Consider the following 126,526-nt stretch of genomic DNA (forward strand, 5'->3'; position numbering starts at 1 on the left):
TGGCCTACCCCGACCTCCATGTCCAGAATGCCACTCGGGGCCGGCATGTGCCATCGCTCCCCAGGTTACCCTGTCTCCCTTTGCCTGGCTTTCTGCAGTGTCCATATCAGCCATGCAAAAGAGCCCAACTAGTTCTGTCACCCCAACACCCAGCTCAGGGCTGTGTGCAGAAATGAGCCCTCATCATCAGCTCCAGGCTCTTCATAATTAATACTGCAGCTGGAGCCATATAGGCCAGTGTGGTGACACTGCAGTGAGATGATTGAAGTGTTTTACTGCTTCTTGCAACTTTCCTCTCTTCTGGAAATTTTCTATAATAAGTATGTATTAATGTCTTAATTAAACAACAACAACAACATATTTTTGCATTGGCTCCCTGGAATGTAAGCCTAAAGTAGAGCTGGATCGATGGGTGGATAGACAGATGGACAAATGGATGGATGAGTGGGTGGGTGGGTGGATGGGTGGATGGGTATATGTATTGGTGTACTCAAGTATGGATGGATGGATGGGTGGGTAGATGGGAGGGTAGATGGATAGATGGATGGATGGGTGGGTGGGTGGGTGGATGGAAAGGGTGGGTGAGTAGATTTATGAGTGGGTGGATGGGTGGATGGGAAGGGTAGATAGATGTACAGGTGGAAATGTAGATGGATGTATTGATGGATGGGTGGTGGGTGGATGGATGGATGGATGGATAATGGATGGGTGGGTGGGTGGATGGGTAGGATAATGGATGGATGGTTGTTGAGCCAGGTAACTAATGCATTCTGGAGGAAGCGTGCTGCCCCATCTCGGCGGCCTTCCTTCCACATTGAATTGACCCCGGGATGTCCTTTACATGTGAGTCTGTCAGACTGAGACCGGGCTAGTCAGGAGCGGGGTGGCCCGTATCAGAGACTCTCAAGCCTGCAAATGCAAGCCCTGGTAAGTAGACGCGTGGTTAATGTGTGCCCCGAGGGTTATCAGGACCCACGTGGCACGAGGCTGTGGAAAGCCGTTGTCTTGTCTCTTCTCTTCAGACTCCTGACTGAGTGCTCGTAAGTGTCCCCGACATCTCAGTGGTGCAGGTGCTGCTGCCAGCGTCTGATAGACACTGACATCGCCATTCTCCTCACTAGATTCCGTGAGTGGGGAGAGCGGGAGGCACAATGGCAAAGTTGACAAAGATGTCACGGCACCAGGCAGCCGGGAGAGCCGAGGCCCTGGGGGGTGTGGAAGTGGGGTATGCCCAGAAACTGCTGCCCAGAAACGGACAGCGGTAGCACAGCGATCCCTGGACAAGCACAGTCTTCTCACTCTGGGAGCCACTTAGCCCCGTCTACGAACTGGGGACAATCACTGTGTCTGTCCCTAGGCGGTGACCTGTTATCTCTCGTGATCATGACAACACAGCAGCCCGCAGCTATTTGGTGGTGAAACACGTCCGGCCAACCAGCTGTGAGTATCCATTGGAAAGAGGGGAAACTGAGGCCCAGCACTGCCTGTCCCCGGAACCGCCCCCCACACCCATCCAATAAGAGGTAGAGTCAAGAATCGAAGCAGGGCGCTGTTGGTTCATGCCTGAAATCCTAGCTACCGAGGAGGCTGAGATCTGAGGGTCATAGTTCAAAGCCAGTGTGAGCAGGAAAGTCTGTTAGACTCTTATCTCCAATGAACCAGCAAAAATCTAGAAGTGGAGTTGCTCTCCCCAAGTGGTAGAACACTAGCTTTGAGCATTCAGGCTCTGAGTTCAAGCCCTAGGACTGGCACACATACAAACAAACACACCACACACACACACACACACACACACACACACACACACACACACACACAAGTAGATTCACTTGGACACGGGTGGCTCAAGCCTGTAATCCTAGCTACTCAGGAGGCTGAAATCTGAGAATCATGATTCGAAGCCAGCCCAGGCAGGAAAATTCCCAGAGGACTCTGATCTCCAATAAACTACTCAAAAAAAGCTGGAAGTGGCTCTATCAAGTGATAGAGTGCTAGCTAGCCCTGAGCATGAAGAGGCTCAGGCCAGGCCAAGAAAAAAAAAAAGGAAAAAAAAATTCAGATCTGGAGATGCAACTAGATTTCTTTTTTTTGGGGGGGGGATCCGGTTGTGGGGCCTGAACTCTGGGCCTGGGCGCTGTCCCTCAGCTCTTCAGCTCAAGGCTAGCACTCTACCACTTGAGCCACAGTGCCACTTCCGGCTTTTTTCTTTTTGCTTATGTGGTGCTTGAGGAATCGAACCCAGGGCCTCAGGCATGCAAGGCAAGCACTCTACCGCTGACCCACCTTCCCAGCCCCTGCAACTAGATTTCTATAGCTTGCTCGCCCTCAGCTAAGAGTGGCCTCATCCGCTTGATTTCTAATATCCTCATAAAATAATATCCCCCTAAAGTTCTAATGCCCTCATAAAAGTCATACACAGTCACTAAGTTTTTAGACCTTTTCTTTTGCATCCTATGGTTCCCACCCCACAGAAGACCCATTACAGGGGCCACTTGTAGCCTGCCTTGTACTGCCAGGGAAAAGCAGGGTGCCAGCCCCCCAGTCCCCCATAAGCACTCAGTGTGCACCTGTGAGGAAATGAATGAATGAATGAATGAAGACAGTTTTGCCTACCAGCCTCCAACCTGCAGGGCCCCAGGTGCTCACCACTTCCGGCGGGCTTGCGCTCCAAGTCGCTCAGCTGCACCTTGTGCTCTGCTTCTTCCAGACGCTTCTCCACGTCTCCCAAACTCTTCTGCACTTGCTCACACTTGCTCTGCAGGAAAAGGTGCCTGGGTCTGCACATGCTTGGAGTGTGTGTGTGTGTGTGTGTGTGTGTGTTGGGAAACTGGTCTTCAGTGTGGTAGTGACCTCTCGGGTCATGGGAAGCCCGTCCTCAGAAGGAACTACGGGTCGTTCTTGTAGTGAGTTCTTGCATGAGCCGGTGAAGGAAGGCGGCGGGGCTGAGCCCCCTGCTCCGCTCTGGCCCGGCCTGGGCAGCGTGCGTCTCTCTTCCTGCCTCTACCTCCATCTTGTTACCAGCCAAGTCAGGCCCTCCCCGGAAGCAAAATCAACATCACTGTGTGGTCATCCTCCAAACGGAGTTCAACAAACCTCCTTTCTCTATAAAGGTGTGGCTGTGCCCTGGGTGCTAGAAACAATAAATAAGCCAGGCACCAGAGGCTCACATCTGTAATCCTCAGCGCCTCAGGAGGCTGAGATCTGAGGATCTCCATTTGAAGCCAGCCTGGGTAGGAAAGGCCGTGAGACACTTAGCTCCAGTTTACCATCAACAAATCAGAAGTAGAGCTGTGACTCAAAGTGGTAGGGCGCCAGCCTGGAGCATAAAGTCTCAGGGACAGCGCCCAGGCCCTGAGTTCAAGTCCCACAACTGAAAAAAGAAAACAGAATGGAACATGCAAAACGCAGTTGGTTGGAAGTCATGGCTGGTCAACCTAGCTCTGAGATTGGTCACCAGCACCTTCCTGACTCAGTCTCCAAGATGAGGGGTGCTTCCCACACGCTGCACAATCCTCACCCACAGTCCCTCCCCACCTCGCACCAGCCCTTCCCACCACGCCTCCACGCTGTCTCCTGGCACCTTGAGGCCGACTACCTGTGCGCAGGGCACTCGGGCCCTGGGCCGGCCACGCCCCCACACGCCCTGTCGTCTGGACACCGTGGGCCTCACCTTGAGCTCCTGGACCTGGCGGAAGGCCTGCAGCCGCTCTGCCCGCTCACTCTCCAGAGCCTGGCACGCGACGTCACCTCTGAAGCGCTCGTCGGCCAGCTCTGCCGTCAAGTCTGCAATCTGGGGCGGGAGAGGGGGTGATCAGCGTCGCCACGGGGGACCCCCAACAGTTCTTCCCTCACCTACACGTCCCCTGGATGACCCCAGGCTCAGCCACCAACGTGACCCCTGTGTTCAGAGGAGTCAGGATGCCCCTGGCTTCTGCATGGATGTTTACGCCCCTGTGTGGGTGTAAACATGATGCTTATCTGATGACAGAAGGGAGGGAAAGGGAGAAAAAGGAAAGAGAAAGAGTTTCAGAAGAAAAGGAGCACTGGCTCACACCTGTCATCCCAGCTACTCAGGAGACTGAGATCTGAGGATTGCGGTTCAAAGCCAACCTGGGCAGAAGAGTTCCTGTGAGACTCCAATGAACCACTCAAAAATGCTAGCCTGGAGTAAAAAGAGGCTCAGGGACAGCCCCCAGGCCCTGAGTTTAAGCCCCAGGATCAACATAGAGAGAAAGAAAGAGAGCGCACACGCTCACGAGAGAGGAATCAGATAGAAGATGTTGGGTTTAATTTGCTTCCATGTTGCAATCATTTTGCTGTGCATGCACTATAAAAGTATGGCTATCAGCTGGGCACTAGTGGCTCACACCTTGCATCCTAGCTACTCAGGAGGCTGAGATTGAAGGACTGTGGTTTGAAGCCAGCCTCTTCGCTCCAATTAACCACCAAAAAGCCGGAAGTGGAGGTGTGGCTCAAGTGGCCCAGCACCAGCCTGGAGGGAAAAAGCTAAGGAGAGAGCGTGAAGCTCTAAACTCAGGACCCAGCACCGGCACATACACGTATGCACGTAGATGACCTGGGGATCCTGTGAGCCGATCTGGGGGCCGAGGCCGGAAGCCTGCCCTCAGCAGCCCCACCGGCACTGAGCAGCAAGGTTCAAGGATCGCTGAGGCTGGCTGGCCACCAGCTCCCTCCATCCCCGAAGTCAGCCGCCTCTCCAGCACAGGAACCTCGTTCTCTACGCCCTCGGCCAATTAGTGCGAAATGTAATTTGTGCTAATGAGCTGGGGCAAGGGGAGCACAGAATTAATTTAATGTGTTCATTCCGAGTTGCACGGAACCCACAGTCTGGGCCCCACGGGACCATGAGTCCTTGCGACTGGTGGAAATGGCAGGCTTTCAACAGAGACGGGCGTGGGGGGACCTCCTGACCTGCCCGCACCCCACAAGCCCTTGTCCCTCCCCATGCTGGGGGCCCAGACGCCCCATCTATGGGGGGGAGAAAAAGGCACCACGCCTAGAACTCTCAGGGGAAAACAATAACAAACACCGTGTAATGGGAGTGGGGGCGGGGAACCCGCTTTGCAGAGCTGGGAGAATCCAGGAAGCCTGCCCCGGCCCCTCTGGGTGAAATCAACAGAAATAGCTAGGATTCCCCTTAGGGATGAAGACTCTCAAGGCCTAGGGGAGAGAAAGCAAGAATGAATTCCCTGTCCATGTCTCCAGAAGGATGGAAGCCGGGAACCTGAGCGAGGAGGCTCGCCACGGCCCACCGTGCTGAGCGCACACAGGGCCCCCTCTGGCTCTGGCATCACACGAGCACCTACTGTGCGCGGAGCCCTTCAATGTGGACCCAGCCAGCGTCACACAAGCACCTACTGTGCGCAGAGCCCTTCAATGTGGGCCCAGGCAGCATCACACGAGCACCTACTGTGCGCCAAGCCCTTCAATGTGGACCCAGCCAGCATCACACGAGCACCTACTGTGCGCCAAGCCCTTCAATGTGGGCCCAGGCAGCATCACACGAGTACCTACTATACGCCAAGCCCTTCAATGTGGGCCCAGCCAGCATCACACATGAGCACCTACTGTGCGCAGAGCCCCTCAATGTGGACCCAGCCAGCATTACACATGAACACCTACTGTGCACAAAGCCCCTCAATGTGGACCCAGCCAGCATCACACATGAACACCTACTGTGCGCAAAGCTCTTCAATGTGGACCCAGCCAGCGTCACACATGAGCACCTACTGTGCGCCAAGTCCTTCAATGTGGATCCAGCCAGCATCACACATGAGCACCTACTGTGCACAGAGCCCTTCAATGTGGACCCAGCCAGCATCACACACGAGCACCTACTATGCACTGAGACTTTCAATGTGGACCCAGGCAGCATCACACATGAGCACCTACTGTGCACCAAATCCTTCAATGTGGACCCAGCCAGCATCACACATGAGCACCTACTGTGCGCGGGGCCCTTCATTGTGGATCCAGCCAGCGCCACACAAGCACCTACTATGCACTAAGCCCTTCAATGTGGACCCAGCCAGCATCACACATGAGCACCTACTGTGCACTGAGCCTTCAATGTGGACCCAGCCAGCATCACACGAGCACCTACTGTGCGCCAAACCCTGCCTTCAGGCATCTCTCCTAATCAAGTTGGAGAGACCCTGTCCTCAGCTCTTCTAGGCACAGATTCTCAAACCCAGAGTTGGCAACACACACTGTCATCTCGGCTGCTCATGGTTTTCTGGCTCCCATGGGGGGACGGTGTCTGGGGAGGTGGAAGGGGTCGAAGGAACGACTCCTCTTTGCACACCGCGCACCTCGCACACTCAGGTGGACGTAGTCAGACTCTCCGTGGTAGCTCCCCGGGTCCCCCTCCGGTCCTTTGCAAAGAAGGACTTGAATCATTTTCAATAATGGCGCTCCCGTGGACGGTTCTCCACACGCCTCAGAACCATTCCCAGCCAGCTTCGCCCCGTGCTGAGACACGGCACGCGGAGGAGGGGTGTCCATGGCGAGCCGCCCTGCAGGGGCCCCCTGTGTGCAGAGCACGTGGGAGGGGAATATTCTGTCTGCTCTCAGCCTGGCAGTGGTCACAGTGTAGCCCTGAGCAGTGCTGAGACTCCGTTGGAAAAGAGTTTAAGGTCACCCCGAGTCTCCACTCTGGGGGTCAGCAGCAGGGACTGGCGACCCTGCCCCGGCCACTCACCCACTTTCAAGGTGGAGGAAGGGCCAGCTGGCTGGAACGGGGCCTCTCCTGGCCTCAGTGTACCTCCAGGTTGTTAAGGAAGCAGGGATGGGGTCTCCAGACCCTGCTGGGACCCCACCGTGTCCCCTAGCTTTGTCTTTTCTCCCTTTAGTGCTGAGGACGCCTCCAGGGAGCCAGAGCTTCCCTACCAACCAGCCGTGCATTTTATTATGAGGGCGGCCCAAGCTCTTGCTCCAAATCAAGTCTGGAGTCAGCCTTAAGGGGCCGCACGCATACTCCCTGCCTGAGCTGCCGTCCAACAGGGAGAGATGCATTCCTGTACACGGGGAGAGAAACTGCCAGCCCGAGGCACTGTGGACTGAGCGCTCGAACCCCCACTGAGCAGCCGTGGACTGAGGGGATGGAACCCCACTGTGGAGCCGACAAGCTGTGGAAGCCAGAAACCGGACGCCAGGCTCATCGACGTGATGTTGGGAGTCTGGAGCCCTTGGACCGCTCGGGGCCCTCCCTGGAGAAACTCTAAGGTTTGGAAAACAGCATTCTTATTGTACCCCCAGAAGCCAGGCCATGATGGGGAGAGGGGGTCCCCCATCCCGAGTGTATACATGGGAGGTGCTACAGGCAAAGGGGACCACAAAGGGAGAAGGCTAGAAAGATCTCTTGGTATAAGACGGGGAAAAATTACCAAATTGCCAGGCACGTGTGCCAATGGGCGTGGGATGCGGCACAACTGCTGCCTACCCCTAACCGAAGGAGAAAGACAACGTCAAGTTCTGAGAGGGATGAAGGGAGGGGGTAAGTTGACCCGAGCAGGCCAGCCACCGTCAGGCGGTGCCCACGGGAACCACACAGAGAAACGAGGCCGGGCTGACCAAAAACTATAAAATGTGTGCCCAAACACAAGCCAGAAACGCAGGTCCCAACAGAGCCCTTTGTGTCCACCGGTTACAACGCCCTAATGAAAACGAGGAAAGGAGTAAAAATTAAAAAATCCCCAACTCAGGCAGATGCCAGTGTCTCACGCCTCTAATCCCAGCTGCTCGAGAGCCTGAGATCTGAGGGCTGCAGCTCGAAGCCAGCCCGGGCAGGAACATCTGGGCCACTCTTCTCTCCAATGAACCACCAAACCAGAAGTGGCGCTGCGGCTCAAGGGGTAGAGCAAAAGAGCTCAGGGACAGCGTCCAGGCCTGAATTCAAGCCCCAGGATTCGCCACAATACATACATAGATATGTAACCAACTTAATCACAAAGCTAAAAGGTGTTTGTAGCAGGTATGTCCATCAGAGTTCAGTTTGAAGACTAATAAAGACATAAGAAACTCAGAATAACTAGGGGGAAAAATCCCCACAAACGTCTGTTAAGAGCAGAAGATGGACAGGATAACGAGGGGAATCCAGCCAGCGATGAGCACGGGTGGGCACGGGGTCAGCCGGGCAGCCGGCCCTCAGAGGGCAGAGCGGAGGGGATAGGAGAGGGGCGGGGGGGGGGGGGATCAGGAGGACGGTGCTCCCCCCCCACGCACGTGTGAGGATGCACTGAGCCACACATGCAGGCTCTGTCCACTTATCTGTGGGTTGGATTTCGTTAACATTTACAAAGGAGGAGGCCTCAAAAACCAACACATGGAACTTCCCCACGGCCCCGCCCTGCCACTCCGGCCCATCTACCCAGAACGTCACAAGCCAGGATACCACAAACCCACCCGCACAACCATGCTCACTGCCCCTGCCCGCCACCCCCCCCCCCCGCATTCACCATGGCCAAGCTATGGAAACAGATGAGAGAATGTGCTACCCATACACCACAGAATTTCACTCATGCATTCAAAAGAATAAGATGAAGCCGGGCGCTGGTGGCTCACGCCTGTCATCCTAGCTACTCAGGAGGCTGAGATGTGAGGATCGCGGTTCAAAGCCAACCCGGGCAGGAGAGACCGTGAGACTCCTATCTCCAATAAACCACCAGAAAACTGGAAGTGGCGCTGTAGCTCAAGTGGTAGAGCGCTCGCCTTGAGCTGAAGAGCTGAGGGACAGCGCCCAGGCCCAGAGTTCAAGCCCCACGACCGACAATAAAAAAAAAAGAATAAGATGAAGGCATTTGTGTGGAAATGGACGGACCCAGAGCAAATCACACTTAGCTAAGGAAGCCAAGGTCAGAGAGACAAAGAGCGCGTAAATTGCACGGGACTCTAGGCATTCACACACACACACACACACACACACACACACACACACACACACACACTCACACATGAAGTCACACTAAAGGAGGAGACCCTTGGGGAGGAGCCCAGAGGTGTCAACTCCTCTGAATAGTTTAAATACTATTTATCAAAACAAACTCCAGGAAATGACAACATGGGCTTTGTTGGTGGCGGTGATGGCGTTCACGTTTGCTTTGGGGTTTTTTTTTGGGGGGGGGGCAGAGAGTAAGGAGACAGAAAAGGAGGGAGGGAGGGGGAGCAGGTGCCATCACGGTATTCAGGGTACACTGTGTGGAAAATGAACCGTGTAACCTGCAGGGGGGGGGGAGGAAACCTGGGGGGAAGCGAAGGAAGGGGTGACGCTGCCCAACACAAGACTTGTGAGATGGTAACCCCTCTGTACAGCACCCTAATATTAATAATAACATTGTGATTTAAAGCCAAACATAGATAAGAAAGGGTAAGGATCTGGAGGAGGTAGGCAGGCTCGGGAGAGGAGGATGGGGGAGGGAGAAATCAGAGTCCTCTGGCTCCACCCTGGCGAAGAAATGGTTCTTGACCTTGCAAGAGCATGTCTGTTCTCAGGAGGCTGAGATCTGAAGGATCGCGGTTCAAGGCCACGAGAACCCCTCCCATCTCCAAACTAACAGCATGAATCCGGCATGCCCTTTAAGGGTACCGGCCACAGCCCGTGTCACCTTCCCGCACACGGGGACCCCTCTGGGAGCCGGGGAGGGGGGTTACCTTGCTCTGTAGCAGGTCGGAGCTCTGGCGGAGCTCATTCCTCAAGCTCTCCGATTTCTCCAGCTTCCGTCTCAGTGCACTCAGCTCCTCCTATGGAAACAAATGCCTTGCCAGGCGCCGTTCCACACCAGGCCCCGGCTTCGGAGGACCACGGGGCTCAAGGCCTCAGTTCGGTGGAACACACTTGGCTAATCTCCAAGGGGGTGGCACAGGCAAGCAGGGAAGGCCAGAGACTATTAACGGGGCTGGATTCCTCTGGACTATGGATACGGAGCGCACCGCCACGTCAGATGCCACAGACAAACAATCACCACTTGTCCACGGAGATAAATGTCACAAAAATGGCGGCGGGGAATAAGGCCAGTGGGCCCAGATAAGACCCTCACTCCTGCCCAGCACCTTTCTCTTTCGCCAGGTCCAAACACCGGGGTTCAGATGCAGCGCCTCTGCTCTCGCAGGTCTGACTTGTGCAGCCCAGCTGAGGGGCCGAATGCAAGTCTCAGATGAGAGCAGTTGCTCAGCGTGACACTGGCCGTGCCCGTGCGGCCACCGTGTGGGGCCAGAACCTTGATCCTGCCTGAGTAGTTTTCCCTCCTCCTCCAGAAACCCAGAAGTGGCGCTGTGGCTCCAAGTGGTAGAGCGCTAGCCTTGAGCAAAAGAGCTCAAGGACAGCGCCCAGGCCCTGAGTGCAAGCCCACAACCGACCAAAGGGAAAAGAAACAGGAGGCACAAACTCAAAGGTGGCTGGGGTTCTGGTGGAAGGGGGCTGCTGTTGATGGAAGGATCCAGAAAGAAGGGGTGTGGAGAGCTGCCGGCTGAGTGTTTCTAGGTCCACAATACAGTGCGGGGTGCCCAACACAGGTTGCAAGCGCTGAGATGTGGCAGGGAAGGAGGGAGGGGCGGCCCGGCCCCGCCCGGCCTCGAGACTCACCTCCTTGGCTCGGAGCTGCTCGGTCCCCACCGTGGCGCTCAGCAAGGGCCGGAGGGACGCCAGCAGCTGCCACCACGGCCAGTCCTTGACCGCCAGGAAGGCGGCCACATTCTTCTGGATGCAGCGTGCAGCCAGCCGGTGGACCTGCGGGGAAGGCGGGCAGGGAGGTGGGGAGGGGAGGGAGGGGACAAGGAAGGACGGAGGGAGGGAGGCCGAAGATGGCAGAGGGGTCACGAGCCCACCGCCATCCCTCCCAGAGCAGGGGTCGCCCAGCGTGGCTGTTTCTCTCCGAGTTCTCGCCTCCCCTGGATCGTGCTGCACGCACGGTGTCATGCGCGCAACCCTGTGCGTCTGCCTGCAGGCCCTGCTTTTCCCCAGGCGAGCCAGGGCGTGAGCCACAGCCACCCCCTTTTCCCTCCATCTCTGAAGACCTCCAAAGATGCTGACCCAGCGTGGGCCAGGGCTGTGGCTCCAGTGCCTTTGGCCCCAGGACCTCAGTGGCTGAGCCTCCAGGATGCAGTCCCCAGAGACGGGACAGGAGACATCCCCAGAGGGCGTGGCCGAGCCCCCAGAGGCCAAGTTCAGGGCCATCTGCTGGCTGTGTGGCCCGGGAGACCCTCCCAACCCACGGGACGGGAGCCCGGGTGGGATCGGAGCCCGCAGTACCTTCAGCGTCTTCAATTCCTGGCGGGACAGGAAGCCCCGGCACGCGGCCTGGAAGAGGACGATGCTGCGAGCCACCATCTTCTCCCGCCGCTTCTCCAGCCTGGACACCACGCCGGCCTTGAGGAACACCTGCGGGAGGGGGCACTGCCGTGAATCCCGCGTCCAGGGCTCCGAGGGGCTGTGGGCCTGGCGGTCGCGGCTTCCAGAACCTTCGCTGGCAGCCCCCAGGGCCTCCTGGTGGCCCTGTCCCTGTCTGCCACTGCCCGGACAGCCCCTGGGAAGCCGGCCTGCCCCCGGCCGGTGAGGAGGGCGGGGGGCTGGGGGCACAGATGCGTGGAGAAGGATTTTCTCAGACAGCCTGGCCTCGGTGCTCCTCCCTGCATGTGCCCTGCAGTTTGGGTGCCAGGCATGAGCCACTTGTTGGTTGAGATGGGGTCTTGCTAACTTCTTCCTCTACAGTCTCAGACTCGAATCTCCCCGACTCCACCTCCATGGCAGGCAGCTGGGATTACAGGTGTGAGCTGCCATACTTGTCCAAGCCACAACTTTCTGCAGTTGAGCATACGTGTGTATGAGTGTGTGTGTGTGTGTGTGTGTGTGTGTGTGTGTGTGGTTGTCAGATGTCCACCCAAAGGCATGCCTTCTTCCAGAGGTGCTAGAGGGCTCCATCTGACTGCACAGCAGTACTAGGTCATGGCAAGTGTTTATTAAGCACTTACTCTATTCTGGAACCCGACCACGCATGCACTGGACATGCAGGCACTACCCTCATCTCGTGGAAGGCCCTGGGGTTACAAAGGCGCTCCCACCCCAGCCCCACCCAGGCCTGGAGGGGCCGGTGGCAGCCTCAGGCCTCATCCCCTTCTGGCTGTCGCCGAGTGGAAGCACAGTTGTAACTAGCAGTGGCATGGCACTCAAATCTCTCCACGCCGTCTTCCACGCCCCGAGTGACACGTTTCAGGGCCCCTCTGCGAGGCATCTGTTATGAACTGGACTCAAGTTCACCCCACTGGTGATCCACTCAGGGAAGACTTGAACCCAGGACCCTGGGTCCATCATCAGGGACAAATTGAGACTGCCTCCAGGTCTTCCTCGATCAGACATAAACATCTGAGATTCCACTGCAGTTGGGTTCTGGCTGGAACAAAGGGGACATCTCAATTCTCCACCATGGGGAGTCCTCAGTTGCTCTTGTTGTGAGCCTGCGCTCAGTGTTTGGTGCTAGATGTTCAGTGCTTGGTGCTCAGTGCCTGGCACTAAGTGCTTAATGCTTGGTTCTTGGTGCTCAGTGCTCATTGCCTGGTGCTCAGTGCTTGGTGCCTGGTACTCAGTGCTTAGTTCTCAGTGCTTGGCGCTCAGTACTTGGTGCTCGGTGCTCAGTGCTTGTAGAAAAATGAAAACAAGTGCACACTCAATTGAGGTCAGCTCTACTTTTGCAAGTCTGCATCACTTCACCGGACAGAACCAGGCAGGGCCCCCAGGATAATCACCCTCGTGGAAATAAAGGACACAAGGGACTCGCCACCCATCAGACTGGTTCAACATGGCTGCATTAATTTCACAAGCTGCTGAGTCCCCAGAGCTGCGATTTAAAAAAAATCAATGCTCAAAATGCTGAGGAGCCAGTGGCACACTCCGCCCGGCCGCTGTGGATGGACACAGAGCCCGCGGCGGCGACGTCGGTCACAGGAGACGCCCTGGCCCGGCAGAGCCCGCGCGGTGCGCACTGCCGGGCTCTGTCTTTCCTTTCTGCAGAGCTGGGGTGCCTGCCGGCCCACGGCCGCTTCATAAATGTCACGGCCCACGGCACAAACCTCGATAAGGCTCCAGGGGCTGGAAGATCGCACGGAGAAATCTAAATCCTTCGCTCTCCACGGGAGTCTCAGCTTATCGCACCCAAACAGAGCGGAGGCCCCCACACCCCCACCGTAAGAAACAAAAAAATCCGTGGAACCCGGCCGAGAGAGGGTTGTTTGTCTCTGAAAAGCTGCAGGCCGCGAGGTTCATTTATTTATTTTTTATCTTGATTTGGGCCCCTCCTGCTGGGTGCGAGGAGCCCGCGCCGCCCCCGTCTGCCTGGTGGAGCAGCTGCGGTCCATGGGTAGGAAAGAATCTCGCCGTGCAAATGCTTCTTCCAATTAACCGTGGAGGCAGTGAGTCCCAGACGAGGAGGAGAAGGGAGGAGGAGGAGGAGGAGGAGGAGGAAGAGACGTCCGTAGCTCCACTTCACAGATGCCTACCCTCTAGCTTGGCAGTCACCAGGACCCAGTACAACTCCAGAAGGGACCGGATTCTCTGGTTCTCTTCCCAACCATGACATACTGAGTCCAGTCATGCCTAAGCGACTGTGTCTGAGCCGGGTGTGGTAGCTTACGCCTGTAGTCCCAGCACTGGGGGAGGCTGGGGTTGGAGCATCACAGCTTGGTCCCTCAGCTGCTGTTCCTCATCCCCTGTTCTCCACCCGGTCGGGGGATTGCGCTCTCCAGGCCTCCTCTCCATCCGTGGCGGGGCCTCACGCCGGCCATCCCAGCAAGGCGGGAAGCATGAGTGAAGGGTTCCAGCCCCGGGCGGCCCAGGCCTGAAGCGCAGACACGTCCGTTCTCTCCTGGCTCTGCGATCGCTGTTGGGCGGCAAGACCGCCCTGGTTTTGCTGTCCCCGAGACGGAGGCCACAGTCCAACCCCTGCTTCTCAGATTTGCACACACACCAGGAAACACCCGGAAGACGCCTGGCTCCACGCGGTACTGGGCCCTACCCTCAGCTTCTCAGTCCCTGAGTCTCGGGGAGCTTGAGGTGGTTCCTCCCCACCCACCTCTGAGGACTGCTGGCCTGGGAGGAGGAAGAACAATTCTCCCAGCTCAGGACCACAGGGCCTGGAATGAGCAATGAGGGCCGAGCATGGTGGTGCACATCTATAATCCCAGCTGCTGCTCTGGAGGCAGAGACAGGCGGATCAATTTTGGAGGCTCGCCCGGGGGGGGGGAAATAATAAAAGTGAGCAAGACCTTAGCTCCGAAGCCAGCAGGCCAGGGCGGGTGGCAGACAATGCCGGGGGCGGGGCCTCCCGGGAGCTGTCCCTCCCCCAGCCTCCCAGGAGGGGCTCAGGCAAAGGTGCTCCCTGAGCAGCCCAGAGCTGGGCGGGTTTGGACAGAGCCTCCAGCCCTTGCCCTGTCCACTTTTGTCTTTCCAATCTCTGCCCCTTAGGTCCTGTTCTCCACCCTGTCTACGCCAGAAGGGGCTCTCGGGGCCTCCTCCCCGCTCCAATGTCAACCCTCACTCCAGAAGAACGGCTGGGTGTCACGGCCAAGCCTCACTGATGAGGAGGCTCCCAGCGAAGGGGAATTATCGGGGAGATACGAAAGGCAGCTGCTCGGGACTCAGCCCTGCAATGAGACCCTATGTCTCCTCCCACACGGCCCAGCCATCAAGCGCCTCCTTCTGACCTGGCGCCTTCTTCTCCTGTGGAGCCGCCAGCTGCCTGCGAAGCCCAGCTTGGCAGGATCTGCCCCGAAGCTGGAGACTCACACCTGAGACCCGGCTGCCCAGGAAGGAGGCTGAGATCGGAGGATTGCACGTTCCAGGCCAGATCAGCCAAAGAAAAAGAAAAAAAGCTGACCAGACCCCATCTCAACAGAAAGAGCTGCTGAGACGGAGTGCCCCTGTCACGCGGCTACATAGGGAGCCTAAAAATAGGAAGATTGAAGACCAGGCCCTCCGGGGCAAAAAGCAGGAACCTGTGTCAAAGAGAACCACAGCAAAACAGGCTGGGCTGGGCGCTGGTGGCTCACGCCTGTCATCCTAGCTACTCAGGAGGCTGAGATCTGAGGATCACCATTCAAAGCCAGCCCAGGCAGGAAAGCCCGTGAGACTCTCATCTCCAATAAACCACTAGAAAACTGGAAGTGGCTCTGTGGCTCAAGTGGTAGAGCGCTCGCCTTGAGCTGAAGAGCTGAGAGACAGCACCCAGGCCCAGAGTTCAAGCCTCACGATCAACCGAAAAAAAATGGGCTGGGGGTGTAGCACAGAAGCAGAGCACCTGCCTCACGCGCACCAGGCCCTGAGTTCAATTCTCAGTACTGCAAAAAAAATGCCTAGGGGTTGTGAGTGGAGAGCATCTCCTTGGGTTTTCTGGTAGGTCTTTTGAAAGGTCATCTAAGGTCAAGGTCACCTAAAGTCACAGCTTTTGCTGAACTCCCTGGACATGGACTTTTGAACAAATGCCATCTCCCAGAGTTAAGATCACGTTCTGTCACCCGGACCTGGTAAAGCAGAATGTGACTCCGGGTCAGGACAGGAAGCGGGGCCCCGCTGCCCGCGGGGGGCTGGCTGTGCTCACCTGGCTGGGCCCCAGGGCCACCGCCTGCGCCTCCAGGTCCAGCGTGTGCAGGAGCTCCTCCACGGCCTGCAGGGAGGACAGGGGCGGTCAGCCGGCGCCGCTGCCGGTGGACCTCGGTGGATGGAGGCCACGGGGGCCCAGCACCTCACTGCAGCAGCGGCGAGACCCTATCTCAAAAATAACCGGTGCACGGAGGGCTGGAGGTCCAGGGAACAGGACAGGCCACTTCTGCCCTTCTAGGTCCCCAGGTATTTCTGCTCAGGCCTAAGCATAAGCAAGAGCCGGGGAGAGGGAGGAGCCCCGGCTGCCTGCACCTGTCTACCTGCTTGAACGGGAGGCTGCTGCACAGAAGAGAGAGAAAGAGAGAGAGAGAGAAAGAGAGAGAGAGAGAGAGAGAGAGGGAGAGAGAGAGAGAAAGCCCGTGCATGCCAGACTGAAAGACCAGAGCTACAGCGTGGTAAATGGCGACACACTCACACACAAAGTCATCAAACGAATGCAAAAGCAACCCCGGGAAAGATGTTTGATAACAGACCCCAGAGGCTGGGCTGGAAAACAAAAGCAGGAGTTTTTGTAAAACTGGGCAGAGCTATCTGTAGCCCCACACCCAGGGGAAGACAGAGCCAAGAGAAGGCCATCAATAGTGAAGAAAAGATCAGAATCTAGAATGGCTCTGTTAGCTAAGATGCCAGGTTTCAACAATAAAAGAAAAAGATGGAAGGAAGAAGAAGGAGGAGGAGGAGGAGGAGGAGAAGAAGAAGAAGAAGAAGAAGAAGAAGAACAAGAAGAAGAAGAAGAAGAAGAAGAAGAAGAAGAAGAAGAAGAAGAAGAAGAAGAAGAAGAAGAAGAGGAGGAGGAGGAGGAGGAGGAGGAGGAGGAGGAGGGGGAGGGGGAGGGGGAGGGGGAGGGGCTGGGAAGGTGGCTCAGTGGTAGAGCGCTAGCCTTGAGCTGAAGAGCTGAGGGACAGCGCCCAGGCCCAGAGTTCAGGCCTCATGACCGGACCCCCCCCCCCCAAAAAAAAAGAAGAAGAAGAAGAAAGGGAGGAGGAGGAGGCAGCTCTAGAAATTATGCATACTTGGAACAGGAGGTGCAGTCTGTAGAAAGAAACTCTGTCTGTGCCCTCAGGATTTGAACTCAAAGCTTCAATGTAGCTGTTAAGAACACATACAAGGACCTAAAGGAGATGACCCTCAGAAAGGAAGGAAGGAAGGAGGGAGGGAGGGAGGGAGGGAGGAAAGAAGGGAGGAAGGAAAGAAGGAAGGAAGGAAGAAGGAAGGAAGGAAGGAAGGAAGGAAGGAAGGAAGGAAGGAAGGAAGGAAGGAAGGCAGGAAGGAAGGCAGGAAGGAAGGAAGGAAGGAAGGAAGGAAGGCAGGAAGGAAGGCAGGCCGGCCTTGGCCTTGAGCCCTCCCTGCGTCTTTCTCTGGCTGGTCTTGGCCCTGTTTCCTTTTGTGCTGTCTGTGACTCTTCCCTTCCTCTGTCAGATCTTCCCGTGGGTTGGGGAGACTCCCAGCGTTTTGACTGCGATATATCTCGGGGTGTCTGTGTTCCTCCTTCTTAGAATTCATTGACCTTCCAGAATCCAGGCCAACAACCTCCGCCTTTTTTCTTAGGACGCTCAGTCCGCTGGCATTTAGCGTGATTTATACAAATCATGTTGCTATTTGTTTTCTATAGGCCACAGGTCTTCTTAAGCTCTGTGTGTGCGTGTGTAAATGTCCCTGTCTGTCTTTTTGCTTCTTCATTTTATATTCAGGAACAGTCTTCACCAAGTGGGGGAGGGGTGGCCCTCGGGAAAGGGACGGGACCACCACTGCTCGTGGCCCAAGTGGTAGAGCGCCAGCCTCCCGTGAGAAACGCTCAGCGACAGCGCCTTGAGTTCAAGCCCCTGGCACGGCACCAAAATAAGTGACCAAGGAGTAAAGGTGATCCTGGGCGCCTCCCATCAGCACAATGAAACATTCGAACTCCCTGTCGGGGCACTCTGAAGGCCTGAGGTCAAATCCCAGCTCTGCCTGGGCTGCCTGAAGGCTGATCTCTGCTCCTCACCTAGGGATTTGGTGACAAACGCTTCCAGGGGTGGGGGAAATGGCTATTCTTGTTTGGGGGACACAAAATCCCCAGCCTGAGCCCACAGAATGGGCACCGGTTGCTGGGGGCCAGGCACAGGCGTGGGGGGGCAGCGGTGTCCTGTGAGAGGAACCCAGAAACTTCTCTGCCAACCCCCCCCCACCACCACCACGCATGCCCTCTGCTGCCCTCTGGTGTCCAGGGCCAGCACTGACCTTTTCTGACTCCTGGTCTGGCCCCATGCGGAGGGGGGGGGGGGTCCCCCCTACCCTGGTCTGAAAGGGCTTTGTGCGGGCTGAGGCCGCCGGTGCCCACCAGGCACCCAGCACACGTGCTCATGGGTAATTCATGGCGGGTCACGTGGCCAACAAATGAATATTTATCAGCTTTCTCATAAGACACAGGCTGGTGTTTCCTTTTTTTGTTGTTTTTTTTCCTTTGCTATCATAATTCTAGGCTGCAGCAAATGGGATTTGTGAGCAAATAGAGAGGGAGAGAGAGAGAGAGAGAGAAGGGAGAGAAGAGAGAGAGAGGGGGGGGAATATCCAATCCAGTCCATTCCACTTGTAGTTTTCCATTTTTGGAGGTGCTGGGAGCACCCGCAGAAGGCGGCTTTGACCCGACCATGCCGCGATCCTTCAGAGCCGTCCAGAACACACACACCGCCATGGGCACAATGCCCCACGCCCCTACAGAGAGCACCCCACGCCCCACCGCTGCCCGGTTACCAGAGCGGAGGAGCCCCCCCAGCCTCCCCCGGTGAGGGACCAAGTGTCCCCGGCCACACAGGGCTGGTGGCCCCCAGCCCGGCAGGATGAGCCACCACCAAGATGGGGGACAGTGCTGCCTGGCTCCTCCTGCACCCCCCCCGCCCCGCAGTGACCCCATGTAGAAGGGGAGCCCCTCTGTCCCCTCCTGCACGTACCTGCCGCTCGTCCACGCCCTCGGACCCTGAAACCAGCCGCTTCAGCAGCGCAGGGTCCAGAGCCTGGAAGCGCCTGCGGAACTGGGGGAGCCCCATGTGGTCTGCGAAGCCTAAGGGGGCAAGAGAAGTCAGGGTCCAAACCAGGAGACGGGCCTAGAGCTCCAGACGCAGGCCCGGCCTCCGAACCCCGCTAGGGCCGCCGCCTGAGTTTGAATTTGGAGCCGCGTGCTTGCCCAGCTGCTCCACCACGCGCCCCTCTTCCTCTCTTTTCAGATAAGGTCTCCTTTTTATGTCTACTTATTTTTTGTCCCCTCTAAGCTTGAATGATGATTTCCTACTAATCTAGGCCTCCTGCATAGCTGGGATTACAGGCATGCACTACCATACCCGGCTTAGACCTTGCTTATCATCTGCCCGTGTAGTGATGTGGGATTGAGATCCAGGAGGTAGGGACTTCTCCAGTGGGGGGAGCGGGGGAAGGGCTGGTGAGGGAAATGAGAGAATCTCAGCAAGCCTGGCCGGCCAGGCTGCACTGCTGAGCCCTGATCACACAATCCAAACACACAGCGCAGAGGGAGTGGGGCATAACCAACCCGGGAGGCCTTCCTGGGGGAGGAGGGAGGGAGGGCAGGCAGAACTAGCCAGGAGTGAGAGCGGAGGGTGCAAAGCAACCCCATGAGGCCTCAGGCTTTACTCCAGGGGGGAGCTCACCCCGGCTGGGTTGGGCTCCTGTGAGGACCCCACAGTGACATGAGCCAGGGAGGCCCCAAAAGAACACGCGTGGGCGGGGGAGAGCGCCACAGCACCAGCTGGCCAGCCAGGCAGAACCAATCGATCGATCCATCAATCCGCTGGTGGGAGCGGAGGGGGTCTGCAGGGGGAGGGAGCGGGGAGAGATGAGGAGGGGAGAGGAGGGGTGGGGGAGAGGGCTCCTCTGAGTCTCCATCCGCTCCCACCTTCTCTGTGAAGCGCTCACTGGGTGTCCCCGGTTCCATTATTCCTGTGATGGGGGTCTGGACCCCAGACTGGGCATTGGGGACTCCAGAAGGAATGAACAAGTGGCTGCCTAAGACCCCCCGCCACCGGCCCGGGCGCCTACCCTCTGCCTGAAGCGTTTCTAAGTGACCAGCAGAGGAATAGCGCTGAGAGCAGGAAAGAAAAAGACACCAGGAGATTTAAGGTCACACCCAACACGTAAGATTAAACTGAAGGCCGGGCGCCAGCGGCTCACGCCTGTCATCCCAGCCACTCAGGAGGCTGAGGTCTGAGGATCACGGTTCAAAGCCAGCCTGGGCAAGAAAGTGCACCCCCCCCCCAGGAAAAAAAAGTCCAACGGGAACTGTGGTTCGTATGTTAGAGCATGAGCCTTGAGCAAAATAAACCCCAGGGACAGCACCCAGGCCCTGGGTTCAAGCCCCGGGACCGACACCATAAAAGCACCAAGATTAACAGGTGGGAGGTTGCTTGCTCTGGTATAAAGGAGAAAACTTTGTCCCCTTGATTAAAACTCCCGTCTCGTCTGCTAAGCTCTGTGATTGCTAAGTGTCCTCCTCGGAGGTGGGGGACACGGCCGGGGGGGACCCAGAAGCCTCATCCCCCGCTGCTTCCCATCCAATCTGAACCCCACCCTCCAAACCCTAGCTCTCGGTGGCCCTGCCTGCTGCCTGCGGGACACCCCTGCGGGACACCCCTGCGGGACACCCCTGCGGGCGCGCGGGTCACCGTCCGGCCTATCATTGCACCAGCACCTCCAACCAAACTGACCCTCCTGAAACCAGGGCTCCTTGAAAAATCCACCCCACTCCCCACCCCTGATTCCCAAAAGAACCAGTGAGACACAGCCCGGCCTCCCTGGCCCCATCCTGTGCTGTCTGCGTGAACAGCCTGCTCCCCGCCCTGAGGTGCACTCGTGTGTCAGGTGCAAGATGGCCTCCCGTGCAGGGCTGTCCAGACAGGCCCGCAACGGGCCGTGTGCACACTCCCGAGGCATCATTGGTGACCTGGGGGGGGCGGGGGGGGGCAGGTCAGGTGCTCCGACCCCGCTGGCCCTTACCTGTCCTGTGCAGCCGCAGCGCCTGCAGGATGTGAGAGCCAGCGAGCTGGGCCCTCAGAGCCGGGACGTCCAGGGCCTGGGGCTGGCCCGCCCCTGGCTGGTCTCCACCGGACCCCTGTCCGGCGTCGCTCTCCACCTCCGCGGCCGGCAGCAGACAGTGGATGAAGTGCAGCTGAGACCGGCTGAGCAGGCTGACCAGGGCATCCTAGGGCCAAGCAGAGAGGCGTGAGCGCGGGCTGCCCCTGAGGCCCCCTGAGTCCTAAACCAAGCGTTTCCCACCTCCGTCCTGGTTCGTACTGGTAAGATAGGAGGGACCTTTATAATCGCTCCCGGTGAGGCAGGCGGGGAAACTGAGGCAGGGAGAGAGCCCTCCAGGGATTCTCAAGCCACACAGACAGAATCGTGTAAGACCTCCTACGTCGGAAGATACTTCAAAACGTAAATGCTTCCCGCCATCCGGGCCATTTGTTAGCGGGCTGGTGTTGCGGGTGTAGGCCACAGGGGGATGTCTGCTGCCCAACCCGACTCCCTGCACCCCCAAAGACAGATCCTCCCCGTGGGAAAGGCAGACGGAGCTCCTGCGGCATCCATCCGCTCCGCCAAGCCTGCGCCCCCCCCCCCCCCGCTTTGCCAGGAGGGATCAGACGATGCGGGGAGGTGCCCAGGCCAGAGGGGCTCGGGGTCGTGCAGGCTGGGAGGGGCGGGGGGCCGGGGGAGGGACCCTCACCATCTGCAGCTTGATCTGGGCGCAGGACGCTCTCCTCTTGAGCGCACCGAGGCTGCCGGCGAATGCCCGCCTCAGCACGCGGTTCCGCTGCAGGGCCTGGGGCGAGGCGGCGGCCAGCCCGGCCAGCGCCTGGCACACCGGGGGCAGCTTGGCCTGGGCCTGGAACAGACTGAGCAGCTCCTCCCTGGGCGGGGGGCGGGGAGGGGGAGAGGAGGGAAGGGAGAATCAGGGGGAGCAAGAGGTGAGAGCACCCCCATTCTTCCCTGGGGGGATCCCTTAGCTCTCCTGCTATAAAAGACGGACAGAATCAGTTCCTCTGAAGCTCCAGTGCACGTGAGGAACATCTGGAAGGCTCCTCAGCACCCCACTGCGGGGGCTGAGTGCACACCCCTGGGGCCCCCGGGGGGCAGGCCCGGCCCCCGAGGTCAGCGCTTCCTCCCCCGGCTCCCCGGGGCTGGGCTTTGCTGTGCCCCCTTCCCACGCCATGCCAGGCTGGTAGCAAAGCCTGGCCTTGCTCTGCCCTAGCTCAGCCCCCGCAGGACCAGAGTGGGGTGGAACTCTCCAAGGTGCTGAGACATGAGCTGGGTCCCGCCATGGAGCTGCCTGACATCCCCGAAGCCTCACAGAAAGACCTGCAGGCTTGCAGAGGGAACGGGGGGCCATGTCCATCCCCGCACACCCAGACTCAAGACAGACGCAGAGCCGTCCTGCAGCCCGCCCGCAGAAGAGAGAGCGACAGACAGCTCACCAGCCACGCAGGGGACACAGGACAGGACTGTGCTTCCCTCTTGAGTCCCCTGTGGGTTCGTGAGCCCTCCCTCTGCCCCGTGCCCCCTGCCTTGACTTCTCTGCAGGAGCTGCAAGCCCTGGGCTCTCCACCTAACTCTGACCACAACGGCCTGACAGGGGCCCCGGGCATCGCTTAGACTTCCGGCATATCCCAGAGCTGCTGTGTGATCAAGAGGCAAGCTGCTTACCCAGCCGCAGCCTCGCTCTTCTCAGCTGTAAAATGGGTCTAAGGACCCACGGTTGCCATGAGCATGAATGAAGTCCTTGTGTAAAATAAAGCCCGGGTGCCGGAGTAGGTGGTAAACACCTACCCTAGGCCCCAGAGCCTCCTTTTCTTGCTGCAAGATCGACATCACCAGAAACCGGCCTTAAACATGGGAGGTGCATGCATGCACACACTTGCGTGCGCATAGACCTGGGAGGTGCACCCACATGCACCCCCCCAAAAAAAAAACAAACTGTGGAAGCAAAGCAGGAGCTACCAGCCTTGCGCCACATCTCTGGGTTGAGTGGTCAGGAAACGACACCGTGAAGGTGTTTTATTTTTTAATGCTACAAAATGTCTCAGTTTCAGTTTTACGACCCCGGAGCTCCAGGATGTCCATAAAAATGGTTCCACTCTCATCATCTCCCCGAGACTTAATGAAAGGCAAAGCGCCAACCTAAGCCTCCGCTTTTTTTTTTTTCTTTTCTTTTTCTTTCAGTTTTCTGACCAGCTTTTTCTCCAGCAGCTGGTTTTCCCGCTGGAGTCGCCATCTGTGGATTCCAGGACGGGGCTCTCTGGGGCTTTGAACTCCCACTGGGAGAAGGAGGTTACAATCCCTCCCCTCCTCCCCCCCCCCCCACCCCAACCTGGCTCACCTTTTGGACTGGTGCAGGAGCTGTGGAGCGTCGAGCGCCGAGAGGTTGGGCTTGGCTCTGTGCAGCCAGCCCGTGAGGTCGTAGCGCACGGGGTCCTGGCCCAGCTGGTGGAACACCTCGCACTGCAGAGGCTGCTCACAGGTCTGGAGGGCGGGGGGTCCTGTGGGAGACACAAAGGGGGCGGGGTGAATGCCAGCCCCACAGGGGATACTGCGAAAGCTGCTGGCACCCCAAGAACACAGTAGGTTTTCGTTACTTCCAGCCAGCTAAAGGTCACAGCTCGGGGCATCCGTGTGCCCCCTGCACCTGGGAACCCAGGCAACTTTATTTCCAAAGAGGATTTCTATCCCTCTCTGTTTTCGGGAAGCCTGGACATCTATTTCAGCCAGCCTTTGTCGGTTTCGGTCCCCTGGGTGCGTTTTCGATAGGCATCCCCGTCTCTCCCCGATGCTGCGATTTGCTGAATGCATCCTTTAAGACGGCTATCTATCTGTGTTACACAAGTACATTTGTTTGTTTGTTGTTGTTTTTTAAAGAAACATTGCACTGTGAGTTTGATGTACAAGCATTATGTATTTTCCTAATATGCACGGGAATAAGTAGCTATTAAATACTTTTAAAATATTTATTCGCACACCGTCTAAAAATTGTCTTGGTGATCAGGAAGGAAATAAATGCTCAGTGCCCTCTTGAGGGCTGTGTGTGTGTGTGTGTGTGTGTGTGTGTGTGTGTGTGTGTGTGTGCGCGCGTGCATGCATGCACGTGTCTATGCTGGCAGAGTGGGAAGAGAGGGCAGGGCCAAAGGGAGCCTGAGCTGGGCTGGGCCTGAGGCTGCCCGCCATCCCCTGCTGTGCAAGAGTTGGCAGAGACACTGAGTCTCTGAGCCTCTGTTTCCTCCCCAGTATGACACCTCAGTGGGCAGCGTAGGCTTAAAGGAAATGAGGTGCATAAAATATTGCATCTGGGCTGGGCGCCGGTGGCTCACGTCTGTCTTCCTTAGCTACTCAGGAGGCTGAGAGCCAAGGATTGTGGTTCAAAGCCAGTCTGGCCAGGAAAGTCTGTGAGACTCTTACCCACAACTATTAGCCACCAAAAAGCCGGAGGTGGAGCTGTGGCTCAAGCAGTAGAGTGCTAGCCTTGAGCAAAAGAAGCTCAGGGACAGTGCCCAGGTCCTGAGGTCAGGACCCAAGACCAGCAACCCCCCCCCAAAATAATTGCTACATGGGTGAGCACCAGCAGCCACCTGGCCTGTGTCTGACCCTGGCATCTCACCAGACATCCACGATGTCTGCCCAACTGAAAGTTCCGGAAACCCAAGTTTCCTCCACCCTCTCGTTGTCCTTCACCAGCTGGCAAAGGAGTCAGTGCATCTCAGAGTCCAGAGCAGGTTGGGGAGGGAGGGTAAGGGGTGGGGGCTGTCAGTACTGGTCTGGCCCAGTGCCAGCACCCTCCAGAGTGGAGGGAACTTTCCAGAGCAATAAGGACTGTTGCCTCATGGGCCAGTCCCCCAACCGTTGTGTGTGTGCATGCAACACTATTGTATTAGTGTGTTAGTGTCAGGACATACATTCGTATTATTAAAATGTAGGCATCTGCAACATTTATCTATCATGTATCCATCTACCTATCCATCCATCCATTCATCCATCTATCCATTCATCCATCAATCTATCATCCATCTATCTATCCATCCAGCTATCAATCTACCCATCCATCTATCTATCCATCCATCCATCAATCCACCCTTCTATCAATCTACCCATCTATCTATCCATCCCTCTATCAATCTCACTATCCATCCATCCATCTATCCATCTATCTATCCAGCCATCCACCTATCTACCAATCCATCCATCTATCAATCAATCTATCCATCCATCTCTCTGTCTATCATCTATCTCTCTATCCATCTATTATCTAGCTGTCCTTCTGTTCATCAATCTTTCTATCTGGTATTTGACCTCGTTTTTCTTCTGCTTTTCACAGAAGTCCACCGATGCTCACAACACGCGCACGTGCCCCTGCCTGCCTTCCTGCCTGGCGGGGCACCCTGCCTGGCCTGTGCGGGGCAGAGAGCCCAGACCTCCACCCTAAACGCGTACTTCCTGCTCACGCAGCCTCCGCTCTCCCCGCTCACTTCCTCCTCACGCAGTCTCCGCTCTCCCCGCTCACTTCCCGCTCACGCAGCCTCCGCTCTCCCCGCTCACTTCCCGCTCACGCAGCCTCCGCTCTCCCCGCTCACTTCCCGCTCACGCAGCCTCCGCTCTCCCCGCTCACTTCCCGCTCACGCAGCCTCCGCTCTCCCCGCTCACTTCCCGCTCACGCGGCCTCCGCTCTCCCCGCTCACTTCCCGCTCACGCGGCCTCCGCTCTCCCCGCTCACTTCCTGCTCACGCGGCCTCCGCTCTCCCCACTCACTTCCTCCTCACGCGGCCTCCGCTCTCCCCGCTCACTTCCTCCTCACGCGGCCTCCGCTCTCCCCGCTCACTTCCCGCTCATGCGGCCTCCGCTCTCCCCGCTCACTTCCTGCTCACAGCCTCCGCTCTCCCCGCTCACTTCCTGCTCACAGCCTCCGCTCTCCCCGCTCACTTCCTCCTCACGCAGCCTCCGCTCTCCCCGCTCACTTCCTGCTCACAGCCTCCGCTCTCCCCGCTCACTTCCTGCTCACAGCCTCCGCTCTCCCCGCTCACTTCCTGCTCACAGCCTCCGCTCTTCCCGCTCACTTCCTCCTCACGCAGCCTCCGCTCTCCCCGCTCACTTCCCGCTCACGCAGCCTCCGCTCTCCCCGCTCACTTCCCGCTCACGCAGCCTCCGCTCTCCCCGCTCACTTCCCGCTCACGCGGCCTCCGCTCTCCCCGCTCACTTCCCGCTCACGCGGCCTCCGCTCTCCCCGCTCACTTCCTCCTCACGCAGCCTCCGCTCTCCCCGCTCACTTCCTCCTCACGCAGCCTCCGCTCTCCCCGCTCACTTCCTGCTCACGCAGCCTCCGCTCTCCCCGCTCACTTCCCGCTCACGCAGCCTCCGCTCTCCCCGCTCACTTCCCGCTCACGCGGCCTCCGCTCTCCCCGCTCACTTCCCGCTCACGCGGCCTCCGCTCTCCCCGCTCACTTCCTCCTCACGCGGCCTCCGCTCTCCCCGCTCACTTCCTCCTCACGCGGCCTCCGCTCTCCCCGCTCACTTCCTCCTCACGCGGCCTCCGCTCTCCCCGCTCACTTCCCGCTCATGCGGCCTCCGCTCTCCCCGCTCACTTCCCGCTCATGCGGCCTCCGCTCTCCCCGCTCACTTCCCGCTCATGCGGCCTCCGCTCTCCCCGCTCACTTCCTGCTCACAGCCTCCGCTCTCCCCGCTCACTTCCTGCTCACAGCCTCCGCTCTCCCCGCTCACTTCCTCCTCACGCGGCCTCCGCTCTCCCCGCTCACTTCCTCCTCACGCGGCCTCCGCTCTCCCCGCTCACTTCCCGCTCATGCGGCCTCCGCTCTCCCCGCTCACTTCCTGCTCACAGCCTCCGCTCTCCCCGCTCACTTCCTGCTCACAGCCTCCGCTCTCCCCGCTCACTTCCTCCTCACGCGGCCTCCGCTCTCCCCGCTCACTTCCTCCTCACGCGGCCTCCGCTCTCCCCGCTCACTTCCCGCTCACGCGGCCTCCGCTCTCCCCGCTCACTTCCTCCTCACGCAGCCTCCGCTCTCCCCGCTCACTTCCTCCTCACGTGGCCTCCGCTCTCCCCGCTCACTTCCTCCTCACGTGGCCTCCGCTCTCCCCGCTCACTTCCTGCTCACGTGGCCTCCGCTCTCCCCGCTCACTTCCTGCTCACGTGGCCTCCGCTCTCCCCGCTCACTTCCTCCTCACGTGGCCTCCGCTCTCCCCGCTCACTTCCTGCTCACGCGGCCTCCGCTCTCCCCCCTCACTTCCTCCTCACGCGGCCTCCGCTCTCCCCGCTCACTTCCTGCTCACCCGGCCTCCGCTCTCCCCGCTCACTTCCTCCTCACGCAGCCTCCGCTCTCCCCGCTCACTTCCCGCTCACGCAGCCTCCGCTCTCCCCGCTCACTTCCCGCTCACGCAGCCTCCGCTCTCCCCGCTCACTTCCTGCTCACCCGGCCTCCGCTCTCCCCGCTCACTTCCTCCTCACGCGGCTTCCGCTCTCCCCGCTCACTTCCCGCTCACGCAGCCTCCGCTCTCCCCGCTCACTTCCTCCTCACGCGGCTTCCGCTCTCGCCGCTCACTTCCTGCTCACGCGGCCTCCGCTCTCCCCGCTCACTTCCTGCTCACGCAGCCTCCGCTCTCCCCGCTCACTTCCTGCTCACGCGGCCTCCGCTCTCCCCGCTCACTTCCTGCTCACGCGGCCTCCGCTCTCCCCGCTCACTTCCTGCTCACAGCCTCCGCTCTCCCCGCTCACTTCCTCCTCACGCAGCCTCCGCTCTCCCCGCTCACTTCCTGCTCACGCAGCCTCCGCTCTCCCCGCTCACTTCCCACTCACGCAGCCTCCGCTCTCCCCGCTCACTTCCCGCTCACGCGGCCTCCGCTCTCCCCGCTCACTTCCTGCTCACGCGGCCTCCGCTCTCCCCGCTCACTTCCTGCTCACAGCCTCTGCTCTCCCCGCTCACTTCCCGCTCACGCGGCCTCCGCTCTCCCCGCTCACTTCCTGCTCACGCGGCCTGCGCTCTCCCCGCTCACTTCCTCCTCACGCGGCCTCCGCTCTCCCCGCTCACTTCCTCCTCACGCGGGCTCCGCTCTCCCCGCTCACTTCCTGCTCACGCGCAGCCTCCATGCTGGCCTCCGTGCTGGCCCAGCAGAACAGCACCCAGCATGCAGGTTGGACTCGCCCCATACCTTCCCCTCGTCCCTCACCTTCCTGCCCGGCTCCCTTCTTCTCAAAGGTTGCACGCAGACGCTCGAGCACCACGCTGTCGCTGGAACCTTCCACCCGCACCTCCTCATCCAGTAGCCAGAAGAGGCCCCTGGCATCCTCTGGGCCACCGCCAGCCGCCACGTGGACCTGCGGAGGCCCAGGGTACACGGAAAGGACCTCAGGCCAGGCTGGAACTCCTGCAGCAACCGCCCCGGTCACGCCTGTGACCTGAAGGGGATCGCGTCCCTTCTCTGGGCCTCGTTTTCTCTGAGTTGGGCACAGCATCTTTATCTGAACACCAGACCCAACTCGGCACAAGCGGCTGCAGTCTGGTGAGCCGCCTTGGCTCTGCCCACAGGCTCTGCCACTCACACAGAGGCTGAGAGGTGGTTCCTAACCCCAGGACATTGTCACCTCCGAGTTGCCTGGGCCATATCCCAGATGAATCTGTGCAGAACCAGGGATGGGTCCCAGGCACCGGCAGTGGGGGGCTGGAGGGTCTCTGTCAGTCCCCAGGGCTGGCACAAGCGTGGCACAAAAGCTTGCCACATCTAGCATTTCACTAAAAAGTGAAGCCCAAAAGCCTTGCTTTCCTGGGTGCCTGGTTACCTGGTAGGGATTCTGATCCATGAGAGCCACCGTAGTCTCCAGGGAAGACTCTGGAAGGTCAAAGTGCACAGGGATACCTTCCTAAAAGACAGCATCACAGGGGCTGTTAGCTCCAAAGTGAGCTGAGCGGATGGAGAGGGGCCTCTGGTGGAGGGGGAACTAAGATGCACCCCCCCCCATACACACTAGCCCTGAGAGTTATTGCTGGGCCCTATCGATACTATTTGTTTGAAATGCATCCACGCAGATATTTTTATTTTTACTGTTGTTTTGGGCTTCTGCCAAAGGAATAACCCGAATTTCAATGTCTGTGATCGTATGGATGAGCAATATGGCCATTTCCAATAGTTGCTCACTTTTTGCTACTGGAATCAACACGGTCCCGGGGAGAGGAGGAGGGGAGGACACCCTGCGGCCTCCGGGATCCTGGAGACATTCGCAGTGTCACCACGGTCACGGGCGTGTGCGGATGCTCGCCTGCACAGACCCGCTGGAAGCCGTTAGCTTACCACTTTGTGCTTGGCTGGGTCGCTATGGGGTGAACGCACCCCCTTCCGAATCACAAGGGCTGGAATTTAATAGGCAATGTGGTACTTTTACGAAGCAAAGTCTCCAGCCGGGCTCATGCCTGGCTTCCTAGGTACTACTCCAGAGGACTGTGGTTCAAGGCCAGCCTGGGCATTAAAGGTCACCAGCCCCCCCCTTCTTAGGCCACAGCTGGGTGCAGAGGTGCATTCCTGTCGTCCCAAGCTATGTGGGAAGCTGAGCCTGGAAGGATGACAGCATCCGGCCAGCCTGGGCCCAAAGGTCCAGGAGGCCCAAGTTTCCGCAGAAGGAAGGCTAGGATGGGGTAGCACATGCCTGTGGTCCCAGCAGTGAAGAGAAACTAAAGTAGAGGAGCCAAGTTCAGGCATACGCCCAGGCAAAAAGCCAGACCCTATCCTAAAAAACCCAACAAAAAGCCAGGCTGGAGGCACGGTTTGAGCAGTAGAGCGCCCACAGAGCAAGCTCAAGACCCTGACCTCATCAGGGCTCCTCCTCTTTTTAATTTTTATTTTTTTAAATTGCTGGGCCTGAGGCTTGAACTCTGGGCCTGAGTGATGTCTCTAAGCTCCTTCTTTTTTGCTCAAGGCTAGTGCTCCACTGCTTGAGCCACAGCGCCATTCTAGCTTTTTTCTGTGATGTGACTGGAGATAGAAGTCTCACAGGCTTTCCTGCTCAGGCTAGCTTCAAACTGCGATCCTCAGACCTCAGGCTCCTGAGTAGGTAGGATGACAGGTGTGAGCCACTGGTGCCCGGCTCGGGACTCCTTTTATCAATGATCCAAGTCCTTCCTCAAAGGACTTCCCACTGCACCAGCCATAGGCTTCCAGGAGACAGCAGGACAGCGGCCGGGGACCAGAGATCAGAGATACTGACCCTGACCCCCAGAGCCAGGAAGAGCACAGGCCCCTGCTGCTGGACCAAATGTGGGGAAAGGAGACACGGGAGTCCCCAAAACCCAGAGAGATGGCCACCGCAGGGCAGAGTCCTATTAGTCCTCCTCTCCCCCAACCTCTCATCTGCCCTCGCCTGGCCCAGCCCACCCAGCTGACCTCTCGGTACCGCTCCAGCGTGGAGACGAAGGTCCGCTGGTAGAAAAGCAGCTGCAGGCGCTCCTGAGCGTAATTATGGCACAGCTCCTCGAAGGTGGCTGCCCGGCCTCTGCCCTGATGCCTGGGGTTCTGGAAACCGGCGGAGTCGACCACCGTGATGGAGGCCATGGACAGGTGCTGGGAGCAGAAGGATCTAGAGAGAGAAGCGAGAAGGGATTCCGAGAAGGCCCGGAGTGTGATGGGCCCTGGTCCAAGCCGCCAGCTTCCCCACTGCGGAGATGGAAGAACTAGGTGGGTGGGGAGACCCGGTGTGAGAACCAAGCTCACCGCTCACAGGCTGTGTGAAGGTGGGCAAGTCACTGACCCTCTCTGAGCATGGGCTTCCCCAGTGGTTCAAGGGTGGGGGCTCATTGCCCCACCAGGGATGCGGTGGCCACGCCCCTACGGTGGAGCCACACCTCCACGGCTGAGCCACTCCCCTTTCTGTGGAGCCACGCCTCTGCAGCCGAGCCCCGCCCCCACCAACTCCCACCCGTACTGCAGAGCCCCGCCTGCACCGCTTAGCCACGCCCCCAGCACCGTGCCACGCCCTGTGTGGTGGGGCCACGCCCACACTGGCCAGTCACGCCCACAGTGGCCAGCCACGCCCACAGTGGCCAGCCACGTCCTGTGTGGTGGGGCCACGCCCACACTGGCCGGCCACGCCCACACTGGCCGGCCATGCCCACACTGGCCAGTCACGCCCACAGTGGCCAGCCACGCCCACCCTGGCCGGCCACGCCCACACTGGCTGGCCACGCCCCTTGCGCGGAGCCACGCCCCCCGCCCTGCCTCTCACGGATCCCTGTGCTGGCCTCGCGTCCGCCCAGACGCGCTGAGCTGACTGCAAACTCCAGCGCTGCCCGCCTGCCCCCACTTGTGCCCGACCACAGCCCCCAGGTACCGGTTGATGAGCGAGACCACTGCGGAAAAGAGCTCCTGGTACAGGCCGGCCGCCATGCCCTCCACGCACTCCATGCCTGTCATCTTCAGGCCTGGGGTTGGGGAGAGCCAGGGGTCACCATCACCACCCTGCCCGGTGCCAAGGACACGGCCACAGAGCCGCAGAGGCCCCGGACACCCCCACACCCCCCTGTCCTCCATCACTGAAGGCCCTGAGGCCTGCAGGCCGAGGCCAGCGGCTGCCCGGCCCGGCCCCCCCCCCCTCCAGGCCGCTCAGGTGTCCCCAGAGGCCTGGCCCCCAGCGTGGTGCCCTGGGAGGTGTGGGGTCTTTAAGGGGTGCAGCCCAGCGGAAGCTCTGAGGTCATCCGGGGCCTGGCCGTAGCAGGGCTGGGGAGGGAGCCTGGGTCTCTTCTTCCCTGGCTTCTCCACTGTCCCTAGCTAGCAGCTTTCCTCCAGCAATGCCATGTGTCTGCTCAGGCTGGCGAGCAGTGGACTGTAACCATCAACCCAAGAGAACCTGTCCTCTGTTGCAGTGGGTTGTGTCAGATTCATCGTTACAGAAACAGCAAAGGGCTTAACAGAGCGTCAGCCACCTCCTCCGGGAAGCCTTCCGGGAACCATCTCCACCTCTAAGGTGACCTCCAGCTCTCCCCCGCCAGGCACACATTTGCCAGGCTGCCTGTGCCCGCGCCAGCCGGCATGAGACTTTGCAACATTGTAACACACACACACACGCACACACACACATGCACGCACGCACACACCCCTGCGCACCTTCACTGGTAGAGTTGGGGTTGGAGGGTTAGGGTTCAGACCACAGAGCCTGGCCCTAAGAGAAGTTCCATCGTGTGGACACACTTCCCCCCACCTCCTCCCTCCTCCCTTCAGCTCTGCCTCCACCCTGGGCTGTTGCTAGGCAACCACAGCCTCCTTTCTCCGGAGCCTGCGTGCAGCCCACCAGCCCTGGGACCCGGGCCTGTGCTTGTGGCACTTGTGGATGAAGTGTGTGTGTGTGTGTGTGTGCGTGTGTGTGCACGCGCGTGCGCGCATCGTGCATGTGTGTGTTTGTGTGGCACACACCTGGATGAACGTGTGCACGCTCGGGTGTGTGCACTGTGTCTGAACGTGAGCGTGGGTCTGTGTGGGTACCATGTGCGTGGTGTGCGGTGTGTGAATTCTGCGTGGGTTAAGATGACCAGAGCCCACTCAGGAGCTGAGGTCCAGACACGAAGGGAAGAGGCCGTGGAGGCCCGGGACCTTCTGCCACGGGCCTGCAGACCCCGAAGGGTGGGGGCAGCTCCGGGGAGCTAAGAGAGCCCCAGGGGTGCACCCCCAACCACAGCTCACCCCACACGCGGGCGGGGCTGCTGGTGGAGTCCCAGGCAGCCCCCCCACCCCGGCCACGATCTCACCACGGCCCGAGGGCCCCACCCCGGCCGCTGGTACCTGCGCTGGCCGCCGCCTCCTCGTCCTCCCGGGCCCCGCGCCGCGGCCCCGCCGTCGCCTGCTGGATGATCTGGCGCAGGTGGTGCTTGAACGTGGCCGTGTTCAGCTCCTCGAACTCGCAGCCCAGGGCCTCGGCGGCGTGGTTGGCGCGCTCAAAGCGCATGAACTGCTTCCGCCCCACTGCGGGTGGGAGGGGGTGAGATCCCAGGCCCAGGTGTCCCGGGCCCCACCCCAGCCCCCCAACGCCGTTGCTCACTTCTCCAAAGCAATGGAAGGTGTCCGGCAGAGAGCCGGGGACCGGTGGGTGAAGGTGGGCACACCGCGGCCTTTGCCTGCCCCGTGCCCACTGCCTCTGCCACCCCAGCCGCCCTGTGTGCCCAGCCCCCGCCCCACCCAGCCCTGCTCCCCCCCCACCCCAGGGAAACCCATGCAAGCAGGAGGTGGCGTGTCTGCCCTCACTGAGCCAAGGAGCTAACTCAGAGAAACGAGAACTGCGGAGAGCGGGAATCGAGGGCCGCTGGCGTGCACAATTCCAGCTGCAGGGGAGGCGCTGGCAGAGGGAGACAGCCTGAGGCCAACACAGGCAAACTCACAGAGGCCCCGTGTGAAAACAGGCAAAGCAGAAGGGGCTGGTGAGCGGTTCAAGTGGTAGAGCACCTGCCTAACAAGTTCACCAAAATGAAGAAGAAGAGGAAGAGAGGGAGGGGGAGGGGGAGGGGAAGGGGGAGGGGAGGGAGGGGAAGGAGGGGAGGGGGAAGGGAAGAAGAGAAGGAAAGAGATAAGGGAAGGAAGAAAGGAAGGAAGGAAAGAAGGAAAGAAGGAAAGAAGGGAGGAAGGGAGGGTAATTTCGGGGGATAAAATGATAAAGCGCTCAGGAGGCTGAGATCTGAGGATCACAGTTCAAAGCCAGCCTGGGAAGGAAAGTGTGTGAGACTGTTATCTCTAACTACTCACCAAATAACCAGAAGTGACTCTGTGGCTCACAGTGGTAGAGCACTAGCTAGGCTTGAGCACAAAAGCTCAGGGACAGCGCCCAGGCCCTGAGTTCAAGTCCCACCGCCACCACCACCAACACCAACAAATTAGAAAAAAAAATCTCCTCCGGTGCACGGCGAGGAAGAATTAGATGCAGGTAAGGAGATAAAGAGAGGAAGCCCCGATCTTCCTGCAGCGGGGGCCCTGGGAGACCTCGCCGTGGCGGTGGGCTGTGAACCGGCCTGGAAGAGGTTTCTAACCACAAAGAGCACTGTAAGGAGGAGCAACTTTGCAAAGGCTCCGGAGCAGAAAAGAGGAGAGCCAGGTGGGCCAGGGTGGCCGGGACGTGCGGGGGGCGGTGGCTGGGGGGGGGGGGGGGTGCTGCAGCCAGGCCCTGGGTCCAGGGGACGAGGACAAAGTGTATGGCCCAGACGGCCACAGGGGACAGCCCCACGCGGCCCAACACCAACCGCAGCCCAGCCTGGGTTGCTCTCTGGATTTTCTACGCTGCTGCCGCGCCGATGTTTCCCGTGGGAAGTCGACATGCGCGCGGGGGTCTTATTCCAACAAGCCGCCGAGCTGCCATCTCTCACAAGTGTGAGACCTCCCCCGAGTCGGTTCCTGTCTCTGAAGCGGAGGGTGGCGCGGGCTATGGCAGGTCGGGCGTGGGGACGCACGCCTGTAATCTCAGCGCTCAGGAGGCCAACGCAGGAGGTTGGGGGAGGTCGAGGAAAGGGACCGAGGAGCGTGTGAGCTTCCGGTTCTCAGAAGCAGTGCGGCCCTCCCTGCTCCCCTCAGCGCAGGTGCCACACGCCCCCCCCCACCTCCGCCTTGCCCCCCCCCCACCTCGAGACACAGGTGCCCAGAGCTTCCCCCCTGAGCCTCCGTCTCCTCCACGGCGATCCTGACAATGTCGCCCCTCACTATCTGAGGCCAAAGAGAGGGGAAGGCTCCTGGGACCATGCAGCCCCCCGGGGGGGGGAGTAGAGGGGGGACAGGACCCCGACAGAACAGATCAGACACAGCTCGGCGTCGACAAATCGAGAGTCATAAAAACCTTACCGGCCAGGGACAGTGAGGCACACCTGTAATCCCAGCTACTCTGGTGGTGCCAGGCTGGAGGACCAAGGCAAAGCTTAGCCATCATGCCAACCGGCAAGCCGGGCACGGTGACTCACCTCTATGATCCCAGATATGTGGGAGGCAGAGAGAGGAGGATCACGGTCCATGGGGGACAAAAATGTAAGGCACTCTCCAACAACCACAACAGCAAAGAAGTCAAGCAGAAAAAGGGCTGGGGGTGCGGCTCACGTGGTAGAGCACCTGTCCAAAGCCCTTTCTGGAGCACAGCGGTTCTAGGGAGATGACAATGGCCCACAGCTCCTCTGCCATGTACCAGCTGTGTGAGGCCCGGGGCGTAGCTCACCCTCTCTGTGCCCAGCCAGGAAGAGAACTGCAGATGCGTGGATCTGTGTGCGGTTCCCAGCGTGCGACATGCCCTCAAGACACTGACACCCTGACACCTCTCCAGGAGCCCTCAGAGCGGCTGCCGCTGGGCAGAGGAGGAAACCGAGACAGCCAGCTCCGGACGAATGCTAATGCTACGGACTAACCTCCCATCAGTTCCAACCCCAGAGCCTGGCCATGTCACCCCAGGCCTCCATTCCAGGAGTGGAACTCGTTTATAAAATACGTAGACAACCGGGCGCCGGCGGCTCACACCCGTCATCTTAGCTCTTCAGGAGGCTGAGAGCTGAGGACCCAGGTTCAAAGCCAGCCCAGGCAGGAAAGTCCATGAGACTCTGATCTCCAATGAACCACCAAAAAGCTGGGAGTGGAGCTGTGGCTCAAGTGGTAGAGTGCTAGCTTTGAACACAAAAGCTCAGGAACACTGCCCAGGCCCTGAGTTCAAGCCCCAGGACCAGCCCAAAAACACAGATGATGGATGGATGGATAGATAGATAGAGGGATGGATAGAGGGATGGGTAGATAGATGGGTAGATTGATAGAAAGAGAAAGAAAGGAAGGAAGAACGAAAGAGGAAAGAAAGATGGGTGGATGTTAGGCAGCAAGGCAGCCAGGCACACAGGAGAATATCATCGCAATGAAAGGGGGGGGGACCTTGATTAATGAAAATGATTCTTAATATATTTCAAGATGATGTGTGATGGCGCCAAGCCCAGACATTTACACATGACAGTGAAATCCTTCCTAGATGATTTCGGAACAACCTATTATGAACTCTTGCAAAGCAGAATGAGACAGAGGAGCTGGGCGGGCCGGGCCCCGCGAAGACCGGAGGCCGCGCCTCTTAAAATAATCCAGCAGGCGGGCGGGCGGGGAGTGACTGCCGTGGCCGTGTGTGCATGCAATATTTATAAGCGTGACCTGCTCCGTCACCACCGTGGGCCCCTGCCTGGAGGGGGGCCGTCCTGAACCCTTCCAGCCCCAGGGTGGAGGGGAGCCCCGGGGGCCTCTCCAGTGACAGGTGGAGGGATGGTGGGGGGAGGATACTGCTTGGAGGCTGAGCTGGAGGCCCAGCCTCTGTGGGGCTGCAGTGAGCAGAGCCGTCCAGGGGACAAGACTGCCACCTGGTGGCAACAAGCCATAGCTACCAGCCACATGGTCTTCCTCCTGACGCCGGGGGCGCTGGCGGGGGTACTGGGCCGGCAAGGGTCAGGGTGGTTATCTGGGGAGAGTTCAGATCCCGTCCTTGCGTAGGAACCGCCGCTCTAGCTCTTCCGGCTGTCTCAGGGCAACTTCTGACTCCGGGGGTAGCCCCCCCAAAAGGACACGTCCATCTCCCTGTCCCCGGTGCTTGCGGACATGACCTTGACCCTGGAAAAGGGTCTGTCAGGCATGCTTCAGTCAAGAGCTGAAGATGGCGGCGTGGGAGAAGCTAAAGCAAAGGGGACTGGGCTTGGTAGCGCACGCCTGTAATCCCAGCCGCTCGGGAGGCAGAGGAAGGAGGCCCTGGTCTAGGGCCGGCAAAAGCACAAGCCCCGAGCTGAAGAAAAGTGAATCAGTAAACGAGCAGCAAAAGGACCAGGGGTGGGCTCCAGTGGTGGAGCGCCCGCCTCGCTCCGAGTTCGAATCCACGGCAGAAGAGATGGTAATGACCCGGGGAGGGAGAGGAGGGGGGAGGGTTTGACCCGGAGGGGGAGGTCGTACCTTTGCAGGCCCCCGCGGCCCCGAGGTGGTAGATGGCGGCCAGCACGCGCCACACGGCCCGCTGCTCGCCCTGGGAGATGCTCAGCGCGTCCATGGCGGCCCGGAGCCGGGCGAAGCCGGCCGCTGCCTTCTGCTTGTCTTCAGGCTGAGAGCGAGGGAGAGAGGAAGGGCGGAGGCGTCACCGCGGGGACCGGCAGCCTGGCCTCGCGGGGAGTCGGGCCGGCCCTGGGGTGGTCAGACCCGGAGGGGGACAAGACCAAGTGGGAGGAGGCCCGGGAGCCAGGTTCAAGGCCTCAGAGGCCACGCTACAGAGCGGGCTTTGAACCACCAGTGATCTGAGGGTCCTGCCACCATTGCTGGGCCATGGCAGACATCACTAATCGATCCAGAGCCTCCGGCAGGGCCAGGGAGCCCAGATTCACCCCAGAACATGGCCCAAGCCCAGACCCATCGCCAGCCGGGCCGGAGCTGGTTTCCCGTATCAAGTGCAGCAAGAGGCACCGCCGTGAGCTTCAAGCAGCAAGGAGAAGATGCGGTGGCCGAGTGCTCACGGATACAGGCTGCGGAGTGTGTTTGGGGAGCTTAGGACCCCTGTTTTGATTGGTTGGATATGAGAACGCATCTAAAGCTCCTGGGCATCTGGCCCAGGACCCCTGGGACAGGGGCCCACAGGACGGAGAGGCCGCGAGCCAGAAACTCAAGCTCCTGGTGACAATAACCCACCTGGCACCTGGGGAGAAGCCGTTGGAGAGAAGTGGGGGCAGTGTGAATGCCACCTGACCATCGGCGCCTCGATTGTTTTTTACCACCACCAGCCCAGAGAGGGTGTGACACTGACCCAAGGTCACACAGCAGAGCCATATCAGACCACGACTAAGAGCCGGGCATGTGCGATGCCCACCCCCACTCCAGCCAAACTGGTCTGTAGAAGGGTCGTGGGCCAACGGTGGCCATGACATGGGGAGGTTCAAGGAGCCCCTCCCGTTTGTCTCTGGCCTAGCCTCCCACCATGATCCTCCTACCCCACGCCTCCCATGCACTCAAGATCACAGGTGCACGGCACCAAGCCTGGCTGGTTGGTTGACATGGGGGCTCACCCCGTTTCTGCCTGTGCCAGACTTAACACTTCAGTCTTCCGGGTCTCCATCTCCCCAAATGCTGGGATGATACTTCACCTTTAGAAGTCAGCGGAAGGAAAGAGCCACAAAACAGCAGAATCCCAAGATGCTGTGGGGTTTGCCCGGTGCAATCAGAGGCGGCAGAGGGCAGGGAGATGGGGCAGCTCTGGGGCGAGGCCTCGCAGACCCCACCTGGGCCTCCTGCTGCCGGCAGCTGTGCTCTCTCAGGTGAGTATCTTCACCTCTCTGAGCCTCACACAGGAGGAGCGCAGTCCTGACCCTCCCCCGTGGACACGGGGCTTCCTCCCCAGTGACAACTGGGGCAGGCAAGGGGATGCGTAGCTGGCGCTGGTGACGCAGCCTGCAGCCTAGCCACTCAGGAGGCTGAGACCTGAGGATCCTGGTTCAAAGCCAGCCCGGGCAGGAAAGTCCGTGAGACTTATCTCCAGTGAACCACCGGAAAACCGGAAGTGGCGCTGTGGCTCTAGTGGTAGAGCGCTCGCCTTGAGCTGAAGAGCTGAGGGACAGCGCCCAGGCCCAGAGTTCGAATATCTCCAATTAACCACCCAAAAAAAACCCAAAACAAAACAAAAGCCCTTCTAGGGGGCTGTGTGGAGGGGTGGGTTCTCGAGCCCCCGCCGGGGTGGAGGCCCCGAGCCCCCCATCCCACGGGGCGCGGGCCCAGGATGGTTCGGATTCTGTTGCCATGGGAACAGGGAGGGGTACCAGGCCCTGAGCCCAGGGCGGGGGGAGCAGAGGGAGCGAGGGGTGTGTGCTGCTCCCCCCGACTCCTGTGGCCAGGGGTGGAAGAGGCTCCGCACCCGACCACAGACCGCGCAGGGGAGGGCCTGGCGAGTCGGAGGGAGCGCGCCCAACGGGAGGAGAGAGCGTCCACCGTATCCGATCATTCCAACACCATTTCCTCCCCCAAATGTATTGGAGAAGTAGCTCAGGGGAGGAAATCACCTAGCCCGCCCACCCAACTCCTACTCATCCTTCAAAACCCAGGTTAGGTGTCCCATTGGCTAAGAAGCCTTCCCTGACTAAGGCCACATAGGTCTTTCAGTCGGGCAGTGCTGCCCACCACACCGCAGAGTTAGGACGGGGAAGGACGGGGTGAAAATCACCATTAAAATATCCATAAGGGAAGCAGGGCTCTGGCCCATCTACTCAGGAGGCTGAGCTCTGAGGATCAGGGTTCAAAGCCAGGCTAGGTAGGAAACTCTGTGAAACTCTAATCTCCAATGGACCACCAAGAAGCCAAAAGTAGAGCTGCGGCTCAAGGGGTAGCGCACCAGCCTTGAGCAAATTAAAGACGAATGCTCAGGGACAGTGCCTAGGGACTGAGTTCAAGTGCTGGAACCGGTACAAAAAATAGATATCCACAGGGGAACAAAACCCCAAACAAGCAGCCAGCGGTCGGCGCGACTCTCCAAGCCGCCCCAGCCCGTGTCAGCAGGAAGCGCGCAGCCCCCGCGTTGACCCCGGCCCCCGAGGCGCCCCAGGGCCACCGTGCAGATGGACACAGACCCCGGCCCGGGCGGGGTGCCTCCCTCAGCCCCCCCCAGGGTGCACCCCGGGCCCCGCCCAGGACCCCCCGCTCACCTTGGACCAATCACCCATGCCGAAGGCGTGGCCGTCAGCCATCTGGTGCAGATTCAGCTCCGTCCTGGGGGAGATGGAGGGGAAGGGAGGTGAGGGGGACCCCCGGGGCCCTGAGGGGAGGGGACGCCCCGCGGTGACCACCAGGCTCCTGGGGACAGCGGGTGCCCACCTGAGATCCAGGTCCAGCCCGGCCAGCATTTGGGAGAACACCTGGAAGTTTCCTTCCCCTTCCGGCCGCCGGCTCACCCGGCTCGTCTCCAGAAGCATGGTCTGCAGGGAGACGCGGGCAGCCGTGGTCACACGGGCGTGCGTGGCCACGCAGAGCCGCACCACGGCCCGCCCTTACCCCGCAGCGCGGCGCAGCCCCGGCCTCGGACACCAGAGGGCGCCACAGAGCCGGCTCCCACGGCCCCGGCGGCCGCTGGCTCCAGCCAGAAAGCCAGACTCTTACAAAGTCACTGAGGCAGGCGCTGGGAAGGTGGCTCAGTGGTAGAGCGCTTGCCTTGCATGCCTGAGGCCCTGGGTTCCATTCCTCAGCACCACATAAGCAAAAAGAAAAAAAGCCGGAAATGGCGCTGTGGCTCAAGTGGTAGAGCGCTAGCCTTGAGCTGAAGAGCTGAGGGACAGCGCCCAGACCCAGAGTTCAGGCCCACAACTGGACCCCCCCCCCAAAAAAAGTCACTGAGGCGGAAGGGGTCTGGGGCGTGACTCAAGTAGCAGAGCGCCCGCGGAGCAGGTGCAAAGGCCCCGAGTTCAAACCTCAGTATGGGCGAGAAAGTAAGCAATAGAAGAAAGAAAAGGCCAGGCCTAGGCGGCCACCGCCACCATCCAAGCAGGGCCCAGGCAGAGCTCAGAGCCCTGGAGCAAGGGGTGGGGGGGGTCTGTCACATAGCGGGGTCAGGACGCAGCCCCCCAGGCCTCCCCCCGCCTCCCCCAGAGCCTCACCTGCAGCTGGGCGGCCGTGACGCGTCCGGTGGCGCTGAAGTCCAGCGACATGGCCATTGCAAACTTGGTGGCCGCCTGGCTGTGGTTGGTGCACGCAGAGCCGAAGGCCCTGAGGACCGTGAAGGCCGCGCGGATCTTGTCCACTGTGGGGGGGACGAGGTGGGTGGAGGGTTGGGGACCTGGGGCAGGGGCCGCCCCCACATCCAAAGAGGGGGACAAAAGGCTAATTCCCAGAGGGCCCGGGGCCCGGAGCACCCCACGCCGCCTGCACCTGGAGACCACCGTACCTGCAACCCTGCCGTCCACGCCGCCCGCCATCTCCACCAGGTGTTCCAGGACCTGCTGGCAGCATGCCGTCTTCCCCGCCCCGCTCCGGCCCAGAGCCACGATGCTCTGGTCTCTCCGCTGGCTCAGCAGTGCCCAGTATGCCCGCTGGGCCAAGGAGCCGACGTGGGCCGGAAGCCTGTCCCAGCGGGCCCGGGGCACCTGCAGGACGGCAGCCCCGGGGTGAGCCCGGGACCCGGCTCAGAGGCCTCCGGACGCCCAGCCTCCGCACGCCGTGGGTCTCTGCTGCCCCCTGGTGGCCATTCTGGGAACTGGCCCCTGACTTGGCCCAAGGCCGAGAGGCTGAGCTGCAGAGGTCAGAAGATGTCTGGAAGCGTGGCGCTCCGGTAGGGGTCGGGGGACACACGCATCTCACACCACCTCGGGCTGGGTGGCAATGCCTGAACTTTCCAGAACTCTTCCCCAGCTCTGACTTCCAGGTGTGGATGGCCCTGGGGACCTGCTTGCTGTTGGGCCCCATGAGGTGATGCCCACACACACACACACACACACACACACACACACTCTTCTCTGAGGTCACTGTGATCTTTACTGCCTGCGGTCTGCCCTCCGTCCCTGCTGCTACCTCCTAGCCTGACCACTGCAGACCCGCAACCAACAAAGGGCTCAGTGCAGGGCTCCACGAATGGAGGAACCCGGAAGGAGGGAGAGAGAGAGAAAGGGAGGGAGGGAGGGAGGGAGGGAGGGAGGGAGGGAGGGAGGAAGGAAGGAAGGAAGGAAGGAAGGAAGGAAGGAAGGAAGGAAGGAAGGAAGGAAGGAGGGAGGGAGGGAAGGAAGGAGAGGCTGCAGTCCCAGATCTGCCCACCAGGTGGCAGCAAGAGCTGGTCTTTGCAGCCATTCCCGTCTTGGCCCCAAATGTCCACCCTTCAGGGGAAGTAAATCTATGAAAGCAGAACAGGGACTCCTGGGTGGGTCTGTGCGGGGTCGAGGGGCGGCCTCCCGGACTCTGGGGAGCCCCGGGATAGTGCCTCGGGCACTGATGAACCTGGGTTTTCTCTTCGCTCTCTTCCCCGTCAAACTGGAGCTGCGGGTGGCCTGCTGCCCCTGGCCCCGGCCCCGGCTCACATCGGTGGTCAAGCTGCCGCTATTGTTTATCCCCGACTGCTGCTATTATTGTTATGGATCTGTGCGTGCCATCGCTCTTGTTATTTCTGTCTCCTGCCCTGGGTTTGGCTCGTTTTGTCCCCGGTCCTTGCTCCCCCGCCCCTCACCTGCCCTGCCCGTAGCTCCGGACATCCTGGGGACCGCAGGACGATCAGATCCGGCCCCGCGCAGGTGTGCGGCCTCTGGGCCTGGTAGCGTCGCAGCAGTGTATTCAGGACGCTGGGCTCGTTGACGCTGACCAGCGAGGCCAGGTCCTCGGCCTGGTCCAGCTCAGGGGGGTTGGCCTGCGGACAGCACACCGCGGGATCACGGCCGGCCTGCCTGACGCCCCTCCCCTGCCCCGTTTTACCACTTCCCTGCCCACGCAGGCAAGCAGTCCCGGCCCTGGGGGGGGGTCACACGCCAGAGCCCGGAGCCTGAGGACACTGGAAGGGCGGCAGAACTCGGAGCAGGCTTCGATCTCAATTTGTCCTTGCCTGGGTCTTATTAGAGAATGCGGGGGTGCTCTGTGACCCGGGGGGGGGGTACCCAGGACAGAAATGAAGGCCCGGCTCCTCCTTGATCTGCAGTGGAGATATGCCCTGAGGGAAAGGCTGGTGCCAAAAATACAGGCTCTGCCTGCGGTGGCCAATGGTAGGCCTCAAGTTATCTCTGAGTTCCCCGGCAGCCAGAGGGCAAAGGGTATCTTGCTCCGTGAAAGGAGAGCGATGGCTCTCGAGGGGCCGAGCCGCGGGCCGGCGGGGAGACCCACCCGCTGAACCCGGTCCTCGTCCACCTCCGTGACACTCCCGTCGGAATCCAGGCAGAGTCGGACCCGGCCTGCCGGCAGGTTGGCTGTTCCCTCATCTGGTTTTAGCACCGTTGCTGGTTGGGGGGCACAGACAGAAGAGAGGAGAGAGGCAAGAGGGGAGGGGGGAGGAGGGAAGGAGAGCAAGGATGGCGTCTCGGCCAGGCCAGGGACCCGGGGAGAGAAGCGGGGCTTAGACAGCTCCAAAAGGAGATGCAGGCCCTCCCTGCCTGGGGGGCTGTTCTCACAAAGCATTCTGAGCTGTGGACCCCCCTCCCCGTCCACCGCCCCCAAATCTTTTAGGGAGGGAGGATGAGTCTGACTGGGGAGGTGCAGCACCGCATCTCACCCCCAGACCCGAGACAGCGGGGCACAGACACCCAGCAACCTGCCATATTTCCCTTCCGGTGCCCATGGCAGACATCACCAATCAATCACCCACACCAGGATCAGATGCTGGCGTGTGGCCCACTGAGGCAGGCCCAGGGCGTCTCAGTGTTCCCCGCTCTGCGTGGGGGCTTGCAGGAGCCCAGCAGCAGGAGGGGGCGTGGGAAGAGCACAGGGATGACCCCACCCCGCCCCCGGCAACGCTGACCCCTCCTTACCAAGCTCAAATCCGTCCTTCTGAACCAGCCAGACCTTCTCCGCCTCGTACCACCTGCCCTCTCCAGCCTGGATGCAAAGAGCCACTGGTTAAAGCAGCAAAGCTGCGGCCACGCTTGGGGCCTGTGGGGGGCGGGGGGGGACCCCGCTCTCTACACCCAGCATTCAGCTCCCAGACAGCACCTTCAACCAGCCACTGTCCTCCGAGAACTCCGGCTGTGGCAGCTGAGGAGCAAGATGGCTACACGCAGTAGCAGCCGTTGTGGGATTCAAATTCACACCTCTCCTGGCTGTACCTGCCCAGGACTGGGACTGCAGGCGTGCACTACCACACCCAGCCTGGAACCCTGGTGCCTGCCTCCCGGAGTTCCTCTCATTTGTTCTGAGGGACATGCTTTGAATGGAGGCTTCCAAGCCTCCCCCGTGGAAGGAATCCTGGTCCCTTCTCCGACTCCCCGTCCACCCCAGGGCCTCCCTGCCTGCCCCTCTATCCCTGTCCCCCGCCGACCCCCATGCCCAGGGTGGGGCTGAGCTCATCACCTGCTGGGTGTCCGGGCTCTGGTCTCCGCTGCTCTGTTCCTGAGGCCCCTGCCCCTGGTCAGCCGGTTTCTGGGTGGAAGGCTGGTCGGCCGAGGTCTCGGGCACAGGCTCCAGCTGGGGCTGGGGGGCCCCCTCCTCGGCAATCCCGCTGGACTCCTGGGCTCCTTGTGTTCCGTGGTCTGGCCGGCCCTCTGTCCCGGAGGCCTCCGGCGGTGGCCCCCGGGGAGCTGCCTTCGGGGGCCCTGCACACCCCTTTTCTGCCAGGCTTTGAGCACCAGCTGCCTCTCCGGGTGCCTCTGTCTTCTGGGGCACCCCGGCCTCCCTGGCCACTGGTGGAGGCCCCCCTGCCTCCTCCAGCGCCCCCATGGCCTCCCCCGCCTGCGCCCCTGGCTCCTGCCCCGCACCCCTTTCCTCTGTCTTGGTCTGGAGTGGCCCTGCTTTGTCCTTCTTGCTCAAGGGAGCCTCCCCCTTGCTTTTCTTGCTCAAGGAAGCACCCCACTTTCTGGCTGGGACTCGAGGCTCAGTGCGGATCCGATGGACTCCCTCCTGGGGCAACGCCTCCTTGTCTGTCTTGTTTTGGGGTGCTCCTCCCCCCGCGGTCTGCGGTTGGCCCCCGTCCCCTGCCCCTGGGGCCTGGGGCCTGGTCCTCTGCTCCTCTTGGCCCTGGGGCTCACCCCGTTTGGGCTGTTTGGTCGGGGGGACCCTGCTCCCCTTCCCCACAGTACTTTGACTCCTCTGTTCCTGTGCGCCTCGGCCTGTGCCCCCAAGACCCCCGGGCCGGGTGGTCTGGGCCTCCCGGGTCAGCGCCCCTGGGCCAGCGGGGGGCGCAGCCTGGTTCTCTGCCCCTCCGGGGTCTGCGGCAGGGGCTGGGGTGCGGCCAGGCGGGGAGTCGCGGGGCTTGGCCACCTCCGGGTCCAGCCTGGCCACCATGAGCAGCACATCGCCACGCGGCCCGCTGCGCCTGCCGGGTGGCGGCCTCCGGGCCGGCTCCTGGGGCTCCCCTGCATCCGCGCCGGGCCCCCCGGGCCCCTGGTTGTCCCCGCTTGGAGCACTGGCCCGCTGCAAGCCGGACGGGCTTCCAGATCGGGGGGCACCGCTGGTCTTGCTGCTGGCTTGGGTGATGGAAACTTCTGGGGCCTAAGAAAGAGGCCAGGGCACAGTGAAGAGCGGCCATCCTCACCCTGCGGTCAGCCACCCAAACGCCTGCTAGCTGTCCCGGGCACCCACAGGCCCCACGCCTGTCAGTGAGCCCACCCCGGGCTCTCAGAGCCAAGGGCAGCTCCTGCAAGCCACGCCCCGCTGTGTGGCCTTGGGCAAACTGCTTTCCCTCTCTGAGCTGCTCCTCTACGAATAGTCTTGCAGAGTGGAGGGAGGGCGGGAGGGGGGAGGATTTGTGGCAACACAGCGTAGGCTGCGCACGGTAGGTCTACAATGGCAGCTGCCGCACACAGTAGGGCTGCAGCTGTGGTGATCGCTGTCCTGGCTGTCCTGGGGAGGGGTGCTGACCACATCGTGGTCGTCCAGCCGGGTGCCCGTGCTCCCCACTCCCCACCCCCGCCCGGGGCCCTGGCTGCTGCCCGTGGGGTCGCCACTCCCGCCCGTGGCACCCGAGGGCCTCCATGGCCAGGGCGGCCCCTCCCCCACGCCCAAACCCCAGCCGCCCCGTACCCCGGCTCCCCGCTCTGGGACAAGGTGTAACACAGCCTTGCGGGGCTGCGGGCTCTGCCTTCTTCTTGCTGTCAAACCAACCCAGAATGGCACTGCCTCCACCTGTACACCCGCGTCTGCGTTCACACATCCATCCTCAGCCAGCTAAAAGCCAAGATAGCCGGGCGCCGGTGGCTCACGCCTGTCATCCTAGCTACTCAGGAGGCTGAGATCTGAGGATCACGGTGCAAAGCCAGCCTGGGCAGGAAAGGCTATGAGACTCTTATCTCCAATGAACCACCAGAAAACCGAAGTGGCGCTGTGGCTCAAGTGGTAGAGCGCTCGCCTTGAGCCGAAGAGCTCAGGGACAGCGCCCAGACCCCAGGACCAATAAAAAAAACACCAGGATAGAGGCATGGCTCACGTAGCAGAGCACCAACCATGAACAAACAAGCCAAAGGAGAGCGGAGGGGGGGGGGGGGCCTTAGTTCAAACCTCACTCCCAGCACGCACGCGTGTGCGCACACACACACACACACACACACACACACACACACACCCCTGCAACAGTCCCTGAGCTGCAGCAGGGACAAGATGTTAGGATCGTTTTCCACCAGCCACTGCCAAGGAAGAAGACAGCAGCCGTCCCCAGCCCGGCCTCCCGCACACAGGCCGGGGATTCCCTCGTGTGAGTCCCACCGTGTGGAAAGCCTGCCATCCCCTGCGGGCCTCTCCCGGCCGAGGAAGGAAGCAGCACTTCCCCAGGGCCCCACCGTGTTACTGATGTGCTGGCGAAGGCCCAGAGTGAACAGGGATGCGGGACCAAGGGGCAAGGCCAGAGCCGGAGTCCAGATCCCGGCAGACACGGTCTCTAAGCCCGCCTGCAGCCTGGCCCTGCTCTCCCTGGCCGGGTGAGTTCAGGGAAATCGGGGGCCCTGAGAATCGGGGGTGGGGCGTCCTGGGGTGGGCGGGGGCCGGGCTGGGCCGGGCATGGCTATTTCTGGCCCAGTTGGGGACAGTGGCAGGCCACCAGGGACACATTCCCCAGGCTCTGGCCCCAGGAACGTCCTGGCCCAGAGCAGCCCCCGCCGCGGCCGGAGGCCTGTCCATCTCGCGCCCTGGCCCCGAGCCTCTGCCCACACCTGGCGGTGACGCCCGGCTCCTCTCTCAGCTCCCTTTTCCTTTCTTGTTCACAGAGGAGCCAGCCTGGCCCGCAGCCGGCGGCGTCCTCTCCTCCCCGGGCCGCCGAGGCCTCCACACTGACGCCTGCCGCTGCCTCCGTCGGACCTCAGGACCTTGGCCGAGTTGCTTGATCCTCTAGGCCTGGGTCTCTGATAACTGGGGCTGGAATCGTCTATCGCATTACCGCCCGGGGGCCCGAAGGAGCCCGTGACCGGATCATGAGTGCTGTCTGGCAAAGGCCGGGGCCTGGACGGGGCCCATGGACGGTCACTTTGCCTTTAGTCTGACAGCGTGGGGTGGGCACGGAGCCGGCCTCCTTGTCTGTCACCCTGCCCCAAGACGGGGCCCTGGTGCTGCTGCAGCTGCCGCTCAGCTGCCGGGGAGTTTGCCAACACAGCAAGGCCATTGTCCCGAGACAGGACACGGGCAGACCAGCCAAATACACGCTGAAGGGAGCGGGGGGCCAGGGTCAGGCCAGGGAGAGACCCCTGGACCAGGCTGCTCCACCACGTCAGCACCCACACTGCCCCCAGGGGGCGCTGGGGAGGCCCAGATAGAAGATGCCGCTGCTGAGGGATACTCCCAGGATGCACCCTGCTCCCGGCCCTCCTCCCCACACGGTCTCCACCCCCAGGGTGCATTGCACTCCCGGCCCCTCCCCGAGGGCTCCCTACCTCCCGTTCTGGGGAGGCCAGGGCAGCCTCCTTCCTCCGTCTGGCCTCTTTGGACTCCTTTTCAGTCTCCCGGACCAGCTGCTTGATGAAGCCCCCTGGGATGACGGAGAACAGGGGAGGGGGTGAGGAAGGTGGGGGGGTCTTGTCTTCTTCCCGGATCTGTTTGTAGAGGAAGGAGAGAGAGATGAGGGAGAGAGCCCACAGGGGCAGGCTGCCCTGCTGCCCTGTTGAGGAAGGAGGTCCCCGGGAGGAGGCCCCAGGGAGGAGGCCCCAGGAAGGAGGCCCCAGGGAGGAGGCCCCAGGGAGGAGGTCCCAGGAAGGAGGCCCCAGGAAGGAGGTCCCCAGGAGGAGGCCCCAGGGAGGAGGCCCCAGGGAGGAGACCAGGGAGGAGGCCCCAGGGAGGAGGTCCCCAGGAAGGAGGCCCCAGGGAGGAGGCCCCGGGGGGAGGCCCCTGGGAGGAGATCCCCGGGAAGAGGCCCCAGGGAGGAGGCCCCAGGGAGGAGGTCCCCAGGGAGGAGGTCCCCAGGGAGGAGGTCCCCGGGAGGAGGTCCCCAGGGAGGAGGTCCCCAGGGAGGAGGTCCCCGGGAGGAGGTCCCTGGAAGGAGGCCTGGAACAGCATGTGGAAATGAACACAGAGCAGCAGCAGCTATGCCAGCCACTGTGAATCAGCCTGGATGGAGCCCCCATGACATGAGCTTGGACCACCGAGGCCCCAGGGCCCCTTCATTGGCCGGGACAGCCCTGGTCTGGGAGGATCTGCTGGGGAAGGAGCGTGGGGGAGAGTACGCAGGAGGGGACCCTGCACTGCCTCCCCTCACCATGAGGGGGCGCTGGAGAGACGCTGGGAGGAGAGGATGCCTCGCCCAGGGATATTCCCAAGATGCACTGCGCCCTGAGCCTGTGAACGAAGGGGCCTGGGGCTCGTCGGCCATGTGACAAACTGTCTGAGGGGTGTGAGGCGGCACTGATGGGCCCCGGGGAGCCAACTTGGGTGCCCTGTGGGGGGGAGCCCCTGGGGGTGACGCCCCACCCCCAAACATCACTTTCCTTCTGCTCCCACAGCGCGAGCCGGGAGGATATGGCCATGCTGCAGGGTTGATGGCAAGACGGGCCCGGGATCCAGATGGGGGTGAGCAGATGAGTGCTCTCCTGCCGGCCACGCAGAACGAGGCCTAATGGACACAGGTCACAGGAGGCGGGAGGCCACCAGCCTGCACAGAGACACAACGGGGCGGGGGGGGGGGGGTCAGTGGAGACCTGGGCCTGCTACTCCACAGCTCAGGCCACGCCCACCCAGGGAGCAGCAGCCCCAGACCCTGTCCCCCAGCCCCATCCCCAGACCCCTGTGCCCCCCTGTCCTGTGCCACCCCCTCAGGCTCAAGCCACCGCCCGTCCACTTCCTGACCCTCAAAACCACTCCGGCCTGGCTCCTGAACACCGGGTGTCCCTCAGCTCATCTGAGATTCTGGGGTGCAAGTTCTTCATTCTGTTCTCATTCTGGGGTGTCTTCTGCCCTGAGAGACCCAGTACTTTCACCTATGCGGTTCATTGATGGGCACTGAGGGATCCACTTTGGGGTTTTACACGCAGTGTTGGTGTCAGCTGCAGGCCCGTGCATCTGCACACACCTGCGTTTCTCTTGGGCCCCTCACAGTGGGGTTTCTGCTATTTTTGCTTTATTTCTTGCACTCTTACTGGGGTCGGAGCTCTGGCCTTTGCACCTGCTGGCCAGCCACGCTTCCAGCCAGCCCTGGCTGTGGTTGTTTTCAAGGCGGGGTCTTTCCTTGTGCCGGGGCTGCCATATTCCTACAGGTGTGTCCCTGTGTCACTGGGGACGCCAGGCCCGGAGCCGGGACGGCAGGTAGGCGCAGCTGCACTAGGCCCTCGTTGGAAATGAAGTCTGGAGAACACTCATGCCGGACTTGGCCACAAACCGCTGTCCTGCGACGCTGAGCCGCCGTGCTGGCTGAACACTTGATTCTTTTTTTAAGAAACGGTTGAGTGGTTTTGCAAGGTGTGTGTGCACGGTGTCCCGGCCCCCTCCCTGCTCTGTGGGGAAGGAGGGCTGCTGGACACAGCGGGGCCCGTCCCGACGTGGGTGACAGGCAGAAGGGGCTGAGAGGGGCAGGCAGTGGTCTGCTCAGCGGGGCCGGGGTGAGGGGCCGCACCTTTAAGAGGCGGGGCATGTTGGGAGGCGGTTAGGCCGCTGGGGCGTGGCCTGGGCAGGGAGACCCTGCTGAGGTCTTGCCAGGGGGCTGCTATAAAGGAGCAAAACCAGCCGCCCCATTCCTTGCGCCTCTCTCCGTGCGATGTTCTCTGTCTCGTGCTTGCTTCGGCCACGGAGACACCACCCACCAAGAAGCCCTCTCCGGAGCCATGCTGTGCCCCACACCACGCACGCTCTTGAGCCTCCAGGACCATGAACCAAACCTCTTCTCTTTGTGCCCTGGCCAGAGTGGAGGCTGGGAGCAGAGGCCAGGAGTGGAGGCTGGGAGTGGAGGCCGGGAGTGGAGGCCGGGAGCAGAGGCCAGAGTGGAGGCCGGCATCTCCCCTTCCTGCCCGTCTCCCTTCTAGCCTGCTGTCCAGCAGGGCCCCCCCCAGCCATTGCTGTCCAGGGGCTCTCTGGGGGGATCCACCCTGGGTGATGTGTGTGTGCTGTTTGGGAGTCCCATCACATGGCCCCGGGGAGATGGGGGGCTCGCTGGCCCCCAGCTCTGAGCCCACGCCAGCTCCGTCACCTCCCTCTAGCTCTGGGTGCTGGTGACTGCCTTCCGCCACGAGTCCCGGGGCCTCCCTCGCCCACTCCAGCAGGGTCCAGGGAGGTCACGTGACCAGGGGGACCCCCACCCCACCCCCACACCCCAGTAAACGCGTCCAAACAGCCCAGCCGTCCCTCCCGCCCGCCCCGGGGTGAGCTCTGCGCACGGGTCGGCCGCGCCGGGCCTCTGGGGGAAGGTGGGCACACAGGCCGGTCCCCACCCGTCCGGGGTGATGCAGGCGGAGCCCCGAGTGACTCAGGCTCTGAGCCCGCGTGCTAGGAATAGGCCTGACGTGAGGTCTGCGCTGGCCGCTGGCCGTGCTGCCCCATGCCCTCCAGCCTAGGGCATCCGTGCCCCCCGCCACCTCCCAGAGCCCGTGCAGCTCCCCGGGGCTCCGGGAGCCCCTGGCGGCCGCTCTGGACTCCTCCGCCCCCCCAGGTCACGGGGCCCGGGCTCCCTGCGTCCAGTCCTGCCCCTCCCGGGCTGAGGTCCAGCCCCACTGACCCCGGGCCGGCGGCCAGGCCCACTGCGGAGCTTTGTCAAGCCCTCATTTAAGCAATGTTCTTATCACCCGTCCCTTCCAGCCGCTGGCTTCAGCCCGGACTCTGAGTCACCACGCCAAGGCTCCCTCGGGAGCAAGCAGGACGGTCACAGGAGAGGCAGCCCTCGAAGCCGGGGGTGGCCTAGAAACACCTTCCATGTGTCCAAACCCCCCCCCCCCCCGCATGGCCAGCCCCAGGCCTCCACGGACTTCCCCTGGCTTTGTGGCTTCTGCAATGCCCCCCGAGACCACCTACCCTAATGGCAGTCCCCTAACACGGAGACACCCCTCCAGATGCATAAACCTCAGGGCCTTTGCACGCACTGTGTCTATTTACTCAAATGCTTCTTCAACATGGCTCGCTCCTCCATGTCCTCTTTCAGGTCTTAGCTTGAGTCGCCTCAATCAGCCTGCCCTCAACGCCATGCCCCTTCCTCCCTCCCTTCCTTCCTTCCTTCCTTCCTTCCTTCCTTCCTCCCTTCCTTCCTCCCTTCCTTCCTTCCTTCCTTCCCCCCCCTTTTTTTTTATGCTGTACTTGGGCTTGAACTCAGGGCCTAGGCACTGTCACTGAGCTTTTGTGCTCAAGACAGGCGCTCTACCACTTGAACCACAACTCCATTTCTGGCTTTTTGGTAGTTCATTGGAGATAAGTCTCACGGCCTTTCCTGCCCGGGCTGGCTTGGAACCGCGATCTCAGATCTCAGCCTCCCGAGTAGCTGGGATGACAGGCGTGAGCCACCGGCGCCCGGCTCCCATCATGTCACATTGCAATTGCACACGAGTACCGTGTGGCCGTCCTCACTGCTAGAGGACAGCGCAGAGAGGTCAATGCACTAGCCTGAAGCCACACAGCAGAAAGTCCAAGGTAGGCCCCCTCTGCCGGCATGTCGCACCCCTTCTTTCTGTAGATCTATCTCAGCCACAATCAGACTAATAAAGTTGGGGGAGGGGTGCGGGCCAAGCCTTGGAGGCGCCCTGGGTACCCCTGTCACCTATGCCGGCCGCCAGCCTCCACGGAAGTGTCTTCGGTCCGGCTGTCCCTCTCCACCCCGGGCCACCTTGGACGCGGGGAGCAGGCGACGGCGTGGGGGTCACAGCTCCACCATCCATGTCACCTGGGCCCTGCCAAGGCCACCGCGGGCTGGCCACGCTGCACCCACGGAGCAGACCGTTAAAGAGTCCCTCACACACCCTGTCTGGTTCTCTTGACTTCCTTTACTTTTGACCTATGGAAAAGTCCAGCAAAACACTGGCCAGAGGTCCAGAGCTGTGCGGGCTGCTCCTCCACCGTCCCAAGGTCTTCCTTTCCTCCTCCCCAGCCCCCGCGGGGCCATTGCCAGCGCTCCCGGCTGAGCGCACCGCTTTCTAGCAGCACCTTCAGGGCGGCAGCCAAGATGGGTGGCAGTGGCCATCTGGGGTGTCGCAGCAGGACTCCCAGCCGGAGGGAAGAGCCCTGTGATCGATTGCTAATGTCTGCCCGGGGCCTGGCAGGTGTCATGGCCCCGCACATGCTCGCTCCCTGCCTCCCAGGGCCCAAGTGGCTCCACCGGCACAGCCAAGCCAGCTCACCCAGGCCCTGACGTGGGGCTAGGGGAGCCAGGCACCCTCCATGCAGACCAACCCCCAATCGGTGCAAAGGCAGCCGCAGCCAGCTACGGGCCAGATCGGGGGGTGACCCACCTCCATGTGAGCCCACAGATGCGTGGGGCCCAGAGCAGACAGTGGGAAGAGGAAGAGGCTGGTGGGAGGAGGACGGGCCAGGGAGGGAGGGGAGGAGGGAGAGCAAGGACGGAGGGGGAAGGGAGGGAGGAGGGGAGAGGGAGGAGAGCGGAGAGAGGCCCGGCCCAGGCCTGGGCCCAGCTCTGCTCCTGCCGGGAAGTTGCTGCGTGGAGATCGCGTGCTTCCTCCCTCTGCCTCTTGCGGCCTGTTCAGCACCGCGCCCCACGAGCATCCCGTGAACTGAGAAATGTCGCTTCTCAGCCGTGGGCCGGGAGCCACCAGGGGCTGGAGGCCAGGGCGCGTGGGACAGGCCCAAGGGCTTCTGTCACCAGGGGAGGGCCCGCGGGACAGGCCTGGCCTGGGTCCCAGGCCGGCGGTCAGCATGCCCCCCAGTGCCCTCCTCCTCCTCCTCCTCCTGTGGCTCTGCCCCTCCCCCCTCTCTCTGCCTCCCATCCCCCCTCCACTCACCCCCGGCCTCTGCTGTGATTTTCTGAAGCCCTCCCCCCCAACAAACACCCTGATGCCCACAGCCCTGGTGCCTGCCCTCCCGGTGCCCACAGCCCGACCGCGGCAGCTGCAGGTCAATGCGCACAGGCACACGCCAGGTCACCCTGTGGCCCGGACGATGTGTCTTGTGGAGGAAGTACCCCAGGGCATTGGCACCTCCACCCCCCACGCACCCACGTGGATAAAGCGTTCCTAAGAAAACGCCAGGAGAGCCGGGCTCCCTGACGGACCCCACACAGCACCGCAGAGTCCCTGGAAGCTGAACAAAGACCCCGACGCTGCTGCTCCCACCGATGAGCAAGCAGCCAGGGCCCGATGAGAATGGTCGCCTTACAGAAGCGAGCCCAGGGCCCAGCGCAGGGCCACGAAACCCTTCCACCCACCAGCCTCGCCGGCCCAGGGAGCAGCCGGGGCCACCAGGCCTAAAATAACCCCACAGGGCCTGGGCCCCCCAAAGCACATTCCAGAGGGCACGCGTGCCCCCCCCCCGTTCCAGCCCCGCCGTACCTCGTGTCTGCGGGTCGAGCTCCGGCTCCTGCCCTCGCGCACGGAGTCCCCAGGTGTCGGCAGAGGGGCCCCAGCAGGCCGGTGAAGGGGAATGGGGAGCCGGGCTGCCCCTCCCTCTCCTCCCCTCCCCCCCGCGGCAGCTGAGTCGACAATCATTTCTAAAATTAGCCCGAGTCCCAGGCCCGGCCCGGGACGCGCGGCGGCCGGTCACCGGCGCAGATCGCATGGACATATTTGGTGGCGGGGAGCAGGGAGGGGCCGCAGCTCATTCTTGGCCTCACCCCTGCCCCGCGGCCGCCCTGCCCGTGGCCCACGCTCAGGGCCAGCCAAGCGCCGAGGGCTGGCTCCGGAGAAGGGCCGGGGGACGTCCACCTTGCGGGCAGGGCTTGTCCTGGGGAGCCCGGGCTGGACTCCAATCCGCTCACCCCACGTTCCCAACAACCAGTGCCAGACTGGGGGGGGTGTGCGGGGAACCTTCATTTACAGATGGGGAAACCAAGGCACAAAAAAGGTTTGTGGGCTTGGCCCAGGTGCAGTGGAGGGCAGGGCTCAGCCTCACGTGCTGCTGGTCCTGGAGGCGGGTGTTAACACAGTGCTCAAAGTGGAAGACAGACAGACACGGAGACAGACAGAGACACAGACAGATGGACACAGAGACAGGCACAGAGACATACACAGAGACACACACAGAGACAAACAGACACAGACCCAGAGACACAGACAGAAAGAGACACAGACTGGTGGACACAGAGACACACAGACACAGAGACAGAGACACAGACACAGACAGAAAGAGACACACAGACACAGAGACAGAGACACAGACACAGACAGAAAGAGACACACAGACACAGAGACAGAGACACAGACACAGACAGAAAGAGACACACAGACACAGAGACAAAGACAGAGACACAGACAGAAAGAGACACAGACTGGTGGACACAGAGACACACAGACAGAGAGACAGAGACACAGACACAGACAGAAAGAGACACACAGACACAGAGACAGAGACACAGACACAGACAGAAAGAGACACAGACAGATGGACACAGAGACAGACACAGAGACACAGACAGAGACACACAGACACAGAGACAGATCGACCGAGACAGATCGACAGACACAGACACAGAGACAAAGACAGACACACAGACAGACACAGAGATACACACAGAGACACACAGACACAGACACAGAGACAAAGACAGAGACAGACACAGAGAGACAGAGAGAGAGAGAGCCAGAGAGGAAGGAGGAGGAGAAAGAAAAGGAGGAGAAAGGAGGGAGATGGGAGGAGGGGAGATAGAGAAGGGTTAAGGAAGAGAGGAGAAAAAAAAGGAGGGAGGGGAGGGGGGAGGAGGAGGGGAGGGGAGGGTGGGGGAGGGGGAGGGGAGGGGAGGGGAGGGTGGGGGGGGAGGGGGAGGGGAGGGGAGGGTGGGGGAGGGGAGGGGAGGGTGGGGGAGGGGAGGGTGGGGGAGGGTGGGGGAGGGGGAGGGGAGGGGAGGGGCCGCAGGCTGGCAGCTAGCGAGGGCCAGCGTCGGGACTCACATCCTTTGGCTCACCTGTTCCCACGCCCAGGACCAGGCCTCATTCCCCACCCCAGCAAAGCTCTGCCTGGCCCCAGGCCACCAGCATTAGTTGGGGTTCCACCAACATCATCGTCAACGTCTCCTCCTCCTCCTCCTCCTCCTCCTCCTCCTCTCCTTCCTTTTTTCCTTCTCCTTCTCCTTCTTTCACTGTGTCATCTGTGAGCTTCTTTCACTCAAGGCTGGCACTCTACCACTTGAGCCACAGCTCCATGTCAGCGTTTTGGTGGTCAATTGGAGATAAGCGTCTCACAGACTTTCCCACCAGAGCTGGCTTCGAGCGGCCATCCTCAGAGCTCAGCCTCCCGGCTAGCGGGGATGACAGGCGTGCCGGGCGCCTGCTGGCTCAGTCAGTCTTGGGGGTTCGTCTGGTCTGACCCTGCACCCCGGCTCTGGTCTCTTCGGTCTCCCCGGTGTCTCGGCTGCTGGCCCTGGCTGATGCTACGAGAAATCCCTTTGCGTCCCACACTGGGTTCCCAGTTCTGCCCTGCATTGTCCCAAGCTCCCATTGTTCTCAAGAGTGTCCACCAACCTCCACCTTGAGGGGAGCCTGGAGGGATCGATGGGCCCCCAGGGCCGCCACCCCCTGGACAGCGGGAGAGGACCCCAGTTGGAAGGAGGGCCTAGCCCACCGTGACCTCTGCGGCCACCCCGGGCCGTCCACCACCGGACACACCCACGAGGTGCCTGAGGGCGTGGCCTTGCGTGACCTTGCCCTGGCTCTGAAGGAGATGACAGCCCATGACAGTGCTCCGCGGCCCGCCAGCCAGCCACTGCGCAGGAGGGAAGCCGGGGTCAGGAGCAGCCTCCCCCTACCCCCACGCTCCACCTGCGACGCCTGAGCCTCCCCGTCCAGATGCCTGACTCAGTTTCCCAGATGCATGCATTCGGCCTCACCAGCCACCTGGGGGGTTTCCCACCCCGGAGCCTGGGACCCTCGGGAGGAATCGACGCGCTCAGAGCAAGGACATACAGAATGAACACCAAAGAGACCGACACAAACCATCATTTCCCAGCTACCACGAACGGATGCACGCCGGCCCCAGCCCGCACGGCAAGGCTCTGAGGCGCTGCCAGGATCGTCGGTGGCTGTGGGCTCCAAGCCCAGGCAGCGGGCAAGCCCCAGGCCCGGAGGCCTCCGGCTCACCTGAGGCACTATGAAAAAAAGACAAAAACAGAACCTGCCCAGCAGTCACGCCTGTAATCCAGGCTACTCAGGAGGCTACTCAGGAGGCTGAGGTCTGAGGATTGCAGTTCAAAGCCAGCCCAAGCAGGAAAGGCCACAAGACTCTTATCTCCAATGAAGCAGCAAAAAGCCACAATGAAGCTATGACTCAATGGGTAGAGCACTAGCCTTGAGTAAAAAAAAAGCTCAGGGACAGCACCCGGGCCCTGAGTTCAGGACCCACAGGAGTTTGACAGGCATATACAAAAATAAAATGTAAGAAGAAATAATGAAGAATAACACCACAGGCGGCTGAGGAGAGCGCCCCCCGGTGGTTTCCCTGCAACGCTGCTGTGACTGGGCCAGGCTGGGGCTTCCCGCTGGGCTGTGGGAGATGCATCTCAGCCCCGACCCCACGGTCAGCCAAGACCCCCCTCCTTTTTATGCCTATACCAGGGTTTGAACCCAGGGGACCTTGGGCTCAGTCTGCCACCCCCCCCCCCCACGGTTGGCGCTCTACCACTTGAGCCAGGCCTACAGTCTGGCTTTTTTTGCTGGTAAACTGGAGATGGAGTCTGGCAGAGTTTTCTACCTAACGTTGGCATTGAACGGTGAGCCTCTGAATGTATCTCAGCCTCCCGAGTCACTGGGCAGAGAGCCCCCGTGTCTTAGATTCGGGGATGTCCCCACCTTCCTTTTCCCCGTAAGGAGCCGACTCTATGGTAATTAGTTAAAACGCAGGAAGGTACACTTTTAAGGGGTAGAACTAAAAAGAAAAAGATGGGCATTTAGCTAAGCTTATAAACCACATGCCGTACCCGCTCGGCAGGGCAGACAGCGGGGAAGGAAGGATCTAAACACCGGGTCCTCGGTAACAGAAGGAGGGAGAGGCGGCAGCCGCTGCATGAGTTTGAGTTCAGTTTGGTGTTTTGTTGTTAAATTCCACCCACATACTCGGGCTCGCACGTGGCTTCGCGCAGGTCTTAGTGAAGGCCACTTAAAGTCGGGCTCCCGAATGCATCAGGCAACACCCTCCTCCTGGCCTACCCGCCCGAGCCCACGGCCCTGAGTACTGACGCTGTGTTGTAAGGGGAGCAGCTCTCAGCCTCTCTGTTCTGCTGTTGTTGATGTTTTTCCCGCCTTGATCTCCAGATCCTGGGATTTCAGGCGTGTGCCACCGCACCTGGCCCTCTCTTATTCCCGCCCCCCCCTCCCTCCCCATCGCCTCAGCCCCGCCCACCAGGAGCAGGGGAAGGGAAGCCATCTTCCTGAGCGTGAGGGGAGGAGGATGAAGGCCTTATCTCACACAGGCTGCTTGCAAAGCATTTTTAGAAATTCACATCATGTGAAAAAAACACACTGAGAATCTCATTTTCCTCTAGATCCGTGAAAATCACCACACATTTGTGAGAAAAGTGCTGCATTGAATCGGCCCCACGATAAACTCTAGGTGAAATTAAAAACCAGGAGAAAAACACCCCTGGATCCGTAGTCACACTGACAAACGGGTTACCACCGTTTTAAAGCTACAAGGCTTTAGATAACCATATGGCCCGTGCCAACCCCCCCCCCTTCCCCCTGGGAATGAACCCAGGGCCCTGTCCAGGCCAACCACATACTCCACCACTGAGCTACACCTCCCAGCCCTTGGGGTTTTGAGATGGGGGTTCATCACATAGCCTAGGCTGGTCTTGAACTCTTGGTCCTCCTGAGGTTACAGGCATGCACCACCGTGCCCGGCTGCTGTGATCTATCTTGAGCAGAGCGCCTACTCTCCAAACTCCTCATGTGCCGTTTGAAGGTGTAATGCCAGGCGCTGCCCACTGGAGGATGGGTCCTTGGCTTGGTGAGTGAAACAGTGGCTCAATTTGAGAAGTCAAACCTTGCTGAAAAATCTTACTTCCACATGACCAGGAAGGAAAACAACCCGCTGAGAATGTGTGTGTGTGTGTGTGTGTGTGTGTGTGTGTGTGTGTGTGCGTGTGTGCACGCGTGCACGTGTGCACTTCAAACAGCCCGCGTCCGGGCTCCCCTCAGAGCACCCGGCACTCCTTCCCCATGCCAGGCTCAGAGGGCCGCCTTCGTGTTGACTTAAACCCCAGCTGGAGATGAAGATGGAGGGAAGCCCACACCCCTGCTCGCTGCCAGGCCGCGCAGCCGCAGGACCATTCCGCACATTCTTTCCAACATGCTCAACATACAATTCCAATCAAAGGTGCTGCCACAGGGAAGGGGAGCCTTGTCTCAAGCGGCAGAGCGCCAGCCTTGAGAGAAAGCCCAGGGACAGCTCTCAGGTCCTGAGTTCAAGCCACAGGACATGGACACACACACACACACACACACACACACACACTACCTGTGTCCTCAATGATCACACAAATATAAAAACCACTAAAAAGAGATGGAGGATGTGAGATCAACTTGTTTGTATTGTTAAAAGTGGGCTGAGTGCATCTGATCAGCCTCTGTGGAGGAGCTTTCCAATGGCGTTGCTGTCTGGTGGCGGGGACACGTGCTGGGCTGTGTGTGGCCGCGTCCGTGAGGTCTGGCGGGCCGGGGCGGGGCGCGCGGCCCCTGCTCCAGTCCCACCGAGAGCCACAGAACTCCGTCGCCCGATGCACACCTCAGCCTTCTGGGCTTTGTTTTTTTAATGACAGTGCAATGTAAGACGGCCATTCTCGTCTCTCTGATGCGCGCCCCAGCACGGGGCAGCCGGGGGGGGGGGAGGGGGCCTGGACGATGGCCGTGCGGCGGGGGACGCAGGTGCCGAGCCCACCGCGCTTCAGGCTTTGCCACGGATGGACACCCCCTCCTCCCCATAGCCATGGCCGCCTTCTGTCACCCGATCGTCCTGACTGCCCTGAGGTTCCCAGCTCACCGCAGCCCCGGCACTGCCCATGAGCGCCGCAGGATGACACCTGTGACAACACAGACCGCAGCCCAGGAGCGGCCCGGAGCCAGCCGCAGCCGACCGCGGGTCACACGCAGCCACGCCGACTGAGGTCAATCCACCGTCCCGGCACGGAGGTCTGTGCGTCTCCTCCCGGAGGGCCAGAGACGTGTTTCATGTCAGGCAGGAAAGCTGACGCGATCGGCAGGAGTCATCTCAAGTCCCGGGTCTGTGGCTTCCAACGCCAGTGTGTAGCAAAGGAAAAGAACTTCGGCTGGGCAGGAGTGTTCAGTGCAATCACGGCCGTCAGGCAGGCCCAGGACTGACCCGCCCTGGGGCGATCCGGCCCCCTGAGGGCACTGTGACCTGGGCCTCCCGCTGTCTAGGAGCCCAGCCAGGCTGGCCTCTCACATCCCCTGAGGCTCTGCTGCGGGGCGGCAGCCCCCCGAGGCTCCCGGGGTCAGAAGCCGTTGCTGCTCCTGTGACACAGCGGCGGCTTGGACAGGTCCAGGATGCCGGCCTGGGGGCGGCTGAGGAACTTGGGGGCGCTGCGCAGGAGCCGCTGGGCCTCCATGAAGGCCTGGGTCAGCTCCTTCTTCCACTGCGCAAACTCGGGCTCGCTCTGGAAGGCGACACAGGGCAGCAGGGGTGAGGCGTGCAGAAACAAAGCCACGCCCCACCGCCAGCCTCGGGCCGCTCAGCCGGGTGGACAGCCCGCCCGCCAGGATCCCTCCGGAGCCTGGCCTCTTATGGGCACCTGTCATCCTAGCCACTCAGGAGGCTGAGATCGGAGGATCGTGATTCAGAGCCAACCAGGTGGGAAAGTGTGTGAGACTCTGATCTCCAATGAACCAGCAAAATAAAAGCCAGAAGTGGAGATGGGCCAGCCAGGGGTGGGGAAAGCTAAGGTTGAGAGAGAGGCCCTGAGTTCAAGCCCCAGAACTGGCCCCCAAAACCAAACCAAACAACGACACCACCACAAAAACCAACCTCTACCTGAAGCTTTCCTGCCAAGTCTGTAAGGCTTTCTTGATAAAGCAGAGGTTATCACCAGGCCTCTGGCTTTGTTATGTATGCAATTATTCTAACTTTCCTCTAAGAGAAAACAAACAAACTCACAAACTCACCTCACACTGCAAGACGAACTGCTTCCCTCCTTTTATTCTGAACAATATGCACTTTTTGTCTTTGATCTGAGTTTCTTCCACCGACAGAATCTGCTCCATGGTCAGTAAACTTTGCTGATCAGAAAGATAAGGGCGGGACGTGTTACCTCAAGTCATTTCGTGATCGCCTACATTAAAAGAATAACTTTAAGAAAACAGCGTGTGTGGCATGTGTGTGTGCGTGTGTGTGCGCGCGCGTGCGCACATGCACACATTTCTTTGATGATGTTCCAGAAGCCAGGGGAGAATGTGGGCTATGGATCGAGGTTCCGGGCAGAGGATCTCAAGAAGTCAGCGAGGGGAGCCGCATCCTGTGCAGGAGCCGCGCGGCCCCTGCCCAGGCCTCAGCACTGGCTGTGGGGGCGCGGGGCCGGCGTGGGCCGGCTGCGTGGGAAGTGAGGATTTCCCCAGCACAAGCACCATCGTCTGCAGCCTGGCAACTCCAAGGAAAGCGTCTGCCGATGCTGGCTGGGAAGCCAATGACATTTCCATCACATCAAAGCACTGCCCTCAGTTTGGGGGGGGGGGGCGCCGTTACAAGATAGTCCCCCGGGCCCATCTGCCTAAGCCTCTGCCTGAGCCGCCTGCCACAGCCGCGCAAGTTCTGTATTTATTTTTGGATAAATACTCCAGGAATCCCAAATGAGCAGGCAATGCTCAGGGACAGGGCCCAGGCCCAGTGTCAAGCCCCAGGACTAGAAAGAAGGAGGAGGAAGGGAGCAGGAGAAGGAGGGGGGGGGAGCAGGAGGAGGAGGGGAGGGGGAGGAGGAGGAGGAGGGGGAGCAGGGGGAGGAGGAGGGGGGAGCAGGAGGAGGAGGGGAGGGGGAGGAGGAGGAGGGGGTAGGAAGAGGGGGAGAGCAGGAGGAGGAGGAAGAGGAAGAAGAAGAGGAGGAGGCGGGGAGGGGGAAGGGGAGGAAGAGGAGGAGGAGGAGGAAGAAGAGAAGGGGGGAGGGGAGGAGGGGAAAGGGGAGGAGGAGGAGGAGGAAGAGGAGAAAGAAGAGGAGGAGGAGGAGGAGGGGGAAGGAGGAGGAGGGGGGGAGGAGAAGGAGGGGGAGGAGGAGGAGGAGGAAGAGGAAGAAGAAGAAGAGGAGGAGGAGGAGGAGGAGGAGGAGGAGGAGGAGAGGAGAAGAGGAGGAGGAGGAAGAGGAAGAGGAGGAAGGGAGGGGGAGGAGGGGAAGGGGAGGAGGAGGAAGAGGAAGAGGAGGAAGGGAGGGGGAGGAGGGGAAGGGGGAGGAGGAGGAAGAGGAAGAGGAGGAGGAAGAAGAGGAGGAGGGGAAAGAGGAGGAGGAGGAAGATGAGGAGGAGGAGGAGGCAGCAGTGGCGGCGGCATCCAGGCCTGCTCCTTATCCAGCGGGAGACTTGGCTCCAGACAGCTGCTGCCCACTCAGGAGCTCCTGGATTCCAACCCAGAGCCCCCAAAGGCGGTTTGATTACTCGCCACTCAGGTCCAGGCTGTGTGAATTCTTTTTGTTTTTTTTTTGGGTCCGGTCGTGGGGCCTGAACTCTGGGCCTGGGCGCTGTCCCTCAGCTCTTCAGCTCAAGGCTAGCGCTCTACCACTTGAGCCACAGCGCCACTTCTGGCTTTTTTTTCTTTTTGCTTATGTGGTGCTGAGGAATCGAACCCAGAGCCTCAGGCATGCAAGGCAAGCGCTCTACCACTAAGCCACCTTCCCAGCCCCTGTGTGAATTCTTTAAAGTGACATCTTCGACTCAAGAATGAGATTTGATTTGGTAATTTGCGCTCGCTTGGGATGATAAGGGAACTTCACCCCTCAGCGATGAAAGCTCATCCAGGGTGGAACCAACCCACTGCGGGCCCTGGGTGCCGCACTCCGGCCTGCGGCCCACCCTCCAGCACTCGTGTCCCGGGCAGAGGCGGCCTCTGCCGGCGGCTCGCAGCAGGTGCAGCACACACCACGCCTTCCCTCTGTCTCGTCCGTCCACGCTCACTGTGAACAGAACCCGGGAAGGCAGCAGCCGGGCCTGTGACCTGTGCCGCCTGCGGCCGCCCTCCCCCAGCGCAGAGCGGCGCGGGGCGCTCGGGACCCTGCGGGGCCTCACTTCCATCTCTGGAGACCTTCTACTTGCTGGCGACCCGGGGAGGGACCGAGGGCCACCGTGGACATGGCCGCTCGCCCCGCCTCACCCCGGCTTGCCCCCGAGCCAGGCTGGGCCTCCCCTGGACCCCTGAGGTGGCTGGACGCATGGGATCTGTCCCTTCACAGAACCTGGCCTTGGAGATGCACGCAACAATCAGTGTGGCAGCTGATTCGCTTCTCCCACTTCACAGGTGGGGAAACTGAGGCTGCGTCACTGCGCTGGGCCCCAAGTCCCAGAGACACTGAGGCGGGGGTGAGCAGCTGTCGGATGTGGTGCCCCCATTCTTGCCCACATACCCCCGTCCCTCCCCCTGCCCCCGCCCCAGCCCCTTTGGCCACTCGGGCCCACGCAGGCCTCCCTGAGGGGAGCCCCCAAGTTGGGGGCTGGGTTAGAACCCCGGCTGCGGGCGCGGGCCTGCCCGTCCTCCCCAGGGCCGCGGCCCTGCGCTCACCCGGGACTCGGTGTCCCCTCGCCACTCCAGCCTGTTGGGGAAGAGGTAGAAGTAGCGCCGCTGCCACTGCGTGAGGAACGGGGTGCTCAGCTTCAGCATGAACCCGTGCATGATGCAGTCCTTCCCCAGGGCGTAATCTGGGGGACAGAGAGACACCCCAGGTCACACAGGACCGCGCGGGGCAGGAGAAGATGTCCGGGCGTGATGGCGGACCGCTGGGCCGGGCTTTGGCTTCCCCACACCCCCAAAGAATTCAGGGTGCGAGACCCTAGATTAAGAGGGCAATGGAGTGACCCCGTCACAACACTGGAGCCCATGGGGTCAGAGGTCACACAGGGGTCACTCCTCCCTCGACCCAAGCTGGGGTTCATTCCTCCCACCCTGTGGTTCTGTGGGGAGATGACTTCTATGAAGCCCTGACTGCATCTTTACACAAAGTCCTACGGCTGAAAATAATAAGCAGAAACGGCAGGTGTGGGCGGTTTGGTGAGGAGGACGGAGGGAGCCCCAGGATCGCCGGGGTGCCGGCTCGTGGCTCGTCCTCACCTTCTTCCTGTCCCAGCGGCTTGCTCCTGGCTCTCTTCCGGGCCTCGATCTTATCTGTCTCGGCGTTCACCGCGTCGTACACCGTCTCCACCACCTCCCGCTGCCAGCGCTCCGAGATCACCAGCGGGAAGTTCCTGTACAGGTCTTGGTCACAGTCCAGCAGCTGATCGTGCCAAGAAACCAAGAGAGATGGGACTTAGCGCACCAGGGGTTGGCGGCAAAGGCCACGGGGCCGTCCATGTCACAAACCACGGCCACGGGCAGTGACGGCCAAGGCGGTGGGGGCCACCAAGGTGGCAGCGTCTCACCCTCGGCCCTGCACCCGGCGGGTCACGATGTGCACGTGAAAACTAGCACGTGTGGTGGTTTGTTTGTTTTTTAAGTACAAAAAAAAATCTCAAGGCCAGGTGAAGCTGCAATCACGGGGGGAATGTTTGATTTATCAAAGCAGGAGAGCAGAAGCCAGTGGTTTCAGAGGCGGGGATGTGGGGGAGGAGGGGACTGTCCCAGCTTCCCGCAGTCACCGGAGCCGTGAGGAAATCACAGGTGCTCGAGGCAGAGTTTCCCCGTCATCCCCCAAACCTTCCCGGCGAGCAAATGCCACGGCCATGCATTCACATTTAAAGGGCAGCTGGGCGCGGTGGCTCGCGTCTGCATCCTACCTGTCATCCTCCCTGCTCAGGAGGCTGAGGTCTGAGGACCGTGGTTCGAAGCCAGCCCCAGCCAGGAAAGTCCCACGAGACTCTTATTTCCAATAAACCACCGAAAAGCTAGAAGTGAAGCTAAGGCTCAAGTGGTAGAGCACCAACCTTGAGCAAAAAACAACTCAGGGGCAGTGCCCAGACCCTAAATTCAAGCTCCAGGGCCAGCACTAAATACAGTAATGAATTGATCAATGTAAAGTGCAGGATACAGGGAGGGTTTGGCCACCGTAGCCTCTGAGACTAGTGCTAACAATTACTTTAATGATGGCCTTTCAAAGTCTTCCTTCTGCTCTCTTAAGCGGATAACAGGGCTTCTGGAGTCTGAGAGACAGCGCCCCAAAGGAAGCAGGGCCACCCTTCATAGAGAGAAAGCGAGATGTGTGAGATGATCTCTCACGAGACTTCTGATGCCCGGGCGGGGTGAGCGGAGGGCCGCCAGGGGAGCCGGCCTGAGCGGCCCCGCCCGTGCAGGCCGGTGGAGCAGAGCTGAGGGGCGCCCGCTGGGAAGCCACCCCACTGTCTCCAAACACACAACCTCTGCCCCGCGCTGAAACCCCCAGTCCTAAATGTGAGGAGAGGCACGCGCCCATGTGTGCGTGCGTGTGCATGCGTGTGCACGCGTGTGTGTGTCTGTGTTGCAGGCTGGGTTGGTAAATGACGTAAAAGAACAGAACTTGTGTTTACATGGACCGATGAAGTGAGCTTTTTCCTTTTTTAGTGCCAGTGGCTCACACCTGTCACCCTAGCTTCTCAGGCTGAGATCTGAGGATCAAGGTTCAAAGCCAGCCCAGGCAGAAAACGTCCCCGAGAGACTCTTATCTCCAATTAACTACCAAAAAGCCAGACATGGCGCAGTGGCTGGAGTAGGAAACTGATATGGCCTTGAGCCAAAAGCTCAGAGGCGGTGCCAGGCCCTGAGTTCGGGCCCCAGGACTGGAGAAGCAGCTGAGATTCCTGTGTGGAGAGGTCTCGGGTCTGAGAACGTGCGGGGCCTGAGCGCGCTGCGTGCGTGCGTGTGTGCTGCGTGTGTGCGTGCGTGCCTCGGCCCAGCACAGCATGTCTGGCTCACTCGCAGGCCAGGCCTGGAGGAGCCGGCGTGGTCTGGCACTGGTCTGGCAGCACCAGCAGGCCAGCCACAGCTTGGACCTCGGGGAGCTGCTCCTGTGTACCCCAGAACCCCCACCACGCAGCCCCTCTCCCCACCAGACAGCCACCTCCGTCCTTGGCTGCTGGGCCCTGGCCTCCACGCGCTGTCCTCCCCCACCTCCTGGCCTCCTCCAGCCAGAGCCCATGGCCTTCTGAGGGAAGGGACGGATGTGGGGGGGGCAGGGCGGGGGGGGGGGGGACCACACAGGGACAGACAGGAGGAGGAGATACATGCAAGCGGCTGAGGGAAATGGGCCGGGCCGCTGTTCCTGTTGAGATGGGGTCTCGCCAAATTTTTTTTGGCCTGGGCTGGCCCAAAACTGATCTTCCCACAATCCCTGCCCCTTGAGTAGCTAGGCATGAGTCAACCCTCCCAGCTGCTAGTTAAGATGGGGTTCTCGCAAACTCTTCCCCCCATAATCCTGATTGCAGCCTGCTGAGTAACACCAAGGTTCTGTACAAGCCAAGTTTTCATGGAGTCAAACTCATGTAGGTTCTTTTTGTTGTTGGTGGTGGTGGTCGTGGGGCTTGAACTCTGGGCCTGGGTGCTGCCCCTCAGCTCTTCAGCTCAAGGCGAGCGCTCTACCGCTTGAGCTACAGCGCCACTTCTGGTTTTCTGGTGGTTTATTGGAGTTAAGAGTTTCATGGACTTTCTTGCCCAGGCTGGCTTTGAACCGTGATCCTCAGATCTCAGCCTCCTGAGTAGCTAGGATTACAGGCGTGAGCCACCGGCGCCTGGCTTTCATGTAGGTTCTTAACTTACACATGCTTCAAATATCGCAGTGATTTCCACACGGGCATCACTATGCTTGATGGGTTCTCAGTGGGAATCTTCCCGTCACACCTCCCAAACACCAGGGAGACGGGGCCCTCGTGTGTGCACCTTAATGCCTTTGGTGTCCTCTTCGTCAAAGGAGCCGATGTCAAAGGCGTCGGCAGCGTTGACCTCCCCCCGGGGCGGGATGAGGGGCGGTGGGTACTGAGGAGGCAAAGGACGGAGTTAAGGAAGATGCTCACAGCCCCAGCCAGCATCCTAGGCTGCTGACAGGCTGGGCGCCAGCAGCCCCGCGCCTGGCGCCCCCTTGGGCCCCAGTGATGCACCCTGCGTGCTTCACAGAAGGCTCTGCCTCGCCCTGTAGGGGCTGGGGTGGGGGAGGGAACCCCAGGTCTGGACCCAGAAAGCCAGGCACCATCTAGTGTCTTAACCAGTGGTTAACGAGACGAGGACCAGAGCCTGCAGCCCCGGCTTCTCGTCCACCTTTCCTCCTGTCCTCGGGCAGTGTGGCGCGATGGGGACCGGCCGCAGCCCCGCCCAGCGGGGCCCTCACAGGACTCCACGCGGCCAGCGTGCACCCCTGGGCCGCTCCCTGAACTGGCGCTTGAGCCCAGATTCTACGTCAGCGGATGGACAGCTGGGGCTCCCCCAGAAAACCCCCATCCTCCACAGCCAGGAGCCACAGACGCCTCCAACAGGACTCGTGGGGCATGCTGGCCACGCCTGCGACGGGAGGGACCCGAGGTTGGCCCCAGAAAAACACCGCGAGATCCTACCTAAAAATAACTAAGGCAAACAAAAACGGGACTGGGGGCATGGCTCAAGTGCTGGAGTGTCTGCCTCACAAGCTCGGGCTCCAAGTTCAACTCCCTGAGCTGCAAAATAACAACAGTAACAACAACAACAACAATAATTTGTATCTTTGCTGTATCCACGGATATGACAATAGAAGCTTAAAACAGGAAGGGGGGCTGGGTGTGGCTTGGTGCAAACCACCCGCTACACAAAGGAAACTGTGGACCCAGATCACACCAACTCCCACAGGCTGCCTGCTCACCCGCGCTGCTCAGGAACAATGCGGTGAGGGGGTGGGGGGGAGAGAAGCCTGCACCGACTGGGTGCACTCAAAGCTCCTTCCTGCCTAAGGGGGAATCCACAGATCCAGGAGGGATCTGAGGGGGAGGGGGGTGGCCCCCGGGGGGGGGGTGGCCCCCGGGGGACGTGGCCACACAGGGACACTCAGGCGGCCAGGCTGGGGGCCTGGGCACAGAGGGACAGGCGGGCGGGGAGCCCGGGGTGGCGGAGCTCACCTTCTGCAGGTAAGCCAGCTGCCACTCGATGCCAGTGAAGAAGCCATGTTCCTTGAGCTCCTGGGCCCTGGGGGGATGGGAAACAGAGCACAGGCAGGTTGAAGGCCGCCTCCCCCCCTACACACACACACACACACACACACACGCACACACACACACACACACACGGAGCAGCAGAACACTGACCTGTGGCAGAACCCCAGAGGCTGGGCCTCCGTCTGCTGTCTACCCCCTGGGGCACAACCCTGCACAGGGCCCTTAAGAAGCCCCGCTGAGATCCTCTCTGGATCTCAGTTCAAAAGCAGCCTAAGCAATAAAGGCTGAGATGCTGTCTTTAATCACCCAGCAAAAAACCAAGCTGGAGGCATGGTTCAAGTGGTAGAGCACCACACGCGGCGCACACTGGAGGCCCTGAGTTCAAGCCCCAGAACAGAAAGAAGTTAACTCTTGGTTAGAAAGGACACAGATCCACACACAGATATCCGCCTTGCGTCCTTCCATACTCTTTCCACTCCACCCTCGTCAGGCGCAGGGTCCAGGGGCCGGGAATACACAGGTGAGCGTCGGGAAGGGGACGCACCCGCGGCCTTGGCAGCCCAGCCTCTGGCTCACATCCCGCTGCAGAAGGCCCCCCAACAGGGACTTGAGCTCCGGGGAGAAGTCGTCGGGGAGCTCCACATTCTGCGGAAAGAAGAGGCGGACTTCAGGGCCCACTGGTGGAGACAGCGGCTCCCGGCCCTGCCAGAACGGGAGGCTACGCCTGGGTAAGGACAGTACTGGAAACTGCAGATGCATTACAGATTAACACTCACACCCACGAAACACAGAAAGGGTTGAATCCATCAGCAGAGTGGAGACATGAAGACAGCATGCTCCGGCTCCCCGGGCCTCTCCAGCTCCCTCCTCCATCTCTCGGGCCTCCCCAGGAGGGAGCCTTCCCTTTAGTCCCTTTCTTAGCTGTGGGCTGGGCTCGTTCACATCTTTCTTGTGCTGTTGCTTTGCAAATCTTGAGCATTGCTTTGGCCTCTGTTTCTATTCTTTTTTTTTTTTTCTTTTAGGAAGTCTAGAGATTTTGTTTTGATTTATTTATGTATTTCAGAAATGAAAAATATTTTATTTTTTATATTTATCAATGATATATTATTCTTTGTATTACCACATAATATGATCTTTACCTTGAAAGATATTTTACAGTTACCAATATTTTATTCTTAATGAAAAGTAAAACTATGATGCAAACAAAAACTTTGTGTGTGTGTGCGTGTGTGTGTGTGTATGTGTTGAGAACCAGTGGCTCTTGCCTATAATCCTAGCTACTCAGGAGGCTGAGATCTGGAGGATCAGGGTTTCAGGCTATCATGGGCCACAAATGTCTATCCAGAGACTGTCTCCAGTTTACCAGTAAAAGACTGAGCTGGAAACATGGCTCAGGTGGTAGAGTAACCAGCCAAGCAGACAAGCTGGGGAGAGCGGTCGGCCTCTCGTGCAAGCCCCAGCACTGGTACCGGGAGGAAAGCATTAGAAGGAATAGACTTTAACACCTCTTACCACTGTCAGCGTCATCCTGTTGATCTCGTGCTTATCTTTGGTTTTATGCTGTCTGAAGGGGCTGTGTCTGTAAAGACAGAAAGTTCTAAGAAAATACGGCACCAGGTAACCTAGCACACCGGCTGAGAAATGTCTGGTGTCCGCTTACTGTTCATTCAAGAAAGAAAAGGGCAGAACCTGGGGGACATGGATTAGGAGCCAGCACCAGAGCCCCTCTGAATGGACCAGAGATGGTGGCCCGGCCACAGGCTTCCAGTGACAGCCACTAGGGGGTGATGGTAGCCGGGTGGTCATGGACATGTTACGCCTGCACAAATCCACCTTGTGTGGCTGAGCTGAGGATCAACACTGGTGCCAATTATCCACCCAATAGGTGCACAGTCCCCGAAACAAGCCAAGAACCTCCATCAAAGCCAGGTCGTGGCTCGGCCTAGAGCCCAGCCAAAACGCATCAATCCTTTCTGGCTCCATTAGGAGTCCCCTCCCCCCAGGGCGGGGCCCTTCATCAGACTCCACCCAATCAGAGCCCGGGGCTCCGGAGTCCGGAGTCCCTCCAGTGGCACAGGGCGGATCCCGGGACGGCGTGAACGGAGGTTAGCACACGTTGCCAGCTGCACACCACACACTAGGCCTGCTTTTTCTGTCTGCTATTTTTAAAGATACTTTTAAATATGCAAACTGAGATGGCACCGCCTCTTGACTATTGACGCTTGAAAGCCAAAAAAGAGACATATGCGACCCTGTCTTGGTTTCCAAGGAGGGAAAAACCAAACGGCCAAACTGTTGTGTGGAAAAAGCAAGTGTGAAAACCAAGTGTCATTTCTTATTGTAAAATGGCCGTTATTTTAAAAAGCATCGTCTGCGCGTCCCTTCCACAGACGCACGGTGGTGCGCGGCCGCCGAGGGAGAGGGAATCACAGCTAGCGGCCTCTCGTGGACCGCTGTTCTGTCCGCCAGCCGCGTGGCCTCTCCCCCCGCGGGAATCCACGGCCTGTGGAGAGGCGTTCCGTGACGGCCCGGCGTCTGGGGAACTGCTGCAGGCCTGGCTCCTGTGTGCAGAGCCGAGGACGCGGGGCACTGCGTGGGGACAGAGACGGTGGCCCACGGGGCGAGGCGCGGGGACACGGGCCCTCCCTCATGGAGCGCAGCCCTGACTGGGTGGCTGAGTGGGCTTGCCTTTCTGACCTCTCTTGCTGCTACTCCTTTTTTTTTTGGCAGTATGGGGGTTTGAACTCAGGGCCTCGCACTTGCCAGGCAGGCGCTCTCCCTGAAGCCATGTCTCCTGCTCTGTTTTGTTTAGTTTGCGTTTCAGACAGGGTCTCATGCGTTTGCCAGGAATGGGCCTTGGACCTCGATCCTCCTAAGTACACTACTCACCCGCCTAGCTGGGATTACAGGTGTGAGCTGCCAAGCCTGGACCTCGATCCTCCTAAGTACACTGCTCACCCGCCTAGCTGGGATTACAGGCGTGAGCTGCCAGGCCTGGCTCTTGTTCCATCCTCCCCGAGCTCTCTGTGCTCGCCCACCGTGGGCTCCCTCCACCCCGCTGGGGTGGCGCTGGAGGCCCTCGCCAGAGGCCACCTCATGCCCGTGAACTCCGGACTTGACAACTTGAAGTGGAAGCAAGCTGTCCAGTGCCTGGCTTCCATGATGGCGGCCGAGGTGGGCAGAGGCAGCCCGGGTCGCTGCCTGCCCCGACCCCAGGCCATGGCCCAGCAGACAGGCCTGATGTGCTGCCTTGCAGCAGGTGCAGTGCCAAAGAAAGGACCCCCCAAACTCAGCACCCCTCAAACTCAGCACCCCAAAACTCAGCACCCCTCAAACTCAGCACCCCCAAAATTCAGTACCCCCCAAACTCAGCACCCCTCAAACTCAGCACCCCTCAAACTCAGCACCCCCCAAACTCAGCACCCCCCAAATTCAGCACCCCTCAAACTCAGCACCCCTCGGCGTCCCTGGGACATGTTTACTGTTGGGTTTTGCGTTGGACAGCCCCATGGCCGGGAGGCTTTGCCCCATTCCCTGTGTCTTCCGGTGGGGGTTGGCACCCTCATTCCCAGTGGGGGAGGGGGGTTCGCCCAGGCCCCACAGGATGCCCCGGAGGGCACTGCACCGCTGCCCTGCACAAATGTGCTAATCCGCTCAGCGAGTCTGAAGACAGGAATTAAAGCCGCCCAGGCTCCACATGCACCAAGATTCAATTACTGAATAACAGGCCTGGCTTTCAGAGCAAGAATACAACCTGACATCCCACGTGGATGGGGTGAGCGGTTAGCTGACAACTGGATTACTGGCGTCCTGAAGAGACTCCTGGGGGGGGGGGGGGCACGGCCTTGGCAGAAGGCGCTAATACGCACAGCCAGCACAGCCCTGGGCTTTCTGAGGAATGGAGGAGCTCCAGACTCCAGGTGGGAACTAGTGACATAAGGAGAGGGGTTTCTGGGTCTTTCTAGAATCTGAATGCACTCTAAGTTGTACTACAATTGAAGCCTCAGCCAGGGCTGGTGGCTCACACTTGTCATCCTAGCTACTCAGGAGACTGAGATTTGAGGATGGAGGTTCAAATCCAGCCCAGGCAGGAAGCCCATGAAACCCTTGCCTCCAATTGACCATTAAAAAGCTGGAAGTGAAGTTGTGGCCCAAGTGGTAGAGGCCAACCTTAAGGGAAACACTGAAGGGAGAGTGGCCAGGCCCTGAGTTCAAACCCTGCCACAGGCACACATAAAAATACTGAAGTCCCACTAAAAGTTGGCTAAACCTTCTGGAAACAGGACCACCACCCGACTGCCCAGCTTGCCACTTGAGCTTTCCTTTCCTATTCTCTTTGATCATCTTTCAGTTTAGAACAAGGATCACATATAATATCAAGCTTTAAAAGCAAAAATGACTTTGAGCATATTTACAAACAAATGTAAACTTTTAAAATTGGCCTTTTTGCATAAGCCTCAAAAATGCCTTAGTTTCCCTGGCAAAGCATGAGAAAAATTATCCCACCTCCTTCCACAATCCATACGTGTGTGTGTGTGTGTGTGTGTGTGTGTGTGTGTGTGTGTTTGCCAGACCTGGGGCTTGAACTCATGACCTGGGCACTGTCCCTGAGGGTTTTTTTTGCTCAAGGCTAGCGCTCTACCACTTGAGCCACAGCACCACTTCCAGCTTTCTAGTAGTTAATTAGAGATAAGAGATTTTTCTTTCTCAGGCTGTGCTTTGGACCTCAATCCTCAGATCTCAGCCTCCTGAGCAGCCAGGATTACGGGCGTGAGCCACCAGCACCTGGCAATACATTTTTTAAAGTGTTTCAAAGTGGACCTGTTTTTCTCTCACCCTGTTTCGCTTAGTCCCAGATCAAAAGTACTGTGATTTGCATAATAAGAACGAAAATGTAAAGCCACAAATGTGACTCTACAAGCCTTAGAGACAGACAGACTGACAGAGCCGGCATGGGCTTCCTGATCTATGTGTAGCTGAAGGGTCCTGATTGTTTCTAGGTTTTTTGAGTTTGGGTTTTGGTTTTGGTGCTGAGGCCTTGTGCACACCCAGGGCTGCAGCCCCAGATCTCCAGATGGCAGGGGTGCAGGGTGGGGTGCAGGGTGGGGGGCGGGGCGGGGTGGGGGCAGGGCGGGACGGGGAGGCGGGGGCGGGGCGGGGCGGGAGGCTCACTCACCCTCGCAGGAGTTTGAAAAGCATGCAGCCCAGGGAGAACCAGTCAGCGCTGCTGTCGTAGGATGTGCCCCTCTGCAACACCTCGGGAGCCATGTACCCATGGGTGCCCCTGGGGAGGGAAGGGAGGCAGGGTGGGTACAAGGATGGCCCTCCTGGGAGCCCCTGGGAAGCCACCTTCCCCATCAGGAAGGGCCATGCCAGCTGCACAGTCTCCCCTTTCCCCCCCTGCCCTCTGCCTTGGGGTCCCAGGCAGCCATGCCTGGGCGAGTGGGAAGGAGCAGACCACTGACTGCCACCACCGGGCGGGCCCAAGACCTGATCAGACCAGGGCTCGTCCACTCCAGCGGCGGCCCGGCGGCCCGTGCTGGACATGAGCAGGTGCTAGGTAGGGTTCAGGGGTCCCAGAGAAAGTGGGAGCAGAGCCCCCAGGGACAGGAGCCTCCAGGTCAGCCTGGAAAGTGTCTCAAGCTTCAAGGAGCCAAAGGGAAGCAAACAAAATGATGACGTTTGCAGGAAGTCGAAACATTCTGGGAAAACACCTGGGAGGTGACCTCTGGCTGTTTCTGGCCAACAGTCCTGGCCACGTGCCGAGCTGAACACAACGACCCAACACCAAGTGCAGAGTTGCTCAGGGAACTCTCCAAGATGCCCAGGCTGGCTTCGAACCGTGATCCTCAGGTCTCAGCCTCTTGAATAACTGGGATTACAGCTGTGAGCCACGGTGTGTCCTCTTCCCATAGGAGAGGACACATCTTCAAGGAGAAACTCAAACCTGGGTCTGCTGGCTCCAAAGCCTGTGTTTTGGCCCCAAAATGTCTGTTCCACTTAAAAAAGTAGCACTTCATTATGTATTCATCCAAGTAGCCGCCTCAGGCCCATCATTGAAACACAGGGACCTTCTTCCCTGTCCAGTCCCTTCACGGAGGTTCAAACAGGCAGAGCGGCTCCCACTGAGTCCTACTCAAAGCCAGGCCCCACAAGCAAATTAATAACCCCAGGTTTGAACGTTCATTCTTCCAGAAAATCAACCTTACCGGTTCTTGTATCCCTATTCCGTGGTGACTGCATGCACTGAAGGAACTGGCCAGCCAAAGGGCAGTGGAGCTAAAAGTTCAGAGGACGCCCTTCACCTGGTCTGCAGGACTGGCTGCAAGAGGCTTACGCAGCCTGAGGCTCAGTCCTTGCAAAGCACTGGAAAATGCTGGAACCTTCCTCACCACAGCACAGACCTGGGAACCCATCACTTGGGGGAGCTGAGCCGAAGCCCAGGCCTGCTCACGCCAGACCACCGGACCACCGGATTGCCGCTTTCAAAGGTAACTCTGTAGCTGTGTGGCCCCTGGCAGTGGATGGAAGGGCCGGGCCCCGCACGACCAGGTCCCTGCAGAGGAGGATCTAGGGTTTGTTTCCTACCCAAATCCACGGACTGGGCCTCTGGGAGCCTCCTTAATACCAGCAGTACGGGGCAAATATTCCTTCCAAAGGGTCAAGAAAACTGATGACGAAGATGCACATGCGTGTGCCCAGGCATGCCAGTACTGGGGCTTGAACTCAGGGCCTGGGCGCTGTGCCTTAGACTTTTTTGCTCAAGGCTGGGCACTCAACCATGAGCCACAGCTCCATGTCTGGTTTCTTGGTGGTTCATGGGAGATAAGAGTTTCAGACTTTCATGCACCAGCTGGCTTTGAACTGTGATCCTCAGATTTTAGCTTCCCAAGTAGCTAGGATCGTGGCATGAGCCACCAACATCCAGGAAGAAACCTGCATTTTTTCCTAAAGATTCCGTGCTCAGAACGACAGGGTGACAAAGACACGGTGAAAGTCACGTGGAGTGTGGCACAGGCACACGCGGGCTTCTCTCCACGGACACGGGTACCCACGGCACGGCCCAGAGAGCCGCAGAGCCCACTACAGGCTGTGACGCTCACCACCAGAGTGGGGGGCCTGGGGCCGGCCGGGAACGGGCCTGCTCATCCAGCAGGTGCTTCTAGCTGGGGGCCACGGCGCCACCTCCCTGGGCTCGCTGGGAGGGCTGCACAGCACCCCAACACGAACCCTATAAGAGCCTGGAGAACGTGAAGATGATCAGCTTCTTTAATAACAGTAATTCCTGGGTAGGGAGGAGCTTGGGGAAAAGGCTGGAGAAGGAAAGTGGCCGCGCTGCGCAGCTGCCTGCCTGCCTCCCCTGGCACACAGATGGAGAAGAGGAGACTGAGGGCCAAAGTGGTCGCCTGGGTCTCTTTCCAACACAAGTGTGGCCCCAGAGCGGGTTCAGGTACCTGGGGGTGGGGGTTGGGCTCCGTCTCCACCAGGGGATGCCGGACCCTCGGCTGACATCACCATGGGCTTGGAACCAGGGCTGGGGACAGCACGGGGGCCGGGCTGGCCAGTGAGCGGCGGCAGAGGCGCATGAACACGGGGTGTGTCACTTACACGCTTGCGTGAACACGGGGTACGTCACTTACACGCTTGCGTGAACTCGGGGTGCGTCACTTACACACTTGCGTGAACACGGGTGTGTCACTTACACGCTTGCGTGAACACGGGTGTGTCACGCTTGTGTGAACATGGATGCATCACTTACACGCTTGCGTGCGGCTTCTTCTTGGAGAAGTCACAGGCCAGGCCGAGGTCGGAGATCCTCACGTGCCCGTGCTCGTCCAGGAGGATGTTGGCAGGCTGGAAGGAAATGCCACGCGAGGCTGAGTCCCCCCAGGCTGGGCTCGGACGGCTCCCAACGGGGTGCACTGGGGGCCTCCCCGTGGCTGGTTCCTGACCTGAGTCACAATTCCACAGGGTCCAGCAGGGCAGGGCAGCGGGCAGGGCAGGGCAGGGCAGCGGGCAGGGCAGGGCAGCAGGCAGGGCAGCGGGCAGGGCAGCAGGCAGGGCAGGGCAGGGCAGCAGGCAGGGCAGCGGGCAGGGCAGCAGGCAGGGCAGCAGGCAGGGCAGGGCAGGGCAGCAGGCAGGGCAGGGCAGGGCAGGGCAGCAGGCAGGGCAGGGCAGGGCAGCAGGCAGGGCAGCGGGCAGGGCAGCGGGCAGGGCAGGGCAGGGCAGGGCAGCAGGCAGGGCAGCAGGCAGGGCAGGGCAGGGCAGGGCAGGGCAGGGGCAGGGCAGGGCAGGGCAGGGCAGGGCAGCAAGCAGGGCAGGGCAGGGCAGCAGGCCGGGCAGGGCAGGGCAGGGCAGCAGGCAGGGCAGGGCAGGGCAGGGCAGGGCAGGGCAGGGCAGGGCAGGGGCAGGGTAGGGCAGGGGCAGGGCAGCGGGCAGGGCAGGGCAGGGCAGCAGGCCGGGCAGGGCAGGGCAGGGCAGGGCAGCAGGCAGGGCAGGGCAGGGCAGGGCAGGCAGGGCAGGGCAGGGCAGGGCAGGGCAGGGCAGGGCAGCGGGCAGGGCAGGGCAGGGCAGCAGGCAGGGCAGCGGGCAGGGCAGGGCAGGGCAGGGCAGGGCAGGGCAGTGGGCAGGGCAGCGGGCAGGGCAGGGCAGGGCAGGCAGGGCAGGGCAGGGCAGGGCAGGGCAGGGCAGCAGGCAGGGCAGGGCAGGGCAGGGCAGGGCAGGGCAGCAGGCAGGGCAGGGCAGGGCAGGCAGGGCAGGGCAGGGCAGGCAGGGCAGCAGGCAGGGCAGGGCAGGGCAGGCAGGGCAGGGCAGCGGGCAGGGCAGGGCAGGGCAGGGGCAGGGCAGGGCAGGGCAGCAGGCAGGGCAGGGCAGGGCAGCAGGCAGGGCAGGGCAGGGCAGGGGCAGGGCAGGGCAGGGCAGGGCAGGGCAGGGCAAGGCAGGGCAGGGCAGCAGGCAGGGCAGGGCAGGGCAGCAGGCAGGGCACGGAGCAGGCGAAGCAATCTACTCCTCACACGTGGCCAGCTAGGAGTGCCGGGCCCAGCCTTCAGCATCTCTGTCTCTCTCCCTCTCTGTGCCAGTACTAGGACTTGAACCCAGGGCCTGGGTGCTATGCCTTAGCTTTTTCTCTCAAGACTAGCGCTCGGCCACTCCGAGCGACAGCTCCACTTCCAGCTTTCTGGTGGTTCGTTGGAGATCAGAGTCTCATAGACTTTCCTGCCCAGGCTGGCTCTGAACGGTGATCCTCAAATCTCAGCCTCTTGAGTAGCTAGGATGCAGGCATGAGCCAGCGGTACCTGGCCTCAAAGTAAGTTTCTTGTTACTGTACCAAGAACCCCAGCATGCCCAGGACGGGGTCTCTCAGCAACAGGGAACAGGGCCACCCACTTTGTGGCTCCCGTGACTACCCCCCCACACACCCACCCAGGACTTCAGGGAATGAAGGCACTGAAGGATCCTGTGAGGATGTACAGGCGCTGACCTCAGAGAGGAGGCGAGCCGCATCCACAGAGCCCACCCAGCCCGGAAAACGTCATCCCCGTTCCCCCGGAACCCTAACGAGGGGCCAGGAAGGGTGCCGGCCATGCCTCTGATGAAGTGTACCTACTCAGCTTAGATCTGGTCAGAACACCGAAGGGCGACCACGCTCTTCCCCAGTATACACTGAATTACCACCACCTGAATATTTTTTTATGCTAAAGAACAACTATTGTTTTTCCCCTGAAATAAAATTAATGGTGTGCTATTAAAACTCAGAGCGATGAGCCGTCATGAGTGGCTGGAATTAAGTTTGAATAGAAATGAGGTAATCTCATTGTTACTAAGTAGCTCCGAAAACAAAAATACAGCAGCATAAAGATGATTAGAAAGCGGTGATGGATTTGAATTAAAATGCACCCCAATGGCAGTCCATGGGTCTTCTGCGTGGGTTTGCTTCTCCTGTGAGACCCACATAAGGAAATCAAATGTCAACCAGTGCTTAATTATTTCTAATTTCATTTTCTTAAAAATGAAATGTTTTGTTTTCCGGGGGCTGGCATGAAAACCTGAGGCATAATTCCTTAATCCTGTGGAAGGCTCGAAGATTTACAGCCATTTTTGAAAGAAAAAAATTGCTCCAAACACAGTGTCCCCAGCATTTTGGATTTTGAGCTCCTCAGGGTGAATGTGATCTGCAGCTGGGGTTGGCTGCAATCAAGGATGAGGCTGAGACCAGCAGTAAACGCGGCCTCCTCCCCTCCTCCAGAGAATCTCAACTCAATCAAGTGTCCTCAGGACTGAGGCTTCAACTCAGGACCTCAGACTCACTCAGCTTGTGTGCTTGGCAGGTGCTTTACCACTTCAGCCATGCCTCCAGTGCAGCATTTGGCTGGTCAACTGGAGATGGGCATCTCAAAGACTTTTCTGCCCAGGATGAGCCTCCCGAGTAACTAAGAGGACAGGTGTGAGCCACCCTTGTGCAGCTAATGATTCTTCCACACACGTGCATTTGCACAGACACGGATGGACTTGGCCACCTCCCCGTGGAGGACAGGGGGCGGAGCTCAGGGCCTGGACCGATGCTCACAGCCGCTCCGTCTCTTCATTTCTGAAGTCCTGGGAATAAGGGGCTGGGCAGGATCTAAAGGTCGTGGAGGCTGTGCGGGCGCAGCCTGGGGCCATGGGCAGGCTCAGCTGGACGTCCCGTGGCCTCCCACACCAGCTCCCAGCCCCCTAAGAGACGTGTTCCCTGCCGTGTGTGCCATTTCCAGCTCTGTGGCCAAACGGATTGCCCAGTGAATAAATATCCGCTACACTGCACTGAGGTGCAACACGGACAGCAGCCCCAAACTGCCTGACTTGCTCTTCATTCACGACTTATGTCGAGGTGTAGACTTAGGATAGGTTCTGTCAGGCAGGGCGGGCACATGGTTTCCATGGCAACAGAGGTGGCTGCGGGCTCAGCCCCTGCCCAGCCAGGCCTGGGAGAGAGCGCACATGGATGGAGGATGCGTGTCCGGACTACAAGGAAAGGAGGAGAGGGATGCGGGGGAGGGGGGGCGGGGGAGGGGGGTGGGCACAGCCCCGTCCTCACCTTCAGGTCTCTGTAGACGACGAAGCAGCTGTGCATGTGCTCCAGCCCCAGGATGATCTCCATGGCGTAAAAGCGCATCTCCTTCTCGGAGAACACCCCGTGCTGGGACAGGTGGTAGTGCAGGTCACCCCCTGCAACCGGCAAGACCCCGTTAAGCCAGGGCTCCGGAATCAAGGGACATGAAGGTGGCGGTCAGTCACGCAGGGCAGGGCGCAGGGGGGAGATCACGAGGCGCCCGCCCCCTCCAGCTACCTCTGCGGACGGCTGACGCAAGTACTGACCCATGAAACCCAGGGGGCGAGGACCCGAGGGTCCCCGGCAGAAGTCTCTCGACACCCACATCTGAACTCTTCCACATGCAGTGTTGGAAATAGGAAGCGGTCATGTGCCCTCGAGTTACAGGGACAGAAGATGTTGCCCTCAGGGTAAAGAAATGCTCTCAGAAACCACAGGGGACATTTGCAGTGAGTTACGGAAGTGTGTGTGTCTGATTTCAGAGCCTTTCCTCCTGGCATGTCTCGTGGCACCAAGGCCAGCAGAACAACACAGGAAGGACCTCACCATGCCAAAAGGGCTGCCCCTTCGCCCTCCATCAGCGCTGCCTTTTCTGACCACCATGTGTACAGGAGTGCCATGTCTATGAAATTCCTCTGTGTTTCTATTTTATTCCTTTGTGTTTCTGATTTTATTCCAAACACTCAAAAGTTCATAAAACTAAATGAACTTCAAAAGAAAAAAACTAGACATCTGAAGGGCTGAACTCTAGGCCCTTTAAATGTCAGCCTTCTTACTAAAAATCCCTTGAATCCACCCCGTCTCCCTTCCTCTTATTAGCAACGTTTGTGGCTGAGTGTGTGTTTTCGGGGACAAGCAGCGTCCGCTGCAGAGGGCTGGGCTGAGACCCATCCTGGGCTCAAAGTCTCCTCTTCAGAGTCAGCTTCTAAACACCAGGCTGTTCTTGGCCACCCAAGATGGCGGATGGCGACATCAGCTGACTAAAACCCCAGAGCAGTTGCAGCCCAGAAAATCCAAACCCTCTGGCAGCATTGATTTCAGGACAATTCTTTTCTAGCAGCTTCCAGCTTCCTAAGGAGAGACGGGCGGGCACTGAGGGCGCCAGAGCCGGGGATGTGCCGGGAAGGAAGGCCAAAGGCTTCCTCTGCGTTCAGGGGATCTGACTGTGGGAAGACCCCAGTGCCCAGGCTGGGCAGGCAGGAGCTCAAACAGGGCGCCGGGCGGTGGCCGGGGACCTACCGTTCATCAGGTCCAGGATGAAGCAGAGTTTGTCCGGAGTGTGGAAGGCATAGGTCATACAAACGATGAATGGACAGTCCTGGGGGGGGGGGGGGAGGAACACGAGTTTGTGACTAAAGAAGGTTCTAGAAAGTACATCCATCATCAGATCCCAGGCTATGGACTCTGGGCCCCCGTGGGGAGATGGCAGAAGGCACAGTGGACTGGTGTGGCTGTGGCTCAGACGGAGTGACCGGAGCAATGACAGGAAGGACCTGGTCACCAGCAGGTACCACAACCCCATCCCTGGAAGAGCGGGTTCTACAGGAAACTGGCACCGCCCCAATGCCCTTCTGCGGGGCCAGGCTCCGGGGCCCTCTACGTCCCCATCCGTCCCTGCCTCTGAGGGCGGAAGCAGCCCTCCACTGGAGGGAAAGACGTCATGTTATTGTCTGCACGCACGAAGGAGAAAATTGAGTTAAATTAAGCTTTTGAAAGCAGAAAGGAAAAATAGAGCACAGTTGGGGCGTGGGGGGGGGGGAATCAATGGGAAACAGGGCTCCAATTCCCACTAATGAGTCCGTGGGTCCCACGCAGCTCCATGGAAATGAAACAGACAGGCAAAAGCCAGATGAGCTGGAGAAGCAGCCAGGCCGCACGGAGGCAAGCCTGCCATTCATCACACAGCGACGATAACCCAGACAGCGTGGCCAGATGGACAGACCACTGCCACAGAAGGCAGAGCCTGAGCTAGCCCCTCAGAGTGACCGGCACCCGAGCTGTGCTGTAAACTGCGAACCTGACCCCACCTCACACCGCACACCAAAATCACCACCCCGGGGTCTCCCCAGCGTGAAGGGGGGAACAGTGAAAACTCGGGGAAACAGCTCCAAGATCACAGAGCAGGCAGACTCCTGAGCCAGGCCACACAGCACACGGATTATAGAAGTGCTGATAACCTGGACTGTAATGAAACGAGCCGTGTTTGTGGGGCAGGTGGCATGGTTCACGCCTGCAACCCTGGCTACGGAGAGGCAGAGAAACAGCAAGAGGAGGACTGGCAGCATGTGAACCGAGAGACCCCATCTTGCCCAATGGCTGGGCATGGTGGCACACGCCCGTATCCCCAGTGATATGGGGAAGCAGGCAAGGGAGGACCATGAAGACCTGAGACAAAAATAACCAGCCCAGGCAGGAGAGTGTGTGAGACTCTCACCTCCAATAGGTTACTTAGAAAAGGCTGGAAGTGGCGCTGTGGCTCAGCTGGCAGAGCGCTAGCCTTGAGCACAGAGGCTCAGCGGCCTGGCCCTGAGGTTCAAGCCCCAGGGCTGGCAAAATAACACTAATAACCAAGGCAAAAAGGAACTGGAAGTGTGGCTTAAGTGTGGCCTGGGGATTTAGACCCGACACATTTCTGTATACCAGAGGTTTGCGAGGAAACGCCAGAATGAATTGAGTGGAGGCATTTAGTGCCCACCACTTTCCTAACAGTTCTGAAGAGACAGCGTTTCCTGGTTCTAAGGTGTCTTAAACAGAGACAGCGCTGCCTCATCCACCTTCTCCTAAAAGCCTCAGGAGGCAGGGCACCTGCCAACGAGCGAAAACATCAGATACTGAGTTCAAGTCCCAGTCTTGCACCTAAAAAAAGGAAATGGAGAAGAAAAAGAAAAGTCCTTTTGGGGGACCTGCAGGCTTCTGAGGGGGGCTGCCTCATCCACCCCAGGGGGACCCACACGCTTGCATCTAGAGGGAAGAGCAGAGAAGGGCGTGGCCAGGACAAGCCCCACCCCTGGGGGGGCAAGCGCCTAGGCGGGGCAGGGGGGATTTCTGAACACAGCGAATGGCACGCGGCAAGCCTGCTATCCAGGAAATGTCAGAGCCAGAGGTGGACACCGTGTCGGAAAAGTGAGGAAAAGGAGGAAGTGGGAATCCAGGCACGCCTGAAATCCCAGCTACTCAGCAGGCTGAGATCTGGAGGATCACAGTTCAAAGCCAGCCTGGGCAGGAAATGTTGTGAGACTCTATAATTAACCACCCAAAACACTGCAAGGCTGGAGTCGTGGCTCAAGTGGTGGATCGGAAGCAGTGAGCCTTTGCTCTGTCAGAGACAGCTCTGCCAGAACTCATGCTCATGCACAGGCGCACATGCTACACACAGCACCCGGGGAGGGGTGCTGATATTCCAATGAAAACGCACTTCCTTCAGGCTGCTTCAGAGCGGCGGCCTCTGGCACCCCCAAGATCTGACCAGTGGTGGATCTGAGGGTTCTTAGGGGGCTCCCTCGCTGCCCAGATAAAGCAAACATTAAAAGCCCATCTGCAAATGTCCTTCTACTTCTCCAACATCAAAACTTTTCTCCCACAGGCTTTCTTCAGATGATAGGAACTCATAAAAAAACGAAGGCTTAAATCACTTCTTATAATCTTCCAGCATGAGCATGTTTGAAACTTACTTTCCCTCCCCACCCCCCCCTCCCCCCCACCCCCACCCCCCCCCCCCCGGCCCTGGGCCCACAGCGACCCCACGCGGTGAGCCGCCGGGCCACACACAAAGGGCCTTTATATGGGAGGTTTCTTAATGTCAAATGCAGAAGGCAGAGGTGCATCATTAATTATTGACAGGAGCCCAATTTTCCTTGCTCACAGATCGGGTAAATGGCAAAACATTTGGCCAGTTTACCTCCAGGGCGATGGTAAGGAAGGCGCCCAGGCCAGGGCACCCCGAGACCAGGGCAAGAAAACCTCCCACAGTGCCTCCTCACCCCAGTCTGTATCCAAAGTAGGATTCCTCCAGCCTCACGATGGCAGCTTCCATCTGTCATCCTACCTATTTAGGAGCCTGAGACCTGAGGATCACAGTTCAAAGCCAGCCCAGGCAAGAAAGTCCGAGGGAGACTCTTCTCTCCAATTAGCTAGCAAAAAGCCGGAAGTGAAGCTGTGGCTTAAGTGGTAGAGCACCAGCCTTAAGCAAAAAAGCTCAGCGACAGCACCCAGGCCCTGGGTTCAAGCCCCAGGACACACACACACACACACACACACACACCCCAAAAAACACCAAAAAAGCTCGACTGTGATGAAATCCTAAGGATCGTGTCAAGGGGGGATGGGGGGAGTGCTGGCCAGAAGTGCGGGAGCGTGCAGTCAATCACCCGGACGGGATGCTGATGGGGTCCAAGCCAGGGAAGGACAGCTCAGAAAGGGCCAGTCTGAGTCACTCCCTTGGATTTTTCTAGAGAAGGTTCTGGAGCCCCTTCCTTCCTAAGGTTAGCGTATCTCTGTCCTGGATTCATTCTCTACCATAGCCAGGCAATTCTTTGCTTCTTGGATGGTAAGGTCCTGACCTTTTGGCACTTATACAGAAGGATGGTGGGGGAGGGGGAGGGGGGGGCTGCCACCTCATTTCCACAGGAAGGCGTGAGGGAAACGGGCACTTACCCCAGTGCTGACCAGCGACAGCATGATCCTTTCGTTCAAGGCCAGCGTCTCTCCCTGCTTCATCTTGAGTCTCTTCTTATCCAAGCATTTCATTGCATACCTGCAACCACAAACATGAGGGCCAAGCCCGGGTGGCCCAGGGCCCAGGGGCAACAAAACACTGAAGCCCGACTTCTGTCCACCATGAACACAGAGTCAACGGCTGGACCTGCTGGACACTTATGTATGCAAGGCTAGCACACTACACTTGAGCCACAGCTCCATTTCCAGCTCTTTTTCTATTTTTAATTGGTAACAAGAGTCCCGTGGACTTTTCCTGCCCAGGCTGACTTCGAACCTCATCCTCAGCTCTCAGCCTCCTAAGTACCTGGGATTACAGGTGCGGGAAGTCATTTCAGGGGTGAGCCCGCAGGGTGGGATTGTCCCCGGATGGGAATGTGAGCTGGCCTAACTAGCTCTGGGAAGCAGATGTGGGCAGGAAGCTTACATCTTTCCGGTGTCTGCTTTCCGGCAGCCATACACTTCCCCAAATCCGCCTCGCCCAATGATCCTGTGGACACTGAAGTCGTTCATCGTCAGCTGCAGGTCAGAGCCACAGGAAGTCAGATGAGGACGCTAAGCCCCGCCCTCAGTGGCTGTTCAAAGCCAGTGCATCAATGGGGGGTTGTAGATTACTATTTATTTATTTAGTCGGTCATGGGTCTTGAACTCAGGGCCTGGGTGCTATCCCTGAGCTCTTTCACTCAAGGCTAGCCTTCTACCACTGAACTACAGCTCCACCTCCAGTTTTCTGGTGATTCATTGGAGATGAGTTTCATGGACTCTCCTGGCCGGTTGGCTTTGTATCATGCTCCTCAGGCCTCAGCCTCCTGAGTAGCTAGGATGACAGGCTTGAGCCACCAGCACCTGGCCTGTATATTATTTTCATCATGCTCAAGATAATCAGAAAGAGGACACCTTGTTTTACCAAACCGTGCCCTTATTTTTATTAATATTCTCAACTTTGAATACTACAATAACAGGACCAGGACATATGGAAGTTATACTAATTTTTGTGAGAGGATCAATAATTTATAGCTCAAAATATCCTTCCTTATATAAATAAGCACATTCTTAGGCAAACATGAGAAAAGAATTAAAACTGCAATGGCTCATCAGTAAGTATGGATGGGTGAGCTTTTCATGCACAGAAAGGATGGCTGTTTAGGCATGTACCCTTGGAGACAATGTTCCAGAAGCAAGTATTTTCTCATGACGTTAAGCCAGGGGGAGATTTTATCTAAAAGAAAGAGAGGGGGGAAGAGAGGAAGGAAGGAAGGAAGAAAGGAGGGAGGGAAAGAAGAGAAAAAAGTATACTCACATGAATATTTAATTCTATGTTTTTCCACTGACAAAATCTAGTGAATTTGTCACTAAAAGAGAACAGAAGTATGAAATTACTGAAGAGTTATATGCTGAGTTCCGTAGACTTCTAGAACATTCTTACAGACCAACGACCCCAGTGTGACTCATGTTTGCTCTCCAATATGGGAAGATTTTGTCCACACTGTTACAAAGGTTTCCCCTGCATTCCTGGCTTTATTTGAAGGTTCCAATGAAAGGTCTCGAGTCTCTCCTTCCATTGTCACCTGCTATGCTGACTTTTATTTAAATCAGAGTCAGCCATGTCCACGGTGAGACAGCACAGGACACTACATCATCTCAGTAATGCATCCCGTGTAATCCGCGCTGCCCTGTGAGCCACTAGGCGTCCGTTAGTGGGAAAGTCTATCTGCCGCCTTGTGTGTAGGTGAAGACATCAGGACACTGTGTCTCTCACGGTACATTTTATTTATTATTTATCTTTGTCAGTCATGGGGTTTGAACTGGGTGCTGTCCCTGAGCTCTTTTGCTCAAGGCGAGTGCTCTACCACCTTGAGCCACAGCGCCACTTCCGGTTTTCTGCTGATTCATTGGAGATGAGCCTCATGGGCTTTTCTGCCTTGGCTGGCTCTGAACTGCCATCCTCAGATCTCAGCCTCCTGAGTAGCTAGGATGACAGGCGTGAGCCACCGGCGCCTGGTTCTTACCTTTTTTTGAAGGAGTTTCTCCCTAATCCTCCTAACATCTATGGAATTGGTATCATCTTTGAAGCTACTCGGAACGGGCTTCATGATGTACACAAAAAGGCGCGGGTGCGCTGCCAGTGTGCCACAGCTTGGGCGCTGGGCGTGGCTCTGGGGGCCCTGGGGCCCTGAGGCTCGCTCTTTGCGGCTTTCGCCTTGATTCTGGGTTCTGAGCTGGTGGCGAGGGGTGGGGTCTGACGCTGACAAGCGTGGAGGGGGGGGCAGGAAGAGAGAGGGCCTCGCACTCTGCCAGCACGCGCAGGCACGTCTGCACAGCACATTCCTCGCTGGGTGTCCAGGCCCAGCGTCTGTGGCCAGGTCTTCTGAGGGTGTGCTGCTCTGAATCAGCATGGTGGGCGGGGGTGAAGATCACTGCAGGCCGTTCACATCGAGAGCCCTGGCAGAGGCCCCCCAGGACCCAGCAAGGCCAGGGGAAGGTGCAGAAATGGCCCAACATAGTAAAAAGAAAGAAAGAAAGAAAGAAAAAAACAGGGCACAGACTCCTGCTCTTTACTCCGCTCCTCGCTCACCTCTGTGCTGAGCACCTGCGTGTCACGTGACTGCCCACAGCCCTCCAGGAGGAGAGCACCGGCCCGGCCTCCGCCCGCCTGGACAGCAACCAGGGCACAGCCGCACTGGGGAGGGGACGCCCAGGGCTGCAGGGAAAAGCAGCCCAGCGGACACCCCGCGGACATGAGCGCGCTGTGTTCTAGGGCCTGAACCTCTGAGAACCCAAGCACATAAGCAGGTCTGAGTTTCTTCCCTCATTTGAAAATGCATTGGCATTTAAATTGTAGAAGGCGGGGGGCAGGGGGCTCAAGTGGTAGAGTGCCAGCTTCGAGTGAAAAGTCCAAGCTCTGGTTCTAGCACAAGGGGAAAAAAAATCTCAGACTATTTCAGGTGAGAGAACTGGAGATCAAGGTCAAGCCATACAAAATCGAAATTATGTAACATGGAGGTTAGAGCCTAAACCATAGCCTAGGCCAGGGCTGTGGCTATCTGTTGAATGAATAAGTCTGCACACTTGAAGGACAGCTCATAACAGGTAAAATGACACACAACTACACACGCCACAAAGTTACACATACACACTTACCTCTCCATGAACTTTTGAAAAATGTTGCCTCGAAGACTCTCGTGGATTTCTTCTATGTATGGCTGGGAGGGATGGAAAAGAAACTCGACGCTGTGCAAACAGGAGTGTGCCACAGCAAACACACAAACAGGGCGTGCTACAGTTAACACACAAACGGGGCCTGGGGGGCCGGGGTGAGCCCAGCACCCCACGCTCCCGCCCCTCCTCCTCCACCAAGACAGGCTAGCCTGAACCCTGCTGCCTGCCACAGCCCTCGGCTGAATGACCAGGGTTACCTGGTGTGTGTGTGTGTGTGTGTGTGTGTGTGTGTGTGTGTGTGTGTGTACCCATCCTGGGGCTCAAATTCTGGGCCTTGGCTTTTTTGCTCAAGGCTGGTGTTCTGTCTCGTGAGCCACAGCTCTATCTGGCTTTTAGTGGTTAATTGGAGATTAAGAGTCTCACAGACTTTCCTGCCTGGGCTGGCTTTGAACTGCGATCCTCAGATCTCAGCCTCCTGAGTAGCTAAGATGACAGGTGAGAGCCCCCAGCACCTGGCACCTTGGATGTCTTGCTCACTGTTGAGAAAGGGGCCCCACGTCTCCATTTTGGCCCTGGGCACCGTGAGCGGAGCCGCCTACCTTGGAACCCATCCAGACTGTCTGTGATTGGCACGGGTCTTAAGGCCTCTGTGGCGCTGCTAGGTTTTCATCAGCCACCATCTGGCTGCGTTTGTGCCTCTCAGAACCGTTGGGCTCAAGGGAGCCAGGAGGAAGAGTGTGGGGCAGGCAGAAGGATCTCCATTCCAGGCTAACCCAAGCAATATCGACAAGACCTTATGTGAAGAACAACTCAATCCAAACAGGGCTGGGGCATGGCTAGCATGGCGGTGCACCCACCTACCTAGCCTATGTGAGCTCCTATGTCCTAACATCAGTACCACCAAGAAAAAGACAAAAGATCAATGCCAGCCAAGCAGGAAAGTCCTGTGGGATTCTCATATCCAATTAGCCAGCCTAAAGCTCCAAGTGGAGCTGTGGCGCAAGTGGTTAAGACACCAGCCTTGATCATAAAAACTAAGGGATAGCACGCAGGTCCTAAAAACAAAACAAGAGCCCATGGAGAAAGCTTTATTTTCTGCTATCTTATCTTGGGGGCTTTCTACTACACAGTGCCTCCAGAAACCTCCAGGGGCCTTTCCCAGGAACGTCTGCAAGCTGACACACTAAGTGTCACCAGGACCAGCTCCTGAGCAAGTCAGGTCCATTTACTTCAAAGGACTTCCTTCTTACCTGGAAAAGGGTTTCCGATGCTTCTCTCCTGGACAGATGGGTTTGGACATGTTCTACTGCTTCCTTTGAGAATTGCTGAGGGAAAAAAAATGAAGACATAAGCACAGCTTATGACAAAATACGGCAACGTATCATGGACACTGGGCCTGGGCGCTGCCTTTCAGCTTTTTGCTCAAGGCTGGAGCGCTACCATCTCTGTGCTCTGTTCCAACCAGGTAACAGATTCCAAAAAATGTAAGCTTCCTCTTAGAGAAAATTAATCTAGGAATCTGGGCCTTGGGACTGGGCCAAAGGGGCTTGGTTGAGGAGTCTCACACAGCCCGTGAACAGGGTGGCAGGGCAAACAGAATGGGGCTTCCTGTCACTTCAATTCTATCCCCAGAACTGTAAGACATGTCTTCCCCACCCCTACACACATACACACACCACCTCTTTCTTGCTTGCCTGCTTTCTTTTTTGTTGGAACTAGGGCTTGAATTCAGGATCTTGCACCTGCTTGCTTGGCTGGTGCTCTACCATTTGAACAATGCCTCCAGCTTGGTTTGTGATGGTTGTTTTGGAGATAAAGTCTCACAGACTTCTCTGCCCAGGTTGGCTGAAAACTTCAGCCCTTAGGACCTTAGCCTCCTGAGTAGCTAGGATTACAGGCGTTAGACACTACACCCAGCAAATCGTGTCTTTCTTAATAATGTGCATGAAGAGAAATGGCTTAAAACCCCACATTGTGCCACTAGAGCTGGCACGCTGCACAGAAATGGAAGGCCACACTGGCAGAGGCTCCTGTGGGCACTGTCTGTGGGCCCAGGCCGTCCCGGGGGAGAGAAGAGTGAAGCAGAGGGCAGCAGGTGGGTGCCGGCTCCGAGTGTCTTTCCCTGAGAGAGGAGAAGAAGGAAGCGACACGGGCTGGCCCAGGAACTCAGAGGCACCCAGGTCCCAGGCCTGATGGGACAGCATGTCCCCAACCAGGGCCATCCAGGGGCCCAAATGGGCACCAGTGCCGCTGCCCCTGGGGCCACTCCCAGAGAGCTGCAGGCATGTGAGCAGGAGAACGGAGGGGAAGCTTCGGATCCACCTCATCTTAATTAACTTAAACAAATCCCACCATGGCTGGTGCACTGGACAGGGGAGGTGACACTGTCAGCAGAAGTCATGGGCTCTGGAAGCAGGCTGACTTGGGGGTGTGGCCTGGGTGAGGGGCGGGGCCTTGTGGGCGTGGCTCATGCAAGACAGCTGTAGAATGTGGCTGGCTGTGGGCGTGGCTCGGTACTGGGGCGTGGCTCTGTGGCAGGGGCCTGTTTCTCCACAAGGAGCCAATCTACACCACCACCAGTATCACAAAACAACAGAAAGAAAAAAACTCTTCACAGTTTCACTATTAAGTATTGTGCTTACATCCTGTGAAATGATTTCCTAGAACCCTCATTTTTTTCTTAATGGCTAACATTTTCTAATTTATAAGAACAATTTCAACCATTCTTTAACTTATCACGAACAAAACTGACATAATTATAATCTTCCTAATAATTCAAAGAAAACATTTACAAATTTTCTTGGTACTGGGGCTTGAACTCAGGGCCTTGGACTAGCACTTGGGCTAGGACACTGGCCCAGCCAAATTGTTAAAGTAGAGCTAATTTAAAATAGTAACTCATGCTGGGAGGTCTGATCGGTAGCGCACTTGCCTAAAAGCACTGAAATGGCTCTGGGTTTGGCCTCTAGCATCACAAAACAACAATAATGTTAATAACTAATAATCCTAACTATCTAATTCACAAAGTCTTCGATTGAAACTTTTTTCTTCAACTGATATTATGTTACATTATGGATTTTTTTGCAATGTAAGTATCAGCCTCAGGCAATGTAGCAATTGAGCTTGACAGGAGAGAAACTGTATCATCTGTATCATCTGGGGGAGGGAGGGGGGTGCAGATTGACACAACAGAAGAATCTGTTGAGCTTGGTAGTGTGTGCCTGCAATCCCAGCACTTAAAGGACTGAGGCAAGAGGATCTATAGTTCTGGGACAACCTGGGCTCTACGGGAGACAAACGCAAAGAGCAGAGGAACCTGGCCCTGTCCTAGCTGTGCATTCTGAGATGCTTACTACCTGCCTAGTGTCCTGTTTCACCCAGGAGCTCTGGGAGTGGCCCTGCTTACGCCAGAAGGGAAGGGGGGGAGTTACCCACATGGGAGGAAGACAGGAGCTCCTTCATGATGAATGCGTCGTAGATCTGCCGGCTTCTGCACAGGCGCTCTGCCTCGTTGTGGAGCTTTTCGTACTCTTTGATCTAGATTTGTAAGAGGTGTCATGGGTCGGTTAGTGCGTCTAGAAACCTGCTTGATTTAGGGACCCCACCAGCCATGCCCATGGCCGATCGAGCCAACCATGCCTGGGCCACGGGCGGCGACAGGTCCCGATTGTCACAGCAATGGAGTTGGAAGCACTGACATCTGCTCAGAGATGTCACAGGAGCTGTTCCTAGGGGCCAAGCCACGCTGCCTCCACAGAAGAATGCGTAACATCAAGAAACAAACACTTCCACGGTCACAATTATCTCTCAGCACAATACACCCACCTCGGGCCGTCCCTGCCAATCCTCCCCACCCAGCACAATTACTGCAGTCCGGCAGCGTCAGTTCTAAGAAGGACACTTGCCAACAGTGTTCCCAAACCAACAAGAAAAGTTTAAAAATAGATATTGTCAGGATTCCTGCAAAGAGACTTTGAAAAATCGACTAAACAAGTACTTTTCTTTTTCTTTAGGACTAACCCCTAGGCAGAAGCCTTGGGTTCTTAGCAGTACGGGAAAGTATCCACAGAAAAGGTTCTGCAGATACTGTGCTGGCAAGGAAACGTGGCGGGTTGGGACGGGGCCAGGTAATAACGCGTGCGCGAGTCTGCCGTGTGTGGAAACGCTCTCATCTGAAGAAAGTCACACCTCCAAAAAGTTGTTCCTAGTTATTTACAGGAAAACTTCGGACTCAGAGCCTTGTAACTCTTGCTCAAGGCTGGTGTTCTACCACTTGAGCCACACCTCTAAGCTTAGCAATTTGGTAGTTAACTGGAGATAAAGAGTCTCGTAGACGCTCCTGTGCCAGGCTGGTTTCAAAACATGATCCTCCAGACCTTGGCTTCCTGCGTAGTCAGGCTTACAGGCATGAGCCACCAGTGTCTGACTTACAGTACCAAAGGCCAGAATAAAGAAGGGAAGGGCAGGTGGGGCAGGGAGAGGAGACTGAGGGCAGGGCTTTCGGGCCGTGACCGACGACCGAAGCAAACTGCCATGTGCTCCAACAAAGTCCTGTGGAAGTCACCTTGAACTACACAGACGACTCCGGTTTCCCAGGAGCACGGATCCCCTGGACCACAGCCAAGTCATGTCTCCTCAGGGGAAGAAAGAGGCCGGAGCAGCTGCGTCTGTAACTCAGAACTCACTGTGTACTCCCTGGGGCACCATGGAAGAGCGCGCGCAGCCCGCCACCCCCTAGTTAGAAACAGACCATCCTCACGGTGGCCCGCACACAGTAGATGGCGCTCACGATTCTGGCAGGCAGATTGTCTCAGTGCCTGAGCAGGTCAGGCTGGAGGTGTGGCTCAAGGGGTAGAGCGCCAGCCACGGAGCAAGAAAGCTGAGGGCGAATGCAAGGCCCTGAGTTCAACCCCCAGTACCAACCCAGGAAGAAGGGACAAAGGAAGGGATGGGAAAGAGGGGAGGAAAGGACGGGGGGAGGGAGAGAAGGAAGAGAGTTTAAGAAAGAATCAGCCTTACTTGGGGCTGTTTTAAAGACAAGCGCATTGCCTGCGATAGAGGGGCAGCAGGAATGCACGTGCGTCTAACAGAGTGTTTCCACACACCCAGGGAAAACAGCCTTCTACAGTCTGAGCCAGGGGAGTGAATACCTCCCTGCACCACGTGGCAGAGCGCGGGACACGGAACCAGCAAGGGTGCGACGGAGCTGTCACCTGAACCTCACCAATCCCAGCACCTCGCACCTGACCCTGGCCTGCCTCATGTCTCCACGGGCTTTACAGGCTGAAAGCCCCACCCCTGTCTCTTCAACCCCATTCCATGTCCCATGCCCTGTCCATCAACCGCAGGACATTTGTCCTCCCCATCTCCCTAGGGGTCGGATCCCAAGACACTGCAGGCCTGGCTGAATGACGGCCCCAGCCCACCACACAAGACTGACTGGCAGGCCCCACTGCCCCCCACCCTGGCAGGCCCTCTCTGACTACCAGCCCCGAACCAGGCGAGCCGGGAGAACACAGCGCAGACTGTGGAGCAATCAGCGCAGAGCCACAGCGCCACCAACTGCCCCGCTGAGACTGCTGAGAAGAAGCCTGGCTTCCGACAGGCCGGCAGAAGTGGAGCCACTGCGGGCGGGGGAGGACGCGGTCAGCTGCCAAGCAGGGGTGGCCTGGCCAGCTGCCCAGACAGAAGGTGCAGCGCAAACGGCAGGTGATGCACACCTGCGCGCTGGAGGGTAGCGCACACCTGAACCAGGGTCTTCCAAGTATGGAGGCAGATCAACAGAAATTACAGCGGAATCTATCAAACTAGCCAATCTCAGGGGTTGAGAAGGAGGAATCCCTGGGAACCCCAGTATCTGAAGGCTGTGTGAGTCTTCAGAGAGCTGTGCTGAGAGTGGATGGCTTTCTCAGTCTGTGACAGCATTGTCTTCCTTTATCCGGGAGCCTGGGTGCTGGTGGCTCACGCCTGTCATCCTAGCTACTCAGGAGGCTGAGTATCATGGTTCAAAGCCAGCCTAGATAGGAAAGTCTGTAAGACTCTTATCTCCAATGAACCACTGAAAAAACCAAGATGGAGCTGTGGTTTAAGTGGTAGAGCACCCAGCCTTGAGCAAAAAAAAGCTAAGGGACAATGCCCAGACCCCCGAGTTCAAGCCCCAGGACCAGTTCAAAACACAAATAAGAAGAGTGAAAAGGTGCCAAGGAGTTTGGGCACCCTTCCAGGGCCTTGTGGATTATCTAGAGCCACCACATGCCAAGCCAGAGGCACCCAAAGTGCTGGGAGGGACCACAACAGAAACACCTGCAGGTAAAGTCCAAATGGTTACAAGCTAGGTGAGTGCCCACCTCCCTCCCCAACGCCTGGGGACTGCCACAGTACATTTGCATGGCCGCCCAACCCCTCAGCGCTCATCTACTACAGGACACGGCTCCGTGCTTGACAAGCTGACCTGGTACATCAAAAAAATAAAAATAAACAAAACAGAGATTGTGTTGATATTCACATACAATGCTGGTTATGATTCAGAGAGAAATGGTAACTTCAATTCATCTATTTATGTGATGTGAAATGTACATTGTAATTCAACCCCTCTTCCTAGAAATGTTAATGTAACTTTTAAAAGTCTGGAGTAACAAGACATTATATAGAGAGATAGATATGTCATAAAAGGAATTTCTCTTCAACTGTCAAGCTTGAAAAACAAAACCCTCTAGTATCAAGTCTTTATTATGCAATGCTTTTTTTTTTTTTTTTTTTGGGTCCGGTCGTGGGGCCTAAACTCTGGGCCTGGGCGCTGTCCCTCAGCTCTTCAGCTCAAGGCTAGCGCTCTACCACTTGAGCCACAGCGCCACTTCCGGCTTTTTTTTTCCTGCTTATGTGGTGCTGAGGAAGCGAACCCAGGGCCTCAGGCATGCAAGGCAAGCGCTCTACCACTGAGCCACCTTTCCAGCCCTGCAATGCTTTTTTAAAAGATTATTTTACATGCTTTGGGGTGGCTGGGCATGGTGGTGCATGCCTGTAATACCAGCACTCAGGAGATTGAGCGTTTAAAGGTCATACTGGATGACAGAGTGAAACGCTATCATAAAACGACTTTAGGGTAAAAACATACCGTGTTACTAATAATAGCATCTGTCACATCTTACATATATTTTAGTTAACAAATATTTCCTAATTGCCATTTCTCCTTTGGCTGTAAGTGTTGAGAGGAGTATCAACCCCTTGGTAATCCTGTTATGAAATGTGGCATTAGTCCCGCTGCAGTTGGAGAAGATTCCCTGGATGACGCCGGCGTGGAGAGCTGGGGGACAGGCACGGGATCTGTTGGGATCACATTCAGCGTGCAGCTCGAGGAGTGAGTTGTTTTTGCTGGGCCTGGTGTCCTCCATCACTGCTTCCTTACTAGTTGTCTGTCTGTCTGTCTGTCTGTCTGTCTGTCTGCAAGCTCCCCCAGGAATTGGTCTGGTCCTTCTTTTCTACGTGCCGGTGTTTGCTTTACATCCTTAGTGGTGGTATTTGCAGGTATTTGGGACGGCGATAGATACGTGTCCGACACCCCTTCCCTCCACCAGACCCCTGAGTGTGTGTCAGGTGCAGTGTGCTGTCCGCGTGGCTACGCGGGCTCGGCAGCGCGGCGCTGGCCCGCCTGTGTGGCACGTCCCCCTGCGGCTTTTCTCGGTCTGTGCCCAAACCTCCATCTTCCCCTTGGGGTGTGTAGTCCATTTCCGTTAAGTGTCACAAGATACACAGCCGCCATCCGGCCCGGCCCCCTTTCCCAGGTGGCTTATCCTAACTCCCTGAATTTCTCTCATCATATTCGCTTGACTATTCCAATCTTGTCTTATTCCATTTCACCTAAGTTGTTAGACAGACACTTTATCCTTTTAGAAGTTACCTTAGAGGTCATAATTTCATGCCCGTGGCTGAGTAGCTCGCAAGGTCAACCCAAACCTCCTCCACGTCCTGATCCTTAAGCACATCTGGCCCGGCATGGGCCCTCACCTGAGGCCTCTCCTGGCAGTCACAGTTTCAGACTGCTACCCGCCCTTCACCCCCGCACGGGAGAGCCTCATTTCCTCAGTTCCCAATTTCAATACGCTGTCTTTTTTTTTTTTTTTTTGGTGGTGGTGGTGGGACTTGAACTCTGGGCCTGGGTGCTGTCCCTGCGCTCTTCAGCTCAAGCCTAGCGCTCTAGCTCTTGAGCCATAGCACCACTTCCCATTTTCTGGTGGTTCACTGATAAAAGTCTCACTGATAAAAGACATCTCTGCTCGGGCTGGCTTTGAACCATGATCCTCAGATCTCAGCCTCCTGAGTCGCTAGGATATCCGATCTACGCTATTCCTATTTATCCATTTTTGGCAGTGCTGGGATTTGAACCCAGGACCTTGTCCTTGCTAGGCTGGCACTCTAGCAGGTGTGCCGCCCCTCCAGCTCCACGTGCCTTCCAGATATTTGGCTTTAAGTGCATCTCTCCCACCTGCTCCTCCAGGAGGACCAGCACACCTCAGCCAGCTCCTTTTAAAAGTCCTGGCCACAGCTCCATTTCCAGAGCTGGCTCCACAGACAACAGACAGACCGTGACTCCAGGCCCCTCGGGGTGAATTTTGCTCTAAGTCTCCCTCAAGGCTTCTGCCCAATGCCAAAGCCTCAGGGAAGATGATGAGCGGACATGCCTGGCTTTCCCCATGGCTAACAAACGATGTATGAGACTTCTGCCCTGACAATTCGTTTTAATGAATTTCTAAATACAGGTAAGCTTTCAGCGGCCTTTGCCTATTCCAAAGTCCAGCTCCGATGTGCTTTGGAAAGAAAAGCATCAATAAAGCAGTGGTTGCTTACCTCTTCATAAAACTTCACCTGAAGGGCTGCTTCATTAATTCCACTCAAACAAAAATCTTTAAATAGCAAGAAACCTAAAGGGAAAGAACAGAAGATTTCAGGGTGGGTATGATCTTTGGAATGTGAACTCCACCGCCCTCCAATAACCAGCAGAGGCCTCTCCTTCCTCCCTGCCTTTAAGAACAGGAACAGCAAGATCAAAAAGAAGGATTCCAGGAGACAAACGGTGGCTGGGAGGAAGGCCCTGTGCCCAGCCCCCCCACGCTGGCTCCTCTGTTCACCAGCTCCCGCCAGCATTGAAAATGAGCCCCGAGGGGGAGCCTCATGGCCCCCACAAGTGCAGAGGAAAGAGGTCTGGAGGGGGCGGGGGCTGAGGCCCAGGGTGTGGGGCGTGGCCATGGGTGCGGACCTGAGGGAGCCTTGCCACGCAGCCCTCATGCCAAGGCTGATCGACCCCACCCCACCCCTGTCTGCCTAACCCACCCCATCACACACCTTGACCAGAGCGGTCGGGCCATGCCCACCACGCTCTTCTGTCCCCCACCCTAGCCACACAGTGTGGATCGGGGTCCCCTCTGCCGTGGAGTGGGAATCCGTGAGGCGGGGCTGCTGATCACACAGGACCGTGTGCCGTGGGAGGCCACGGTGTGAGCTGAGCCATGACCGTGTCCATGGCTAGCACTTCTGTCAGGACGCGGCCCCTCCGGCTTGTCTTCTGGGTGTGGGTCCCCCCTCCCCCTCCACCCCTTCCCCCCAGGGCCGGTGGAACGCCCCTGCGCTGATGAGGGTGAACGAGGGACCTTGAACAGGGCCAGCTGAGGGGGGGCCGAGAACCTCCACAGGCTCAGAGCGACATCTCCAGGAAACAGAAGCCACAGGCGGGAACTGAAGACTGATCGCCGGCGTGGGAGATGGAGCCGGAGTGGACGAGAATGCCCCAGGTCAGACTACGAAAGAAGCAGCAGCTTTGATGAAGAGGACTTCCAACTAAGAGGAGTGGGCGGCTCCTGTGACTCTGTGTGTCTGTGTGTCTGTGTGTCTGTGTGTCTGTGCACGTGCACACACATGTACACAGGCACTGGGACTGGAACTGAGTCTGGGTGCTGAGTTAGCTGGGGCACATCCCTGAGCTCCTCTGCTCAAGGCTGGTGCTCCACCCCTTGAGCCACAGCTCCACTCCTGGCGTTTGGAGGTTTGTTGGAGATCAGAGCCTCAGGGGCTTTCCTGCCCGGCTGGGCAGCTGGGAGGCCAGGCGTGAGGCCTGGCCCTGCCGGCCGCTGCCGTGCTCACCTGGAGGACCTCACTGGGGAGCGGGCCTGGCTGCCCCCAGCCCCCCTGGCTCCACAGCGTTCATGGGGCCTGTGTTGTCAGGGGATTGAACTGACGGAACAGAACGGAGTCCGGACGCACCCGGGAACTGGCCGGCACACGGTCGGTTTAACATGTTTCTTTTTAGACACACGGTGCTGGAAGAACTAACCTTGCGAGGGAGGTGGGGCGGGGAGGGAAGGAAGTGCTACCTCACACTTGCGGAAGAACCGAGTGGAGGAGGCTGCGGGCCACTGGCGACAGCTGACGTCACTGCCAATACACAACACCTCCCACGCCATCTGACGCGTGTGTGGGCCGGCCACGGTGGGGGCGGCGGTTTGGGGTGTCCGTGCTAAAGGAACACAGTAGCCACACACAGGGACGCCATGCCACAAACCCCATCAGACACGGACGTGCAAAGAAGTCAGCAGCCAAAGCCTCTCACAGGGCTACTTCAGAGAGAAGCACCCAGCCACGCGTGACACCACCAACTCCACCCCAGCCACGGGCGGCCATTTCCACTGGGGAAGGGGAGGAGGTGGCGAATCCACACACATTTCCTGAGGAACTTCCCTGGTGCTCACATTGTGAGCTCGCAGTGGGGGCACGTGTGTGTGTGTGGTGTGTGTGCGTGCGCACACGCGTGTGTACACACGCGCATGCTGGTACTGGGGCGTGAATTCAGGGCCTGGGAGCCGTCCATGAGTTTTTTCACTGGAGGTTGACGCTCTCCCACTGCTCCACTTGTGGCTTTTCACTGGTGAACTGGAGATAACAGTCTCCCAGACTTTCCTGCTTCAAACCTCGATCCTCAGCTCTCAGCCTCCTGAGCAGCCAGGATTACAGGCATGAGCCGCCTTTCTATATGTGACGCGTTTCTCTTTTGGTTGAAACCAAGAGAACCCTGCATTGCCTATTGTGCTCTAAGGGGAAGAGGAAGAGTTTCTGGAGCGAGTATAACCTGATCAGAGACACAAACACGAGGCAGATACTGATACCAAATCCACTGCACAGGGGAAAGATGCTAGAACCGCACACACTATTTAAAAACCTCCTTGGCGGCCACGGTCCCCAGGAGCAATCTCTTCTCCCTTTCCTAGGCTTTCAACTTCTGTGGGTACTGTAGAGAAGATGGGGAGGACTTGGCTCCAGCCACGCCCACTCTTTTCTGCCCACATTGTGCCCAGGGCATGGGTGCCATGCCCTGCCTGTGCCCCATGGCTGGGTTCAAGCATCTGCAGCCCCACACCTGTTGCACACACCTGCACACCGTGCATCAGGCCTCTGGCCGCCATGGGGACTCCTTTGCCTGCAATTCTCACCGCCGTGCCTTGACACCCACTTTACCTCCGGACTTCCATTACCCAGAATCCCTGAGTGAACTCCTCCTGGGTAGGAAAGCACCCCTCTGCCCTCCACAGTCCCAGCTGGACTGCAACCATTTACAAGAGATTTTACTGCAACTCTGTCTTCTTAGGGTTCCCTCTTTTAACTTCTTTTAACAAGGTATAAGGCAGAAAGTTTCTTGTTCCCCATCTCCCCAGTCACTACCCCCAAGGGAACCTCTGCATCTGGTCTCCTGCATCTCAGCGGGGGAGTGGATGGTAAACTTCAGCACCCGGTCAGTACAAAGGCAGTGTCCATCTCCTGTCCTTGGCTTTCTCCAACTGGACACAGAGCTCCAACTTCTGAGGGACCAGGGCGCCTTGTGCTGCCAGGAAGAGCCTCCAGCTGCAAGCACCAGCCCTGCACTGCTGCCGGTAAGGAAGGAAACTCCAGCGAGGCTCCCAGCCTGGGGAGCCGCTCGCACACGGGCTCCTGCACCTTCTAACGCAGCACAAGGGAAACAGAAGTGTACCTGTGGCATAATCGCCCATCCACAGCCCAGCCCTGCAGACCTTCCTTTTCTGCTTTTTGTTTTTCCTGGGTTTTGTTACTGCTTGGGGCTTTGTTGTTCCTTTGCTTTGTTTGGTTTCCCAGCCAGCCTGGAGCTCTCAATCCTTGGGCCTCCGCCTCCCAAGTTCCAGGATTAGAGGTGTGGACCACCACGCTCACATGGAGATCTTTCTACACTGGTCAGGAAGAGCTCCGTGACTCCATCACAAGGCAGGCTGTGATGCGCAGGGCCACCCCAGCGAGGCTGCGAATGTCGGGCTGTGGCTGAGGGCCACCCACAGGACGCTGCTGCTCACTCCTTACCAGTTACACAACGCACATTATTTGCTGCCATCTTCCAAGCACCCAGACGCCCGCACGGGATTGGTTTTTAATATAAGTGAGCAGTTACAGTTGCTTTTAGTTATTTATTTTTGCCAGTTCTGAGGCTTGAACCCTGGGCCTGGGCGCTGTCCCTGAGCTCTTTAGCGCAAGGCTGGTGCTCTACCACTTGAGCCACAGCGCCACTTCTGGCTTTTTGCTGGTTAATTGGAGATAAGAATCTCACGGACTTTCCTGCCCAGGCTGGCTTTGAACTGCAACCTCAAATCTCAACCTCCTGAGTAGTTGGGATTATAGATGGGAACCACTGGCACCTGGCTTGAGTAATTACTTTAAAAACCGTGCAAACGTGGCTGGTGAACCCCGAGTGGGGGAAGTGACCCGCACTGTGACTCTGGCCCCCACCTCCTGAACCCCAGAACACCTGCCCCCACCTGGCCTTTGTGCCCCAACTCATTCCCCACCCTCACCTGCAACAGATGCTCAGGGCAGACACCTCTCCCCACGTGCTCCAGCCCCGAGCACTTCCTCCAGACCCAGGAAGACCTGGGAAGATGTCAGAAGGTCCGGTCTCTGCAGAGCAGCAGGAGGAAGGTGACGTGGGTGGGGCAGGAGCAGGCAGTCTGGGCCTCGTCCGCAGCCTTCATCGGCTGGGCCTAGTGGCTCCTAGAGCAACTCACAATCGGGGCTGCTTTTCATAGACAGCGTGGCATTTGATGAACACAGCAAAGAGATTGCTTGCCAGCATTATTTTGCCCAAATTTGCTTTGACTGCTAGCCACTGAATCCAGCCCTGTGCCAATGAAAGGGCAGGCATTTCTAGAAATCATATGCTGAGAGGTGTCTCCGTGTTCTCAAGGCCAGGGCATTACACCACCACGGGGAGGCAGCACTGGCTTGGGGGGCGGGCGGCTCTGAGAAGGGCAGTGGACAGCAAGGCCCTGTCTGTAGGGAAGGAAGGAAGGAAGGAGGGACAGAGGGACAGAGGGACAGAGGCAGGCGTCCCACACATTTCCCATTAGTGGCAGAAGCTCGTGGCTTTCAGGCCAGGCTCTGCCCCTGGGAGGTGGGCAACACGGCCCCTCTATATACCTAGTGCAGGAAACTCAGTGCTATGTTTAATACACACATTGCCTTTTGAGTCTTGAGCAAACAGTAATTCCTGTTAATCATGGGGTCAAAACAGCACAGAGAAAATTAAACAGCAAATGATTGAAGGAAAACAGATTCACCAGGCTGCAGATCAAGGATCCACTGGTCACAATGGGACTCCTGCAGATGCAGTAGACTCATCAGTAAAACGTACCTGTTTCCAAATGATTTGGGAAGGGAACATTTTGGTTGCTTTTAGATCTTGAATGATAATTTAAAAAAAAAATAAGAGCCAAGTGCTATGGCTCATACCTTTAATCTGTTACTCAGTATGCAGACTGCTAGAGGATCACAGTTGGAGGCCATCTGAGCAAAAGTTAGCAAGACCCCATCTCAACCAACAGTTCAAGCAGTGGCGGAGTGTACCTCATCCCAGCTGGACAGGAGGCATGGCAGGATGGTGGTCCAAAACCAGCCCCGGGAGGAAAAAACAAAAACTTTATCTGAAAAAGAGCTGGGGTGTGGCTCAAAAGTTCAAACCTCAATACCACAAAAAAGAAAGGCATGGATAAATAGATGCTAGAGCAAGTCTCCTATCTGACTATTATCCCCCTTTACCCTGTTTACCCCCAATTCTCAGCCTGGCAGGGGCTGGCGGCAGGGGTTCCTCCCTCCTGGGCTGACCGCAGCCCAGGCTCCATGCTGAACTGCCCAGACCAACTCAGTCAGTGGTCAGTGGGGTGGGCTGGCAGGCTGCCTTGCTAGCTGGTTTTATCTAAGAGCTTTTCCTCTTCCCAGGTCTCTCCTCTTCCCACATCTCCCCCCTTCCCTGGGGTTTCTCCTTCCCTAGGGTCTCTCCTCTTCCCAGGGTCTCTCCCCTTCCTCACATCTCTCCTCTTCCCATGATCTCTCCCCTTCCCCATGTCTCTCCCTTTTCCCAGGGTCTTTCCTTCTTGGGCAATGCCGATTAGGAAACCTGCCGTGCTCAGGTGGAGCCTCTTCCCCGGCCCCGGGCCGCTGCCTGCTGCCACACGTAGTCAGTCACCGGTGGCTGGGCTGCGCCCAGAGCATGACTACCCCCTCTCTGGAAGTCTGGTGAAGCCCCTGCTCACAGATCCGGGCTGGGCCGGAGGGCTCTCTTCCTCCGTGGCTGGTGCCCAGAGGCAGGGAGGATTTTACAGATCAAGTGAGGGCCTGGGGTGTTGGTCAGGCTGGGCCGTCCCCGGTGAGGAGTGAGGCACTTCCAGAGCAGAGACAGAGGGGAAACAGCAAGCCAGTTCCCAGGGCAGGATTCACACACATACACATGCACACACAAATACCCACATGTACACACGTACACATGTTCACAGACACATACACCAGTGCACGTATCATGTATCCATATGTAGACACTGTGCACAGACATACACACAAGCATGTGTGCCCCAACACATGTGTGCACATGCACAGACACAGATATGCGTGTGAACACACAGGCACGCGTACACACATCTATGTGTGTGCATTGATGCAGACACAGAGACAGCAAACGCACACAGATGCCACATATACAGATGCACAGACACATGTACACAGGCACACGTGTGTGCACAGACATGATTACATATATACAAACACACATGCATGTGTGCACAGAGATGCATGCACAGGGATACAGACACACATGTGGGTACAGAGACAGGTTTACATAGCCACGAGCACAGACACGCATGTGTGCTCACACACATAGATGCACACACAGGGATGTTTACGCACAGACACACGCGTGTGCACAGACATGTTGGCAAGGGCGTTGGTGCTCTGGCTGCCGTCTTTGGCAGCTGTGGGGTGAGGAATCTGCTCAGCTCCTGGCCATCAGCAATGAGAGCATGGAGCACAATCGCTGCATCTATTAGGAACCCGGGACAGCGCCCAGTTTGTGTGGCTCTTGGTTTGAGGCTTGTGGTTTGGTGTCATTGCGTGGGTGACGTATCTGTGGGGTTGCCAGCGGTGGGCGGCAGCTCAGAAGTGACTCCCCCTTTTCAGAAAGGGTCTGTGACACCTTTTCTGCACTCACCCCAGAAACCCCACACACGCCTTATCTTCTTTTCCCAAACAAAGCCCAGGACAACCCTGGCCTTGGCCCTGGGAACAAACACAACCTGCCATTGCTCTCAAACAGCTACCCGCATGTGCTGGTGAAATCACGCTGCAACTGGTAACACTGGCGTCATGGGTTAATTGTACACCGAGTTTCAAGGACTGTTCTGTCCTAGCTGGCTTTGAACTGTGATCCTCCAGATCTCAGCCTCCTGAGTCGCTGGGATTACAGGAGTGAGCCACCATGCCCAGTGGCTATAGTATGGTTTGATTGCTCTGTAATCGCCACGAGGTCACTGACTTAAAAGCAGCACTTGGTTCTGATGGCAGCCTGCAGGCCAGAAGCCCAGCTGGGCTGCAATGGCTGTCTGCTCAGGGTCTCTGGAGGCCTGAGCTCAATGGGTGGCTCCGAACTACAGCCTCTGGGGAGCGGAGGGCATCTGAGCCCCTCAAGCGGTGGGCTGCTCCCATGCCTCCACTGGCTGTTAGCTGAGAAGGGACCACATTCCCTGCTCCCCAACCTTCACCTGCAGAGTGGGCAGCAGGAGAGAAGAGAAGGTGGGCTGGGGGGGGGGGGGCAGGGGAGAGGGAAGGGGAGATGGTCAGGGAAGGGAAGCTAGAATCAACTGGAGGTCGGGGTGGGGTGCAGGGGCGGGGGGGGGGGGGTGAGAGGCCACAAGGAAGCCCTGCAGAGCCAGACACAACGCTCGCTCGCTTCCTACCCCGTCCACCCCTCCCCACCCCGCATCACTAATGCCGGGAACGCGGGGAAGGGACAGGGCGGAGCCGGCCAGCCCGACCTTCCTGTGACGCTTACACTCAGCTTCTCCTCTGGAGAGAGGAGAGAACCAGGGGTGTGGGGGTCCTTCCAGGTTAGCTGGAAGGCAGGCTGGTGAGGCCTGTCTCCAGAGGCACCGGGAGGCTGGGCTCAGGTACCAGGCCCCAAGCCATGCTTGGTACCAGGCTGAGAGACTGCGTGTGCCCAGGACCCCAACCCCGCCCCGTGGGACACACCCCGGTCCTCTGCCCACACCTGCCCCTTCCGGCAGAGTCTGCTCTGGGAAGGTTCCAGAGCTGTCCCCTCCTGTCTTCAGGCCTACCCGGAGTTGTGCCCCTGGGTGAACTCAGGTGTCCAGTTGACTCGGGCCAGACCCCAAACGGCCTTAAAACGAGAAGTCAAACTGCTGTGTCTCCCACCAGCTGAGTCGATGTCAGCCACGCCTCTCACTAGTTCCAGCCAGTGCCCCTCCTGCCGCAGGTCCCCAGCCAGGAAGACCACCCAGGCGCCAAGGCGGCCTGGCCGTGCCGTGGCCACTGCAGCCTTGGCCACGAGCGGGACTCACCGATCTTCTGATGGAAAATCTTGTCAAAGGTCATCTCATTCCTCTCCTGCAGGTACCTCTGCATCACGCTCCGGATGCTGGGAGAGAAAAGGGGGATGCAGTTAGCTCGACCTGCAGGGGGAGGGGAAGGGCGAGACACCACAACAGGCCCCGCCCACCGCCAGCCCGGGCCCCACACGAGGCTTGGCCTAACCAGCAAGCTCACGGGGCCAGCCTGCACCCTGCCCTGAGACTCGGCTATCTTAATTAACCAGCAAAAGAAAGCCACAAGTGGAGGCACTACTCAAGCGGAAGATTGCCAGCCAGGAGAGGGAACTAAGCAACAGGGCCAGGCCCTGAGTCTGAAGCTCAGTACTTACACTTACACACACACACACACACACACACACACACACACACACACACACACACACAACTACCTGTGTCTCTGTCCAGTTGTGCTGTTCTTTTACATATACACCACATGGTCTTAATTCTTCCTTTTCTAACTTAAATGAGGCCGAGGAATTTAAATATTTCTGGTGTTACTCCAAGGTATTCAATTCCCAGCAGCCACGGATTTAATTACACCCCATGGATATCCACATTTCCATTCTCCTTTGCTTTCCATTTAAATTATGTGCTAATTTCCCTTGAGATATGTTCCTTAATCTACAAGTTACTTAATGCTGTACTGCTTCATTTGCAAACGCTTGGAGGAGTTAATTCTTTGGTGGCCAGAGAATATACGCTGAAGGCTGGGGTTGTTTAGTACCTGCTGGAACGTGGGCTGTGGCTGGAGGGTAAGCCGCCGCGCTGAGTGATGCAAGGGGCCTCAACCTGCTGGATGTCGGCGGTGTCAGCGGGGCGAACATGCTTAGCTGCGTGGTGCGGGTGGTTAGCTGCGTGGTATGGGTGGTTAGCTGCGTGGTGCGGGTGGTTAGCTGCGTGGTGCGGGTGGTTAGCTGCGTGGTATGGATGGTTAGCTGCGTGGTGCGGGTGGTTAGCTGCGTGGTGCGGGTGGTTAGCTGCGTGGTATGGGTGGTTAGCTGCCTGGTATGGATGGTTAGCTGTGAGATGTGGGTGGTTAGCTGTGTGGTGTATATGGTTAGCTGTGTGGTGTGGATGGTTAGCTGTGTGCTGTGGGTGGTTAGCTGTGTGGTGTGGGTGGTTAGCTGTGTGGTGTGGGTGGTTAGCTGTGTGGTGTGGGTGGTTAGCTGTGTGGTGTATGTGGTTAGTTGTGTGGTATGGGTGGTTAGCTGCGTGGTATGGGTGGTTAGCTGCCTGGTATGGATGGTTAGCTGTGAGATGTGGGTGGTTAGCTGTGTGGTGTATATGGTTAGCTGTGTGGTGTATATGGTTAGCTGTGTGGTGTGGATGGTTAGCTGTGTGGTGTGGGTGGTTAGCTGTGTGGTGTATGTGGTTAGTTGTGTGGTATGGGTGGTTAGCTGGGTGGTATGGGTGGTTAGGTGCGTGGTGTAGGTGGCTAGCTGCGTGGTGTGGGTGGTTAGCTGCCTGGTATGGATGGTTAGCTGTGTGGTGTGGGTGGTTAGCTGTGTGGTGTGGGTGGTTAGCTGTGTGGTGTGGGTGGTTAGCTGTGTGGAGTGGGTGGTTAGCTGTGTGGTATAAGTGGTTAGCTGTGTGGTGTAGGTGGTTAGCTGTGTGGTGTGCGTGGTTAGCTGTGTGGTATGGGTGGTTAGCTGTGTGGTATGGGTGGTTAGCTGGGTGGTATGGGTGATTAGGTGCGTGGTGTAGGTGGCTAGCTGCATGGTATAGGTGGTTAGCTGCCTGGTATGGATGGTTAGCTATGTGGTGTAGGTGGTTAGCTGTGTGGTATGGATGGTTAGGTGCGTGGTGTAGGTGGCTAGCTGTGTGGTGTAGGTGGTTAGCTGGGTGGTGTATGTGGTTAGTTGTGTGTTGTGGGTGGTTAGCTGTGTGGTGTAGGTGGTTAGCTGGGTGGTGTATATGGTTAGGTGTATGGTGTAGGTGGCTAGCTGCCTGGTATGGATGGTTAGCTGTGTGGTATGGGTGGTTAGGTGAGTGGTGTAAGTAGTTATCATCATGGTAGAGGTTTTCGACATTCTCAGTGTGAGCTGGGAACGCTGAGATCCTGAGTTTACTGACCAGCTGTCTTTGGCCAGTGTTTCTTGGAGATTGAATTTATCTGTTTGACTTCTAAGCATCTATGTCTTTTAGGTTAAAGTCATTTTCTAGCTCTTCCCAACACAGAACCGGATCTTGCCCCTACATCACCCGGCCCATCTGGCAGTCTCTGCCATTTAATTGAGTTGTTTGAAACATTCACATTTAATGTGATTCTAGCTGCAGTTCAATGTAAGTCCATTACCCTGCTCTCGGTGCTGCGTTTTCTCTTCCGCTGCGTCCCTCTGCAGCTGTCCTGAGCCGTACTTTGCAGCAAAGGACAACATTATAAATCTAAAACTTACAAGACGTCACACCAAGGCATGTGGCTGTCACCCTAATCCAGCCTGAGGCACTTTTGTCCTGCCCCCCCCCACACAAAAAAGTTCCCTTGTGGCCCTCAGCCACTGCTCCTGCCCGAGGGCGCCATCTGCCTGCCCATGCTCGTGCTGCTGCCGTCCCTAGACATTTCCTATGGAAATTTGGAAAGTCTGAAGCATGAGGCACGCCCAGGGGCTTGTGTGTGCGCGTGAGCAGGGAGCGGGACGTCCGTTCTCCTGTGGTGCTGAGGACGCCCTGCCATGGAGGAGCCGCGTGGTCCATCTGTCGCCCGCCCCTTGTTCCTGAACAGTCAGATTGCTTCGGACATGGAATGGACACAAACGCTGTCATGGAGCACCCACCCGCCAGACGCTGGGTGGGCATACCTCGTGATTTCAAGATGCTGCCTGGTCAATACGTGTTTTAGTTGTTCTGACAAGGTGGTAATCCTACTCAGGAGGCTGAGGTCTGAGGATCACCATTTGAAGCCAGCCCGGGCTGGGTCTCAGGGCTGGCCATTGAGAGCCAGTAGCAAGTGGCCTGCTGCAGCTGCATGCCCAGGGTGTCCATGTGCCCGTCCGCCCGGGAGCAAGGGGTGTGAGGCTCGCACGGGCCCTGAAAGCCGGGGCTGGGGGACTGCACCACTGGGGAGTGGTGGGCAGCAAGTGAACCGGAAGTACACAGAGGAGCAGTCAGGCGCACCGGAAGTAGATGACGTCACACCCAGTCCTTTCAGGCACATGGCCATGCCCTGCACCCCACCCACAGTCTAGGCCTCCTGCCCAGTCCCCTTCATGGACGCCATGCAGCCCGCAGGTTTAGTGAATGAGCGCCAACTAGGACAAGACTTACAAGCTGTCATACTCGCTATGCAACTGCACCCCTGTAAACGCTTCCTCCTCAGACTGAGCATCTCTACCTGACTATCCAAAACCAATCGGCTCTAAAATCTGAATCCTTTTATTTATTTTTTCTCCTGATAGTAAGGATTTAATTCAGGGGAAAAACTCGAACACCTGAGCCAATCCCTCGGCCTGTCTTTTCTGATAGGGTCTCTTGCTTTTGCCCAGACTGGCCTATGACAGCAATCCTCAGGCCTCGGCCTCCCAACAGGCGCGGATAAAAGGCTTCAATCTCCAACACCCAGCTCCCTTACAAGTTTCTTCCTTAACTCTTCTACTCAGGAGCCTCCTCATTTACAGTGACAATCTCGGCCCTTCCTGGCAAAGACAGCATTCTTGTTTGTTTTATCCAGCTATGCCCATGTAGTCTGTGTGTAGTCTGGAACAAAGCGTAAAAGGTCTTTGTAATTCTATTTAGATGACCTGACATCATCTAACAATACTGAAAATGGAACTATTGGAGTGTTTTCTAGGTGCAAAACCTAGAGAAAGTCTCACATGTAGGACCAAAAAATTACACACAAAAATATTCACTGTGAATTGCTCGTGATTCTGAAGATAACAAAACCTGGGGCTAAGACAGGAATACAGAGGCTGAGAGGCAGACACAGTACTGAGGGTGGACACAGTGCTGAGGGTGGGCACGGTGCTGAGGGTGGACACAGTGCTGAGGGTGGGCACAGTGCTGAGGGTGGACACGGTGCTGAGGGTGGACACAGTGCTGAGGGTGGACACAGTGCTGAGGGTGGGCACGGTGCTGAGGGTGGGCACGGTGCTGAGGGTGGGCACGGTGCTGAGGGTGGACACGGTGCTGAGGGTGGGCACGGTGCTGAGGGTGGGCACAGTGCTGAGGGTGGACACGGTGCTGAGGGTGGACACGGTGCTGAGGGTGGGCACGGTGCTGAGGGTGGACACGGTGCTGAGGGTGGGCACGGTGCTGAGGGTGGGCACGGTGCTGAGGGTGGGCACAGTGCTGAGGGTGGACACGGTGCTGAGGGTGGGCACGGTGCTGAGGGTGGGCACGGTGCTGAGGGTGGACACAGTGCTGAGGGTGGGCACAGTGCTGAGGGTGGACACGGTGCTGAGGGTGGACACAGTACTGAGGGTGGACACAGTACTGAGGGAGGACACGGTACTGAGGGTGGACACGGTGCTGAGGTTGGGTACAGTGCTGAGGGTGGACACAGTGCTGAGGGTGGGCACAGTGCTGAGGGTGGACACAGTACTGAGGGTGGACACGGTACTGAGGGTGGACACGGTGCTGAGGTTGGGTACAGTGCTGAGGTTGGACACAGTGCTGAGGGTGGGCACAGTGCTGAGGGTGGACACGGTACTGAGGGTGGACACAGTACTGAGGGTGGACACAGTGCTGAGGGTGGACACAGTGCTGAGGGTGGGCACAGTGCTGAGGGTGGACACAGTACTGAGGGTGGACACGGTACTGAGGGTGGACACGGTGCTGAGGTTGGGTACAGTGCTGAGGGTGGACACAGTGCTGAGGGTGGGCACAGTGCTGAGGGTGGGCACAGTGCTGAGGGTGGACACAGTACTGAGGGTGGGCACAGTGCTGAGGGTGGACACAGTGCTGAGGGTGGACACGGTACTGAGGGTGGGCACAGTGCTGAGGGTGGGCACAGTGCTGAGGGTGGACACGGTGCTGAGGGTGGACACAGTACTGAGGGTGGGCACAGTACTGAGGGTGGGCACAGTGCTGAGGGTGGACACAGTACTGAGGGTGGACACGGTGCTGAGGGTGGACACGGTGCTGAGGGTGGACACGGTGCTGAGGGTGGGCACAGTGCTGAGGGTGGACACGGTGCTGAGGGTGGACACAGTACTGAGGGTGGACACGGTGCTGAGGGTGGACACGGTGCTGAGGGTGGACACAGTACTGAGGGTGGACACAGTGCTGAGGGTGGACACAGTGCTGAGGGTGGGCACAGTGCTGAGGGTGGACACAGTACTGAGGGTGGGCACAGTGCTGAGGGTGGACACAGTACTGAGGGTGGACACGGTACTGAGGGTGGACACGGTGCTGAGGTTGGGTACAGTGCTGAGGGTGGACACAGTGCTGAGGGTGGGCACAGTGCTGAGGGTGGACACGGTACTGAGGGTGGACACAGTACTGAGGGTGGACACAGTGCTGAGGGTGGACACAGTGCTGAGGGTGGGCACAGTGCTGAGGGTGGACACAGTACTGAGGGTGGACACGGTACTGAGGGTGGACACGGTGCTGAGGTTGGGTACAGTGCTGAGGGTGGACACGGTACTAAGGGTGGACACGGTGCTGAGGTTGGGTACAGTGCTGAGGGTGGACACAGTGCTGAGGGTGGGCACAGTGCTGAGGGTGGACACAGTGCTGAGGGTGGACACGGTGCTGAGGGTGGACACAGTGCTGAGGGTGGACACAGTGCTGAGGGTGGACACAGTACTGAGGGTGGACACGGTACTAAGGGTGGACACGGTGCTGAGGTTGGGTACAGTGCTGAGGGTGGACACAGTGCTGAGGGTGGACACAGTACTGAGGGTGGACACGGTACTAAGGGTGGACACGGTGCTGAGGTTGGGTACAGTGCTGAGGGTGGGCACAGTGCTGAGGGTGGACACAGTACTGAGGGTGGACACGGTACTAAGGGTGGACACGGTGCTGAGGTTGGGTACAGTGCTGAGGGTGGGCACAGTGCTGAGGGTGGGCACGGTGCTGAGGTTGGACACAGTGCTGAGGTTGGGTACAGTGCTGAGGGTGGACACAGTGCTGAGGGTGGGCACGGTGCTGAGGGTGGGCACGGTGCTGAGGGTGGGTACGGTGCTGAGGGTGGACACGGTGCTGAGGGTGGACACAGTGCTGAGGGTGGGCACAGTGCTGAGGGTGGACACAGTGCTGAGGGTGGACACAGTACTGAGGGTGGACACGGTGCTGAGGGTGGACACGGTGCTGAGGGTGGACACGGTGCTGAGGGTGGACACAGTGCTGAGGGTGGACACAGTACTGAGGGTGGACACAGTGCTGAGGGTGGGCACAGTGCTGAGGGTGGGCACAGTGCTGAGGGTGGACACGGTGCTGAGGGTGGGCACGGTGCTGAGGTTGGACACAGTGCTGAGGTTGGGTACAGTGCTGAGGGTGGACACAGTGCTGAGGGTGGGCACGGTGCTGAGGGTGGGCACGGTGCTGAGGGTGGGTACGGTGCTGAGGGTGGACACGGTGCTGAGGGTGGACACAGTGCTGAGGGTGGGCACAGTGCTGAGGGTGGACACAGTACTGAGGGTGGACACGGTGCTGAGGGTGGACACGGTGCTGAGGGTGGACACGGTGCTGAGGGTGGACACAGTGCTGAGGGTGGACACAGTACTGAGGGTGGACACAGTGCTGAGGGTGGACACAGTGCTGAGGGTGGACACAGTGCTGAGGGTGGACACAGTGCTGAGGGTGGACACGGTGCTGAGGGTGGGCACAGCAGTGAGGAGGTCGATCAAGGCCACACCAGCTCTGGGTGAGGGAGGAGGTGCCCGCCGGGCCCCATGCTCAGCACGGGAGCTCGTGGCCTAAACAGTTTGGCTTTGGGGTCACTTCCTGAAGCAACGACCTCAGAGGAATGGCTGTGCCCCGGGCACCTGGCTGCCGGGACTAAAGCACCATGTGCCGTGGACTCTGCGAGCCGATCCTGCCAGAGCCCAGGAGGGACAGCCAGGGGGGTGAGGAAAGATGGAGGGAGAGAAGGAAAGAGGGAGGAGGGGGAGGGCAAGGAGAGAGGGAGACAACCCAGGGTTCAACGTCTAATCAAGGAAGCAGAGGAGGAGGGGAAGAAGGGAGACCAGGGGTGGGCCGGGTCCCCAGCCCCATTTCCAAGCCCACTGCACATAACGTAAATGAAGCAGCCAGGTTCATCTTACCATGCCCACCCCCGCCCCGCCGCACAGCATCCACTCACCCAGCTCGAGAACAGCAGGAGCCGGCGTGGGAAAGTGTCTTCTATACTAGCAACGTCCAAGGCATCGGGTGTTTTTCCTTTTTATTTTCCTAGGGGACGTGACGTCTGGGGGGGGGGTCCCCTTTCCCCTGTGTGGGGCTGGGTGCACTGCTGAACAACCCTTCACCTGCATGAGCACCACAGCGCCTGGCCTCCCAGACTCCCCACAATAAAAGAGTGCGCAGTTTCCTTCAGGAACTGAGCGGCTCCCTTGAGGGGTTCACCACAGTGAAGCTGCTGGGTGGGTGGGAAGAACTGGGCTGGGGAGACCTGAGCCTCCAAAGGAGGGTGGCCTCCACCGTGGCCCTGGTGCCCAGTCCTCCCATCCCTGACCTCCCTGGGCCTCCACTTCTGTGAAACGGGAGCTGCTGTCCCCTGTGGGTCAGGGGAGGACGGAGGGACACGAGAAGGGCTCCTGGGAAGCCCCTGGCAGGAGGCCAGGCTCTCCAGACAGGGCAGTGGCTACAGGATTGCCTTGGGGACACTAAGCTCCCTGGTCAGGACCCCGGAACCCACCACCCCTGGCCCTCTGACTTGTCCTCTGCCCAACCCTGCACCGCCCTCTCCTAGCCCCAGAGCTCCCACCGCTGGCCTCACAGATGGGCAGCAAAGCCAAGTTTGGCACACAATGCCATCTCTAAGGGCGGATGGCGTGAGGGCGGGGGTGGCGGGGCTGTGCCCGGCGGGACAGGACCCGCGTCCCGGGAGGACTGCAGGGCTGCGTGATGAGTCCCTAAGGACTGTGGGCGCCACGCTGCCCCGCCCCTTCCGGCCACCCAAACAAGCCAACTCTAAGAGACTGAAGGAAGAGCCCACGGGTCAGAACTGCCCCTGGTGCCCGTCCCAGGACAAGAACACGTCCACTGTGTTGGGCAGAAAGCCCTTCATTTTGTGGATTGTTCAGCAGTGCCGGCGTTCAGAGCCAGGAAGCCGACACTTGCTAGGCTAGCACCACAGAGCGCCATCAGTCTTGCCCAGTAACCCAGCAGGCCTCAGACACCACACAGCGCGCTGGGATTACAGGCATGCACCACCTCACCTGGCTCTCTTCTATCTTCTAATGTGGCCTTTTCAGTTCCAACCAAAGCCATGAGCACCGAATGAAGCCACGGGTTCACCCTCCAGCCCACACAGGGTTTTCCACCAACCCCTCACTGATTAGTGAACAAATTACAGAATAAAATCCATTTCCACCAAGAGGGAAGAGCTGGCCCCACCTGCCTCAAGACTGAGTCTTGAGGGGTTTCTCAAACAGGAAGACACAGACTGCCACATGACGACTGCTCCTCAAAGGGGACCATTAACAGATGGTGACAGTGCTCTGAGCAAGCACCCGGGACCGGGTGACATGGAGTGACAAAAGCCACCACACACACACACACACACACACACACGCACACACACACACACACGCACACACACACGCACACGCACACACACACACACGCACACACACACATACACACACACACGCACACACACACACACGCACACACACACACATACACACACGCACACACACACACATACACACACACACACGCACACACACACACACATACACACACACGCACACACACACGCACACACACACATACACACACACGCGCGCGCACGCACACGCACGCACGCACACACACACACACGCACACACACACATACACACACACGCACACACACGCACACACACACGCACACACGCACACACACACACACGCACGCACACACACACGCACACACATACACACACACACACACGCACACACACGCACACACACACGCACGCACGCACACACACACGCACGCGCACACACACACACACGCACACACATACACACACACACACACACACACGCACACACACACACAGGTGTCTCTGCTGCGAGCCTTCCAGCAGTTGCACTTGAAAGCAAGCTTCTCTCTCAGCTCAGTTTGGTACATTTTCCCTCCCCAAAGGAAGGGCCAGCGTCTGGAGCTCATCCCTGTGTCCCCAGGCCTGGGTAGGTGCTCTACCAGTGTGGTCTGTATGCAATACCAATAGAGAAGATGAATTCTGTTGCTCTCAGATCATCTTGTCACCGGGACCTCGCCCGCCCTGGCGACCAGCTTCACCACCGCTGATCTCACGTTTGCAGTGCCTGAGAAACTTAGGTGCGATCCCCAGGAAAAGACCCGAGTTGGGGGCCACACCCAGCCTCGCTCAACCGTGAGTGGTGTCAAGTCAATGGGATTCCATTGGCTTTGGAAAGAAGCTACCAGAGTGCTGAGATCTGCTGGATACGCTGCCTGTATCAAGCTAGGTCCTAAGAGGGAACGCTCCAGGCCAGGCCAGTGAGTGGCTCACGTCTGTTCATCCCTGCTACTCAGGAAGCTGAGATCTGAGGATCACAGTTCCAAGCCAGCCTCAGCAGACAGAAATCTGAGAGACTCCTCTCCAATTTAACCCATGACAAGCTGGAAGTGGAGCTGTGGCTACACTGGTAGAGCACCGACCTTTAGTGAAAAAGCCAAGTCTGAGCATGAGGCCCTGCAGTCAAGCCCCAGTAACCTTCCGTGGCCTTCCTTCAGCAACTTGACCCCATTTCACTAAAAGTATGTTTTTCCCCAGCGTGGCTCCTGTTGGGCTATGTGTGCAGCGAGCCCTCGGGGCACAAGTGCCTTTTCAAAAGGCACCTGTGGCCTGCCTATCCGCTCAGCAAACATTTCCGCCAGCTAGAACAGCTGCACCGTCCTCTGCTCCCACAAGATTTACGCTTGTTGCTCCCTTAATTGAATAATGTGTCCACTTAAAGGTTTGCCTCTGGCCATCAAAGACACAAACTCTCCCCGAGCCCAAGGTACCTTTCTGAGATAGTCCTAGCAAGTCTCCTTACCCCACACTGCAGAGTGGCCAGGATATGAAACTACCAACATAGTCTTTGCCTCTCTGTGTGCTCTTTGCCTCCTTGGCTTTTCTGTTGAAAATCCCAAAAAAGGGCAAAGACACCCACAGATCATAATAACATGCATACAAAGATCCTACATAAAAAGCCCAGTATGCTCTTGACAGCCAAATAAAATCATTCAGAAGAAAGAGAAAAGAAAATCAATAAACCAATAAAGAATCAATAATGATGAACTGTGATAAATTAAGAGACGTGCTATCATCAGAGTCACGCCGGCTTTCTGAGTCTATACTTGGGGTGTTTTGTCTGCCCTAGAGCATGAACTCAGGGCCTGAGCACTGTCCCTGAGCTTTTCTGCTTCAGGCTCTACTGCTTCTGGCTTTTGGTCATTAACTGCCTGAGCTGGCTTTGAACCACGATCCTCAGATCCAAGGATCACAGACGTGAGCCATTAACATGTTCCAACATGAAAATAACTCATGTTGACAGAAGGCCTCCTACCTCCCACTCCCAAAGTGAGTGCTGTCAGGTCCCCGGGATCCCTGGGGTCCCTCAGAGGTGGAGACACATTTGCAGCCAGGCCTCCCTGGTGGTCTCAATGGAAGAGTCCAGCTGTTACATTGAGGGAGAAATGACAGCTCTGTGAATGGTGACTGCCAGGAAACCCCAAGCCAAGTCACAGGGACAAACACAAAACAAATTACAATCCCAGCAGGGGCCTGCCTCCCTCAGCCCTCCATCTGAAAAGGAGCAATTGCATGGATTCCTAATGCAATGCGCTGGTCCCTAAAATTACCCTCCTGTGGACATTTTTCAGTTTTGAAATGTCAGAGAAATAAGCTGTCCATAACCAAATGCTCTCTCAGAAAAAAAAAAAAAAGAAAGGAAGGGAGGGAGGGAGGGAGGGAGGGAAGGAGGAAAGAAGGAAGGAAGGAAGGAAGGAAGGAAGGAAGGAAGGAAAAAAAAGGGAATGTGTTCCTGAAAGAGACCCTATCTGAAAAAACTCAAAACAAAAGGTGGGGGGTTATGGGATGGAAGTCCCCAAAAGTCAGTCCCCAGGAGAAAGCAGAAATAGAAAGACACAAAGAGACAGAAAGATAGAAAAAGAGAGGAGGAGGAAGAGGAGGAGGAGGGGGGAGGAGGAGGAGGAGGGGGAGGAGGAGGAGGAGGAGGGGGAGGAGGAGGAGGAGGGGAAGGGGGAGGGGGAGGAGGGGGAGGAGGAGGAGGGGGAGGGGGAGAAGGAGGGGGAGGAGGAGGGGGAGGAGGAGGAGGAGGAGGAGGAAGAGGGGGAGGAGGAAGGGGAAGAGGAGGAGGAGGAGGGGGAGGAGGAGGAGGAGGAGGGGAAGGGGGAGGAGGGGAAGGGGGAGGAGGAGGAGGGGAAGGGGGAGGAGGAGGAGGGGGGAGGAGGAGGAGGAGGAAGGGAAACTCATCAGTAAAAATCACCACCCCAAACCCGTAGGCGTTCCTGGGAGGAAGTGACTGCCCAGCCACAGAAGAAGGTTCTCCTATTGCTACTGAAAAGCAGAAGTCACATTAAATTCAAAATACCAAGGGGGGAAAAATGTACAGAAGTTCCTAAATTTAATCATTTTATATACCCACGCCCCCACCCACCCCCACAAAAGAAAACCCCCCACGAGATAAGAGTTACTGCTTTTTATATATGGACACTGCGTATTAAAGATCCTCCGTCCCTTGTGGGAGCAGGGGCAACAGAGGGGAGACAGGAGAAAAAAGAATTCGCCCGATTCTATCAGCTACTAGAACGACATCTAGGATTTGGGGGGCCGGGACGGGTTTGATGGGAGGGGCAGGGCCTCTAACGTCAGTGATTTTCACTGAGCTTCCACTGGGATAAACTCTAGTTGTGTCCAATTTCCGATTCGGGACACCCTTAGATTTGAGGCGCTCCCTCACCTCTTGCCAGCAACTGCCCTTCCATCCCCACCCCCACAGTCAGAGGCAGGGACTATGGAGGGAGAGCTAGGTCAAAATTCCTCCCCAACCTGTGCCCATTGGCACCATTCCCCTTTTCACCTGGGTGTTCTCTGTACCTTAGTCTCAAGAAAGCACCTGTAAAATACAGGCAGGAGAGCATCCAGGCAAAGACTGTTTAGCTCAGAGCTAGAGAAGTTACCTAGCAGCTGTCCACAGAAAGAAAAAAAAAACCCTCCCTCCCTGTTTGTTTTTCTTTTCTAAGACAAGTAATACAGAAGTGATCTAGAGTCTGAGTCTCAGTGTTCGTACAGAACTGTGAGGACCACAGTCACTGAGCCTAGCTTTGTGTCTCTTCCTAGAGATCTGTGCAACACAGGACACTGCTAATTAGAAGGAGGGCATCAAAACACAACCCACGGACTTTGGTCAGAGACTCATCATTAACCTGATGGACAAGCCTTCCGGGGGCAGTGTTATCAACAGGAACCAGGAAAACCCTAAGATCCAACAACTTTTACTAAAAACCAATGCCCAAGTCATTGGAGGTAAGATGAAGACTCGGTGCGGGCTGGACCAGACACCTGGCCACCTCATAGGCAGCCCTTCTTGGGCAATTTAACAACCAATTCCCATCTGGCATCAACAAGGAAAACGGATTTTTAAGTGACTCTCACGTCAACCTTTTCAAACAGTGCCACTGGGAGGCGGATGGCAAGCTGAGCCCAGCCCAGGTGGCACGCTTGGTCCCCAAGGAAAGTGGCTGGGGTCCAGTATGCTTGTGGCCGCGGTACAGGGGGAAGTAGAGGAAGGAGAAGGCTAGACAGCTGGGCCACCCGGGGGGAAAACCACTGGGGACCGCAGTGTGGGGACCTGGAGAAAAAAAAAGGGCAGGGGAGGGACTGCTGGGACAAGAAATGGTGCCAAGAAGGAAGTAGCAGGTTGGAGTTCTGAGAGGGACAGGGATGAGAGCCCTGGAGGGACAAAAATGGGGCTGGCCAGAGCACCGTGTGAAATGGGGGCCTTCAGGGATAGACAAGGTGGACAGGGTCGGGGCAGGGGGCAGGGAGCTGGGGCAAGAGGCAGAGCTGGGGCAGGGGACAGGGCTGGAGGACGGAGCTGGGGCAGGGGACGGGGCTGGAGGACAGAGCTGGGGCTTGGGGGGACAGGGCAGGGAGGCAGAGCTGGGGCTTGGGGGAACAGGGCAGGGGACAGGGCAGGGGGGTCAGGGCAGGGGGGTCAGGGCAGGGAGGCAGAGCTGGGGCAGGGGACAGGGCAGGGGGGTCAGGGCAGGGGGGTCAGGGCAGGGGGGTCAGGGCAGGGAGGCAGAGCTGGGGCAGGGGACAGGGCAGGGGGGTCAGGGCAGGGGGGTCAGGGCAGGGAGGCAGAGCTGGGGCAGGGGACGGGGCTGGAGGACAGAGCTGGGGCAGGGGACGGGGCTGGAGGACAGAGCTGGGGCTTGGGGGGACAGGGCAGGGGGGTCAGGGCAGGGAGGCAGAGCTGGGGCGTGGGGGGACAGGGCAGGGGGTCAGGGCAGGGAGGCAGAGCTGGGGCAGGGGACGGGGCTGGGACGGAGCTGGTCACTTCGGAGCCCGGTGTCCCCGCAGTTCCCCGTTCCACGGACTGGCACCCGGGCGACACCGGGATTGCGGGGGGTCACCGGCAGAGGGGCGCGGCCTTCAGGACGCAGCGGGTCACGGGTCGCGTGGGTCGGGGGCCGCGTGGGTCGGAGGCCGCGGGGCTCGGGGGTCGGAGGCCGCGGGGCTCGGGGTCGGGGGGCCGCGGGGTCGGGGTCGGGGGCCCGGGGTCGGGGGTCGGGGGCCGCGGGGTCGGGGTCGGGGGCCCGGGGTCGGGGGTCGGGGGCCCGGGGTCGGGGTCGGGGGCCCGGGGTCGGGGTCGGGGGGCCCGGGGTCGGGGTCGGGGTCGGGGGCCGCGGGGGTCGGGATCGGGGGCCGCGGGGGTCGGGGTCGGGGGCCCCGGGGTCGGGGTCGGGGGCCCGGGGTCGGGGTCGGGGTCGGGGGCCGCGGGGTCGGGGTCGGGGGCCGCGGGGGTCGGGATCGGGGGCCGCGGGGTCGGGATCGGGGGCCCCGGGGTCGGGGTCGGGGGCCCCGGGGTCGGGATCGGGGGCCCCGGGGTCGGGGTCGGGGGCCCCGGGGTCGGGGTCGGGGGCCCGGGGTCGGGGTCGGGGTCGGGGGCCGCGGGGTCGGGGTCGGGGGCCGCGGGGGTCGGGGTCGGGGGCCCCGGGGTCGGGGTCGGGGGCCCGGGGTCGGGGCCCGGCGCGGGTACCTGGGCTCGGGCAGGACGATCTTCTTGCTGGCGCGCGCGGCGGGCGCGGCCTTGCTCTTCTCCATGGCCATCAGGTAGCTGACGTCGGCCAGCACGGCCTCCAGGTCCGCCATGTTGGCGGGTGGCGGCGGCGGCGGCGGCGGCTCCTCGGGACCGGACGGGACGCGCTCCGCCGCCCGCCCGCCGCGCCCCGACGTGGGGGGCCGGGACAGCGACGCGCGCTCCCGCCGCCCGCGCGCGCGCTCCGCCCCGGTCAGGCCCCGGGGGTCGGTGGGGGCGCGCGCCCAACGGTCCGCGCCCACGGCGCCGGGCCACGCGCCGCCGCGGCGGGCTGACCGCGTCCCCGCGGCCGGCCACGGGGACCGTCCCTGCCCGCCCGCCTCCTCCCGCTCCCTCTCTCCTCCCGCCCCGCCCTCGGTCGCCACGCCCCTCACATAGCCACGCCCCGGACCCCCAGCGGTGCCCCGCCCTCCTCTTGCCACGCCCCCGACCCCCGCAGTGGCCAGGCCCTCAGCTCGCCACGCCCCCATCCCGCGGTGGCCCCGCCCCCACGCGCCATGCCCCGCCTCCCGCGGTGGCCCCGCCCTCCGCTCGCCACGCCCCCGGCCTGGTGCCCCCTGCCCGCGGGTCGCACGGAGGTCTCGGTCCACCTGTGCGCGCAGGAGTCCGGGCAACCCCAGGTGACCCCCAGCCTCGGAGCCCCCCCAGCCCTCCGGGAGCTGGTATTTCTCAAGCACCTCGCCGAGCCCTCGGCGGGCCTGGCCGCGAGCGCACAGCCCCGTCCCGGCCCGGGGTTTTAGAGAGACGCCCAACTCCAGCTCGCTATCTCTTTCCCATTTCCTTGCAGCGGGGCCACGAAGGCCACACTCAGGGCTACAGTGGGGCGAGGACGCCCCGAAAGCCTGGCGCTCTGGGGTCACACTCCTTGACCCTAGACGGGACTAGAGTGGGCGTGAGAGTGTGGCCATTAGTGGGTCAGAGGACCTCGGTTAGGTTCGGCCCCGTGGCCGAGCGGGAGCAGCACCCCCCCACAACTTGGCCAGTTTTCCGGGGTGTTCCTCAAGCACCAAGGCCCGAGCGGGACAAGGTCGGATGGGAGCGTTTGGAACTGGCACTGGGGCCGGCGGCCGACAGCCAGATTCCCAAAGGAAGTCGGGAATATGTAAATGTCCTGGAATATGCTAATTAACGCTGCTATGTTAATGAGTCCAGAACATGCTGATGCCTCTGGGATATGTAAATGAGTCCAGAATACGTCTGGACTATGTTAATATCATAGAGATGCTTAAGCCCCAGCAAGGAATTACCATCTTCCACCCACTTCCCCCACACACACCCTCCACCCAAATCCTGGGAACACCAAATACCCTGTCCGGGCTCACCCCTGGAGGGGCAGGCACCACAAGGCAAGCCTTGGCTTTAGGACTGAGTGAAGACAAGTTTCCCCCAACGTGTGTGCTTTTCGCTCCAGCTTTTGGACTGGGTTCGGTCATCAGGCAGGTGGACAGATGTACTTCGGCTCCTCTGGCTTTGCCTTGGTGCATAAAATAACTTGGAGAGGGGAGGGAAGTGGCTTCTTTTTTTCTTTTTTTTTCAGCATTGGCCTTTTGAAAGGAGACACCTGAATGTAAATCCCCTGGGCTGGAGGAGTGAGGGGGAAACTCCTTGCTTTAAGCTCTCCCCCTCTCCCTCTCCCTCCTCACTCCCTCCCTCCCTCTGCATTTTTTTTTTTTTTTGGTCTCCCTGGGGAAAGGATGAAAAGGCCATTTATTTTCCCTGCCCTGCCGCACCCCAGGGACCAGGAAGGCACCTGGCCTGACCCCCAGTAGATAAGACCGTCGTGGTACGGGAGACACTGAAACCCTTCACAAATAGTTACCCCTCACCAAAAACGACATCTGCGCCTTGCATCCAACCAAACGGTCAAAACAACAACAAAGTTGTGTCTTTATTATAGAAACACATACTCTTACCCCACCCCCAAGGAGATCGGCTGGCCTTTACCCAGGGGTATTCGCGGGATGAGGGCTCCGTGCTTGAAATTGAATAAGCGTCCATCCCCGACTCTGCCAGGGCTGAATTGCTGTAAGTAATTCTGTTAAACTTCTACAGCTCGCCCACATCACCGCTAACTCATGAAGGAGTTGAACCTGCTGCTCCCCTAGGTCCCCTCAAATTAACAAAAAAACAAACAAACACCAGTTTAATTTAATTCTGCCTCAACCTTCTTGCTGAGAGAGCCTTGCTCAGTCCGGAAACCATGGCTTGGATTGAGGTTTTGGCATGTGTTTCCAGCCCGCCTGTCCTGACTCTCCACAGCTGGCCAGCAGGTGAGCAGCACCCCTCCCCCCCCCAAAAAAAAAAAAACCAGCTAATTTCACAGCCTGGATGTTGTAGGTGGTCCAGGCAGCCTGCTGGGCACAGGCTCTGGGAACGGACAGTGGAACTTGAGAGCCACCAGCTGTCTGAGGCCAGGGGTGGCCGGTGAAAACCCTCCCTGGAGTGGGTGGCCCAGAGAACTTTCCAGAATAGGAAGTCTATTCTCTGGCCTTCTGTGTGGCTTTGTTTTAGGCTGTGGACCGCGGTGCCTGTGCCTTCCCAGTGACCCTCTGGACTTCCGGGCTCAGATGTTTGGATTTGATGGCGGGCCGAGGGGAGGTGGACAGCCAGGCCTGGGTCAATTCCAGAGCCCATCTGGGGCCTCTTGGTGGGGGGAGGGATGGCCGGGCATCACGAGTCACACAAGGACAGGACTTCCCCGCGCTGCCAGCTAACCTCTGGCCCTTCACCTGGTGGCCTTTCCTCTCACCTTCTGTCTGAGCCACGCAGCTGGAGCTGGCACCCCACCCAACCCAAAGCCGGGTACAGCGGCCCATGCCCGCCATCTCAGCACCCACACAGCAGGCAGAGGCAGGTGGGGGCTCGGAGGCTGCCCAGGCTTCATGGGCCTTTATTCTGAGACCTCTGGGAAGCCGTTGGAAGGGATTCCCCAAGCAGAAAATTCCCGGGGGCACACGTGGGTCCCCAGGCCTGGCCTTCCCCCCTCAGTGAACTTAGTCCAACACGAAGACACCTAGAGGGGGAAGGAAAGGGAGGAAGTTGCGATCTTCTGGAGGCTTTTCCTCCTAAATGGCTTTAAATAGAGGAAAAGAAACAAGCAGATGGCAGCTGGGTCCACCAGGCCTTCATTTTACTAAACAAACAAGGAGCCGAGCGATGCCAGGCATAAGTCCCCCCCTCCCCCCACACACACACAAGAGGCTTCTGGAAGAAATGGGCATCTCACAGCCTGACTCCTCCCCTCCCAGCTCCACTGTGTCATCCTGTGGACACCCTGACTCTGATCCAGAAGCTTCTCCCCACAGAAACCCAGGCAGCCCCCCTCCCCCCGCCGCTCCCCACTCCAGCCTGGGACTTTCCATCACTCTACCAACTGCTCCCACAACCCAACCAAGTGTCCAGGAGAAAGAGATTTCCTTCCCACCACCATGCAGCCCTCATGAGAACATCTCCGGCAGTTCGATTCAGAAAGCCATCATGAAAAGAAACAAAAAAAAAATCTCCCCCATCCTGAAACACGTCATCATTTGGGGGTTCTCCCAACAAGAGCCATTCTCTTCTGCCAGCTCAGCCAGGAGGCAAGCTGGTTGTCACTCAAGATTCCTGAGATCAATTAAATGTCAGGCTTTTCCATTCTCCAGCAGCTTCCAGTAGACAAAAATGCTTTTCAGAAACTCTTCCTTCCCCTTGGGGTTCTTTCCTTAGAGCTTTTTAAATTAATGTAACAACAGAGATCAAGCTCTGTCGCAGGCTCCTCTCCAGAGCACAGAGCCAGCCTGCTGAGCATGGCCGGGCTGATGTACCCTAGGCCTTGGAGCTACCATTTTTGTTAGCAGACCTTAGACTTCATGGTTGAGCCCCTCCCTCCCTCCCTCCCTCCTTTGGGTCCTGTTGATTTTCCAGTACTCAAACCATTTTTCCTTCCTTCCTTCCTTCCTTCCTTCTCTCCCTTCCTCCTTCCCCCCTCCCTCCTTCCCCTCTACCCTTCCTTCCTTCCTTCCTTCCTTCCTTCCTTCCTTCCTTCCTTCCTTCCTTCCTTCCTTCCCTCCTTCCCTCCTTCCCTCCCTCCTTCCTTCTTTGCCTTCTTGGGGTTTGAACTCAGAGCTTCACATTGAATGGTTCAGCTTGCTTGCTTAGTTGGTGTTCTACCATTTGAGCCACACCTCCAGTCTGGCTAATTTGCTGCTTAAATTGAGATGGAATCTTGAGGAACTTTTCTGCCCAAACTGGTTTCCAACTGTAATCTTCCAGGACTCGGCCTCCTTCCTGGCTAGGATTACAGGTGTGAGCCACTGGTGCCCAGCTAAGAACATGAAATTCGATAGACATCTTGATTCGTCAGTGTGTCAGGAAGCCATCAGAAACGCGGCATTACTCATGACCCGATTTGTACACAAATGACAGCAGATTGTGAAATGGCAGAAGTCCCTCTCTGCCCACTGAGGCTTCCCAGAAGTGAGCCGGGAACCCCCCAGTGCATGGAGATTTGTCAGGTCACCCTGAAAAGCTAGGGCAGCCTAGCCCACTCCAACCAGACAGAGCTGAGATTTATTTGCTCTCCATTTGACCTGGGTAAAGCAAAGCTCAGGTTTCACCTGATGAGGTCATGGTCACCCTTTTCCCCACAGGAGTAGCCCAGCAATTCCAGACAGCAGAAGAGCTGGGGAGCAGTCTTTGTGTGTTTCTTGGGGGCGGGGGGGGGGGGGGGGGGGGGGGTGGGGGGTGGGGGAGGGGTGGCGGGGGGCGGCGGCCATAACTTATACAATGGAAAACGATCACTTGATAGCCTCAAGTTAGCTAATTTCCCTTAGGGAAAGAACTCTGGTGTTTCTACAATAGCTACATACTTCTTTCTTTTCATTTATTTTTATTTCTTGTGCCAGTCCTAGGGCTTGAACTCAAAGCCCGGCTCTGCCCCTGAGTGTAGCACTCTACCACTTGAGCCACACCTCCCTTTCCAGCTTTTGGCTGGTTAATTAAAGATAGGCATCTCAGGCTGGAGGCAGGAAAGGGGACAGTTTTCACTTTCCCTGCTGTCAGTTAGTTGTGGGTGGCACACAGATTACACAACCTGAGTTCAGGAGCAGCGTGGAACTACCTAGAAGATACTGGAATCTTCAGAGAGAAGAAGGCGAAGGCAGCCCAGGCAGGAGTCCTCACAGGGTCCCCAGGGACGGAGGGGGGGGGGGGGGAGATGATGGAGAATCAGAAGATTTTTTGCTTGTTTGTTTTTCCCAATTGTCCTGTAAATTCTTCCCCAGCCTTTGCAGCAATAAGCTGAACAAAACAGCCATTTCTTCATTACTCCTTGGTTGGTCTGTTGGCTCTTTATATTGAAGCTGAATACTGGGCTGGTGCTGGTGGCTCAGGCCTGTAATCCTAACTATTCAGGAGGCTGAGATCTAAGGATCACAGTTCAAAGCCAGCCCGGGCAGGAAAGTCCATGAGATTTTCACCTCCAATAAACTACTCAGAAAAAGGCAGAAGTGGTACTGTGGTTCAAGTGGTAGAGTGCTAGCCTTGAGCACCAAAGCTCAGGGACAGCGCTCAGGCCCTGAGTTCAAGCCCCAGGGCTGGCAAAAATAAAATAAAGTGGGCTCACAATGAACTTCCAGACATTTAAAGTGCATGCCCAGTGATCGGGGTCCCCGCTGGGACACTTTTAGTTGAAAGAAACAGAACTCCAGCTTGAAGTAATGTGCACAGAAAAGGAATTTGTTGAATCATGTAAATACAAATAATAGACCAAAGCCAGTGCCAGGAATAGCTTGATCAGGGTGCTGTCTCCATTTTTCTGCAATTTTTCTTGGTTCTGCCTTCTCCCAATAAGAATTTCTCTCTTTTTTTTTGTTTTAGATTCGCATTTATCATGGTGACAAAATGTTTGAAACAGCTGCATACATCCCATCTTGCTGAAGAAAAGACTTCTTTATCTCGTCTGCCAAACACAAGTCTGCACTTTGCTCTGATTGAGTCAATTTGAGTGGCAAGTCCACCTCAGAGTCATTCATCCTGGGAACTGCCATGTTCTGACAGGCTGAAGCAGGGACTCTGCTGTTCTTCCGCAGGACAACCATGCCCTGGAGTGGAAAGCTCTGATTGGCTGAAGCTACTTGGGTTCTAATAATACACATGATTCAGAATCTCTGATTGGCTGAGGCCAGGTGGGTTCTAACAATGCACAAGATTCAGAATCTCTGATTGGTTGAGGTCAACTGAGGCAGGGTAACAATGATGCTCCAGAATAGAAATGTCTGATTGGCTCAAGCTAGTTGGGGCTTGGAACTGGGAGTGGTTCACTGTGTGAGTGACAGGCACTAGGGAGAGAGTTAATGGATTAAAAAATCACAGTGACCACAGGCCTTTGCTAAGAGGCAGCACACACACACACACACACACACACACACACACACACACACACAGCCATTCACGGGTTTGATCATTTCTTAGAAGCAAGCAGACTTAATGTTGTATGAGTGATTAACACACTTGGGCCAGCAGTGGGGTGGGCACCAGTGCCAGTCCTCCTCTCGGAGAGATGTGTCATCTTCTGCTACCCAAACGGCAGCTCCGACGGACAGACCCTACACGTGCGCTCTCTCGCAGGAACTAATAGGCTCACAGGCTCCTATGTCCCAGAGAAGCTGCAATCTGAAGTTGATATTTACAGGACTGTGTAACTAGACTAAAAAAAAAATAAAGTAAAAGAGGGAGACCCAGGCCCAGGGACTGAAAAAGTAAATTGTAGCACGGGAGAAATTAGAGTACATGCGTTGCTAATGACAGCAATGAATTGCCTAATTCAGGCCTAGGAGCTCAGGGGATTGGAACCCTCCCCCAGAAGCCACGTGGCCAACAGTGTATTGTGTGTTTGGGGCCTGGTACAGGTGTGTGTGTGATGGTCTGTGGATTTGTGTCTCCCCCAAATTCCTGTGTTGAGGTGTAACTTCAAGTGTGGCGTAGTTGAGGCCTTGAGCCATTGAGGTAAGTGGATTCTGATTTATTCTCTCCCTCTCTCTCTCTCTCTCTCTCCTTCCCATCAGAGTGCAGCAGTAGGAAGGGGGGTTTCTCTCTGCAAGCCAGAAAGAGGGAGCACAGAATATACCAGCACTTTGCTCTTTCCTTTCCCTGCCTATAGCTCTGTGAGAAACAACAACCCTTCCTGATATTTAAGCCACGCCGCCTGCAGCCTTTTGTTATTGCGGGTGGGGAGGGCGCAAAGACAGCCCTGGGAGCCTGTGGGCATCGACCCAAAGACAACCAGCAGCCGTAAATCTGTCGCTCAAAACCACGGGTCTCGCCCAAGCCCAGGTGCCGGCGGCGCGGTGCGATCAGAGCCCCTCATTCTGCTGGCTACGGGTAAAATGCTGACTCTAGAATGCATGCGTTTTGAAAGTCAGGCATATGCTTCTGTGCTGGGTACCTGGCACTTTATACAGAAAAGGCTTCAATCTAGCAATATACTCAGGCTCTGACTCCAACCATCAACACCTTCATCTCTCCTGGGGAGATTGCCCACGGTGTAGACAGATCATCACGTTGCTGTCAGCGTGAGAGGACTCATGAAGGGGAGTCCCTACCTCAGGGGACACCCACAAAAAGGCCTTACTCGGGCCTGTCCATGCCGGAAGTTTCACACTCTCTGTACCCCATTTTCCCAGAGTGTAAATCAAATATGTTGGATCCAGTCAGCACCTGAGTGAGCCATTTGTAAGCTTCCCACACACAGCACATCACACCCATTGGAAAACTTTTTTTTTTTTTTTTAGGTCGGTCGTAGGGCCTGAACTCTGGGCCTGGGCGCTGTCCCTCAGCTCTTCAGCTCAAGGCGAGCGCTCTACCACTTGAGCTACAGCCCCACTTCCAGTTTTCTGTTGGTTTATTGGAGATAGGAGTCTCACGGTCTCTCCTGCCCGGGCTGGCTTTGAACCGAGATCCTCAGATCTCAGCCTCCTGAGTAGCTAGGATTACAGGTGTGAGCCACCAGCGCTCGGCTCCACTGGAAAACTTTTTACCCTGGATCTCCTTGAACTGCTGAGATTCTCCTATCTCCACCTCTTGAGTAGCCAGGATTACAGGCGGGAACCGCCATGCCCAACTTGTTTTTTGAGCTAGGTTCTCACGACCTTTGGTTGAAACTGGCTTCCAGTTACAAACTTCCTATCTCCACCTCCCCAGGGAGGCCCTACTAAAAACAATTCTACCTTCTCCCAACAGTGCCGCCCCTACCCCCCCCCCCACAGAACCACATCTTTCCTACTGGAGCCTTTGGGGGGCCTTCATCCAAACCCCACCAATAATCAAGGCCATGGAACAATGAGGTGAGGCCGATATTTGAACTGAATTGATGTTCTCAATCTGCCCACCACCACCCTGGCGTGTCTGAGCTTGGAAATGCAAGCAGGGCAGATCACAGGCTCCAGAGGTGCCCTGAGGAATTGGGGTTCCAACGGCAATCCCTGAGGCCCCCCGACAATGCTCAGCTCCCCCAGCTCTTCACATCCATGCAGACTTGGCCCAGGCTCCACCCCTCCCTCGCCACCCCCCCCTTCCATCCCTCCTTCCATCTCCCCTTCCACCCCTCCGTCTATCTCCCTTCCCTCCACACGGCCTGATGTTCTCTGAATTCACAGCCACGTTAGTTGGGCTTCTGGCAGCTGTCGCTCTGAGAGCTGTCTTCTGTCTGTGCGGCAGGTCAGCGGCATCGGGAATTCCTGACTGAGAGAAGCCAGCTGGCAGCTACATCACCAGCCAATCACAGGACAGGAGCTTGGCACTGGCGTCCATGAACGGGTTCACCTGCGGCGATTCAACTTCATGAACATCTTCTACAACTTTTGGTGTGTGCCGGTACTGGGGCTTGATCTCAGGCCCTTGCATTACCTGACTTGACTTTTCCACTCAAGGCAGGTGCTCTACCACTTGAGCCATACCTCCTCTTCTGGCTTTTTGATGGTTCATTGGAGATAAGAGTCTCCTGGGCTCCTCTTCCCAGGCTGGATTCAAATGGTGATGCTCAAATCTCAGCTTTCTGAGTAGCTGGGATTACGGGCATGAGCCATTGCCCAGCCCACCTCCCAAAGGGCTTCTTTCTTTCTCCTTCATCAAGAGAAAACAGCTCTCAATC

The 126,526-nt window shown here is 58.3% G+C and overlaps 2 protein-coding genes across 2 annotated transcripts in view; both read right to left on the reverse strand.

Moving 5' to 3' along the window:
- Myo18b (myosin XVIIIB) overlaps positions 1 to 48,243 on the reverse strand; it is a 121,937-nt gene extending 73,694 nt beyond the window's left edge. The window contains exons 1-26 of the mRNA XM_042668491.1: positions 48,196 to 48,243; positions 47,158 to 47,316; positions 43,655 to 44,791; positions 43,117 to 43,183; positions 42,476 to 42,588; positions 41,832 to 42,008; positions 40,563 to 40,761; positions 40,276 to 40,418; positions 39,500 to 39,600; positions 39,331 to 39,394; positions 36,608 to 36,752; positions 32,462 to 32,641; positions 31,017 to 31,107; positions 30,074 to 30,266; positions 28,479 to 28,559; positions 27,869 to 28,016; positions 23,025 to 23,184; positions 21,375 to 21,558; positions 20,648 to 20,852; positions 18,595 to 18,704; positions 15,603 to 15,668; positions 11,267 to 11,395; positions 10,601 to 10,744; positions 9,670 to 9,759; positions 3,671 to 3,790; positions 2,647 to 2,755 (exon numbers count right to left, since the gene is read on the reverse strand). Of these exons, the coding sequence (XP_042524425.1) occupies positions 2,647 to 2,755; positions 3,671 to 3,790; positions 9,670 to 9,759; positions 10,601 to 10,744; positions 11,267 to 11,395; positions 15,603 to 15,668; positions 18,595 to 18,704; positions 20,648 to 20,852; positions 21,375 to 21,558; positions 23,025 to 23,184; positions 27,869 to 28,016; positions 28,479 to 28,559; positions 30,074 to 30,266; positions 31,017 to 31,107; positions 32,462 to 32,641; positions 36,608 to 36,752; positions 39,331 to 39,394; positions 39,500 to 39,600; positions 40,276 to 40,418; positions 40,563 to 40,761; positions 41,832 to 42,008; positions 42,476 to 42,588; positions 43,117 to 43,183; positions 43,655 to 44,791; positions 47,158 to 47,316; positions 48,196 to 48,243 (4,363 nt within the window). The remainder of the gene's footprint in view (positions 1 to 2,646; positions 2,756 to 3,670; positions 3,791 to 9,669; positions 9,760 to 10,600; positions 10,745 to 11,266; positions 11,396 to 15,602; positions 15,669 to 18,594; positions 18,705 to 20,647; positions 20,853 to 21,374; positions 21,559 to 23,024; positions 23,185 to 27,868; positions 28,017 to 28,478; positions 28,560 to 30,073; positions 30,267 to 31,016; positions 31,108 to 32,461; positions 32,642 to 36,607; positions 36,753 to 39,330; positions 39,395 to 39,499; positions 39,601 to 40,275; positions 40,419 to 40,562; positions 40,762 to 41,831; positions 42,009 to 42,475; positions 42,589 to 43,116; positions 43,184 to 43,654; positions 44,792 to 47,157; positions 47,317 to 48,195) is intronic.
- A 10,111-nt stretch (positions 48,244 to 58,354) lies between these two features.
- Grk3 (G protein-coupled receptor kinase 3) lies at positions 58,355 to 117,510 on the reverse strand. The gene is made up of 21 exons (XM_042668496.1): positions 117,340 to 117,510; positions 102,922 to 102,998; positions 94,877 to 94,950; positions 89,468 to 89,569; positions 87,283 to 87,357; positions 86,015 to 86,076; positions 84,174 to 84,225; positions 83,301 to 83,392; positions 82,814 to 82,913; positions 79,400 to 79,478; positions 78,146 to 78,276; positions 74,831 to 74,925; positions 72,248 to 72,355; positions 68,584 to 68,650; positions 67,616 to 67,716; positions 67,036 to 67,102; positions 65,834 to 65,929; positions 63,101 to 63,263; positions 62,555 to 62,691; positions 59,965 to 60,078; positions 58,355 to 59,459 (listed from the first exon to the last, which is right to left on the reverse strand). The coding sequence occupies exons 1-21, from the start codon at positions 117,450 to 117,452 to the stop codon at positions 59,298 to 59,300; spliced, it is 2,067 nt and encodes a 688-aa protein (XP_042524430.1). The 5' UTR covers positions 117,453 to 117,510; the 3' UTR covers positions 58,355 to 59,297.
- Positions 117,511 to 126,526: the final 9,016 nt, after the last annotated feature.

The sequence above is a fragment of the Dipodomys spectabilis genome, unplaced genomic scaffold (assembly GCF_019054845.1).
Source record: "Dipodomys spectabilis isolate Male_0828 unplaced genomic scaffold, ASM1905484v1 ptg000439l, whole genome shotgun sequence".
NCBI classification, from domain to species: Eukaryota; Metazoa; Chordata; class Mammalia; order Rodentia; family Heteromyidae; genus Dipodomys; species Dipodomys spectabilis.

Bases quoted from the DNA above. Each gene is read 5' to 3' on its own strand.
- Grk3 (XM_042668496.1), bottom strand. From the start codon at position 117,452: ATGGCGGACCTGGAGGCCGTGCTGGCCGACGTCAGCTACCTGATGGCC. The intron at 89,570-94,876 runs GTAAGCAACCAC...TTACAAATCTAG, and splicing joins AGGTGAAGTTTTATGAAGAG to ATCAAAGAGTACGAAAAGCT. The intron at 63,264-65,833 runs GTGCACACACGA...TGGCACGATCAG, and splicing joins AGGACACCAAAGGCATTAAG to CTGCTGGACTGTGACCAAGA.